General features: G+C 42.9%; 2 protein-coding genes across 6 annotated transcripts in view; one reads left to right on the forward strand and one right to left on the reverse strand.

Moving 5' to 3' along the window:
* ATAD1 (ATPase family AAA domain containing 1) overlaps positions 1 to 13,155 on the reverse strand; it is a 17,515-nt gene extending 4,360 nt beyond the window's left edge. Inside the window, exons 1-8 of one of the 5 annotated variants that reach the window (XM_030453258.1) lie at positions 13,025 to 13,114; positions 12,065 to 12,185; positions 10,780 to 10,955; positions 8,981 to 9,079; positions 8,573 to 8,693; positions 6,881 to 7,081; positions 5,678 to 5,784; positions 2,256 to 2,345 (exon numbers count right to left, since the gene is read on the reverse strand). In XM_030453258.1, the coding sequence (XP_030309118.1) occupies positions 2,256 to 2,345; positions 5,678 to 5,784; positions 6,881 to 7,081; positions 8,573 to 8,693; positions 8,981 to 9,079; positions 10,780 to 10,955; positions 12,065 to 12,086 (816 nt within the window). In that variant the 5' untranslated portion in view covers positions 12,087 to 12,185; positions 13,025 to 13,114. Of the gene's footprint in view, positions 1 to 2,255; positions 2,346 to 5,677; positions 5,785 to 6,880; positions 7,082 to 8,572; positions 8,694 to 8,980; positions 9,080 to 10,779; positions 10,956 to 12,064; positions 12,186 to 12,615; positions 12,855 to 13,024 lie in introns of those variants that run through there. The other 4 variants (XM_030453259.1, XM_030453260.1, XM_030453261.1 and 1 more) reach the window with 4 other exon arrangements.
* An 8,835-nt stretch (positions 13,156 to 21,990) lies between these two features.
* Positions 21,991 to 71,064, forward strand: PTEN (phosphatase and tensin homolog). Its single transcript, XM_030453263.1, has 9 exons — positions 21,991 to 22,480; positions 37,688 to 37,772; positions 41,139 to 41,183; positions 45,621 to 45,664; positions 48,829 to 49,067; positions 54,011 to 54,152; positions 56,395 to 56,561; positions 66,517 to 66,741; positions 67,695 to 71,064. The coding sequence occupies exons 1-9, from the start codon at positions 22,402 to 22,404 to the stop codon at positions 67,878 to 67,880; spliced, it is 1,212 nt and encodes a 403-aa protein (XP_030309123.1). The 5' UTR covers positions 21,991 to 22,401; the 3' UTR covers positions 67,881 to 71,064.
* The last annotated feature ends 50,389 nt before the right edge of the window (positions 71,065 to 121,453 follow it).

The following is a 121,453-nucleotide window of genomic DNA, read 5'->3' on the forward strand; positions in this document are numbered from 1 at the left end:
TTTCAGTCACAGTTCAGTGACACAAGCTGATCCCCTGCACATGGGCTGCAGTACACACTAAGGAAACCTGTCCGATGGAAATCATTCAGCAAAATGAGATCTCAGGTATTCCAGCTCCAGGAGCACATGAAACCAAACATCTGAGCACAAGCATTTTCACTGACTGCAGTGGAAAGTAAAAATACACTGACATTCAGTCTTACTTGGCCCTTGGGAAAGCAGCTGTCTCCAAACATTTTTCATCATCTTTAATGCAAGGCAGATTCTCTAGATCTAGGGGGTGCTTTCAGTACTTTGCAAAACCAGATGAAGAGGATAAACTGTTCTTCTTAAAAAAAAAAAATAATTCTACAGATGACATTTGAAAACTTTTTACCAGTATAAATCACATATGGTGATGAGGACACTGAAAGGAACAGTTAAGCCCTGAGAATATCCTTAATAGTAAGTTAAAATACAGGCAGCAGAAAAAAAAAGGGGAGTTTTATGTCTCCCAAACCCAAACTTGACCTAAATTATCTTTCCCTCTTAAAAAGGGAAAAAATACCCCACACAAATACCCTGGCAGACAAGAGTATCCATTTCCCTCTACCTTTCATGGGTAATTTTGCATACTTTCATCTCAAACTTAGCTATAGAATTTGCAAGGCTTTAGCTACTCTGTAGTGATACTACCTGTGCACACTTCCAACCCCCAGCACATAAGTTATCTTGGCCATCAGTAAGAGCTGTAGCCAATCTTGGTTGTATCACAAATTACAGACAAGAGGCATTCTTGAAATGCCTGTAGTGGGTTAAGGAAAATCCTGTGCCTTAAGTGACTCCTGCTGTAATTCTGATCCTGAGAGAGGGAAGCAACCCTTCTAATATCCTATGGCACTGTTTTTTCTGGATCATTCATCCTTCTAACACAGCTCTTGACAGAAAGACACAATAAAGTACTAAAATACACATCCTTGCCTCTTCATAACTCAAGAACTTAAAGAGGAGGAAGGTCTAGGAAAGCCTCCAAGCAGGCAGCACAGAACAGCAATTACCAGGCTAAAATGTTTTGTTTTGAAAAGCATCTGCTCACAAGGAGTAAAAACCAGTCCAAACAAGATGGGGCTGGGAACGTGACTACTCTGTTGCACAATCTAGAGGAGTTTTACTCCTCCAGTTTTGTCTCAAAGTTTCTGCAAAAAATGAATAATGAAGGATATTTCTGTAGCCAAAAGGGGATATCAACAGCCATGCCTGAACTCTGATATAAAAATTGTCTTGTTAAATCACCAAGTGTTCAAAGGTAACTAAAATATCTTGAGAAAGACAGTAATTTAAAAAATTATAGTAAGGACCACCTTGTGACAGATGTTCTAATTGATAAAGACCTCAATTACTGCCTGTTTGGCATAAATCTTAAGTGGAATAAAAACAGTTTTCCAGTTGCTTTGCTGTGCTTGACTGTGGAAAGGCTACAGTAGAAAGTAAACTTCAATATGCAGCCTTCACATCCTCTTCTATCCCTGAACACTAAATTTTGCATATGGAGAAGGTATAAATAGCAGTCAGTATGCATCTTGATGCTACTTAACCTGGGTGCCACTCTCTGGCAAGGGCCTGCAGTCTCCTTTGTGCTTTGTCAGGTTGTTTTCAAGCCCAGACTAAACCTCCCTGAATGCAGAGTCCAGGCCACTCCATTCTTTTACACGAAGAAACAGAAGGGCAGCTCTAAGAGCACAAGCTCAGAACTGTTGGTTCAGAATTTCTTACTCCCTACAACTCTCACACAACTACAACTGGAAGGAGGTTGGAGCAGGGAGGGGCTGATCTATTCTCAGGGACAGAATGCAAGGAAATAGACTCAAGTCATGCTAGGGGAGGTTTAGATTGGGTATCAGGAACAATTTCTTCCTGAAAAGGGTTGTCAGGCCCTGGAACAGGCTGTTCAGGGCAGTAGTGGAATCATCATCCCTGGAGGGATTTAAAAGCTGTGTAGATGTGGGACACAGTTCTAGTGGTGGCCTTGGCAGCCCTCAGTTATCTGCTGGATTTGATGAGCTAAAAGGTCTTTTGCAACCAAAATGATTCTGTGGTTTCAGATAAAAGACCCAAAGAACAAGACTTCCGTGAGACACTTCACCTTAAAAAGCAAAGTTATATATGAGCTTCAAAACAAAACAAAAAGAAAAAAACCCCAAAATGGTATTTCTTTGAAATAAAACCAGAGGAGTGTGTCTCCTGGCTAAAGCACCAGCAAGCCTGGCATGACTTACAGGTTGGTTGATGTGGAAGCGTGTTGGCATTCTTCTCATGATTGCAGAGTCAAGATCCTGAGGACGGTTGGTGGCTCCCATCACAATGACCTGCACACACCACCAAAAAAACCCTGGTCAGCCTGAAATCAGCTTTTGAAAACACTGCCCTATTGGAGTTTCAAAACCAAAAATGTGACTCTTCATGTGACTTTATCAGAAACATCAACATTTAAAGAAGTTACATAAGGTTTCTTGGTAATGGTTTCAGCAGCTGGATTTAAACAGGCAGCTTAAGAGAGCATTGGTACCACAAACTACCATCTGGGTGGAGATTTTTATACTAGTCTGAGGCCTTCTGAGCCCAATTTGAAAGTTTTAACTCCAAGTCGCTACCCAAAACTTCTGCTTGGAAGTCTTGGCCATGTCTTTTCTGTTCCTGGTGGTCTGGAAGGAACTTAAAAGGAGATATATTGATAAGGGATTAAAAAAAGTGGCATCTTTGTACCGTGTAGAAAAAGAGGCAATCAGTTCACCAAGATGACCAAACTAGCAGTTTTACATGCACTAAAACATGCTTTTCTTCTTTTTAAGCATTAAAAAAGCAGTAAAAGGCAAGAACTTATATGCACTGGTACACTGCAACAGCAGTGCACTAGATCTGTACAAGCCAAGGTCAACAGAAGGAGAGTATTTATGCCATTTAACCACATTCCACTTATTAGTTTAAGAACAAATTTACTTCCCATTCCCATTGTCCTTATTTTCTCATTTGTTATTTTAAGTTATGTACACTGTGAATACCCAGTCACCAAAGTGAAAAATGTCAGGAAAATTAATCTCCAATCAATACAGTCTCCTGACATGTTTCTGGGTCTTTTGTCTGGGCTCACTGTTCCGCAGCCAGCCCTGGCAGCTCCAGCATCCTCCTCCAAGGTTGGCTGCTCCCGTGCAGTCACCCTGCCACCTAGAGGTTTCATTACAGGGTGGCACGTTGCTGCACACAAGAAACCATGCAAAAGGAGCGTTTTTCACCAGGGCTCCACCAGTCTTCACCTTTTAGAAAGCATAATGCACTTTGGGCTTGCCTGCCTGTCTGCCCACTAAGGTGTGTTTGGCTGAGCTGCCTCCTGCAGCAGTGCATGGCTGTGCCCCCTGTGATGCCCCAGGGCCTGGCCCTGAAGAGCTGCTCCCTCTGTGCTGCACCAGCTTCGTCTGCAGGCCCTGCAAAGGTGGGACCCCACCATGCTACAAACATGGCTGTATGAGGCTTCCAGACTTGACCTCTCTCATCCAGGAACACGGGTCTGCTTCCCAGGCATACTGCCCTAAAGTTCCTGCAGGACTCCTTGGCAGGTTTGGCCCAAAGCTGGACATGCTTTTTTTCAGGTGCAATCAACACAAACACAAATAACATTCATCACAACACTTACTTAGCCCTTCCTCCTATAGCACTTGGAATTTCTGTGACCCTAACAAAAGCCAAATTCAATCCTTATTAAAAAAAAAATTATTTTTTTGCAAGAATCAGACAAGCAACTCAAAGCTCCTAAGTAAACTTCTGTAACTAACAAAAGTGCCCAGTAAGCTGGCTGTCAAAAATGGAGACAATGCAAATGTCAAAACCTCTGTGTAGAGAACATTTCCTGAATTGCAGTGACACCTTGGGAAGGAGCCTGAAATACAGTATTGAAAGAAAAACACTCCCCAGAAACCTGAATGAACCCCTGCAGTGTCTCCAGCCATTTGTCTGCAGAGTGTTTGACTTGGGCTGCTCTCTCCAAAGCAGAGGCACATGAGTAAGGCACAGCAGTGACCTGGTCAGGCTCTGCATCTCAGGAGATCAGTAAGACCATGTAAGGTTCCACTGCACAGGATGAGCAGCTTGACTTGCTCCAAGAAACAGTCAGTACATTGGGAAAAAAACATTATACATTCAAACACTGGAAGAAATGTATTAGCTTCCAGCCAAGTGTTCATACCACGGGCCTCTTATCAATAGTAAGCAGACACTCCTCAGTATATGTATTCACCAGGTGCTAATGAGGGTTAACATTTTTTGGAGAGATGGGCCTGTGTGAATTCCATGAGGTTCAACAAGGCCAGGTGCAAGGTCCTGCACATGGGTCAGGGCAATCCCAGAAACAAATCCAGGTTGGGCAAGAACAGATTGAGAGCAGCCCCAAGGAGAAGGACTTGGGGGTGCTGGGGGATGAGAAGCTCAACATGAGCTGGCAGCTGTGCACTGGCAGCCCAGAAAGCCAAACGTGTCCTGGGATGCATCAAAAAATTGTGACAAGGAAGCTGAAGGAGGTGATTCTCCATATCTGGTCCACTCTAGTGAGACCCCCAAGCAGTGCTGGATCCAGTTCTGAGGTCTCCAACACAAGAAGGAAATGTAGCTGTTGAGGAAAGTCCAGAGAAGGCCACAAAGATGATCTGAGGCGTGGATGCCCCATCTCCAGAAGTGTTCAAAGCCAGGTTGGACGGTGTGTGGAGCATCCTGGTCTAGTGGGAGGTGACCCTGCACATGACAGGGGGGCTGGAACTAGATAGGGGGGCCCTTACAATCAAGATCACTCCACGATTCAGTGATAAATCAACTGAAAAATACCTGTAACACAAGCTTAAGATACAAAGAAAAATCTAACGGAAAACAGAGTATCTGAACCCTTTACAGAAAAATACAGATTAAAAAGGCTGAAAGTTTTTAAAGTGGAGAATAAACATCCTTTTTAAAGGCCTTGAAAAGACTGCTCTGGGTGACGGTTCAGAAGCATACCAAGCAGGCTTGGTACATTAAGTCATCTGTTTTATAAATGGGTTTTGTTGTTTTTACAGCACCAGCAGCTTTTCTAAGATTTTTTCTCTCCAAAATACAGTACTTCTGTCGATTTTATGGGAGAGAGATGGAAGCATCTCTTCATTTAACAGGATGTGTGTTTTGGTAACACCAACCTCCTCACTCTTTCAGATTAACTCCAGAGTCTAATGCTGGCCTAATGCCTTCACAGAAGCAAACCAACCAACCTGCAATGGGGATGAACACTCAGGGTTTTTAATATCTTTCCTGAAATCAAAAATTCACTTCACCTAAAGAAAGCATTGTTGTTGATAAAATGTTTTTTGAAATAGTTTAAAAAGTCCTAATTTTGGCAGCTCAAACTATACAGCCATTTTATTGAGATTGAAGACACATCTGAAAATAACACCTCTTAATTAAAACCAAAATACCAAATACAAAACCAGTCTTCTCAAGAAGAAAAATGATCTGTTAATGTGAAACTCATCTCATTCCCGTAACATACTGGCTATTATTAACACTGACAGACAAAGAAACTCTTTTGGCAATTATTACATTCTGCTCCTCTCCCAAATGGCTTGATGCACAAGAACCAAGAGGGAAGGATCACATTACTTTTCTTTTCATGGTTTGTACTTACTTGACAGTTACAATCTGTGTCCAGCCCATCCCAGAGACTCATGAATTGAGCTTTCATCATAGCTGTGGCTTCATGGTCAGAACTGGACCGACTTCGTAAGAAGGAATCTGTATTAAAGGATTCAGTAAAGCAGTTCACTTCAGTCCTGCCACAGAAACTATACTGTTGGACTTCTCATGTGTAGACGTGTGCTACTCTCTACTTTGCAAATACTTTTTAAAATAAAAATTTTCAACAAATGAAAAAAATTTCTTATGATGAGGAACAAGAAAGAGCAATGTCACCATAGTTCTAAGTACATCTTTTAAACCACATTAGATGACTACATATCTATCATATGAGATTGTCCCAAATCTTGTGCTCCAAATTTTCACTTTCCTGAATGGAAAGCACAACTTTCACCTTAATATCTCATGCAGAGGTGGAAGCATTCAGAGTCCGGCAAGAGAGAAGACACCAAAGCACATGCGAGCCATAAGCTGCAAGACTAACAGAAAGTAGGCTATCCACTTTTTTTTAGGTGGAGTTATAACTCTGCTACTGGTTGGCTGAAGAATTTCCAGCAGCTAGAAAACCAGCATGCTTGCCATACCTATGCACAAAAAGATAAAAAAACATCTTAACAACATAGCTCCTTCATAAAGCTTAACTGCTGAAAGGGTAAAAGCTTCATCAGGCTTTGTTCCTGCAAACATCCCAAGATGCTGCCAGGGAGGCAATGAACAATTTTAAGTTTGCAGAGACTTAAAAACTGATGTGACAAGTCTGAATGAGCTGGACAAGTGGCACCTGTGCTACCTTCCTAACTGAACTTCCCCTCCCACTTTTTCAGACTTATTAAAATATTATTTTTAAGCTCTGGCAAACGTATTTTATGTTCCATTATGTGCCTTCATGGCAGAAGCACTGAAGCGTATTTGATGATGAGTTTCCTGAATAAGTAGTTTCCTTCATGGAAAAACAGCTTAGCCCAGCCAAAAATAAGCAGCAACTTGTAATTTTGTCCACTAACACAGGGAAGAAATACACTGTTTTTCCTAACTTGCCACCATTACTTTAAAATACAACTTATATTACTAAACCTCCTTCCATGATCGCTCTTTTTAAGGAACAGGTGACAGCAGATCAATATACCCATCCAAGTGACCCTACAGTTTAACGTCACTCTGCTATAGGTACTCATAAAAAAAGACAGCTCTGTACCTATTTCATCAATAAAAATGATGGATGGTTGGAGCTTGACAGCAAGGGAGAAGACTGCAGCAGCCAGTTTCTGAGACTCTCCATACCACTTGTCGGTCAGTGTCGAAGGCTGGAGGTTGATGAATCGGCACCCGGCCTCTTTAGCTGTGGCTTTGGCAATCAGAGTTTTGCCACAGCCAGGAGGGCCATAGAGAAGAACTCCTGAAAAAGTCACAGTGTTAATGCTCTGACATCATTTTACACAAAACATGCTTTGCTGTGACAGATCTGACAGTGTCCAGGCTTGTATTTTATCCAAGTTTTAGAAGATGACTAACAGAGCTGCACAGTGTTCCACCAAATACAGAGTTAAAGTATTCTTATTATAAAAGTAAATCTAAGAATATCTAAAATCAGGTATGGTGAAATGGGAGACATTTGTCTGAAGCAATACTCTTTTATGACTGTGACTATAAATGTTACATAAAATTAAAACCCTCTTTATTTCCTGTAAGCATTTGACAGGCCTTGCCGACAGCCACTTTCAACATTGTTAATAAAACTCACCATAGAAAGGGGAAAAAAAGAAAAGCACACAAACATTTTTTTTTATTACCCACAATTAAGTAGGAAACCTCGTATTATTTGTAAACTTGTCATGGTGAAAGTAGTGTCTTTCTAACATAGATGAAAAGAAAACAATTTAAAGAAACACAGAGAATGACTGACACCAGAAACATCTCTGTGGCAATGATTTCCCATTAACATAGTACAGACTTCTAATAAAACTGAGGAGCTTTCCCTACATGGACAATCTACTTTAAAAACATAAATACAAGTTTTTTCCTTCAGCTTATTAGATTATGACATTAAAATAATTTTCCTAATAGTTTCAATTTGTGCCTTCCAACAGGAAGCAGCCTGGAAAAACTAAGCCAGTTACAAAAGTGCTTTGTTTTCCACAACTTAGAATATGAAACTGAGGCAGTCACAGATCCAGACAATAATTAATAATTTTCAGTGAATTTTCTGAAGATAACACTCTGAAATGTTACCATCAGGGATCAGAGCAGTAAAGATAAACTTTGGCACTTTGTCCAACATTTTAAGTTTTTTTAGGTGTAAATTTTTGCCCTAACATGAAGTGGATATGGCTGTAACCATCAGAAAATGTTCAACTTCTGTTTTACTGTTGGAAAGTTAATTTGCCACTTGGCTGTTTCCTGTGCAACTCAGCTCCAGGGAAAATCAAGGGATTTGAGTGACTGTGAGTTCTAAGACCATAACAAGGAGACATCTGCAAGATTAGCTTCCATTTAGGTCTCATGTCTATAATGTGTTTCTATGACACTGTAGAAATACTAACGAAGAGAACAAAATGGGTATAAGAAGACAAAATCCAACAATTTAGGCAGCTAAAAATGTGGGCTACATAGATTATTGTATGAAAATGTAACACCAGTAACTGAAAAGCAATTATCACTTCACTACTAAGATGAAATTTATTCACTAGAAGTTTATTTCATGGCAAGGGAAGGGGAAAAACCTGAGGGCTCCCCTGGCAGCAATCCCAATGGTTGAACTCTGGACTGGAGGTTCATTTCCTCTTTCCTTTTTGAGTAACCATAACTTCTTTTCCTCTTTTTCTTTTTTCCTTTTTTTCTTTTTTTTTTTTTAATACTAACATATACATCTGTAACATTTCCTTCCTACCTTTTGGTGGCTGTAGGAGCCTGGAATTCCCAAACAAATATTTCTTCTTGATAGGCAGAATGACAGTGTCTTTCAAATCAGTAATAACATCATCTAAGCCTGCAATATCACTCCAGGTTACCTAATATGAGAAAAAAAAAAAAAAAAAGCATTAAAATTATCATCATAGACCCTGCCAACAAAAAATAGCCACAAGCTTTAAAGCAGTGCAAGGCTTCCAAAATACAACAAGATATTTAAACAATTCTGCTCTCAACAATGGAATTTTAGTTTTAAATTACAGCAATATTTTCTATGCATTTCCATAGATACTGATCTATAAAACAAAATGTCACCCGAAGTCAAAAATCAAGATTCTTCCACATCTGAAGGGCTCTCTTAGGGGTAACGCAGAACACAGCTTCTTACATGCATGCTAAGTGGGTCTACAAGATGTGCAGCAATACTCATTTCATATTCAGTAAGCTTGACATTTTTCACTCCAATTTGCTTCATTAGTTTTTCAGCCTGGGGGAAAACAAAACACCAAGAAAATCAGAGAAAGAAATTAAATACGTAATTAAAAAATTAAAGAACTGCTACTTGGACTCCAAAATTTTTTTCTGTAAGACATCTGGAGAGCGTTTAAATCTTTCTCAAGAAGCAGGTTCTTTTTCCCAATGACTTTGCATTTCCCATGACGTTGCGTTTCCCACCGCAACTGTGGATCAAGGGTTGGACTCGATGATCTCTGAGGTCCCTTCCAACCCAGCCTATTCTATGATTCTATGACTTGTCTCTAGAGTGAGACTAAGTCGTGTGTCTCAGTTCCTACCAAGTGTGACACCAGCCTTTCCACCCCCAAATCTACAAGTCATGCAGTATCACCCAAAAGCAACAGAAATTCATCTGCTGTTCAGAGCAGGTTTGCAGTCACACTGGTAACCCCAATACAAACCCATTTCCATAATCTGGACAAAGCTGACACAGGTATGCTGTACTTTTTAAAAAGTCTAATAATCCTCACAAACTCACACAGAATTTAGATGAAAAGCCTGAAACTTGTTATGAAACAGAACTCTATAGAGTTCTTCCACATGCTTAATTATTTTCATTCACAACCCTGAAAATAATACATGCACACTTCAATGGGATATATAATTCTGTTATTATTATAAAAGGCATTTAAGATAGAGTGGTATAAAAAAAAACTTTTTTTTCTGTGCACACAATGTTTGTTACCTTTTCCCAATCTAAAGGGAAAAATCCTTGTGTCAACATGTCTTCATGATTCAGTTCCTCTTTACGCTCTAACTTGAGGTTAGGTCTGACATATTTTTTTGGATACTACAACCTCTTATCTAATAGCTGGCACTAGGAAGGACTGTGAAAGTAGAGTTTTCAAGCATATTTTTTTAAAACTAAGACTTCATTTAAAAAGGAAAAACACCCAAAAAACAATCGGGTGGCTCAAAAATGCTGCTTGGATCCCTGAAATTTGTGTCAGCCAGAAAACACACACAAAAAAGTTGCAACATTTCCTTTAATACTGTACAGAAGTAACATTTAACTTTTGGTTCTGAAATGCACCTAAATCCTCTACCAGAATGTTAACTCCCATTAATCATTCTAGTTCAACATGAGGAATGAGGCTTTCCACTTTTTTTTTTTTCTCCCACTTTCAGGGCATCTTGAGGGCTCCTGGAGGTGGGAGAAAAGCTGAGGGACAGGGATGAAGTGCCAGCTATTCTTAAAAAGGTATCTGGGCAGCACTGTTACTCTTTGTCATGGATATCTACAGTTCCTGTCTCTGGCATCAAGTTGCCAAAAACCAGCAACAAATTAAATTATTCCTGCTCAAGTTTTTAAAAAGCAGTCAAGAGACTGATGAGAGCTTTAATGTAACTGCTGGTTAGCAAAGGTATCAGAAGCAGGCCACACATTTGCAGATAATTAGAGACAACACTGTGCCAGAGTTCAAAAATCTTTCTACCACTTTGAGATAGATATTTTCACTTGCTATAAAATATAGGTACTGAAAATGCTGACAGACTAGATGCTGGGATTTACTAAACAATAATTCCAGGGTTTTTTATTATTATTCCCCATGTATTTGTCAATCACTTTGCTGGTTATTCCAAGTCCTGTTCTCAGCTAGCGGATTTCTCTGTACAAGTGGTTCTGAACGAGACAGCATTTCACAGAAACATTTATGGATAAAATCCTACCTGTTTCTGAGCTTCTACTTTCTGCTTTCTGGTCGGATCAATGGCATCAACCATCCATTTAATGGTAAAATAAGTCACAGCACCAAATATGGTTAAACGAAAAATTAATCCGACCACTTCATTCCGGCTGAGAGGACGTGAAAATGCTTCAGCATGAACCATTTTGTCTTTTAATGCTAAATGTGGAAAAAAAAGCACAGGGTGGGGCAGAAAAAAATAAATAAATTAAAACTGAGAGAACATCTGCCTTATACTCAAACATCATTTCATAAAAACTCTTTCCCATGCACACAGTGGGCACGAAGCTTACCAGAAAGCAATAATGACTCATCTCAGCACCAGCAGAAACCCAGCACATAAACTGTGTAGGATTAAAATGTGCAGTGCTGACTCTAACAATGGTTTCATTTTTACTTTCTGGAAGCAGAGAGAAAATGGCAACAGCACTTTGAGGCCTTACTTCTTGACTGACTACAGGCAAATTTCGCTCTTCCCTCAAGAAATCTGCATTCCTCTCAGCTGCCTAATACTCCAATACCTCATAAAGATTACTCTGTTTCAGTGCCCAGTTTACATTCTCACTAAGACTGACATTTTGTGGCCATTACTGACCTAGGAATGCCAAGTCATTGAGACAAAGATAGCTACATTATCTGAGCAAGGAGCTCTTTCCCTCAAGAGGAACTTTAAAGGCACCCAATTGTCACATGAAGATCGATGAGTTGTATGTGAATAAAAGGAGACTGAGAGCCTGAACCCAGCAGAATATACTTTGAGTTATTAATATCCCCAGAAAACTGAAAATGCTGGATGTGGCACATGGCTACCAGGGGAGAAAGTTGGCTGCTGTAGGAGCTCTGAAACTACAGCACCTTCAAGTTAAGGGAGGATGCTGCACAGAGGAAAAATTTCTTCCTAAAGCATTGAAAAGTTACTTAGAAATTGGGATCCTCTTTTCCCCAACCTACTTTCTCCTCAGCTGGAGAGGTTTCCACTGAAGAATAATCCCCAGTACTCTGTTTGGCCACTCCAATTGTTTCCCACTGCAAGGGCAAAATCACTGGAAATTCCTTTGGCAGCTTCCAATGGTTTCTGGCTGACCTCCAAGCTGAGTTGCCAGCTGGGGAGTCAGACTACCTACAGCCAAGATATCCTTGAATTCCCCCTCACTTAGCCAGTGGTCACGTTATGGTGACTCTATATTCACCTCACAGCAATGCCATACCATAGATTCTGTTCAGAAGGATTTGGCAGACTGGAATTAGAAGCACCAAGACATGCTTACCAAAAGAGGTCAATGACTCCATATTATATTCCAGTGCAGATCACTAAAACAATTTCGGTTTTTTTTTAATTCTTCGTTCTCTGTTTAGAAATCTAAAAATCAAGGCTGTTGTTGTGCAAATCTGCTTGGAGATAAAATAAAATTTGCCTGCTTAGGCATCTAAGCAAGTAATACAGAGATAGAAGATTCTACATGTTCTCTTAGCCTGATTTATTAAAATAGAAAGGCTATATATTCACTGAACATGGAAAAAAGCTTCTAAAAACACCCCACTCCAAAATGAAAAAGCTCACCTCTTATGCAACTCTTGCCCTGAATACCAAAAGCGAGAAAACGCTTTAGCAAGAAAGGGTTTTACAGCTTCCTAAATAAAGTTCTTCTTAGAATTTTAGCATTTATTTTCTAGGCAGAAAGCCGAGATAAACGCGCGGGACAGCTAACGGAACAGTTCAACCGCGTTGTGTTCCAGTGCCACCGGCCCGTTCGCCCACGCACGCCGGAAAAGAAACCGAAAGGAGAAGCCGGTTCCCGTTCCATCCCCAGCCCCCTACCACGAGCAGCCGCCGCCCTTTCAAGGACTCGCCATTACTCCCGCGCCGGAGCGCTCCGCAGAAGGGGCAGCTTCCCCCTGGACCGACCGCCTCACGCCTCACGGGAGGCCGGGAGCGGGCACGACAAGCGGCAGGGCCGCCGACACCGGCGGGCAGCGGGGGACTACAGCCCCGCTTGGCCTCCCCGGCCGCCCGCTGGGCGGGAGCAGGCCTCGAGAAGCCGCCGAGGGGTCGAGGACGCGACGGCTGCCGCCCGGGGCCCGTCCACGGCGGCGCGGGGAGGACAAGAAGGTACCGGTGAGGGCCGGGCCCGGCCCGCCGCCCGTGACCTTCCCGCCGCCCGGCAGGCGTCGGCGAGGCGCCAGGAAGCGGCGACGCGGGGTGGCTCGGCCTCCCCCGGGTCACTCACCGCTCGGGCCGCTCTCTGAGACGCGCGTGTGGTGGCGGCGAACACACGGACGGAGAACGGAGACCGCGGAACGGCGGCAGCGGCAGCGCGGGCTCTGCCTCCGGGGGATGCGTTACACTAATCCCGTCTCCGGCCGGCTCCCGAGCCCCGTACGAAGGTTCCGCCCGCTACCTCGGCCCGGCCCTTTGTCCGCCCGGAAGGGGAACCCCGCTCCCCGGGATCCCCGGGCCCCTCCCCACCGGTACCGCCTCTGTCCCTGACCCGAAACCCGCCCGCTGACCAGAGCCATCCCACCCGCTGGGAAGCAGAAACTCGTCAGTGATTCGTAGCTCAAGTCCGGGAAAGGCAGCGTTTGGCGGGTCTGGGATCTTAGAGGGATCTGCCAGGCGGAAAACCATGGAAACCTGAGAATTCCTCTGGAGTTTGCTGAGAATACGAAGGTAACGGGGTTCCGCTTTCAACTGGTAATGAGGACAGTAACTTCACACCTTATGCACCAACAGAAAAGCGTCCAGAAAAAGGTTAAAATAAGGGGATTTCCGTAATAAGTGTAATAAATCCAAAGTTCTGGTACCTTGTCCTCAGCCCTGCTGCTCTCCCGTCACGGTCACCGCGGTGCTGGGGCCTCTCGGGCTGCGCTGTGTCCCCGGGGCAGCTCTGACACTCCGGGCTGACACTGCCCAGGGCTCCCTAACCCACACGGGATCCCGTTTTCATTTCATGCACTGGGAAAACGTTATTGTCCTTAAATTACCATTACCACAGGAAAATATTTAGGACCCTTCTGTGTTTTTTTCTCCCACTCTTAAAAAACTGACATCTGTTTTGCTACAGTTACGGAGAAATGCAGATGGTAAAAGCTTGAAACCTACATTATGTCACTGCTGTTTGACAGCTGTGGCAGATACTTTTGAAAGAAATCCCCTGCTGAAAAAAAATGTCTTAAAAAAAATGAGATGGAATTTTTCAGGAACTAGCCAGGGTAATTTTGAAGGTGAGGTTGGTGCAGAATGCATAAATTGGATTGGGTCCTAATTTCTCAAAATACGAAGAGATTATAATTTTTTGCACAAGTATTTTTTTTACAAACGTTGAGAAACACCAAATTAATTCTGCTTTCCTAAATACAGAGTCTCAAAACCTTTACCTTGCTGAAGGCTTGATGTAAGACTTAAATCATTCGAGCAGCTGAGAAGTCTGCATGAAGTCTCCATCCCTCTAGCACTGCTGGAGCCTTCTCCATTTGCAGAGACCTGGCCACAGTGAGGTGTTGCTTCGTCATCACTGTCCCTCCCCCAGGTGATAAGGAGCTGCAAGAGCCAGGAGAGCCAGCCAGCCTATCACCAGTGAACTGGGCCTCCGTTTTCAATTTATATTGTGTAGTAAAAGTGTCTGTCTGAAGGAGAAATATACTGGAACCATGTGTTTGTACTAGGGGAAAAAAAAAAAACAGGGCCCAATCACTTTGGATAATGGAGAATGCTTCCTACTTCAAGAAGGAGCTAGAAATGGTGACATAAGTTGAAAGTCGTTCAGCACACATTTTTTCAGTTTGGGGTTTGCAGCTGTGTAGTTGTGGCTTAGGCCTGGCCTATAACAATGAACCACACGGCCGCTCACTCCCCCTCCCCCATTTCGGCGTGCTAAGGAGGAAATGCACATAAAACCTCATGTGTCAAGACAAGAACTAGGAGGGTTCCACTCACCAATTACAGCCATGGGCAAAACAGACTCAACTTGGCAGAAAAAAAAATTATCATAAATCAAATCAAAAACGGGCAAAGAGAAAACAAAAACCAGACCTTAAATACCTTACCCCACCCCTCCCTTCTTGCTAGGCCCAAATTATTTTGTTCTTGGTATCGCTGCCTCCAACCCCCAAGAACAAGGAGGACAGGGGAATGGGGAGTGGGGTTTGTGGGCCATTCGTTACACATTGTTTTCTGCTGCTCCTTTCTCAGGGAGAGGGGTTCCTCACAGTCTTCCCCTCCTCAAACATGGGGTCCCTTCCACGGGAGAGAGCTCTTCACGAACCTCTCCAACCTGCGAGGTACCAACCCACAAGGTCAGACTGCTCTGGCGTGTCCTGCCCACAGAGTCACAGGGCTGCAGTCTCCTCCCCTGGCACGGGATCCATCGTGGCTGCAGGTCCACATCTGCTCCATCCTCATCCTCCATGGGTTGCAGGGGGACAGCCTGCCATCTCACCTCGGGATGTAGGAGAACCTCTGCTCAGGCACCTTCTCCCCCTGCTTTCCTCACTGACCTTGGTATCTGTTCCGGCACTGCTCTCCTCTCTGATATTGTTCTCACCTCTGGTAGTGCTTTTTTCTCCTTGTCTCCTCTGCCCTGAGGTGTTCCAGTCACTCCTTTCCCTTTCTTGAATGTGTTAATCACAGAGGTGCCTCAATTGTCACTGATGCCTCAGCATCAGCCAGAGGTGGGGACAGACCTATGAGCCGGGGGGGGGGGGGGGGGGGGGGGGGGGGGGAAGCTTCCCTCAGCTCCTTAGAGGAGCCAGGCCTCAAGCCCCTCCCCTGCTACTCAAGGGCACCACATCAACCCAGAACAAGCTGTGGAAAAAGAGGACAATGTTTTTTGTTGGTTGGGTTTTTTTGTTTTGTTTTCCCCTGATTGATACTGAAAAGTTAGATTGTAAAATTCCCCCTAAATGGAAAAATTTCAACTTGAATGTACAGATGCCTTGGTTGAACTCAAGGTGGTAGCTTTTGAATACAGGACTAGAAGGTCACCAAAAGGACCTAATGTAGTGGGAAACTCATTAAAGAAGATGAACGGTGTGGTGTACTGCTGGTGCTTTTCTATGAAACATGTTCTTTTTGGCAAACTTCTCCAGTCAGTGCAAGCTGACCTGAACTTTGCCAGTGCCTGAAATGGGAGCGAGATGGGAAAGGATAGGACATTAGAATCAGAAAGGTCTGTGGTGGCTGGAGGCAGGAAGAGGGTTTGCAAGACACAGGGAACAACAAAAGACAGAGAGGAGAATAAGGATGAAATGAGAGAAACAGAAAGCAAGGCACAGTGTATGGAAAAAACAAAATGAAGGATGGGAAAGTACAGAACAAGCTGAAAGAGAATGCCCAGGAACAGTTTAATAACAGTTTAATTGGGCAACTCAGAGTAACAGTATTTCCTCAGAAGCTTCTTTCAAGCTTCACTAACATGCAGATCAAAGACTTCCTGAGTAAAAGGATGCAGTGTATTTTCTAGCTTTTTTTTTTCATGAATTTGTCGATTCTCACCTCAGAAACTTTGAGCATCTGCAGCATTTTGTAGTGAAGTTCCACAGCTTAACTTCATGCCATGACACTACCTCTCTGTTTTATTATGAACTTGTGACCATCTAGTATCATCAGTAATCCCTACATTTTACATAGAAGAAATGGCAAAGAAGCCCTTTTCCAACTGCTTCAGTAACTTAAGATTTTATAGACCTCTAGTTAACTTTTTAAAACAGGACCTCAACTATATGCAGAGTTGAAGATGATGGTACCTCGTGAATATTTTACGGTGCAGTAATTATATGTTATCTTGCCCTATCTTCTTCTCTTGCCCTATCCTACTAATTACTGGCAGAGGCCTGCAGGTTGGATCATGAGATTTTCAACAGTGGTTGTTGATACAAAGATCATCGCTGCATGGTGTGATGAAAATCTGTCCTAGGCCTTGCTGACACAGTGGTCATGGACAGAGAGCTGTTGCTCAGACTTCTTATTAGCCTTGGTTTGACTTGGAATCAGAGAAGTACAAAGGACTTTCAACTAAGCCGTATCAACTTCCTAGTGACATATGCACTGTTGGATGTTTGAAGGAGATGGGCAGTTTTAGGACATAGAGGATTTTCAGAAATACAGAAATGTATAATAATTTTGATTTGCAAGCCACATCCGTATTTGTCCATGGATAATCCCTGAGCCCAGAACCAAGGAGTAGTTTTCATGGGTTCTTGGGCAGAGAGAAACCTTATGACATTCAAGGGCAAGTGCAGGGCACTGCATGTAGGGAGGAATAACCCTATGCACCACTACAGGTTAGGGGCTGACCTGCTAGCAAGCAGCTTTGTGGGAAAAGACAAAAAGACCTGAGGGCCCTGATGGACTGCAGGATGACCATGGGCAAGCAATGTGCCCTTGTGGCCAAGAAGGCCAATGGCATCCTGGGATTCATCAAGAAGAGTCTGGCAAGCAGGTGGAGAGAGGTTATAAAATTATAAAATCATAGAGTAATTTGGGTTGGAAGAGACCTTGAAAGGTTATCTAGTCCAACCCAACCCCTGCAGTAAGCAGGGACACCCTCACCCAGATCAGGTTGCTCAGAGTCTTGTCAAGCCTCTCCTTGAATATCTCCAGGGATGAGGCCTCAGCTACCTCCCTGGGCAATCTGCTCCATTGAACTTTTTCCTAACATCCAATCTAAATCTACTCTTCTCTAATTAAAAAACATTTCCCATCATCCTATCATTACAGGACCTTCTCCAGACTGAATAACCCCAACTCTCTCAGTCTGTCTTCATAGCAAAGGTGCTCCAGCCTTCTGATCATCCTCATGGCTCTTCTCTGGACACACTCCAACATGTCCATGGCTTTCTTGTAGTAGAGGCTCCAGAACTGGATGCAGTACTCCAGGTGGGGTCTCACAAGAGCAGAGCAGAGGGGCAGAATCACCTCCCTCAGCCTGCTGGCCATGCTGCTCTTGATGCAGCCAAGGATCTGGTTGGCTTTCTGGGCTGTACACTGATGGCTCATGTTGAACTTCTCATCCCCCAGCACTCCCAAGTCCTTTTCCTCAGGGCTGCTCTCAAGCCAGTCACTGCTCAGCCTATATCAGTGCTTGGGATTGCCCTGACCCAGATGGGGACCTTGCACTTGGTCTTGTTGCACTTCATGAGGCTGGCATGGGCCCACCTCTCCGGCCTCTCAAGGTCCCTCTGGATGGCATCCCTTCCCTCCAGTGTGTCAGCCACACCACACAGTTTGGTGTCATCAGCAACTGATGTTGGTTTCTCTTTCCTTGTCTATTGCCTTTTCATAGAAGGCCTCAGGGTTTGTCAGGCATGATTTGCCCTTGGTGAAGCTCTGCTGGTTATTCCCAATCACCTCTTCATTATTCTTCTGCTCCAGCAGTGCCTCCAGAAGGATCTGCTCCATGATCTTTCCAGGCACAGAGGTGAGACTGACCAGCCTATAGTTCCCTGGGTGCTTCCCTGTTGAGTGCTGGTTCATCTCCATGAGACCCTCTTATACTCCCCCCCTTATCGGCCCTGGTGAAGCCACATCTGTAGAACTCTGTCCAGTTCTGGGCTCCCCAGTTCAAGAAGGACAGAGAACTGCTGAAGAGGATATGGCAAAAATGATGAGAAGCCTAGGACAGCTCCTGGTGAAAGGCTGAGGAACCTGGGACTCTTCATTCTGCAGAAGGGAAGACTGAGGGGGATCTTATCAGCACTTATAAATACTTACAGGCTGAGTGGCTGGTCAGGAGGATGCAGCCACTCTTTTTTCAGTGGTGTCCAGTGACAGAACAAGAGGCAACAGCCACAAACTTGAACATAGGAAGTTCCATCTAATCATGAGGAGGGTAGCAGAGCACTGGCACAGGCTGCCCAGTGAGGCAGCGGAGTCTCTGTCTCTGTAGACATTCAAAACCCACCTGGACATCATCCTGTAAAGCCTGCTCTGTGTGAACCTGCTCTGGCAGAAGGGTTTGACTACATGATCTCCAGAGAACCCTTCCAGCCACTATCATTCTGTGATTCTGTGATTTTGTATGTTGGAAGTTTGGGAAAGGAATAGTAGGATCTCACTTCACACACACAATAGTTGATCCCAAAATAACGAGCTGCCAATGTGATCACAAAAACAAGGCCCTGAGAGGTCTTGTGAACAGTGCTCCTAGTAGAGTTTGGAAGAAATTAATAGCATTGTCCTTGGCACTGGCAAGATACCTTCAGGAACACTGCATGCCATGCTGGTCATTGACATCAAAGATATATGAATAATAATGAAACTGGAGCAGAAAGCTGCTGATTAGGGAGAGTTGAAATTTAGGGCAGCTGAGCTGGCTTAGCATAGTCAGAGGGTGGCTAGGAGGGACATTTCTGCCTGCAAGCACCCAAAAGGTAAAAAGGGTAAATGCTACAGAGTAGGAGCTATTCAAGGCCAACACTAGCCAAAGAATAAATGGATACAAACTGGTCACAAACACCTTTTGCATGAAAATCAGAAGAAAGTTCTGGGAACAGCTTGCTGGTGGTAATAACAATGGCAAAAGATCTTAAGATGAAACTTCATGCATATATGAAAGGAATTATACAGTACTCATAAAGACAGCAGGCTGCAGCAGCCCAGGAAATTTCTCCACTTTATGTTTCAGATTATTTTGAGCCCTTTGAGGCAAAGTGTAGCATTTCACCCTCCCATTCCTCTCCCTGCTCTAGCTGGCCTTCAGCACCTGCTTAAAACCTGCTTAAAGACTGAACAAGGCACTTAATTTATCTGGTATTTTTTAATGCCTTTTTGCTGTTCCTCAGGAAAGGAAAGATTCATAAGGTTTTGTCTAAATTACAAATGCAAAAATTGCTATAGAATACATTTTCTCATACAGAGTACTATGTTTTATCCATTTTCTCCTATTTTCCAGGCTTTATTATAAAACAATTTCCAACTAATATACAAGTGCCAGTTTTCTCCAAGCTGCCCTAGTCAAATGTAGTTGATAGCCATTCCCTGGGGAATGCAATTACTAAAGAAACCAGAGATATTTACCAGTTGTGTTCCCGTGAGGGCTGTCTTCACCGTGATCTGATGGGTCTTGTGAGATACAAAGTCTCTCCAACAGGTCTCTTCTGCCAGCCTCAGAAACACTTGAGGGTGGAATTATCAATCAAACCCAAGATTTGTTCTTGTGGACAAACCTGCCTGGTTTACACAATCTGATTTCCATGAAGAGAAGGAAAAAAGGGGTGTATGAGTTCTCTTCCTATTAGACTGACACATTCCATGTTGTCTTTTTTAGTTGTATAGGAAGTAATTTTTCTTTTGTTTCTTTCCCTGTGGAATTTTGGAGATGTGCATTTCCCTTTTATAAAACAAACAAATGCCTTCTCACTCCCTTTAAATAGGCTTCCTTCAAAGGTATCTTTGACTTCTATGAGATATGTTTCCCATTACTTATTGTCCAACAAGAGAATGAAGACAAGATTTTTGAGGAAGGCAAATTCACAAATTTATTTGCTTAATTACCCCATTCCTTCAAATGTATTATCTGGCAAGCTCTCTCCTGTTCCCTCAACAGCTGAGGCAGATGCTGATTTCCAGCAGATTCTATTTCTGACACCACACATTCCAAGCTGTGTTAAAACTTTTGCTTTGTATTACCATATTGGGCTACTATTTCACCTTCACACAAAAGGAAAAAAGCCACACAAAACCCCCAAACATACTGTGCTGAACTACGACGGGACTGGTAATGGAGACCGTGGTGTTCCTGTTCAGCTCAGCCTGCAACAGGCTAACTCACAGCAATTTTTCTGCAAATCATTAACACCCGCGACTCCCAAAGACTTCGTGCAGTTCTCAGCACAAAGTGTGAAGATCCTTGGGCACTGGGATTTATCTGCTGAAATTTTAAAACAATTTAAAGGCTGATTTAGCGATGCAGCGACTTTTGCCCATCAGGATCAGTAGGATCAATGAGGGAAGGAGGGGGCCGGAGAGCTCTATGAGAACACCACGGCCACCACCGCCGAGCCGGACGGAGTGACCCAGGGGGACACTTTCACCTCCCTACCCTCGTGCTCGGATGCCAGCGACCTCGGAGGCGGCATCTGCCCCCGATCACCCTCGCCTCCCCCGGTACCTGGCGGCTGCAGGGGGCACTCGGTGCTCACGTACCAGGGCGGGCGGGCAGAGGGAGGGAGGCCGGGCAGCAGAAGCTCCCGGTCAGCCCGGGTTCCCCGGCCTTGCTCTGAAGTGCACAGCGGCGCCCCGGGGGGCGGGGTGGTGGGGATGCTCGGGATGATGGGGATGCTCGGGGCGCTTGGCCGATCGCCGCCCATGCGGGGCTCGGGGACCGCGCTGTGCCCCTTACCCCATCCCCCCGCACGTAACCGAAGAGCCGGTACCCGCCCGACCCAGCCCGGGCACCTCGCCGGGACAGGGGCCGCCTGAGAGGGAAGGGGAGGGAGCCCCGTCCGCTCGCCCGCCGCGGGCCCCGACTGCCGCCAGGACAGGAGGGCACAGAGAGCAGGACGGGGCACAGAGAGCAGGACGGGGCATAGCTCCCGCTGCCCTCGGGGCTCGGGTGGGCTCCGTCAGGACGAGCCCGTTGGGGAGGGGAGGGGGGGGGGGGTCGGGTCAGGTCTGAGCGCTCCCCGGCCCCGCTCCGCTCTTCACCTCCGGGCCCGGCCCGAGCACTTCCGCCCGCGGGGGGAGGGGCGCCGCGAGAGCTGCGGACCGCCCACGTGACCACAGCGCAGCACCTCCTCTCTGCGCGGCGACAGCGTCGCCTCACCGCCCGTCGTGTATCCCTCCGCCGGCCACCACGTCGCCCCCTCCGGCCGGCGGGAGCGGGGGGAGGCGGCGCGGCGAGAAGCGGGCGGACCGGCGGGAGGGGGCGGGGGGGTTGGGGGAGGTGGCGGGGCCGGGGCGGGGCGGCGGGCTCGGCCGTTCGAGTGGGACTACTTTGTCGTGTCGGCGGAGGTGGCGTAGAGGGCGGGACGGCGCTGTCTGGCCTCTCGGAAGCTGCAGCCATGATGGGAGCCTAGTGCTGGCGCGGCGCTGCTGGGCGCGGAGCAGGCCCGGGGGGATGAGCCAGGCCGCGTCGCCGGTTCGCACGCCCTGAGGAGCCGCCGCCCCGCTGCCGAGCACCCGCCCGGCCCTACCGCGCGGCTCCGCGCCCGCCGCCGCTACCGCCGCCGCCGCCGCCCCGGGCGGGGAGCGGGGCGGAGCGGCGCCGGGCCGGGGGGGCGCCCCGCGTCGCTGTCACCATTGCTGGGGCCTGGAGCGCCGGAGAGCTGCTCTCTCCGCCTCCGCCTCGCTCGCCTCAAAGACGGCGGCGGCGGCGGCACCACCCTCAGGGACTCGGCCCGGCTCCGGACCCTCCCTGCTCGGCCGCCGCCGCCGCTGCTCCCGCCCCACTCGGCGCAGCGGCGGCAGGAGGAGGAGGGGGCAGCCGCCGAGAGCCGCCACCGCTGCGGGGGGGAGGCGTACCCGTCTGGGGCTGAGCCGCCAGTGCAGCAGGCCCCGAGCACGGGGCCTCCCGGCGGCCGCCGGCCCGCCGCCACCTCTCGGCCCTGCGCCCCGCCGCCTCCGCCCAGCCCCTGCGCGCTGTCCCGGAGCGGCCCCCGGCTGCCAGACATGACCGCCATCATCAAAGAGATCGTCAGCAGGAACAAAAGGCGATACCAGGAGGATGGCTTCGACCTGGACCTGACCTGTATCCTCCCGGCGGTGACGGGGCCCGGCACCGGGCGCTGCACGTACAGCTATTGCATCAGACCTGCGCGGCGATTACCTAACGCGCTTCCCGGTGCCGAGCCGCCGGGGCTCGCCCGGGCCGCCGCGCCCTCTCCTGTCGCCGCCGCCTCGGCCTCCTTTTGTCTGGGCGGCCGCCGAGCCGGGGCCCCGCACTCGGGCACTCGGGCGGGTTAACGGGACCTCCGTGATGGCGAGGATTAACGTTAGGGTTCCTTGGCGATTCCGGCCGGTCGGCCTACTACCAGCCCCGTGCTGCCGACGAGCGGCCCTCGCCGGCCTGGGGAGCCTCTGTCTGTTCCGGGGCAACGCGGGTCTGCCCATTACCTCTGCCTGTGTTGGTTTTTTCGGCTCACATAGCAAATCCGCCTGTCCCGCCGTGACTTGCATCCAGACAGCGTTTTAAAATTATAATTATTTAATATTTCGCCTTGAATTGCAAATATAATGGTGGCAGGTATATGGCTTTGCTGGAGTTGCTTCATTCTGTGCTGCAGGAGGGGCAAAGCCTGTGTCCTCTGCCCTGATTTTCATACAGTCAGCAAAGGAAGAGCTTGTGCTCGTGCAGTGCAGCAAGGCTCTTGATGACAAGAGGTGGCAATCTCTTTTTCCAAATTAAGAAATTTGGAATGTCCTGAGGTGGTGTGTGAACAGTGCTTTGGCATAATCTCAGATACAGTAAACACACGGATGTTTTACAAAGGAGAGCATTTTGGTTCTCTAGCAGAGTTGTGAGGAGTGTTAATTTTCGCATGTGTAATTCTTAGGCATTTGCCACTCGTGAGTAGAACTGGAGAGGAGCATTGCTGGTGTATAGTTTTGGTGGCCTTTTGGACAGGTGTGCTGTTGCAGAGACAAGCTGCTGAGTTTAGCTGACTTAATTGTGTGCTGATGGCTGTGCTGTGGACACAGCTGTGGACACCTTATTCTGTGGTGAAGAGAGGTTGTTGCTGTGTGAGAGAGGTTTTGGAGGAAGAACCTTACTTAAGAGCTGGGACTGTCCTAGGAGAAATCAGTATTGACAGTAGTAGTCGGAGCTGGACTTAGCCCTGTAGAGAGAATACTTTCTTTTCTGCAACAAGATCAGGGTGAAATCTGTTGGATTTTGGAGTAATTACACTTGTGTCATTGCAAGTGCTACAAATAAATCAAGTTCTTGGGCAGGATCAGAACCATAAACAGCTGTAACCAGTGTAGGCCTCGTACAGTTGCCTTGAGCCTTGGCCTAAGATTTGTGACTCTAAAACTGGTTGAAGGGTTCTTGATTTTAGCAGGTGGCTGCTGAGCTTTCAATTAAAAGCAGCAACTGTCATAAGTAATTCCTGTATTCTGCTCGTGGCACTGATAAAATTCAGTTTTAGGTTTGCCATTTTAAATGTGGTTGGTCCTTCTGTTGGCCTACAACTAGGGCAGCTGCAGTGCTGACAGGGGCCAGCACAGCACTTTTGGCTGGCTTAACAGCAGAAATCCAAGTTAGATTTTGTGATTCTCAGTGAGGGGTTTTCAAAGCACTTCGGGGCTAGGAAGAAAGTGGTGGCAAAACAATGAGGTGTTGGCTTCACAGTTGAAGAGCTTGGTGTTTCAAATGTCCAGATGTGCCATTAGTAGGGAGAGATTTTTTTTGACTAAAAAAGGAGCTTTTAGCTAGGAATATGGTCCCAGCAAGAAAATTGGTAAGTATTGAACCTTAGTTTTCTTGCTCAGGGTTGCTAGTGATATGCCAAATGGAATTGATTGTTGTTTTTTTTTACTTTATCTTGTTAGCTAGTTTTAGGGTTTTGTATTAGAAGTAGGCCACTGAACACTGGATTTAGGCTAGTCTTTCTTAAAGGAGTAGCTGGCTGCAGTTCTGTAATGACATCTGTAGAGGTGTGTTTTTCATGATTGTAAAAATCTAGAAGAAACTTACATGCAATTTTTTTTTTTTTTTTTTTTTTTTGCTTCTTATTTGAACAGAAGGCTGAGGTGCCTGCAGAAGTGAAAGTTCAGCTTTCTGTCGCTTTGTGCAGACTTCTTGGAGATGTTCTTTCTGCAGGGCTTTGAAGTTGTTGCTTATAAAACTGGGTTGCTTATAAAACTGGAAGCAGGAAAATAACCTGCTTCTCTACATGCATAGACAGAAGACTGAGAGGGGAGTTACTCTCCACCTATGTGATGTTAGGTGAAGAAAGAGAAAAATTGAAACCTTCACATGAGCTGTTTGGGAAGGCACATAGAGTGTGGTAGGAGGACCATGGTTTACGTTTTAAAGGGTACTTCTCACTGTGCTGGAGCTTCAAATTTTGAGACAAAAAAAAGCTTCCATCTGCATTTCTGTTGAAGGTTAGCTTAGGTCCTCTGTGCACCTGTGTGTGGGAATGTTTTCTGTTAAAGATTACTGGCTATTTCAGGGTAGCTGCTTCTGTCAAGCTAAAAGAGACTGATGAGAGTTGGATAGCCAGGTATTTAGCTGGGAAAGAGGTGTGAAATCCTCTTGCATTAAATCATAAAATCATAAAATGGTTTGGGTTGGAAGGAGCCTTAAGGATCATCTAGTTCCAACCCCCTGCCATGGTCAGGGACACCTCCCACTAGACCAGTTGCTCAAAGCCTGATCTAGCCAGGCCTTGAATACTTCCAGGAGAGGGGCCATCCACATCTTCCCTGTGTCTTGCTACCCTCATAGTATAGAATTTCCTCCTAATATCTAATCTGAATCTCCCCTCTTGTTTTAAACCATTGCCCCTTTTCCTCTTGCTACACACTCATGCAAATACTTCTGTATGAGTACTTCATTGATGGTGGCTCCAAAATACAGTAGTTGGTGATTGCTACCTGGGCGTTGGGAGGTGAAGAATGAAATAAACAGTGGAATCCAGGTGGAGTGTCTGATCTCCAGCCTCTATTGCTTGTTCTTTTTTTCTACCCATCTTTTGAGGAAGGGTTTGTATCTCAATGACCCAGGTGAAGAAAGACTTCCAATCTTTGTATTTTGGTCACGGGTGATTCTCTCAGGGAATTGTAAGGGAGCACTTGAGTGGTAAAAGGCAGGCTGGGCTAGGTGCTGAAGTATTAAAGTGCCCTTTAAGGACTTCCTGTTCTCTGTTGGGCCTCGTCAGATACTTTTAAAGTGGCCCTGATACGTGTCTAGTTCCCTGATGTACAGTGCATTGTGCTTGGGAGTCGTGGTTACTGATGAGTTGCTTATGAATTAATCTTGTGTGGATAGTGTAGGATTTTAGGAAAGGGAAATAATGACTTCTTAAAATCAGTAGCTTTATGCACAGAGTATGAGAACAGTCCTGTCTGCTAATTACAAAACAAGCATCTTTAAAAACCATGGACAGTATTTTCATTTAATCAAATTTTAATTTCTGTCTGAACAGTCTTGCTATGCACCTCTTGGAGGGGTGTGAGAAATGTATTTTGAAAGTAGGAAAGAATTTTAAAGATGGAGACCTAAAAACTGGGTTTAAAACTTTATTTCAGATACTGCGTTTATTCCTGATTTATTTGGGTTTCTCTTCACTTTCTCTAATACTGGGTATGTTTTTGTGCAAATGGATGAGAAAGGAAGTTTGGATTAATGGCTTTCTTCTAAGATGGCTGCATTTCTTTGTGATGCAATGACCAGTGTATTTTCTGAGGCACCATAATTTTTGGTATTTCTGAAATTGTGCTGCTTGAGTTTTGACCATTTTCCTGCAGCAAACAGTGAAGTGTGAATGCTTGCATGCAAGTCTTGCACAAAGCATTGCTTGCTTGTGTCTTAAGAGGTGTGTGTGTGTAACTGAGTTCAGCAAGGGGCTTAACTATTTGAGACTAAAGTGGAAAAAAAATCATATAACTGCTTCTCATGCCCATTATAGCTTTGATTAAACTTTGTGTCCTGGTTCCAGGCCTTTTGTTACACACAAAAATGGCCACGTAGCATGAGCACAAGATAGGACATGGCTGCTTGGATGCTTAATTGAAGCATGTGTAGCTCATGACCTACATAGTTGTATGCACTGCAGCAATATTCAGTAAAGATTAGATGTTGGGTGCAGTTTATTTACAATTCTTACATGTATGTAATTTGTGTGATATAATGAAAGGCAGAGAAAGCTAAAATTGTGAGTGGAAGCTTCTTAGCATGTCATACTCCTTTATGCTATTTGCAGTCCTTAAGCTCTTTGCTGTTTGAGTGAAATTTTAATTTATGTGACTTCACTCAAAATGGTTCAGCTTCCAGGAAAAATAAAAAAATGAACTAGTGGCATGAGGTACATACCATGTTTCAAAATAGAGCCTTGGTTTGAAATACCATTCTTTTAAAATACTTGGTTTAATTTTAAAAATGAAATTTGTTAGATGTTTTGTAACAAGTTTTTCTTGCACAAAGCACAGTAAGGGGGCTGGTAGGGGTTTAGAAGAAACTAGAGGAAACCAACTGGCAACAGGTTTTATTGGTGGAAAAGTATTTCTTTGTTCTAGAGTAAACCGTGTTTAGCAGTGTTAAGAGCCCAACAGATTTGTTTTACTTCTGGAACCTGGGAGGATCTTGGGTTTTGGAAAAGAAGATTAGCACCAGTTTTGCTCTGAATTAATCTCCATAGTCTGTTTGAATGGACAGCAGAGAGATGGTACTCCTCAGAGTGTGAACCAGTTACCTACACACTAGATGTGTTTGATGCTGGGAAATCTGGTCTTTTTGTACTTACCAAGGATAACAATTTAAAAATTGTCCCCACAGATAAAGCATGGTGGTGAGAGATGGAAGTATGCTCTTACTTTTCCTCACAACCTGCAAAAACCCCCAGACAATCTGTGACATACTGCCCTAGTGTGTGCATATTTTTGTGGGTTGCATCGTTTGACAGCTGAAGCCTGTGCACAAAGACCCTGCCGTTTGAGCAAGTGCTCCACTGTGCAACCCTCCCTATGACCATTCACAGTAACCCCAGCCTCCTCCTGTCCTGCTTTTTTGACTGCAGTTGCTCAGAAAGGGAGTTAAAAGATGCTTGACAAATTGCAGCGCATCTCTTTGTGCCTGCTTTTCAACTCAGTGAAGACTTCCTAGTGAACCACTTGATCTTGCATCATCTGAAGTTTTTAATCAATTTGCAGCATTGCTGGAGGCTGTTGGTGCAAGCTAAACATGAAGTTAAAAAGCTGCTTGTGTACACTCTTAATTCAACAAAAGTTGCAAACTGACCATTGGTTTCAGTAGCTCCACTGTGGTGATATCTGTATGTTCCTTTCAAGGTAGGGAAAGAAACAGGTACAGCTTTTGTGGATGGACGTCAGGTAAAATTTTCTTGCCTAGTGACCTTTTAGAACAGACACAACTGAAACTAATCTTCATTGAAATGCTGATAAGCTTAGTTCAGTGTGTAATGTACAGAACATCCAAAGCTTTGCTATCAAACATTCGTGAGTAATGCTGAATGAAGTGCAAGGCTTGCTAGGGGTAGTACTGTTTTTTGAACATTTCTTATGGAAAAATGCAGGTTCATCTTCATGGTCTCTCTCATTAAGACTCACGAGGTGTTGGCACTTGAGGCCCTTGAGAAATTATCTTTGTTAAGGCTGGTCCATGACTCTGGGGAGGATGATTAGGCCAGCTTTAAGGACTTCTGAAAATCCCACCCATTAAACCCTTGGTTTGAATCTTCTTATAATGGTCACGCATCAACCTTGGGTCCCACTTGAGTCTTTAAGAAGGTTGATGAATTTTGGAAGTTCATCTTTGTAGTAAACTGTGGTAGTCAAGAAGGCCTTTTTGTCCTCAAGAACACATGTGACTTCCATGGACTTAATGAAATTATTGTGGTGTATTTGGGGAGAAGATACAGTCTGGAGCGTGCAGCTTACCCAACACTTGAGATGGCTGTTATTGCAGCAGTACAGTACATGTGGAAAGAAATTAATTGGCCCTTGATGGCTGCTAGACTGGTGACCAGATTTCTTTGGGACAGAAACATGTGTTCAGTGTGCTATCCAGTGCTATACTTAATGCATCTCATTTAAGAATTTTTTTATTATTACTATTACTAAAAGGTTTTGAAGTACAGTGACTGCTGTAAAGAAAGCTGGTATTTCCTAAAGGATGTCTTAAAGCACTGTGTAGAGAAGAGCAGAATTTTCTAATTTTCTTCCAAAGAAGGTGTCTTCCAAAGGTGTCTATTTTCCATTTTCTTCCTTAGATGACACCTAAAAACTCTTTGTGGAAGCAACTGCATTAATTTGTTTAGTAAAAGTATGTCTGTGTTTTTATTAACACATTATGTTAAACCCCCTGTGCGAAAAACTGTAAAAACATGCCAAAGCTAAACTTCAGAATGTAATAGCTACAAAGCTGAAGTTATATATACTTCAGCCTTCTGACTTTTTATATACTTTCTGACTACTGAGTTGTCTTTGCCAGTTTTGAATCTTTGAATACTTTTAAAAATCAAATTACATTTTTAATGGATTAATGTTGCCACATTAATACTGCATAAAATGACGAATTACACCCCTGGTACCTTAGCCTAAAGACTTCCTTTACATTGTATATAAACAAACACATGGTTCGTGTATAATAATAAGGGGCAATGGTTGTGTTCTGACAAACTGGAAGAAAGGGGAGTGAATAGGCAGTTGAGCTATCAAATCTGTTAATTACATTAGAGACCAAATTTGTTGTAATTAATGATAAGTAACTCCCTTCTAAAGCCCACCTCCTTTCTACTTGGAGTAGCAGTGAGCAGTATGGAACTTGGAGCTGTATGTGATTGATGTTCTTCTGCTGTGCCTAATGTAGGGTGTATATTGAAGGTTAATTATTGCATGGCTTTTTCAGTGGGATAAATGGGGTATAGCCTGGAGTTGTGTGATTGCTGGATATCTCTGATGCCTCATATTACATACTAGGATAGTTGTGGTCTCCTTTGATTTGACACTTCTGTGAAGGCTGTTGAGATACACATTTGTGCATTCATGTGAGTTACTGGGATGGTGATTTCCAGACTCTGAGAAAGGGATTTACTTGAAAATAAGGGAACTGTGTGGTTCTGTGGTCCTGTAGAACAGTCTCTTCTGAAACGCAAATGCTTTGTGGGTAGTAGACTCTCCTTTGGGTCCAGAGATTGCTGTTAGGTTTTTAATGTCTTAGTCCCAGATTGATATTTTAGATATAAGTAAATTCTTGTTCTGATCTCTAATTCAAGCAAGCATCTTTTGTGCTCGTATTGACATCTGCCTGTTTCCTGTCTTGACTATGAGGCCCTGGAAAAAAAAGAAGTTCTGTAGAATGGAAGTAAATAATCATGCAATTTAGCCATGTGTCATGCTGCATAAATGTAGTTTATCCTAATAATCTTTAGGCAGCGTTGCTAAAGTAGTAGGTTCTGTGATTCAAATGGTATCTGACTGTGCAGCTAAAAAATTAAACTCAGTTGCTCTGTGTATGGGATGATGACATTTGCAAAAGCTGGCATTGTCCCCCTTTAAAGATGAAGTCCCAGCTTTACAGCGCCAACATGCAGCAGTGCATGAAAACTGCTTAATATCCATTTCTTTTGTAGTGAAGTGCTTAAGAAATGTATTTATAAACTTAATTTTGTCTTTGTGGAGCTGTAGTGTAATGGATTTTAATTTCATGATTAATTTTCTTAGAATTATTTTTCTTTTCTTTCTTGATTTTATTAATCCATTGTATAGTCTGGGTATATATATTAAGTTAGAATTAAAGTAGTTGTCTATTTTTTGTTCTTTAATTTCTTGTGTGGGTGAGTTAGAGAAGTAAAATGTCCTTTTTTTGTACGAAGATTTAGAGAAGGAAAACTCTAGATCTGTTTAGAATTAATATTATCTACTTGAGGCTTGTTGATTGAGGTGTTTCATTAGGATGGCCTTATGTCTTGTTTTCCTGCTTGCATTGATTTTTTTCTTGAATCCCAATCCCCTCCTACCATCAAACTGAGGTTTGATAAATAAATACAAGTCCTAGTTTTTGTCACTTATGTTTTATAAGGCTTTTTATTGTCATACATTTGTTCTCTAGCCTGATAGCTATTTTAAGTTCCTTTGTCTCTGAAAGTTTTGGGTGTCCTCTCAGACTTGCAAGAAGTTGAGACTGTGCCATTTTTCACTTCCTGTCAGTAAATATCAATGTAGTGACTCTTTTTTCTGAATAAAATCGTGTTTTTCGATCGGTCTCTGAGGTTAGGATATAGTTAAGTACATGTCATAGCATCTCTAAAGGAGATCCTGCAAGATGTGGTAGCGTGCTGGAAACATGTACTAGGGAGGAGGAGTTGTGTTGTATTTTGTTTCATGGGTTAAAATAAGGAAATCTTGTCACCTCGGGAATCTTGAGCTGAGATGATGGTAGGATGAGGGAGAATGATTTGAACTGGAAGATGGGAGGTTTAGGTTAGTAATTAGGAAGTGATTCTTTGTTGTGTTGGTGGTGAGGCACTGGCCCATGTTGCCCAGAGAAGCTGTGGCTGCCCCATCCCTGGAAGCAGGGATCTTTTTATTCCAGGCCAGGTTGGATGGGGCTTGGAGCAACCTGATCTTGTGGGAGGTGTCCCTGCCCATGGCAGGGGGATTGGAACTTGATGATCTTGAATGTCCCTTCCAACCCAGACCATTTGATTTTTCTATGAGATACTCAGGCTCTTCATATACATTGCCTCATGCAGAGAGGATCCACAGACATGTTGACTTGAGGACAGATACTCAGCCTTGCATCTGCAGTTGTCCTTTGCCACTTATGCAGCTCTCAGCCTCAGGCTGCTGTGTTGGGATGCCACAGTCGGTATGATAGATGGGATTGCAGCTTTTTCCGAAGCATGAGCAGGAACAAAAAGCCTTCTTACCTGGACCTTTGCATGTTTTCACCTCTAGAAACTTGTTGGGATTCCAGGGTTTTGTTCAGTGCTGCAGACCAGGACTTGGGGTCGAGTAAGGAGTTCAAGCCCCATCTTTGACTCCTCATCTGAAGAGTTCTTCCTTCCAAATTTTATAAGAGTAATAGAGCAGGGTGTTGCATTGTTTGTTATGGTACTGGTTGCTCTTGGCTTAATGGGAAGAGTAGCTTTCTTGTGTCCCATTAATTGCCAGTTGTTTTAGAGGTATTTGTGTCTCTTTCCAACGAGCCCATGTTTCCTTTACTATCTGAATGCCTTCGTGTCTTTCTTCCATACTATGTTGGAATGGAAGTTGAAAACATCTTTTCTTAGTCTTTTTCAGAAAAAGCTTCTCTAGAGTAGACATTATCTCCTTTTATGCTCTGCTTTTACCGTTTTTTATATTCTGTGATGTTTATGAGGATGATTTTCTTCTCTTTGGAGAAGAAAAAAATCGTGGCTGCTTGTTACGTAGATTATGTGTGGATTTTTCCAATCTTGAATTTATTAGCTACTTACTAGCTATTCAGCAAAGCCTCCATAGGACTCAGAGCTCCAGTGTACATCTCATACACCTCACAGGTGAAGGAAGAGATTCTTGTTCTGGGAATATTTTCCCAATATAATTTAAGAAGGAGGTCCAAATCCCTTTCTATGGGATGGAAGTGAGTTGGGGGTGTAACTAGTTCCCTAGACAGCCTGGCAGTGTCATCTTCAATCATCTTCTGATTTACTTCTTCACCCTAAAGGAATCTTGAGTTCCACTCTAGACCTGTTGTCAGCTCCATGACCTCATCTGGACAGTTTTGCCTTCTGGATACAAAGGAGCTGCAGTTCTGTTGTTCTTTGTCTAGATTGCTGCATTTAAATCACAAAATGAAAGATTTTAAAAATTTAAAAGAAGAAAAAACAAAGGGTTGTAGTTGAATTATTGAGCATTAAGGGATTAAATATATTTCTTCTAAATCATAAAATGTTTCTCAGCCACATCTGAGTTGGTCTCTTTTCTTGTTCTTCAAGGCACAGATGGTAAAGTTGGCAAGTGCAGCTGGCTGGGTACAAGGAATCCTTCTTTGCTGAGGAACTTTCTCCTGTTCATTCCTCTATACTCCCTGATTATCCAGACTCAGAAAAAGAGTAAACTGATTTTGCATTTCATGCTGCCTAGTGGAAATGCTGCCTATTAAAAAATAAAGGTGTGTGTGTTTACAGGCTGAGCTGTATATGCACTAAGAAACTTTTCTAGATTTGGCTGGGTATGTTTACCTATGCCTTTTGTTGTAGGGATGCTGTCATAAAAATTATTGTAATAAGGGCCTAGCTATTTTTCAGGACTTTTAAATCCTGAGGATGGAGTGTGTAGACGTCACATAACACTCTCCTTGTAGCTTCAGGCTGTAAAGCTGTTGAACAGTGAGAACAGGTTAGTATTCTTTTTTCTTGCTGCTGCTATACAGATTTGTTTAGGCTGGAGTTAGGCAGCATGAGGCATGAGGTTGGGACACGAACATTTCATAGCTGGTAGCACCAGATGCGCTGCTAGACCACACTGCATGGTTTCTGAAGTCAGAGTTCCTGAAAATTGCAGGCAAATTGAGACAACAGAGCAGCTTTGGGAGACTTGAGAGTCACGTTGTTCCTTTTCAGTGTCACTATCAAATGGGACTCAGCAATTGGCATCTGGCCCTCCCCGTGCTGGAGATTGGTTTCCTTTGCATCGTGGCCCTGTGCAGCCAGGAGGGTGATGGGTGATGCATGACAGAGGAAAGCTGACAGTAGCTTGTGTGTCAGTGAGGAGTGGGCTGTTCAGAAACGGATTAAAGCAAGTGCATGCCTTGCTTGCCTGAAATGGAAGGGAAAATTTGCATTCCTGGCAGTTGTGAAGCTTTTTTCAGGCCAATTTAAATCTGTTATTTGTTAAATAAGTTTCATATTTGAAAGCTGGGAACTAAGGATAGAGAAAAATGGATTGTTGTCCTTTTATTTGCAGATACCAGTTTCAGGTTTTGCAGTAAGTTTTTACCTCCAAAGCATGACATGGAACAGTGACCATAATTAACAACATCAGGAACACTTTTTTAAAATTTTTGTTTTAAAGAAAGATGAAGCTTAATGGCCTAAGGCCTCCATTTGATTGTAAAGGGCTAATAGTTTCAAAGCTGTTTTTTATTTGCATTTTGATTTAAAAATATGTCATCAGTGTTGGGTATAAAGAGTAAAACTATGTAAATTCTTAAGCACTGCATGCTCTAGCATGCTTAATAAAATAGGAAGATTAACTCATTTGCTTTCTGTTTTTCTATTGTAGCAGCCTTCCTGAGTAAAGCGAGGATAAGGGATTAAATATTTTGAAATAGGACTTTATAAAATTTCTTAAATTCTAATGACTTACATTCTAGATAGTGAGAACGTTGATCATGGCAGGAAAGCCTGTAACTGTCTATTTTTGCAACTCCCTTGTGACTGCTCAAGAACAGATAAATATTTTGTTACATTTTTTTGGCCATATTCCATTATTAGGAAAAAGGCTGAATTTGTGAGCAGAATTAATTGGAGGACCAACATAAGTTGCTTCTAAGTGTGAATGTATGTAAAAGCTAAAGTGTATATTGCATGTTCTTTAATATGATATTGGCATAATGTGAATATATAGACAGCTATTTTTGAAAGTGATTACGACTGCTGATTTACATAATGATACAGGATTTTTCTCATATCAGTTGGGAGGGCTGATCATTAGCATGTAGAAATGATTTCAGGCTTTAAGAATTCTCAAGGTTTTGTTAAACCTGTGAACAGCATCTAAGCAAAAGTGTTTCTGAAGTGGTGTATGGATTATTTGCTTTGGTATGGCTTCAGTATTGAGGAAGCATTGCTCATGTGTTGTGCCATCTGGTAACTTAGCAAAATAATTGGGTGCTTCAATTTCAAGGTTCCTTGGGTGTAGCCCAGTGCTGTCTTGGTTAATTTGCAAGCTTAAGTTTTGTAGTTAGTAAGAAATACAAACTTGAAGATGGCATTTTAATGTTTTGCTGTTGCCTATCATGAGTCTGTCTCACAATTTTTTTTATCATGATCACTAAAATACTGCCTTGATGTTTACAAGACTGAGGAAGGAGTGAGTGCTTTAAAAGCTGGTGAAACCATTTCTGGGAATGGGTTTCTTAGGAAAGAACTACTCGGCAAAATATGGCAGTGTTTAACCATTTTACATTTTCTAGAAAGCCTATTTAAAGTTTTGGTAGTTAGCACAGTTTGATTTAACTGTTTTGATTAACTTTGTAGAACTGTCTCAGTAAATAGCTGACACTTTTCCCATTTGCATTTGCATGTCTTAAAAAAAAAAAAAAGCTTGTAATTTATAATGAACTTGTTGCATGTTTAAAATTGTTTGTTCTTCCAGGTTTCTAAAATTATCAGTATCATTACCAATTTCATGATGACTCAGAATTCTTGCTTTGAATGTAAGCCCAGGTTCCAAGCTCTGTTGTAAGAAATCTCATCTTGGTAGCTAATTTCTTAATTTCAGCTTTGGAAATCAGTGTTAATTAACTGAGGTGTGAAAATGCTGAGCAAAGCTGGTGATAAAAGGACTTGCTGAAGATGATGCTCAGTGGACAGTAGCTTCTGTAACTGGCTTGGTTCCATGCAGTGATCACAGGCTGCCCCTCAGGAGGAATGTTTCTTTCCTCAGCATCAGGGGAAAAAAACCAAGTTAGTGCTGAAGCAGTAACAACATCCCTTTTGCTTGCAATAGATCTTGGAGCAGCTTTTTGCAGTAAAGGCAAGTGTGAGAGAGCTTTTAATGGCAGTTTTTAAACACTGGGATCTAACTAACAGGGATCAGAGACTGGGATCATCTGTGCCAACAGCAGCAGCACTGCATATCCCTTGAGAGGGGTTACATGAGATGCAGGAGCCAAAAGGGGGTCCTGCTTTCCAAAACTTTGAGACTGCCACAGTTCAGGGTTTTTTTAAGTTTTTTTAAAACTTTTTCTCTCTCTCTCCCTGCATGTATTGAGGCTTTGGATAAGTCTGTGAGCCTGTAACTAGAAATGCTGCTGAGATGTTTTGATGATCACAATTTCATAAGTAATTTGAGCAAGTTACGTGGTAGTTTGGTGAAATTGAGACATCTGGTGATAGTAGAAACTATAGTAGAAACTGAGCTTGGTTTTGATGTGGTATAAAAAAATATTTTAGCCCTGTTAGCATCAACATTTTGTCTCCTATGGGAAAGTGCTATGCAAAGCAGGCTAACATACTGGATTATTTTGCTGTGGTAATTTATATATGCCAGCTTGTGATGGCAAAAAAGGAAGATTTTCAAGTCTAAATGCTAGAACTGTTAGTAGGTAGAAATCAGGTTGACAGAGGAGTGGGTGGTAGGTAGAGTGTGCTAGCTGAACATCTGGTAACTTGCTGTAAATAAGCATAGAGAAGGTGCACGGGATGTATTACCAGTTTCTTCTGCTTATGGCAAGTAGTGATCAATAACTTGGTAAATAAATTGCTAATTATATATCACCTTTTGTTATTTTAAAAGAGGTGTGGACTGCATGCAGAATGAAGTACATTTAGAGTGAAGTTTGGAGTTTTAAGATTTATGTGATTTGTTAGTGTCTGAAGTTAACACAAGCTCTAAGTTAAGCAGTATATATATTTTTTAGAGTAAGCTTTTTTTAGGGTTGTAAACCCCTTCCACTGTCTGTATTTGAGGCATCCACATGTTTTCTCAAGCTTTCATATTTTTCTCATTGTCTGCTAAAATCATCTCTTGAATAGTCCAAGAAGACAGACTATTAATACTTGCATTACAACATGGTAAAAACTAATTCCTTTTTTTTTTTTTTTTGAGACTAGGAAATATTATTTCTGCGTATACATTGTTCATGTTTTTCTTAACTATTGTAGTTAGCTGTGTAAATGCAGAATTTGGCCAATGTTGCTTCGCTGTGGGTACTTGGGCTTGTGGGAATTCTGCCAGGATGAAGTGGTTTTTATCTTAGTTCAGGCATCTCTTTGTGTACAAGTAACTGGAATGTTAATATCGTGGAAGCTGCTGCAGTGTCTTCTATTCTGATGATTACTCTTTGGTGCTTTGCTATATTTTAACCATAAAAACTAATATACAATTGTGGAAAAAATCAAGTTGAAGGAGACGTCCAGAAATCACCTCTTTTAGCCCCCTGGTTTAAAACAGGGTCAACTTTACACATATGCTTTGTTCTTACTCCTAAAATAAGTGTAATAATGTGGGGTAGCATATGGTGTGTTTTTGAGCTGTTAGTTTCATTTCTTTCTTGCTTTTCAGTGAAGCTTCTTCGCTGCATTATCACTTCTAACAATGTTAAAACTTGGGAATACTTGAGTTCATTTTAAAAAGTCCATATATCATTGTTGTAAATTCTTTATTGGCTCTAGATATAAACTTCAAATTTGGTCTTTTTCTTTAGTACTAATTTGGTTTTGCTCTTAGGTACTTTTCTGAATTGCTTCATCTCAGATTGTGTTTGCCAGGTTCAGAATAAGAACTCCTGGCATAGGGAATCAGTTTTTTTAATTAGCAATATATATGTGTATCTTTTCAGATGTGTACATTCCCATCCATTGCAATACCTTAAATTAGGCATTCAGAGCTACCTTAGTGGTTCTTCAGTGGTCTCTTACATAGAAATCATGGGAAGTGATAAAAACATTGGCATTTATCTGGCCTTGCCAGAACTAGCATGCTTGAAATGCTCTCTTTGTTTTGCTATTTTGCATGATAAACCTATTTTGTGATTGGTAGGGACTTGAACATGGGTTTTAATTTGGAATGTATTAAAGTTTAGTCGTAGAACAGTATTTTAGTAGTTTCCTATTGGATTTAATATGGCACCCAAAGTGTAGGAAAAGATCATTAGGTGTCATCTGTGTGATCCTAGTGAGTGGATGTAGGAGAGAAATGGATTACTGGTCTCTGCTTTTCTCTGGTGGATTGCTTTCCTCATGGATGGTAATAATCAGCTGCCCAATGGCATTGACTTCTCAGAAGTTATTTGTTTTAGATGAAAAGAGATTTACAGTGCCTCTGGTCAAAGTGCTGTGTTTTCAAAAAATTCCCTCCTGATTATTCCCCCCCTCCAACCATTTTCTCAGCTTTTTTTGGAACAGATCTCTTACTACTGCATATATCAAGCTGAATTATTTGCATGTGTGACTCAGTTGTTGCTCTGACTTTGATAGAGTGGAACATTTGATTAATGTTCATTTAATGCTATTGTTGAAAGTTTCATCCTTTGCAAATGTTTCCATAACTTGATATTTAGATATTTATCCAAATATAATTGCTATGGGTTTTCCTGCGGAGAGGCTTGAAGGAGTGTACCGGAACAACATTGATGATGTAGTAAGGTAAGGCTTTATTTTTATTTTCCTTAACATAATCTTGTTAATCTGAAGTATCCTCTTCTGCACTCATTTGTATTCTGCTGATGAAAGTGTGTGTGTTCTGACTCAGAAATACCAAGATTTTTGTATCTCCTAGATGTTGCCTTACTAGCTTTCCTGAAGAATGTTGGAAACAATGAAAATAATACTGTCAAAAATTTAAGTCAGGCTGCTGTTGTGAGTTGATCTCAAATGCATGGAATCCGCTTTTTAGTGTGAAAAAAATGAATTCAGTAAATTGTGTCGGAGTGAAAGGAGGATTTTGCTTTTAGCAAGGTGTCAGTCCATGCCTCTGTTCATGACTTTGATGGTTTCCTCAGATACCTGATGCATATTTCAGAATATGTCTTCCCAGATTCATTCTTCAGTAGATAAATTAAGTGCTTTATTAGTTAATTTTGATTTCAGGTAATAGATATAGGTGACTTTACATACAGCCTTTTACATCTGACTGAGTAAAATAATTGTGGATGAGGAGAAAAGCAAAAATTAGGTATTGCTTGTGATGCTCTGGCACTTTCTGTACAAAAACTTACAGGCTGTCATTTTTAACATCAAGTAAAGTTATCTGAATTGCTGAATACAACTGGAAGGTGTATTTAATGTTTTAGGAGCATCGTAATTTTTTTAGTCAGTATCCTACCTGGAGAATCTCTTACAAGAGGTTGCATTAGAAACTGCCAAATATTAGTGGCTTTAGGATCTGATCTGATTATTTTTTTAAGTCATGCATGTTAGTGAGAACTCTGGCATTTGAGGTCAGAAGTTCAGTTGCTCTCTAGGAGATCTGATGTTTGTGGCTGGGACAATGGTGCAGCAAGTGGGATGGTTACACAGTGAAGTTACAAGTAGGTGTATCTGGGCAAGAAGTTGCTGCTCCAGGTTTGAGATGCCACAGAAAGTTTCTCATTCCCGTTGGCAGGCAGAATTAGTGCTGCTTGTTTCACTGTTCGCATCCAGGTTTATACAGAAGTCAGTTGAAACAGCTCCTTGGTTCCCCCACAGGAGGAATTACAACTCTCAACTAAAAATTGATCATCTGAAGGCAGTTGCTTCCCTATGCAGCCACAGTTCGTGTCACATGAACTCAAGGCTGTTCTTTTTTGCATATTTAACCATTGTGGTGAAGTTTGCTATCCACAAATAGTAGCAAAAATGTCAGAGAATGGATTTTGCCAGGCTTACAGAGCTGACCTTATTCTGTCACATAGTGGTGAGGAAAAGGTACTTATCCACAGCTGGCCAAATCAGTGATGTTCAGCCTAGCAGTCTGTAAATACTTATGCAGAGTGTGGATGTCTCTGCTAGACTTGTTAGAAGGCATGAATTCATGTTTTCTAATAGTATCATAGCAGACCAGAAAAAGCTTTTGCTGTCCCACAAACTCAGACTCTCTATAGTCATCTTTCTGTACCAGCAGTCAGAGACACCTGACACTAGGATAGTCAGATACCAGTTTTTAAGTTGATACAGGCATTGCATCTGCTGTGTGAAATATGTGGTCCCTGTGGACTCCACCTTTGCAGATTGTTGAATAGGGGCAAAGGTTGGACTTTGAATAAATGACATGGGAATAATATGAATAAAAAATAGGCAATAGTTTTTGAAGGCGCTCTTTCATTTACAGCATCCATTTCAGTTGCTTCTGTATGAATGAAAATGTATTTTGTTGGTTAGATCTGTAGACATGTAAAGGCAATGACTGTAGTTACGAAGTTGTCTATAAACACTCTGATCAAATGGAGCAGTGATCTCCTAAAAGTATAATAAACCAAATCGAGATTCAGAGAGTTGTAAATTAGGTGTCTGTAAGGAACTGGATGCTTAAATACTATTATGTGTGTTGCCCTCTATTTTTAAAAAAGAATAATGCTCAAAATGTGATCATGCAGTATTCTGCATGTTGCAGCCAACAGATCCTCATCTGTTCCTGTCATCTTTTTATTGTAGAATTTTTTTCCAGGAGCTTTTTATCCATAAATTCCATGTGCTTGAGCTTCAGAACAATAGGTGCTGAACCAGGATACTTTAGTGGACTTTTTCTGAATTGCTGGTATCCTGACAAATTTAATATTAATACAATATGAGAAGTATGAGCTGCACTGCTGTCTGTTCCTGTGACTGACATTTTGAGAGGTTTTGAAAGGCATTTTGTCATTAGAAAAATACTTGCATGAAAGCTTGTACTTAGCTTTGTGGCTGGTCCTGGCAGAAGTGGAGTCAGCTCTCCTTACTCTCCAGTGTGTTTTAAACAAGGGGGACATGTCCTTAAGCAAATGGCCATGTCCACCATCTTCCTTAATCTCTTGGAAGTCTGCCAACAGGGACTGCAAAGGGGAATCACAAACTATTTTTGTTGATGAAATCAGAATCTCCTACTCAGTTTTGCAAAAGGAGCATTCACATCTGTTCTTACTTTAACATAGCAGTTTAACCATGGAGTTCTAGGTACTTCTGGAATATGATGACTGATAACCAGAACTTGTTTTTGCCTGAGCTTTCCAGGATTTTAGCAGCTAGTGTTTCTTTTCGATTTGAACAGCGTGTTCTGTCATGGCTAATTAAATTCTTTCTGGCTGATGTGCAGATACACACTGATGATGTTGAGTGTAAATATTTGTATGTTATTTCTTCTTGAACATTGCCAGGTGACACATCATATATATAATCACAGCAATTCTGATGAATCATGTTTGCAGTTTGGCTCTCCCCGGATTGTATGGGAAGCTTTTTTTTACAAAGTGAGCATGAGAATGTTGAATGTGTGGAAAAGTATAGTGGTCTTTCTCTTCCTTTCTGAATCCAGAATATGATCGGACACCATCTTCAGACTTCAGTAGCAAATAATGGTCATTTAAAATCCTGGTGTTAAAATACATTATTCTGGCTGTCCTAACTGGAATATGAAAGTTACTTTAACTGCCTTTTTTTCTTTGGAAATACCACTGTGGCAAAGTATTTTGCACAGCTGATTAAATTGCAAGCATTTTCAGATACCTTGTGTAAGTGATGCTTTCTGCTTTAAAAATTAACAACATTGATATGCACGTATTTTAGAAATCAGTGCAGATCAGTGCATACAATAAACATTTCAGTTGAAGGTTGGATCTTGGTCTCATCAGTTGCACAAGTAGTCTTACTCATACTAGTGGATTATTTATGAGTGAGGTTTGCAACAGGCTGCTGCCTGCACTTGGAGGCACTGCAGGGCCAGCTGGAACTTGCAGTGCAGAATTGCACATCCTAGATAGTGTTTTAATGATGCTGCAAAGTAAGGTCACTGTTACTGCAATATATATTAATACATGCCTTTTTTCTTCTCTACTAAAGGTTTTTGGATTCAAAGCATAAAAACCATTACAAGATATACAATCTGTAAGTATGGCTTTATAGATGTGTTTTTCTAAAAATAATGAGTTCTAAAAATAGTTTATGGGTTAAAGTGGCTTCTTGCTGTACTGAAGCAGAGCTAAAGATATTGCATATTTCTTAAAATAATTAAGCCTGATTGAGAGTGCTGGTACTTCATAGAGTGGAGCTGAGCAAGGTTAAATGAAATGTTAGTGTGTATTCATACTACTTGAACACTTTTAAATTACTTGGCATCTAGTCCATCTGGACCTTGTACCAGGGATTGTATGTGATTAAAAAGTGAAAAGTAATTCACAGCAGGCTTTCTGTTAATGTCTGCACTGAAGAAGTTGCCAAATTAATATTTTCCTGCTTTATTCCTTCTTTTTTTCCCTCTCCTCCTGTTATTATCCAAATTCTGTTTGCTTCCTTGTTATTCTTGACTGTTCTTTATTACTTTAAAAAAGGTATTGCATCAATTGGTAATGTGATAGTTTCTCACTTTTTAAAGTGTAGAGCTGTTCCTTTTACAAAGGGATTTTTTGTTTTGTTTTGTTCCTTGCTTGTCTTTATATGTTTCTTTAGGCTAATTTCATTTGCATGAACTGTAGTGTCAGCTGATGCTGAACCTGGTCCTGGTTTTCCTACCCCTCATTTTCCCCTCTTAAGTTGAAGATCTGTTGATTCTCTGATTTGCTAAGGCTTTTTTTATTATTATTTTTTCTGTTTCATACCTGCAGTTAATAGAAGAATCACTGTGATATAGAAATCCAGGCAGTGTATTGCATTGTAATCTGTGAGTCATTAAAATTAATATTTAAATAAGCCTCTAAATTAGTTAAAGAATTATGCATCAAACAACCATGTTTCTTCATGCTGGAACTAAGTGATACTAGAAGCTGAGAAGTTACTGCATTAAGTTGTTTGTAAAGTCTGTGGTAGGATGGGACAGATAAAGATATGCAAATAAAATGTGCATTAAATTAAAATAACTGAACACTTCTCATACAGTTCAGTAACAAAATTATTTTTTCCAGCTTAGAAGCTCTCCAGAATTTTAGCCTTTTAATAAATGCTGTCTTGGTGGCACCTAGGGGTGGAAAGGACAGTGCTTCCCAGAATAGCTGCTAGCTGCTTCTGTGCCTAAATGCAGCTCTGAAGAGGTAACTGTCTAGCTGGCTGTGAAATATTTTGGAGCTCAACTCTAGAGAGCTCTATTGGGTAAAATCTAACTACCATCGTTTTATTAGCCCCCTGAAACCTCTTGAGAGCTTCTACCCAGTTATAGGAGCAAAGCAGAGCTTAATATCCTCCTACTTCCTAGGGCTTAGCTCAGCTTCTGTGAAGTGTGGCTCTGGTATCACTTGGAGGATCAGGGGTTGCTTAGCTGTCTGATACTGAACTTGTTTGGAATTGGCTCGAGAGGTGACAGATAAAACAATAGGCTGCTGTGTTAATTTCTGGGTTTGGTCAGAAAGTAAGAGTTTAGTAAGACTTTTGTGCATCTTAGCAAGTGGCTTCTCAGGGAGATGGTGCTTGAAAAGTTGCCCCCTTACTGTATGATAGCAACCTTATCATACTTCAGAAAAACTAGTCTCCCAATCCTGTACAGGAAAAACTTTTTAAGTTCTTAAGTGAAAAGAGCTGTCATGAGGCAAATGATTTTGACATCTGTGTTTCTGATACACGTGTTCCCAACTCTGGAAGTAGCTTGTCCTGGTGTGCCAAATATTTTTGTCTTCAAGTTCTTCATATAAAAATTGTAACTGTGGGGTTTGGTGCAAGAACCCACCCATCACTTTTCCTTGTTCCTAACTGCAAAACTATTGTAAGTGAAACTTCCTAAAATTTGCCCTCAGATGAAAACTTTTTTGCTGGATAAAATGTGTTTTTGAAGTGTGTGTGTTTTTCCTCTCCAAAAGATGGGTTAGTTGCAAATTAAGATTCAAGGGATCACTGCACAGCTTGGAAAGCATAGCTTTTAAACTATGTAGCTCTGACTAGAGATGCCAGGTGATCTCTAGCTCTAGGCAAGCAAAATTTGTGTATGAATTACATAACTGCCATCAGGTGAATTATTGGAGTGTTTGGTCATGAGATGGGAAGAAATTGCAGTCATCAGGTATTTCAGAGAGCAGCATCTCTTTAAATTAAGTTGGTCCTTTGCAAATAACCAACATATTGTCTGTGTTTAAAAGAAGGAGGTGGGAGTTCAGAGGAGGTATGTGATTATTTTCAGAATTACTTTGAACACTGTCATGGGGTTTGTGTTCCCTTAAGGTAGCTGTTACAGTAAGCTGATAGAACTGCTCAATACACATCATTATTTAAAAGGATTTAAAGAGATTTTTCTGATCTGATGCTTAAATGATGTCAGTTACACCTTATCCTCCAGATTGGCTTTTAACTCCCAGTCAATGTTTGAACAATTGATTTCATTTTGCTGCTTCTTTGTGTTGTTTATTATGTGTTCCTTTTAACCCTTTGCTGTTTCTTCAGTATTCCCTTTTATTTTAACATGCTCTCCCACTTTCATCCCCTAGCTCTGTATAATGCCAAATTGTTACTTCCCCTATTGTGATAATCTCCACCTTCTCCAGTATATTTCTTTTAACTGTCCTGCAGGCACACAATTAAAGCAAGGAACTGTAACAAACGATGTGAATTTTATGTGTATACTCTGTGTACATGAGTTTAGGCTTTAGCATAGGCTGCCATCTTCTTGGTAGTCTGTAGTCCTTTTGTCAGTGTTGTCATAGTTGGGATGAGAAAGGTACCTGGCTGGCAGCACGTAGGATCTGGGTAGCTTTAAAGTTGCTTTCATCAAAAGGAGGATTACAAGAACCATGCTGGAACACTCTTCACCCCCAAAATAAAAAAAACAACATTCGGGTTTCATCTAGAGATCTGATTGTATTATGGGTCTAATACTGTTTTGTTTTGTTTAAAAAAAAAAAAGTTTAGTTTGTAATGCTAAGCAGTGGCAGCTTCCCCTGGAATCTCTGCTGCAGATAGGAGTTTCATGTAATGGAATGGGAGTATATTTTATACAGCCATGTCTGGAGCTCTGCATTTGTTGTGTACAGCTCCCATAAGAGGGCATAAAGAGTGACATTGCTGTGCTCTATGCTCAGTTTCTGTCCTTGGTATCAAGAAATACCCCGTTGGCATTCTACTTGATACTCTCTCAAACTTGAGAATTTGAATGCATTTTTTTTCCCATATGTGTTTGAGGTGTTTGGTTTTTTTAATGTTCTAAAGACTTCTGTCTCTTACTACCCCTTTGAACTGGATGTTCAATTAAAGGCAAGAAGAAAACTTCCTTGGATAAGATGTGTTAACTGTTTTGCTTCTCAGCAGGCTCATCTTCCCAAGTTCAGATGCTGAGTAGCTTCTAACAAACAGGCTTTGCCCAGCATGGTTGATGGCTGCTTCAGCTGTGGTAACTCCATCTTGGGTCTGCATATTGCATCTGAACTTTCTTCTCAAAGGCTCGAGTGCAGATAATGTTTTTTTCAGTCCCCTCTGCCAGCTTTACCTGTGCATTAGTACTTCTGACCCAGAGAAAGTGTCAGCAATGTGATCAGGGCTGTAAAAGCTGCCAGGCTTTTCCATAGCAGAGGCTAAAGTCGAGAAGGCTCTGGATTCAGAGAAGGGGAAGCACTGAATTCCACCCCAGCAGGAGATAGAGGGGTGAGATGGACACTCATGAAATGCCAGAGTCTATAGAAATGTGGCATTTTAAAGGGTCTATAAGGTGAAAACTGACTGACTGACCTTCTGTTTGGGTGTTTGTGTTTTGTTTTGGTTTTTTTTAGTTTATCTGCTTTTTCAACTTGGCACTTGTTCTTGAAGCACTGTCACAATCTCTGCTTGATACAAGTCACCACCATTATAATGATGGTGCTTTCAGTTGCATGTGGTAGTCTTGGAACTGGAGGAAGAATGCCTGCTTAGGTTGCACTTGCCTTAAAGGGGCTTAAAATGTCCTTGTGACTCCCCATCACAACACCCATGTTGTCATTAAGGCATCTTGTCATGTGTTTTGAGGTCTGAGTCAATTGGATGAAGGTCATAGCTGTCTGCTCTTTGTGTTTCTGTGGGAGCATAAAGCTGCTTGAGCAGCTGAAGCTGTTAATAGTACAGTTTTAAAAAGTAGAAGTGTATTCTATTACTTTTCTGAACATCTCCATTGAGAGTCACACCGACTAAAACATACTCATGGCCTCCCATTACCATAAGGTAAGTAATTGTTTTTCAGTAAAATCTGGTACACGAGTGAGCAACTTCATACATCTGCAATGGAACATTTTTTTCATATGTGGTCTCTAGTTTTAAAACACAAAAATGATGGGTATATGTGATGTTCCCATATGCTGACCTCTTACGTTCCAGGGCGTGATAGATCTTGAGAGTGCCTCAGAGACTTTTCTTGAATTTGTCTCTCTTTTTCATTTTTAGATGTGCTGAAAGACATTATGACACCGCCAAATTTAACTGCAGAGGTACGTTGCTGCTGTCTGGTATCTGGTATTCTCTTTAAACTTCAGAGTTTCTGAGTGAAGGTATAAAGGAGATCTGGGCACAAGGAATGATGTCAGATTGCTTTGAGTCATTGGATAAACCTGATGTATTCTTGATGCTTTCAAAAAAGTAAGTTTGTGACAGTTAACTAGATCAGGATCTAGTAAGGCAATTGGAAGTCTACAGTTGCAAAAATTTTGGCAAAATGAGTTATCTAGAAGTTCAGTTAAGCTCGTACAAATTTATTATAAAATGTAGATGTGAAGCTGCTTGTTTCTACGCAGAAGCATAACAGAATAAATAGGAAGACTTAAGCCTCTGTCACTGTTCTTGGTAAAAAATTTTTTGAAGGCCTGGAAGAAACCTTTGGTTTCTAAAATCCAAAATTCTGTTCACATGTAATGCCACATTAAGATGGGATGTTTTGCTGAGCTGCCAGATCCAGTGGGGAAGCTTTTCCGAGCTCCTCTTGATCAGAGCTAAGGGTCTGATGTACCAGTTTTGTCAATCTGAACTCCCCAGGTAGTAAAGTGGTACAGATGTACCTTCATTATTTTGCAGAGGAAAATCTCTCAGGTAGTAGGGTTTGTAGTTCCTCTACCTGCAATGTTTCAGAATGGCTGGGTAGATGAGGAGTACTTGTGTGTAGGTAATACTAGAAGATTAATAAATTTTGGGCTTACTGGTTAATACTGCTTCACAGCAAAGGCTCAACATATTTTATTATTATTTTAAAGCATCCTTCTAGTTGTAAAAAAGGGTGTTTAGAAGATGACCAAAATGTAATTGGCTGCTTTAATGTCTAAATATAGAAGAACTGAAATTGTCGTATTTGAAGTCATCTGTGCTTCTCATTTGCTCTTAAAATAATGAATTGAGAAAATATTGAGAAAATACAAAATAAAAAGGATGTACTTCTATAATATGTCCAGAACATATATTGGCTTTTAATATATGCTTTTTATTATGGGATGATCAAGTCCCTTCACTTGGAGTCACAGCCAAAAATGTTGCTTGTGGCAGCACTTTCCCAGCTCCTCTGCATAAGGCAATACTTTTTTAGGGAGCTACATGTTGCTTTTTTTTTCTCTTCATCCTCGAGTTAGTTACCTTAGATAACCAAATAGGTGAGTTGGGGCTTCCCTTAACTGAGGAAGTTATTTAATTTCAAAGGAAACTTATTTGTACACTTAGCATGAAACACCGTAATAGTTTTTTCAGCTTGAATGCTCTTGCATAAAATTCAAAACCAAATGTTGAAAGTTGTTCATCTTCTTTGGACACTAGCTTTCTGTCTAGGGTTTTCACAGTTTCTGAAGTAACTTCCATGCTGAAAATTGCCTTCTGCTTCTCTTTTTATTTACTCTTTTATGTGCTGTTGAATTTTTCATGCAATTTGGAGAGAATAGTCAGAACCCTTCCCTACATTGTGTTCTCCAGTGTTAGAAACCAAAATTCATGGAGGACCTGCACCCTTTCAAGGACTTGATCAAGATTGTGCAGATGATTGTTTCCTAAGCTTGTCTTAATCCCTCTGCACCATCACAGGAGACCTATTTAATCTGCTTCTCATTACGTTTTCAAAGAAAATATCACAAGATTTGCCTTTGAACCCAAATCCTTGAGAGTGTCTTCAGTGTACCTTTACTACTTGGGATTTTTCAGGCTCTTCTTTCAGGACTCTTTGTCTCTCCTTTTCACGGGAATCCTGTTGGATGTAGTTAAGATGTAGGTTCAACACTGAGTGAACAAATTCACAGCATCTCCTAATGACTTATTTTCTGAGGTGTTTCTAAATAAATTCCTCCTTTTGTTTACACCTGCTGCAAAAGGTGACATCTCTAAATCCACATAAGCAGGTTATTGGAGAGTCTTGATCTTTTACGTGGAAGAATTTTTTAGTGTATGTTAACATTTGTTAACTGTTGCTGCTTCTTTAGCATAGATCATTCACTTTGCTGGGTTCCCCTATTTGGTCTTCTGGGAGATTAAGTGGGTGTTCTATCCTGCAAGTCAGTAAATTGCCCTTGTCCCTTGGGAAGGCTTCACACTTGTGCTTTGGTAATTTAGCAGTTCCATATCTTCATCTCTCACATCTGCCCTTTAAGTCCTTGGGGATTCATCAAGAGGAGCCTTGTGTGTGTGACAAGAGTAGTATGTAGGAAACAAATGCAGACACTTCTCAAAGAATGAAACATTGATTTTTAAACCAGAAAAAAAAGTGTTTCTACCTGAGAAGGTTTAAGTGAATCTGAGTTGTATTTCTAACATCCCAAATCTGTCCCAGTTGAGAATTGGGGTGTGCTTTATGAAGTGCTGTTCTCCTGACAGAACTAGTGCATCCCACTGTAATTCTGCCAGTCAGCATGCTATTATGTGTCACCTTCTCTAAGGTGGTAGAGGTTTGGGTGCTTGTCTCTGCTTATTGCTTATTTTTTGCTCTCTTGGGTTTTCTTTCATTTCCTGCATGTTTGCTTGAACTTATTTCCATCTCTAGATGGAAAAAAACCTATGTGCATGTGGATATCCATGTAAGAATAAGGATAACTTCATTCAGTGGTTTGATTTTAAAACCTGTAAGTATTGCAAGTGCCTTACATGAAATTTCTTTTTTGATTATGATTTTTAAATATGGAAACTGCAGGGTTTTGTTTCAAAACCCATTTGAGCAAATTCTGAGAGATAGTTCCCAATGTAGCACCAGCTGTACTCAGAATCTTTTAGCAAAATTCCTACTGTCTGATCAGTGGCTGAGGTCTGGACCCATTTTCTCTCAGCAGGGAGTCTAATTATTGATAGAGTGATCAGTTTTTGCAAGGTTATGCTTGGTGCCAATATACTCTCAACGTCTAGAAAATATGTGGTATAAGATACAGTCTGAGCAATTCATTTTGGTGGCAGTGTGAAAAAGTCTGTGTGTGGCAGGATGCTTGCTTATGTATTACTAGAGAAGGGTCTGCACTGCATATAATATGCAGTACATTGCTGAGTGATACTGGAATAAAAAAATACATATCTGTATGTAAGACAGGGGGGTTTATTTAAAAATTTAATTTTTGCATGCTTGTCACAAAGTTGACTTGTCTAGTTGAATTTGCAATAATTTTCTTTTGGGATTTTGATAAATGATTCCTTCTCTTTGCAGTTGCACAGTACCCTTTTGAAGATCATAACCCACCACAGCTAGAGCTTATCAAACCTTTTTGTGAAGATCTTGACCAATGGCTAAGTGAAGATGACAATCATGTTGCAGCAATCCACTGTAAAGCTGGAAAGGGACGAACTGGAGTTATGATATGTGCATATTTGTTGCATCGAGGCAAGTTTTTAAAGGCTCAAGAAGCCCTAGATTTCTATGGGGAAGTAAGGACCAGAGATAAGAAGGTGAGCAGTTTTCAGTTCTTCTGTTCTCCTGTCTGCACACTTTTCCTTCTAAAGGTCTATTTGAATTGGTCAGCCCTTTAAGAGATACTTTCCATCAGTTGTGATAAGTTTTTTGAAGAAGATCTTTACAGTTTCTTTTAAATAAGCTTTTGAATATCATTCTTTTGTACATTGAATCAAATGGGTGGTTAATGAGTGAACTTTCTTGTTCAGCATTTCCAGCCCAAATAAGAGGATTATTCTAGCTTGTTTTGCCTGAATGGATGAGTTGTTCATCTGCTCAGGTTCTCTTCTGTGGTGGTGTGCATGTTAGTTGAATATCCCTACTGGAAGAGTCTGTTGTTGGATGCCTCTTTGCAATAAATGAGTAGTTAAGCCCAGTGTTGGCTGCCTCAGAGTCCAGTTCATGATTCTGCCATTTAATACCTTGTGCTTCTCCTGAGGCTAAATGGGATTATTTCATTCCAGAGAAATTATGTTCATGGTTACAAGAGCTTTCTATTAAGACCTTGTCAGTGGCACAGACAGACTTAGCAGTAACTCTGTGTAGGACCTTTCTGGCATAGTTACACCTCCTTAGTGGGAACTTAACCTTCACATTTGAAATCTCCAAATACAATATAGTGTGCCTGGCAAGGTCATTTCAGCAAGCTTTCTTGCTCATCCTCCAATATTTCCTTGTGTATGTTGGTAGAGCAGGGGGATCATCCTGGCAAGCAAGTTTCAGCCTCCTCAAGTAGAGATCTCTGTTCCTCTTACATTTGCATGAAGTATTAATTTCACAGTGTGTAGACCTTTAATAAGCAGAGCTTCATGTTTGAAGGCTCTTGAGAGCAGAATTACCACATAAGGAATTTCTAGAATTTGGCTGTTAATTTATTGGAAGGAACAAATAACTGTTTGCTGTCTTTACAAGATGGGGCTGTTTATTCCATGTACTGCTGAAAAGATAATTGTGGTGTAATACTTGAGCAAGACAGTGTCAAAGTTTCAGAACTTTGTGACTTTTGGTAAGTGTGTTAGATAGTGAATAGGAATGAACTGTGTGATGAATAAACAGTGTGGATTACTCCTGCCTAAAGAGACAGAAAATATGAAAAGTACACAAATAAACAAATAGGCAGTTAAGCATGTTGTACCTCAGTTTCCCTTTTGTAAAGAGAGGGCAGTATATGTGTGCATTAGTGTGCAGTTAGGTGTTCATCAGTACCCCAGTGGTTCCTCTGGCATGTTTGAGGTAATGGTGTACTTAGTGAACAGCAATAATGAGGGCCCTGCTTAGCTCCCCTATAAATGTTATCTGTAACCAACAACCTTGTTTTGGTATCCCTGCTGGAAGAATTGCTTTTTTTCCCGGCTCTACTTCAGTGTGGTTACCTTTACATGGGTAGTGGGCAGCATGGGATTCATACAGTCCTTATAGTAGTATTTATAAGCTGGTGTTACAGTGCAGGTTCTTGGAGCTTTTTCTTCCCTTGTGGCCCATAAGTCAGTGTTATATGTCAAGTGCTACTTTCTGATTTGACACTTAACCACACCTTTGTGCAATTGGTTTCCTGAACCCACAGTAAATGAGGCATCGAGAGTTGTTTGCATGTAGGGGCAAGAAAATGCTCACATGCCCCTCAGCCCCCCCCCTACAGTGTGTATGATGAAGGAAACTACCTCTGATTAGGCTCCAGATTTTCTTCATTTAAAGCAAGCACAAGCTGTGCACTTTGTATGTAGCTGCATATAGATGAGAACATAAAATCACTGTTGCCAGTAACATGCATGGCAGAGTGATTCTCGAGAGGGTTAGTCCATGCCAACAGGAAGCATGAGGCTAATTGCAGGAGGAAGTATGACTAATTGGGCAAGAGAACTACCTCAGGTACTTCTGTAGCAAGCTCTCTCCATGTGCCTGCTGGGAGCAGAAGCTTCAGAGAGGCCTTTGTAACATCAAGTGAGAGTTGTAAATGAGGCTGACAGTTCCTAGATAGCCTGTTAATGTACTGTCATCCTGGGAAAGGTAGTGCGGAATCAGACATTGCAGAACTGAGTCTGTCTCTGACTAAAAACTGTTGGCTGTGGGCTCTTTTGTTTCTTCTATAAGCTGCCTCTTCTGATTTCTGTACCTCATGATAGTGGGCTGAACTTCTTGTGAAGAAGGGAGTGATGAAGATTGGAAAGTATTAGCTAAGCAGTTGTGTCTCTCATTCACCACCTGTCCGTCATTCACCTGTATCAGAACAGGCCTGATTTCTGTTTTCTCTTTGAAGCAAAGGAGAAGAATTGTCTTCTAAAACTAGATAAAGAACTGTAATTGTCCAGCCTGTTTTCAGAGGTGGAAGAAAAGCAAATCCCCTCATAAAGGCTTTTAAACAGCTGCTGTTTCCACAGTTTGAAATCGTTAGCTTATCACATGTTTTTTCCTTAAGATGGACACTGAAATACTACTGTGATGGTGAAGACTGACCACTTAGCTTCCTACAGCTGAAGAAGGTCTTTATTTATTCCCACTTCTGCCTTGAAGGTTTTCTGGTGAGAATTAGACTCAGCATAAGGAAGGAAGCTTAGTCTGCTCAGATGGGTATCAGCTGGGAACAACTACTCAAGTGTTTGAGCTGGAGATGAGCCATTCAGGAGCATTCTTTGATCATCATACAGTTGTATTTTTAGGAACAGCTCCTAGTAGTGGTGTAACTGAGCAGGAAATGGAAACCAGTTATTTAGTGCAAGGAAGTCTCACAATGACTCTTTGAGCTGGGTAGATACCCAGTGTCTGATGTGTCAGAGCTGATCAGTTCTAACACTGGTTTGTTCCAGGTGCTCAGATGACATCCTCTGCTATACCTAATGCCATCCATAAACTTTGTCTGAGGTTTGGAGCTTTAGGTTTATCCTCAGAGTAGGGCACGTTAATAAACAAAATATGGAAACATATGTTTTGGAAATGTCTGTTCTTCATAATACTGCCTGTTCTACATTTGAGCAGAGAAGCAGGAACAGCACCTGAGAATTCTTGAGGTATGTACAGAGCTCAGCAGGGCCCTGTGAAACTGGCATAGAGACTAGGGAAGCTTATCAGATGTCCATTTAAAAAATGATGCTGCTGATAGATGGGAAAGAAAATACTTAAACTGCTTCCCTTGTCTTTATTCTTCTTGAGTGAAAGAAAGCAGAAGTTGATTGCACCTCTCAGAATATTAGCTTGTTATGAAAGTGCTCTGCTTTGAAATCAGACCTTTGGAAAATGGAGAACTTTCTGCTCCACTTCAGCATGGCTGGAGGGATAAAACTATCTTCTTGGCCGAGATCTGGTTTTGTTTTGAGATCACCTCTCACTTTATATAGCTACAAAAGTGACTGTGATGACATCTGTTCTGGTTCCAGTCCTGGTTGCCCTGATCAGGTGTGTTGGGGTTTCTCTGTTCAGCACATCCTTTGTGTAGCATGGAGAAGGTATGAGCAGAGAAGGAGGTATTTCCCTTACTTGCATGGTTTTCTGCTTGGCAGCATTGGCAAATTATGGAAGGTATGGTCTGAGGCTGGGATCTTCTCAGTCATGAAACTCAGATCTCAGGAAAGCAGACTTCTAAGTTCCCTTCAGAAGTGTTTCTGGTAACTACCGAGATGATACTGGAACTAGAAATGTTGTCAGTGTAGAAGGTTCTTTGAGAAGGTCCTTGTAGAAGTGTTGTAGGAAAAGTCTTCTGTGTAGTCTAGAAACAGCTGAAATGGTAAAGAGCCAGAATTGCCAACAATTTTCAATTCCTGCCATTATTTTAAATAGATGCATACTAATTAAAAGTACTCTAGCTACTCAGCTTATGTCTCTTCTAAGGTGAAACAGATATTAGCAGGTATTGGAGTTAAATGTATTGAAATAGTGTGTTCTATGTTTTGTGACCAAGATGTTCAGACTCATATTTTTACCTTTTGTTATCTCTGGTTTATTAAAATTTCATATTTAGTTTTAATACAAAAGTTTGCCTACTGATGCTGTTGCAAGCATGGCTTGTTATAAACCCTTCAATGTGTTTTCTAGGGAATGAAGTTATTTTTCATTTTTATCACTTTTGCTTGAAACTATTAGCTGTAAGAGCTTTAAAACTTCTCTCTGAAGTTTTTAATACAAAATCAGTAATAAACATTGTTTTTAGTTATATGTTCTCAAAGCAAGCATTTACTTCCATTCTACTTCAGCTGAGAAGTCCTTCATTTAAGACCTTGGGCTGTTGGGCCTACATTAATGACATTTTTCACCTTTGTTTTTTGTGAAAATATTTCAGAAGGGCATTTTTTAATAGAAGGTATTGTTAGTCTGTATCAGAGTACAGTGCTACTACCAAACAAAATTAGAATCTTTCACTTAAACTGCTGTTGAAATGTAATTTTTATGTTGATGCTTAAATATTCATATGCCCAAGATGTATCCCTCTTAATGACTGACACTCCTCATCTGCAAATAAAAAAAGCACCTCATCTTTTACATGACCCATGGGTCTCTGGAAGTGTTTGTATTTAAGATACCAAAAAATCTGCTGTCTTTGCCTTACTGCTTAAAATGTTTGGAAATAGTTACTAAAGTAACTGAAAAACCAGTGTCCTGCTTGTTCTATGCTAAGGATTGGTTGGTAATTAATTGCCTGGTCTTAGAAAATGTGTGCCAACAGCTTCCTCAGAAAAGCTCTGCAGAAGGAGTACAAGAAATGTGGGTGTGTGTCTAAGGCAGAAGGGAATGCATACAGAGTCTCTGTTTGGGAACAGTTTGGGGGTAGGTTATGTCTTTGCTAGTCCTTAAGGTGCCCAGGATAGTTCACAATGAAGAAATGGCTCAGGGTCATCACGAGTTACTGTACTAAAAATCTGCCTGGCTGGGTTCTGTGGCCAGGAGCTCGGTTAGTAGTGCTAATACAAGATCTTGATGTTTTTTGATATTTTCTTTCCCCTCTCTTTAGGGAGTAACAATTCCCAGTCAGAGGCGCTATGTGTACTATTATAGCTACCTGCTAAAGAATCACCTGGATTACAGACCAGTGGCTCTGCTGTTTCACAAGATGATGTTTGAAACAATTCCCATGTTCAGTGGCGGAACTTGCAGTAAGTACCCAGCAACCTGCTGAGCTCCCTTAGCACCAGGAAGTGTGTCAGCCTTTGAACTTGGTTTAGTTACATGAATGTGACATTCTGCTGTGTGACACAAATAGCTGCACATCTCGAGGCTGGTGAAGATCATACTTAAACACTTCATTCCAAAATCTGGTCTAGCCACTAGCATCCTCCCACGTGTAGTAATTTAAGTTCTGTGAAGGACACATATGGTTGTTTCAATTAATCTTTCAAATTAATAATATATGTAATAAAAATATCTTAAAATTTGGAGGTACTTACCAGTTTGACCGTAAGTGATGTCATATATATTTCAATATATTTAGATATTTGCTCCTTAGTTTCATAAAAAGCTTTTATTTTTATATGACAACTCACAGAAAGCATGAATTGCCAGAAAACATTTGCTTAATGTCATGTTGGCTTCCAATGCAGCAACATCATTCTTCTCATTATGACTTTTTTTTTAATGATTAAACTGGGTAAATATCTGATTAACTTTTCTTTATATGGAGGCTTAGGAATTGTTAATACACCTGTAGGAGTGCTGATACACTCTGTTGGTAGGCAGCAGTAGATTCCTTGAATCTTTGAAGTATAAATGTGAATTAACTTCTGTCCTTCTGTGGGCTGATATTACAAGGAGATAACTGCCTTGTGTTGCATGTTATGTTTTTTGGTAGTGGAAAAAGTCTTTCTAATGGCTTTGCTGTGGGGATTATTGCAACATGTAATTAATTCCAGTGCCTCCTGTGGCTTTGATTAAAAATGCACTATTAATATGGTTGTAAAACAGTACCTGAACATGTAACATGAGTAAGAAACAATCACACAACTTGTCAGATTGCCTGTATTTACAGGAGGAGGAGGAAAGGAGGACCCTCTGCCAAACACTTCTTGCCTCTAGGGTAGAGGTGTGGAAGTTACAGATTTCTGTAATTACCACTTATTTAGTGTTTTGGATAGGTGTGCTATACTTGCAAAATCAAGGTAGAAGTATGAATTGCTTGTGTGGGCATTAACTTATTTGTTCTTACCAGGCTCTTAGCATTCAACTTTCACAGTAGAATGTTGGGATAAACAAAAGATTTGCTAAGCACTTGAATGCATAGTAGCCTTCAGCCTTAGTATCTTTATGTATTGCAGTATTTTCCATTTCTGTGATGTTTCCAGTTTTTGGGGTTTTGGGTTTTTTTGAGTGTGAAATGAATGACCCATGCTGTTTCTTTAGTTGTGTTATCTACTGTGATGGTAGTAATTTTACCAGCATGATAACTTTAAATCTGACTTCCTTGTTATCTTCCTCCTGTTGTGCTTCTCCAGCAATAGGAAGGGATGGCAGTGTCTTACAACTCTGAGGAAGGAGATTCATAGCAGCTTTATATATAGCCAGGCTGTTGAGCTAGGTAGTGTGGGTGTGCTTGGTAGGGATAGTGCTCAGGAATTTCCACAGCTCTGAGGGGTGGTTTCCAGGTGGCTAAACACTCTACAGCAGGGTGTGGGTCAATGTATATTGTCTAGAGAGCAGTCTGCATCTGATACTAATAGAGAAGTCAGGAGCAAATGCAGAAAAGCTTTTTCCAGTAAGTTACATGTAATATTTCTGGCTTCTGTGCTGGTGTCTGGGAGTTGCCAAAGAAAATCTGCTTAAGCTGCACGAAAAGTCCCTCATAAATTCAGCCGTTACCCCTGCAGATTAAATGTCAAAAGTTACACCATGGCTGGCACTTTCTTGAAGATGATGTTTTCCAGGGCACACTCACGGTCAGTGTTTGTATAGTTGATTTCTGAATTAATGTTACATTCTCCTTGGTTTTGTTGTATAATGGTTCTGGAAGAGTAGAAATAGGTTTGTGCTGACATGACCCTCCAATCTGCAACTGTGAGGAATAGATGAAGAGTAAAACCTCTCAGTTACTCCCATATGCTACAGAATTTAGAGACTTTATGCAATGAAAAGGCAAGAAGTTGTCACTTCATACAATTATTTCTTATCCTATTAAAAAAGAAACAGCAGCTTTCCTAGGAATCCTGTGGTTGTCTGAGCATATTGCTAGGAAGGACAGAAATTCATTAGTTTGTTTCCAGTAACATCTAGAGAAGTTTGCCCTGCAGTTGTTAACTCTTAATAGGTACTTATGTAACTTTCAAAATATCATAGCTTATGTTTTGATTGTACTTGTTGACACTTCAAGGCATATCTTACAAAGTGACACTCTGTTTTGCCGTGCAGATCCTCAGTTTGTGGTGTACCAGCTAAAGGTAAAGATATTCACCTCCCCTTCAGGACCCTCAAGACGTGAAGACAAATATATGTACTTTGAATTCCCTCAACCTTTGCCAGTATGCGGTGATATCAAAGTGGAATTTTTCCACAAACAGAACAAGATGTTGAAAAAGGTTAGTTTTCTCACATTTCTGGAAAATGTTGTCAAGCCAGTCCTGATGCAGGACTGGGATGCTGGTTATTCTTCAGCTGTGTGTTAATCCCATTATTCCTTGTTGTCCAGTTTTCCCAAAATCAAAGGGAGAGTTGGTAAGAATAAGTACTCAGGTTGGATAAGAATTATACTGGATATTTATTGCAGTCATTTTGTAGTAGTGAGTAATCTAATTGAGGAAGAAGCCTTCTCATTCTAAAAATAGACTCGCATGCTGAGCAAGTTAACTCCAGCTGTTTTCTTTGCTAAATTTTCCTAAGTTTTAAGCAGGCACAGAATATCTTGCCTATGTGCTGTTGGCCAATTTCTATCCATCTGTCAAATTTGATTACATTTCCAGGATAATTGAGTTTCTACGCACTTGGTAAAAGTATCTCTGCAATCTATTCAGCCATCTCTTGGTTCCCAGCTGCAGTGCCTTGGTATTAGAAGTTTAGAGAATTCACTAAGAACTGAGGATGGTATCAGGGTCTCTATTGTGGAAAAAATTAATCTAGAATGTATTTTGACACTAAATTCTGAGTGCTTAAAGATGAATGTCTCATCACTGGATTTAATTGATTTTGTTGCTTGTGGAGCTAGTTTGTATCTACCAAAGTCAGGGTGAGGATGGGAACATGTTGATGAAAAGCTACCTTTATATTGTTCCTTAAAATTCTATATTAATAATTGTTCACAATTGAATGGATGTTACAAAGTTTAAGAGCATTCATTGAGCAAATCCTATGAGAAAATACTAGAGTGGGTTGGGAGGCAAACTTAAGTGATGAGAAAGAAGTCTCATAAAAAGTGTGCATATAGGTTGTACCTACCAGATGCATACATAAACACATATACACAATATTTTGTGGGTTTGTTCAGTTACAAGGTATTGTTAGCTAGTTTTATGGTGAAATTTCACTAGCTTGGAAATGTTGTCTTCTATTGTTTGCTATGGGAACATTTTATTCTGCCTATTTTAATGAGGTGTTTTAGTTGGTCAATACTTACCTAATTTGGAGATGCCACCAAGGCAAAGTCAGACTATGCTTCACATTGAGACAACCTCAGTTAAGAAAAAAAGAAGGGTCCTCCTTATAGGTGACTCCTTTCTAAAGGGAGCAGAGGCCTTATATGCAGACCAGACGCACTTCTTAAGGAAGTCAGCTGCCTCCCTGGGGCCAGGATTAAAGATATACAGAGAAAACATCCTACCCTAGTTCTGCCCTCTGATTGCTTCCTATTGCTGATATTTCAGGTAGGCAGTGATGAGATAGCAACAAGAAGCCTAAGGGCAATAAAGAGAGATTTCAGGACTCTGGGGCAACTGGTTAGGAGATCAGGAGTGCAAGTACTGTTCTCTGTCCCACCAGTTGCAGGGATTGATGGGGGGATAAACAGGAAGAGCCAGGAATTAATCTGAGACTGCTGTCACTGGTAGGACTTTGGTTTCTCTGATAATAGGTTTGATTTACAGGACACGAGGCCTGCTGGCAACAGATGGGGAAAACCTAACTCAAAGGGGAAAAAGGATTCTGAGACAGGAGTTAATAGGACTGATTGAAAGAACTTTAAATGAGATTTGATGGGGACATGGTTGAAACCAGGCTTACTGCAGAGGAGCTTGGGAGCAGCATGCTGGTGTTGCGAGTAAAAGTACTAGAAAGGTCTTAAAGTCTGTTGTCTCCGTGGAGGTAGGGGATAGTGATCTATGTGGCAGCAAAAACAAGAGGGTTAGTGACAGGTTGGTAACAATGGAAGTGTCTGGGTGTGGTCAGGTGGGGATTAGGGCTTCTCCACTCCCAAAAGTGGCCCAGCTGAAGTGTGTCTACAGCAATGCTCATAGCATGGGGAACAGAAAGGCAGAGCTGGGGCCATTGTGCAGCAGGAACACTATGATACAGTTGCCATCACAGAAAGATGGTGGGAAGACTTGCACAGCTGGAGTGCTGCAGGTGATGGCTCCCAGCTTTTCAGAAGGGATAAGCAAGGAAGGAGCAGTGTTGAGGTGGCTCTCTATATTACAGATATATATGAATGTCTAGAACTTAGTAATGGTAGCATTGAGAGTTTATGGGTAAGAATCAAAGGGAAGGCCAGTAAGGCAGGCACTGTTGGAAATTTGTTATGGACCATCCAACCAGGATGTAGAAGCTGATGAAATACTCTATAAGCACCTGGGAGAGGTCTAGCCCTTGTTCTCATGGAGGACTTCAACTTCCCAGATGTCTGCTAGAAATGCAACACAGCAGAGAGGGTGTTCTCAGAGGTTCCTGGAGTGTGTGGAAGGTAACTTCATGACACAGCTGGTGAGGGAGCCAACTAGGTAGGGTACCCTGCTGGACCTACTGCTTGTTAACAAAAAAGGTCTGTGTGGGATGTAAATGTGGAGGCCATCTTGAGCAGAGTGATCATGAAATGATTGAGTTTCCAGTTCTTGGAGAAGCAAGAAGAGAGTTGGGCAGAGAGAAACCTAATGAGGTTCAGTGAGGGCAAGTATAAGGTCCTGCATTTGGGGCAGGAGAGCCCCAGACATCTGTACAGGATAGGGCCTGGCCTGCTAGAAAGCAGCCCTGAGGCAAAGGATCTTGGAGTCCTGGTAGACAATAAGTTAACCATGAGCCAGCACTGTGTCCCTGTGGCCAAGAAGGGCAGTGGTATCCTGGGATGCATTGGGAAGAGTGTGGCCAGTAGGTCAAGGGGGGGGTCCATCCTCTCCCTCTATTCTGTCCTAGTGAGGCCACATCTGGAAAACTGTTTTCATCTCTGGGCTCCCCTGTTAAAGAGAGATGGGGAGCTGCTGGAGAGAGCCCAGTGGAGGGCAAAGAAGATGAGTGAGGGAGCAAAGCATCTCTCTTCCCTCAAGGGAAGGTTGAGAGGGCTGGGACTGTTTCACATGGAGAGGAGAAGACTCAGAGGAGACTTTACCAGTGTCCATAAATACCTGGCAAGTATAAGGAGGGTGGAGCCAGACTCTTCATTAGTGCACAGTAATAGGACAAGGGACACAAACTTGCAACACAGGAAGTTTCATCTGAACATGGGAAAAAATGTCTGTACTGTGAGGGTGACAAAGCACTGGACCAGGCTGCCCAGAGGCTCCTTCTCTTAGGACATTCAAAACCTGCCTGGAGGCAGTCCTGGGTAATGTGTTCTAGGCAGTCCTGCTGTAATGGGGATTGTACCAGGTGATCTCTAGGGATTCCTTTTAACTCCCATGATTTTGTGTGTGTGATATGCAATAGAGATGACTGTAAAACAGAACATTTTAAAAGTGGAAATTCTACTTTTAAGTCAACATTAAAATTACTGACATTTAAAACTGCAATGCATAGGAACTAGTTTTGAAAATGGATTTCTGAAGGAGCATCCCAGTAAGTACTGTGGGCTAGACATGAGGGATTCAAGGAGATGAAACAAAACCCAAACATCTGAGACAAGGTTTTGTTTTTTCATCTCTGTCCTGTCTTAGGTGTGAATTTGTAGTTTCTTTGCCATCTTCAGTAACATGGGTTAAGCAGCATTGTCCTGTACATCCCCTACCTGAGCTCTGATGCTGGGTCTTGGCTTTGTAGCAACAGGAATAAACTCCTGTATTTGATTTACCTCTATAGAGAGCCCTGAGATCCAGTGTCAGCATCAATTCCTTGTTATCACATACAATTTCTGTAGTATAAATTAACTTTTCAGGGATGTACAGCAAGCATGTTACTGTTCTGTAGTTTCATTGCAGAGTGTTAAATCATTCACAGTTTCATTATTATTAAGAATTTCTTTGCAGTTTCTGAGTAGCTAGTTGGGGTTTGGTTTTTTTCTGTCTGTCTGTACCAAGTACACTAACTGTTCAGGTTCTGTGCATTACAGGTAGTGCAGAGGTTCTCCTATTCTCAGTGTTTTGGGGCTGCTGGGTCCAAGAAATGCTGAGGTATGAGAGCTGCTCTTTCTGTATTTGCAAGCTTATCTGTGAGGTAGAAATTGTCCCATCCCTTCACCAGACAGAAATCTTTTGTAAGGAAACCACCCTGATAATCTGCTTCAAAGATCTGTTGAATCTGCTGTCTAATTGCCCTCAACCTTGTATAAGAATAGAGGCCAAAATAAAGTAGGTTTATGGTGTTACACAGTTCTGGTAAGGCCACCTATAAATGCAGACAAATTAAGGACACCTGGGACACAGACTGTGGGTGCTCTCAGATGTAAGCATGTTGTCTATTTTATGAAACCATCACAGAGGTCTTGATACTGAGAATATGTGAAATGTTCCATCTCTGACGTGTGCTTTGGCACCCCAGGAGGTCCTTCCACTTGGTTCTTTTGACAACTTGTTACATGAAGTGACTAAGATGGGAATAGGACAAAGGTAAATGTTTGCCAGAAAATCTACATTGGTACAAAGCTAAACACATTTCTTTGTACAAGTATTTCACATCTGTGGCTGTTCCTTTTTCTTGATAAACTGACTATGCAATTTTTACTAAAAGCCTCAAAAGAGAGGGCCTTCCACTATGGAGATGTGTATTTTGGAGATGATCACCTAATTAATAAGGAACAGCATAATTAGGAGTAACGGTATCTTATCTTTGAGATTCTGCTTTATTCAGGCATGTTTATGATAGTTGGAATTACAGGTCTATTGCTCAGTACTGCTTCTTGCTTTCCCAAGCTTTTGTTTTAGCAGATTTATAGGTAGCTGGTAAACAAGTTGACTTGCATGCACTTAAAGGCATCACATATCTAGCAGTCTGCATTTTAACTTCCCATAAGAAAGCTAATCAGAAAAAACTTATTAATTAAAAGTGTAATTATTGACCTGGTCTGGGCCTCAGACTGGAGAATGAATCTCTGGAGATTAGAAAACTTAGGTGTCCTCCTGCTGAGTCTAGTTTGGGAATTCCACTGCTCTCAGCTGAAACCCCCCAGATTTGCTCACCTGTACTTGCTTTCACATTGCTTGATGCTGCTGTAACTGAGAGGGTTATCTGCAGAGCTCTCAGGTATGGAGGCTCTTCCTCAACTTTGCTCAAGTTCTTCTTGGATAAAATTACTGGGCGTGAAACACAACAGACTTGTATGGCAAAATCACCTTAAGCAGCTACCATTGCATCATCAATGTGAAATATAAAGCAGTGAAGTATCCACTTTTTTAATGACAAAACTTAAATTAAGTAAATTCAGTGGCTGCTGAGAGCTAACCTCAGCCAAATGATTATTGATGTTGGTGAGAAGAAATTGGTACAAAGGTGACTGCTTTGAAAAAGTTACCATATACTCTTCAGCTGTTCCATAAAGTGTGCCACCTGACAGCAGCTAGTCCACAACTTGCGGTGTTTTCTTGTCTAATAAAGTTAACTTCATTCTTGAACCATTTATTTGGTATGATGTGTAGCTCCTTCCTGTCAAGAATGAAACACACATATGCGAACAAAGTGTCTTGAGGCTCAGGTACAGTTATTATGGATTAAATTCTGGTGGATAAAATTTAGCAATATAGAAGGCTTTTTGAGCATATTTTTTTGTTTTTCTGACTTGCAGCTTGTTTATTCTTCTGTTCTAGACAGCTGCTGTAGTCTCTCTAGGTTTACTTCCATGTGTCTTTGTCAAGCCTTTTTCTTCCTATTACTAGTATTGATATGGTAATCTTAAAGTATTTCAGGGTGTCCTTATGTGCCTTTGTTCAACAAGAGCCTGTTTCAAAATAATACAGAAGATCTCATCTTCCTGCCTGTAGAGCCTAAGGGTAACAGAAACCTTTTTCAGGAGTCTTCTGCCAGTATAGATCAGAAGGAAACAGTGGTGTGGGCTGTGTTATTTTTTGGAAGTTTGTTTTTTTGCTTCATACCCAGGCTCTAGCATAGGCAAAGCTGACAGCACTGTACCCTGTTGGGTAGTCTACTTCATACGTTACATCTGTATAAACGGGAAGTTCTGCTACACAGTTCAAGAGGACTCTGGGTGATTATTTAGCAAACACTGAAGAATGAACTTTGAAAATGTCAGGAGACTTTGACTGTTGATCTGAAAATGGTACAAGATGTTCTGCCAGCCACAACTGCAGGAACTCCATGAGGACAGTATGGAACATGTTGAAATATGAGCTCCATCTTCTGATTGCTGGATAGCATCTTCAAAATCCTTATCTGGTCCTGCAAAACAAGTGCCTGTAGTTTTCTCTAAATGTGAACTTTCAGGAGGATACAGGAACTCCTGTCTGATGGCTTAAATATCTTGGATTTGAATCTCAGTCTGCATTTAGAGGCTCTAGAGTAAGGTATATTGTGTCAATCTGAGTATTGAAAAACTGCACAAGGGAGGGATAAGTACTTCATCTCAAAACAGTGTGATTAAATCAGATTCTGTCTCAAGTGCCTGATACTGCACTATAGATTGTTGGTTATGGAAAGAAATACACCTGCTTTTTTTGGTTTTTTTGGTTTTTTGTAAGGTGGATGTTTGTAACTGGAAGTAAAGCAAACCACATTGAAAAAAAGCCTTTAGGTAATACTTGTTTTCAGAAGCCTGTTCATTAAATTGTGTCCCTGTGCGCACTTGATCTGGTATTCTGATTTGCTGAAGCACAAGTTCAGTTCATGCCTTGATTTTTTTAAAAAATTCTTCACCCCATACTGCATCAGCTTTCTTTGTTGTCTCCCGTGAGGTATCTTGGAGCCTGACATATTAGTTGAAGCTGGCTGAATCCTCACTTTGAGTTTTGTTTTTCAGTGAAAGCAATGACACAGTTACAACTTCAAAAACTAATTGCAAAGACATGACTTAAGTCTTCCCTCAATTTGAGTGCATGTGCTATGTTCCAGTACCCACAAACTTAGTTTATTAAGCTAATTAAGTTAGAGTAGTGGGAAAGAAAGGAAAATAACTCGATGCTTTAAAGAGCAGCAGAGAAATAAATTATCAGCTTAGCCAAATTGTATTGTTTAGTTTGAGTCCCTGAAGACCTCTGCAAATTTATCCTAAGGAAAAAAGATTAAAGGATGTCTAGTGAGAAGTTTGTGATCTGTCTTGTCTACCCCAGACTGTCAGTAAAGCTGAGTCCTTGCAGTTGCTTGTTCAGGGAGGCCCTTAAGTGCCAAGTAAATTCTTCCTGGTTCTGCTCCACCTGATGAAGTTTAAGGTGAGGCATTAGAAGCCCATGCCTTCTGCTTCTGCTGGCATTGGTTTACATCCATGACCTCATTTGCTTTGGCACTGCTTTCCTCCAAAGCTGCTTCTGCACTCTTGGTACCCATCTGCTGCAGTGTGTTCATCAGTTTTGTCCTTTCCACTGCTGACCTCTGTGGAAGTGTCGTGGGCAGCACTGAGGACCAGCATAAAAGTGCATTGCTGCTTTTGCATTGTGGTCCTGAGGAAGGATGAACCACAGTAGTACCCTCATCCCAGCTACAAGAGTGTGGATCTCCATTAACTGTGGTCATGGTGTGGAAATGCACTTTCTTCTCTAAATCTCAGTTGGAAGCATGGCCTCTTCACCAGAGGGGAGACTGCAGCTGATATGTCTGCCTGCTTACAGAGCCTTTGAGTGCTGGAAACATTGCCTCAGGCTTGGATTTTCCATCTGTGTACTGCAGACACCACCTGGACTCCAAATCCCTCCTGTTCTATATAGCAGGTTGGTTGGTTTTTGTTCTGACCTGAACCAGTCTTTTGGCTTGAACAGCAGGAGCCATCTCATCTCCTTGGAGGACTACATATCTTTTGAGAAGCTTATCACTGAGTGTAAGAGGAGCCTGGAACAGGTTGTCTTGAAGCTGTCTTTGTGGTCATTTTGCCTACTTCCACTTTCTTCATGACACATCAGCAGGAAGACTGATGAATCCTTGTAGCATTGCAGAAGTATATAGCTCCTTGTTCAGGATGTTCATCCTCTGTTTCCAGATCCTGGGGTTGGGTATTTTAAAGGCTGATTCTGAAGTGGTGTTAGTGAAGAAGAGGATGCTAAGTGTATGAGCAAATTTGGCCTGGCAAGGCCAAGGACCTGGCTGGATGGGTTTCAGCAAGGCTTCTTCATAGATGTGATATGGCTAGAAGGGTCTTGGTGGCAGTGACAAACATCTGTTAGTCTCCCAAGACAACTGTAATTACAGCATGTTAATCAGATGAATTAACATGATTCCCAGAAGTACTGGAGAGGTGTGTATTGAAGTTCTGCATAACTACCAGAAGTGTTTCGGGCTGAATTATTTAACTTTTTTCTTTACCCTTGCACTTCCTTGCAAATTGAGTGTCTTTTAGGTGCGTACAGGAGCACATGTAAGCTGGAAATGTTTAGCTCAGATACTGAAAATGGTTCTACTGAGCTTTGGTAGAGAAGGCAGAAGTTATTTCATAAGACTTTTCTACATTCCCAGTATTTGTATGCTTACCTATTTTTATTAATTTGTGAGGGAGAAGTAGTAGTTCAGCACTTCCCTGCCTCTTTCTCATTGACTGAGGAAGATGTTATATTTTGCTGGTGGCAAATTTCTTTCAGCAAGGAAGTTTGCTCACAGGAGAACACCAGAGCATACTTCTGTTCCACCTGTCATTATCCCTCTGCTTACCCATAGAGGTGTGCAGATTTGAATTAAATCTCTCTGGTAAACCAAAATATGTAAATTATCTCTAAGGAATTATCATTGTGTTCTGGTCCTGTATAATACCAAGGAATTTTAGATTCTGTTATGAGCTAATTTTGTCACTTTTGCAGCTTTAACAGAAATGTAGAAATCCTGACTGTTGTGGGAAGATTTTCCATTTGCATTTTTCACCTTTTGCCTGAAAACTCAGATCAGATTAAAATCAAAGGTTTCATTTATAAAGAAGACATAAATATATCTCAGTTTGATGTGGAAAAGAGCTTCATGTGCTAATCAGAAGCAGCTTGCTAAGGGTAGCTTGTCTTGAAAACATCAACTCCTTACTGACAAAAGCTTGGCAAGTAATGGAAAAGTATAACAAGAGCATCTGCTGCACCCTACAGATCTGTTTATTTATTGAAATCTTAAAGGTGAAGTTCCCGGTCATATCAACCCCAAAGACTGTTGAGCCAAGAGATAAATATTGCTGCTTATAGAGTAGCACATATGGAGACAGATGATCCCAGTGACTCATAGTGAGACACATGTAATATGGCTTATATCAGGTAGCACTTTTTTTTAAAATCACCAATACATTTATGTTTTGCACCTTTGTACAGGGTATACCTGTTGCAGTGTTATAGTGGATAGTTTTAACTTGTACCTTTCCTGCTCTTGTTTACCTGTCAAGTTGTGCTTAAGTTGAATTATGCATAAGCTCTCAGGGCTTTGTTCTCATTAAAAACTTCCCGTCAAGTAGTACAGCAGACACTTTAGAGCCTGATGTTCTCATGGTACTGGGCAGTAAAGATCTGTTAGGAACCATATCCATAAAGCTGTAATGAATCCACTGTGATAGGAGTCCTGTGTTCATAATGTGGGCTTGCTCAGTTACAGCTATTGCTGTGTTCTTTTATGCAGGAAGCTATGGGAGACAATGTTCTCTATTGATAAATAATTACTTAAGCTGGTGTGCACGGATTGTCTGTAGGGTTTGGCTGCTGCTTGGCAAGGTATAAGCAAAAAAATCTCTTCATGCCATGTGTTCATGAGTTATACTTTTTAAATTTAATGTCTTTTTTTGGTTTTTTTTGTAGGAATGGTAGCTTGTTTTAAAACCAGCTTTTGATAAGGAGTGACTTCTGAAAGCTTAACTGGCTAAAATTGAGTTTAATTAATGCAGAGTTATGTGTATTGTCTAGAGAACTGCCAAAAATGTTTTTGCATACAATGTCACCAACTGTTGTCCAAACAAGTTTTGTTTGATATTTATTGATTCGCTTTTGACCAGATGATATTAGTCTAATTAATGTGCCACTAGTGAATACTAAAGCAAGCTTGTTCTTTGTGTTCTTCCTCCCCCAGGACAAAATGTTTCACTTTTGGGTAAATACATTCTTCATAGGACTGGATGAAAATTCAGACAAAGTAGAAAATGGAAGTCTAGTTGCAGATCAGGAACTTGATGGTATTTTCAGTACAGAGCGCTCAGATAATGATAAGGAATATTTAATCCTTACATTAACAAAAAATGATCTAGACAAAGCAAATAAAGACAAAGCCAACAGATATTTCTCTCCAAACTTCAAGGTCAGTATGTATTATGTGTAAACAAAGCTGAAAGGCTGCATGAAGTTCTGTGATTTGTCTGTCTTGCCTTACGGAGGAACCATCTGAAACTGTTGTCTGTGTGGAAATTGAGTTCATATATTAGTATTGCCACCACTTAGTAAAGCTTTTAGCTTTGTAAGTTCATCTGCTTTTGGGGAAGTTGATAGATGTTGAGAGACCTGGAGTAAAGGCTTTGCCTTGTTTCAGGTATTTATCAAAGCTGTTAGATGAGTGGTAGGAAACCCAGAGGCCCAGGGAGCATCTGTCTTGTACCAGCTGCATTGCCTTGCCCTATGAGGTTTTTGCAGTAATTGCTGAATTGATTTGCAGAGGTGCCTGAGTTTAGTTTTGAGGAATATGAGCCACTGCCAGCACTGTTTTTAAAACGAAAAAAGCACTTAAAAAAAAAAAATCAGCATTTTCTAACTTGTTCTTAAAATGCCAGTTAGACCAGTGCTTATTTGAAGGAAATGGTCATAGTTTCTTGTCAGGATGCTGCTTGGATCAGACTTCTAACCCACACAGACAAGTCACTAGTTACAGAGTGGTCTGATCTACCCTGTTACTTATTACTCTGAATAAATTTCTTTGTGCTCACAGAGGTCCAGCAGGTAGGATGGTGGAAAAGCTCAGTGGGGGATATCCTGCTGCTGTAACTTGAGTACCAGTGGCTGGTGCAGATACACAGAACTACAGCTGGGCTTGAAAAATCTGCTGCTTTGCCAGTTCTTCATTTTGCCAGGGGTGGTAGTGAGAGTCTGGCTAGGCTCAGAAAACCTTTTTTTCTTTGTTTTTTTCTTTCCAGAGCAGAGAGAGGACCACTCATGTGATTCAGTGTAGCAAAAGGAGCCATGCTGTTAAAAATTGCATTGTTACCTGTGCTTAGTTAAAATCCAGCCTCCCTTTTTAAATGTTGTTTTTTCCTTTCCCAGGTGAAGCTATTTTTCACAAAAACGGTAGAAGAACCATCAAATCCAGAGGCTAGCAGTTCAACTTCTGTAACACCAGATGTTAGTGACAATGAACCTGATCATTATAGATATTCTGACACCACTGACTCTGATCCAGAGAATGAACCTTTTGATGAAGATCAGCATACACAGATTACAAAAGTCTGAATATTTTTTTTATCAGAGATAAAAAAAAATACACAAAAAAAAAACCAACCACGAAGAGACAAACTTGAACAAACTGAAAAAAAGGACCTTTTTAAATGGCAAAAGGACATAGTGTCAGATTTCCAATTACAGGAACAATTCTTTTCTGACCAATCTTGTTTTGCCCTATAAATCTACAGGGTTTGACACTTGTCCAGTTGAGGAAAAAAAAAGGTTACGTAACTGATATGTATATACCTTTTTGTGTCAAAAGGACATTAAAACTTAAATTAGGAACTATAAACATGGCACTTTCCCATTTTATTCCTGTTTTATAAAAGTGGAGACAGACCTAGTGTGTATACGTAGGAATTTTTCCTTTTGTGTTCTGTCACCAAATGAAGTTTCGAAAATATACAGGTTCACATCCTGCCTCTTTTTTTGCACTTGTGTGGCAACAGAAATGTCTGCAGTTGGCTAAGACATGTTTCTAGAAGGTTTTGCTACATTCTAATGCATGTATTTTGGATGGGAGATGAAAAGTAATGCTCAGAAAGGAATACAGTCTGCTGGAGCTTGGTCTGTGTACCATACCCCAGCTATTTACAGGCACCTTTCTTTAGCATGCTACAGTAATTCATCCTGGACAATTGAAGAGTCGCCGCTGTCACTGCTTGTTGTTTGTGCATTTTAATTTTTTTCAGTGTAATGGTGCTAGAAAAGGCAGCTAGAGGGAGTGATTCTGTATAGGGGTACAGGAATGAACCTTCACACCATCCTAAAGACCCACATTTGTGGGAAGGGAGAAAAATTATTGGAGTTACAGAGAGGAAACACAGCAACAATGACTTAACCATACAAATGTGGAGGCTATCAACTAAAACATGGGCTTGAAACAAATTGTTACAAAAATTTGACAATGATGTATTGTTTTATTTCTGAATTGTAGTGGCTGCTCCATCTCCTGTGTAATCAAGGCCAGTGCTAAAAGTCAGATGCTATTAGTGCATATATCAGTCAACATCTTACATTTATGTTATTAGTTTTACAATCATATTCCTGCTGTGAATACTTCATGTGCTGCCTTGCAAGCTTTTTTCTCATTAATACAAAAATATTTTGTAATGGTGCACAGGAACTTTCAATTGGAGATTTTCCAGGTTAGTGTTTGTTTTGAAGATTTATGATGGATGCATTTATTCAATCAAACCCCTGTCAACCGTTTCACCCCTTTGACCTTACACATTCTACTACAATGAGTTTTGCAGTTTTGCACACTTTTTAAAAAAAAATGTCATTAACTGTTAGGGAATTTTACTTGAATATTCAGTACCTACGGTGTTTTTAAAACAGACATGACACACACAGAGGAAACCAGTGTTGAAGTAAATTCTCTACACTGCCTGTATATGAAGATGTGTACTTTACAAAAAGCAGAGCTTGTCCCAAATACATTGTTTGCTATTAAAAAAGAAAACCAAACCACCCAGCAAATTTGATTTCTAAACTGGCAGTGTGGTATTTGTTTGTAGGTATGTAGCCAGGAATAGAGCTTGAGATTGATTCACTTTTGATACATAATTTTCATGCCCAGACTGCAGATGAGTTAAGAGTACAACTACTGCTGCATACAAATGTGAAGTGGCTGACAAAGTTGTTCTCTCTAAAGTCCCCAAATTGACACTTTTTTTAGCATGTAATACACCCCCCATCCCTCTAATTAACTTATTGGTGCTGACATTGAAGTTCATTAGCTGTGTTCTCACCTAGGTAACAACTGTGTATGGAATCTGTAAGGGCCCTGTACAACAGCATTAATGGGAAGAATTTGAATGAGACAAGGCAGGACTTCAGTAACAACTATTGGTAAACTAAGGTATAAAGTGCATTTCCTGGTATCTCTTGGTCAGTTTTGCTCATCATATTCATGATTCTAACTTCTAATAAAGCTCATAAATGTTTTCTGACTTACAGGTTTAATAAGACTTTAATATCTTAATGGATCATGATTGCTGGTTCCAATGCTCATTATTCCCACTGTTACTGATGAGCGTGGTAGCTTGGGACGTGACGTTTAACTCTTACCCTCTGAACCATGTTTCACCCTGTCTGTTCTTTAACAGTTGAAAGTTGTGCTGGCTAATAAACAAAAATGTTCCTGCTTTAGAAGTACTCAGATATTGACATTGCTGCATGTCCCACTTTGGATAATAAAAATTGGATTGGTGTGGTTCCAGTATGTAACACTGAGGGCCAGATTGGAAATCATGATGTGATGGGCTTTTGCACTGTTATTTTTCCTTTAGAATGTGAAGGTTGGAATGAGGGTTTTGATTTTTTCGAATGTTCAGATGTCTTTGAGAAGCCTTGCTTGCATTTTATGGTGTAGTCATTGGAAATGGAAAAATGGCATTATATATATATTATATATATATAAATATATATTATACATACTCTCCTATACTTTATTTCAGTTACCACCCCCATAGAAGTTGACAAGAATTGCTATGACCGAAATGTTTTTGAGTCCTTATTACAACTTTATTTATGACATAGCTTGAACTGCATTCTGTAGGTAATCTTTGCTTGAGTTTCTGGACTGTATGCTTAAACCTTTTTAGATGTGTGACAGCTTACATGTCTGAAACTGCTTGAAGGAATCACTTTGGTAAGAGCATCCCCATGTCATTGGTAGCCGCACTCAAAATATTTGCCACAGCTGTTAAAGGGCAGTTGTGTAAACAGCATTCAGATTTCATTCCTGTGGCACACAGTGTAAACTAAGTGGAGTTTACATGCAGCATCAAACGTTTCAGCTTTCAAAAAAAAAAAAAACAAAAAAAATAGGATGCTAGTGTGCAAGTTCCATGTTTAGTCCTAGCAAATGTGTGCAATATGTTAACGATGCCTGTGGTTGCCACAAAGTGCCTCGTTTACCTTTTAAATACTGTTAGAAAGTGTCATGCATGCAGATGGATGGCGTGGTACTGTGCACTAAAAGGGGCTCCAACTTCAGTGTTTGGCAGAGCTACCTTTCTCTGCCCATTCAAATTTTCAGTCTGTTTTCATATAGCATATATATGTAGATAGATACTAAAAGAAAAAAAAATCAGTCTGTTAAGCAGCCTTACTCTGATTCAGCCTCTTCAAATACTATTGTGCTGTGCAACAGTGGCTCTGTGTGTAATGCTATGCACTGAGAATACACAAAAACCAAGTAATGACATGTACAGGATAATGCCTCATACAAATCAGATGTCCGTTTGTTATTGTGTTTAACAACCCTTTATCTCTTAGTGTTAAAACTCCACTTAAAACTGATTAAAGTCTCATTCTTGTCACTGTGTGGGTGTTTTATTGAAGTATTTTGAGTATGGAAATGGTCAGCTAAATATTTTGCTTCTTAGCCATGGAATCTGGAGCGTGATCATTAGAGCAAAGGGTGCTTCTTGTGTATCAAGGGATTTTAAGGGAACTACAGCTTAAAACTCTTCAGAAATTTCAAGCAAGTGTAGGCACTTGGAAATGTAGGGTGTGTGCAGGGAGATCCAACCCTTTGCTGTGATGGTGCAGCTGTGATGAGCTGCAGGGCCATTTTCTTGGGGAACTGAGCCCTTCTTAGTCTCCAAGTAAGAAAATGCTCCAAATTGTTTATTACCTTATTTCTAATATTGACCAGTGCATCAACCTGAGAAGTCTTTTCCTAAAGTAGCTTTAAATTGACAATGAAATGCATTCCCCCCCAGTGGAAAAGTCATGCTCAACACATGTATTGACTATGTAGTTTGAGGTTTCTTTTTGTTGCTTATTTATTTTAAAACTTGACTTTAAACCAGTGCTTTACTTTGAACATGTGGTGGTCTCCCTTTATGGCAGGGTTATCCATTGAGTGTCTAGGAAAGAAGCACCAATAGCTTTTGCATTTTAGTGATGCCAAGGAACCAGGGCACAGCTCTCTGCGTGACTCTTTGTGACTTTAGGTAATTCTTGTCATTCTTCCTGCTGGTGTTACCTTCACCCCTGTATCACATTTGGCCAAGCAGCTCCAAAAAAAGTGTGTCAGGGAGAGGTTTGGTGTCGTTGCTTATTCTACTCTTCAGCAGTAAGAGAAGTGAAAAGTTGTTTGTGGCTTTATGGGAGTGGGGTGTTTGGCAGCTGTGTCTGGCCCCTTAAGGTGAATGACACATGTAAGGACTTTACAACATTTTAATAGAACAGTTCAGTTCTACCCAATCTGTTTCTCAGTTAGATTAGATGTTTTTTTTCATCTTGTAAATGGAAGTAGAGTGGAAAGCTTAAAGGGAAGTAGTCTGGACAGGGTTCAAAGTGTTGAGTAGCTTCTGTAAAAAAATTGGATCGTGAATATAAAGGGATTCTAGTCTGAAGACAGGTAAAAAGTGCTGTTCTAATGTCAGTAGTATATCTGATTTACATCATTGCCCTCTGACCTGGAAGTCCTGTGCTCCAGTCTTTGCCAGCTAAAAGCCACTTTTATTAGAAAAAAATGTTAATTTTTTTCCTTTATGGCAGTGCATGCAAGCACTCTGGTGCCTAATGTGATTATTGCACTTCCCAGGATGGTGCTGGGTGCCTGGATGGAGATGCTTTTGTGTGCTCCATCCCATGCCTGTGCTTTCCATGTCCTCTGACCACTTCTGCTGAAAGCTTCAGCGTGGGTGCTCTGTTGAGCTTTTGCCACCTCTGGTGTAAGCAGCAAACAGCAGCTGCATTTATGAGTCTCTTTTTAAAAAGACGGGCATGGAGTGACTGTTAATTATTTGCATCCTTTTTTAAAACTGGAGCTAGAGTTACAAATTAAAGTCTTTTAAGAAGGATTTATGTTGGTACCAGACTCTTGTAAAATTATTTTGGTTTTTTTTTTAATTTTGCAGTTGATTGCTATTTTGGTTGTCAAATGAGTGATGACATCCACTGGTGATGGTGTTTCTGTATTATTCTAACCAGATTTCCTACAGTGTTGTGCTGCTGCAGTCCCACAGAGGAGGTGACAGTGCCTGTGTCAGGGGTGCAGCAGGATCTGGGAGACAAAGCCCAGGTGCAGTTGCATTCCTGAGAGGAGTGGACCAAGAAAAAAGTACAACAAACCACCCCTATGGGCTAAGAATTGATACGAAGGGAGGACAGGTCACAAAATGATCTGGCTCGATTTTTGGAAGGTGTCTCCTCAAAAATGTAACAGGAATGCAATGAGGCTGCTTCAGCTTCATTGGTTTCTTCTCAACCTTACTCTTTGGCATCTTCTCAGCTCCCCCTCTTTTCACTGCTATCCTTCATTCAGGGAAATTCTGGTCCTTTGTCATAGAATTAAGAACATCTTGTGCTAGACAGATGAGAAAAATCCATTTATTTTGAGCTGTTACCTATTAGAATAAAAACTCACACTTATTTTTTTGTCTTTTTGATACCTTGCTCCCTGTTCTTTGAGATATTTCCTGGTTTGGCTTTTCTATGGTGTTTCATTTTTTTCTGTGTTTCTTCTCATTCCCTACTTCTGTGCCTTCAGGTTTCTTAGCCACTGGTATCTTGGTTGCAATATAGGACAGGCAATTCTTTTCTGCCTGCTTCTTATTTCTAAATAAGTCTGTAGAGATAGCAAGGAGAAATGCTTTTATGTTGCCTTTTGTAAAAGGGTACCTCTGAAAAATGTCAGGGTTGTTCAAGTTCAGCAAATGAGTTTGCCTCAGTGAGCTGCTGATGTGCTGTACAAACCCTCAGCATTTATTCATCCTAATGGGAATGATGAGCACATGCACTTTACTTGTGATGAACAACCTGCACAAAAAATCCCTCAACTACTGGACTGTGTTTTCCAGCTGCAAATGCATCTGTGTGGGTTTTACTGACTATGGCAAAGTATAAAAGGGTTTTAGTAAGTTTAATTTTTAATTTTTTGAGGACTGTCATGCTTGCTAACTTAGCTAACTGCAGGTGGTGAAAATAGGTAACTTTTTGCTTTCATGGGGTATCCTTTTCCTGCTTCCTGTCCTGTTCATGTAAAAATGTTAAGTGGAAAAATGGTATTCTAGGGGTTGAACTTGTACTTTAAAATACTCATTGTACAATTCAGGCTAAGTAAGGTTCTGTAAGGGGGTTTTTTGCTTGGTTTTTGGTTTTTTTCCCCACAAGTCTTCACAAATTCCAGATACACATTAAAGCAGGTTTGGTTCATGAGTTTGGCCTTCTGAAGGTACAGTGTTGCTCAGGTTGGACTTACAGATGGGTGACAGGGGCAAACCAACTTGCTGCTGGGACACATTGGAGAGGGCTGGGGGTCTGATGGCATCCTGGATAAACTGCAGAACCACTGAAAGAGGGAAGGGCTGGAAACAGATAGGAGCTACTGAACTGAGAAATACAGTAATAACAAAAAGCAAAAGAGGAAGGACATGTTTCTGACAGGTTGAGATTATAGCCCCAGAGTGTTGTCTGTCTCCTGGCTTTCCATTTAGCTTTTTTGTGTGGAAAGGAAGGAAAAGCTTTGTACAAGAACTGAAGTTCACACCTGGTGTATTTGTGTCTTGCTTTATTAACCTCTGAAAGCTGGTTCTTGGCAAGGGGTCTCCTGGATAATGTCCTCACCTCTTCTTGTTGAGCAGAGGGATGACACTTGGTCCCCTACAGGTTGTTTCCTTGAGGGGGAAGTATTCTGGCACTTGGTTATTTCCTCACATGCTACTATCTTTCTCTCACTGTTTGGCTTCAGATGGCTTCTTCAAAGGCCTCCTTTTGACTCTTCTTGAGTTTCATCCTCTCACCAGTAGCACTCTGACATCTCCTCTTGCCCTGGAGGCTCCTCCACACCCCAGAGCAATGGCCATTTCCTAAGTCTTCAGTGAGAGCTTCAGCTCTAAATTTTGTTGCTTAGGTGCACTGAAAGCTGTGCACCCTGTGCCTGGTGCCATGTCAGTTCTGAATGTGTCTTGTGCTGATTTACAGACGTGTTCCTTGTGAGGTATCTGCAGTTTTTCCTTAGCAGTTGGCACATAACTGAAGTGTTGCGAATCTTGGACCCGAAAGGTGGCTGTGTGGTCCCCTGATGAAGGCATCTGGGTGTGTTACACCCTGTTCTGGTTTTGTCACAGGGATTTTTCCTCCAGTATTGCTACTTCTCCTTCATTTCTGCTGCTTGTGCTTGGAGGCACCAACCTTTGGGACGGGGAGCTCAGGTGCTGTGAAATGTTCCTCTTGACTCCTGTTTCTTCCTGAATTTGGTGAAGAGTCTTAACTAAGGCTTTGAGTCCATACAAGGTCTCTCTGCCCATCAGAGGCCATTTACTGGATGCCAGCTCCTTGACTCATCCTCCCTGGAACAGATGAAGAGATGGGACCCCAGGAGAGAGTTCACATAGCTTTTTCTGGTTGGGTCTCTGCTGCAGCACTCCAGGTGATGCCCTTGTTTCCCCTGAAGCAAAGAATGAAAGAGGCTTCAAGGCTTTGTCATCTTCATCACTACAACTCCATCTGGCAAGTTTACATTCCAGTAGAATAAAATCTGGGGATATAATTGCAGGGGAATCTGAGCTGCCAAATTTTAAGTTCACATAGGATAAAAACCCCACCCATCTGATGAAAACCACAGCTTTGGCAGTGCATCTCTTGAGTGATACTGAAGGTGATTTGATGCCAGTGGTGGAAGTGTGGATTATTTGATGCCAGCTGGTTGTTAACATTGTGCTGTGGTGACCAGTTGGTGACCAGTTGTTGCACCAAGCAAACAGGGAGAAGTGGATCCTTACACCTTTGCTGTGAAGGCCTGAAATTAGGGATGCCATCCACTGTCCTGCAGGTAATTTGCCTGGCTCCTCTGCTTTTCTTGTGGATGGCAGCAAGGTTGCAGCACAGTGAGAAGTCAGGACCTGTGCAGTGATTTGTGTCTCTGGCAGAAGCCCCAATTTGTGACTGGGAGTTTAGCTGGGGCTGCCTGCTCCAGTTGTGTACTTTGGAGGGATTTTACCACCCTGCTTGCCCTGGTCCCTTTTCTTTCCTCACAGAAAAAAATCCACCACATATTGAAGTGGTAAACTTTGATTATTTTGGCTCAGGTCAGAGCAAGAGCATGACTTCAGGCTCCTCTGGGGAGCTAGGAGTCATTTGCTAAGGATTTGACACATTTTGGAGCACCAGGAGGTTGATGGGATGGCTGCAGTTGTGTGTGTGTGTATGTGCTTCCACTGGGAATTACTTTATTCTGTGCTCATAGCTGGGGCTTGCTGAGGAAGTTGGGAAGATGTGATGCAAGGAGGTGGAGAAAGTATTTGTTGGCCAAAGAGGGGCTACAAAAAGCAACATGGCTGGGAAACAAAAGTAGTTTGAGATGTGATAAGCATAAGGCAGTCTTTTGGGAGCATTTTGGGCACCCGTAGTAACTGAATCTTTATCTAGAGGCTGTGGCATGAGCTGTCCATGAAGTATTTTCCAAACCTGAAATTTCCTGTTAGTGTTAAGAGGCTCAAGGTGTGGTTCTGAGGTAAGAACAGCAGCAACAACCAGGATGCTTCAGGGCTTGCTTCAGGGCTGGTCTCCATTTTGAAGAGTGCTATTTTCCTGATGAAGTTCATGAACTTTTTTTTTATTTGGATTATTGCTGTGCCCAGTTTTTCTGGTGCATGTCTGTAGCTGAACATTTTACAAACCAGTCAATTTCCTGCAGTAGTTGTGTAGGAACTGGCTTGGTCCTGCATGGTTTCAGACCCAGAAGTTGGTAATCACCAGGCTGGCTCCTTCTCCAGTGGTTTCATTTTGGTTCTCAACTCACTGGATACCTGCAGCTCTGGGTGATGTCTCTACTGAACACTGCCATGAGATGACACATTGCAGAAATGGGCCCACTGCCATTAGTCACTTTGTTTTGACAAATCTCTTTTTTTCAGGCCAGAGTGATTTAATTCAAATCTTGTATATTCCTGGACAGCAAAGCTTGAAAAGTGCTGTCCAGTTCTTCTCTCACCTCTTTCCACACAGAGTGTTTGCTTAATGATGAACTAAGAGACCTTAGGGGCCAGATACAACTTATGATGGGAGTACTTGTGTAAAAGTGTATTTGATCAATGCCTTCTGGCTTTTCTCTTGGAAAAAGTTGTAGTCCTTCAGACACAACAAATTTGGTTTAACTGCAGGGAGAGTGGGAAGGCAAGAGCAGAGGGAGAAGCATGGTGAGATATCTGGACAAGGAGGTGGGAGATGGTCTTATAGTCAGATGGCTGCTATCTGACTGTAAGAAGGAAAACCTGAAATACTAGAATATTCTATTGCTGACTACTTGCTCTGGATGGCTGGGTTTTGCTTTGTTTTGTTTATTTTTTGGGTTTCTATGTTTTTTTTTTAATCTCACCATCTTGCTGTAAAGAAAATAAGTATGAACATCTGTGTAACCATGCAACCATTAAGGTTTCTGACTTCTTGAAATGGGTGTCCTGTGGCTGGAGGTGACTGTTCAGGGATGAGAGAGAACAGGGTATGCACCTATGAGACTGACCCATAACCAAAACCACTTGGTGGCCAGGGACTTCCTGAGCCTGAAGTGGTTTGTCTGTTTAGCAACCTTCAACACTAATCTTCAAAGCATGGGCCCAGCTTTCCCTCATGTTGATGTTTAAACTCTTCGCATCCACTGGGGATTTCACAGCTCCTACGACCTCTTGGGTGAAGTGAGGAAATGTCCTGAATTTCAGCTGGTCACTCTAGGTCCTTGAGTTGGAAGAGGCAGCAGAAGGCCAGTCCTTCCTCCTCTTTCTGTGCCATTTGCCATGGCAGAGGCATCTCTTCTCTGGAGACTTCTAGTCTGAACTTCACTTGGAAAAACATCACTTCCACACAGACCTCTCCAGAGTTTTATGCCACCGCAAACACTTGACATGACTTTATTTCACCTTGTCTCTTCATGTGCAGCTGTGATTATTGGACCTGTGCTGAGTTTGCGTTTCCCAAGAGATGATGCAGTTTGAGTGACCCTGGGGAGATGCAGTTAGCACTGGAGTAGTGATCATTTGGTGGGGACATGGATGGTTTTCTCAGAAGGGGAGGATGTTAAGTACTGGAAGTCCTCTGTGTGTGGCTGCCAGAGGCCCATGGGCTGTTGAGTGTGGTCTGTCTGTGTATCAGCACCAGTGATGTGGTATTACTGCTACAATAACTTTCTGTCTGGTCTACATGTTGAATTTAAGATCATAAGATCAAACTCAGCAGTTTCTATCTCAAGCCCATGTTTTGTTTTGCTTTTTTCTTTTTAATTGAAGCACATGAAGTAGTTTAACTGGGAGACAGCTGCTCTTGAATAAGTGTTTTGGATTAATGAGCTGGTTTAGCAGGGCTTATACCTAGTAATGCTTTTTTATCTCATAAGAAATCAGTCCTCACCTGTTTCCTCCCTCCTTGCTGTATTTCTGAGGTGACCCAGGCTTTATTTCCTGTAAGACATTGCTTGCCCCAGGTCCATCAGGCACTGCTGCCCTCCTGCCAGTGTGCAACTTTGGCACTGAGCAGGTGGCTGGAAAGAGCTTAATCCCCTGTGTAGGGGTGTCTCTCTGATGTACCCACAAATAAGCGTGGTGGTTGTGCTCTGCTCTCAGCTATCAGGTCTCAGCTGAAACTCCAGCAGGGATTTTACAGCCCCTTGGCTGCTCCATGACTGTACAGGTGCCTGACACTCTTGGTGTGCACAAGCATCACCAGCTACAGCCTCTCAGCACTTTGGTCTCTGCAGCTCAGCTTTTTTTGCTTCATCTTGGTTCCATTTGCTGTCAAGAGCTGGCTGTTGATCTTATCTGTGGTCTTTCACTGCAAGCTGATGTGGTTCCTGCTGATTTCTGCTGTGCAGTGCTGTGGCCCCACCTCGCTGTGTGCAGGTTGCAGGGCTGTCACAGGACAGTGAGTACCTGAAAGTCTGTTTTCCTTCAGCTTTTTTACTCCCTTCACCACATAAATAAAAATAGAGCCACTTCGTGCCATGTATGCATTAGCTGCAGCTTCTGCCTTTCTTACATTGATACTTACCTCTTCAGTATTGGAAAAAATAAGCATCATCCTGGGGTCTTCCCTCCTCAGGCTCTCTATTGAGCCACATCCTCACATTGAGCTATTGCATCTTTTAAAAGCTTATTTTTCCCTGTGCAAAATATCCACTGATATTGGACCATTTCAGCCCGGAGGTGGCAGACTTCTGGCTTCCATTGAGGGGCCCTTATTGTGGGAACATCCACCGAAGCTTGGGATGTATCCAACACCTGTGGACATCAACCAGTGCAAAACACGTGGCAAATCACAAATCTGTAGTAAATTCTAGCTGCCCAGTTCTGACCTTTGTGGCTATGGCTGCTCAGCACAGTGTTTGTCCATCTTGGTGTAGCACCAAAGGCCAAATAACAAAACTGCCTCCAGCTCCTGCTACTGCAAGGTGCTGGCCTTCCATTGCAGGGTGTAGGCTCCCAAGGAGTGGTTTCCTCTCCACTTTATTCTCTTCCTCCTTGCAGCTTTTTTCATGTGCAGGATGTGTTATAAGACATCACCCATGACAGCAACCTCTTGCTCCTATGTGGCATTTTGCAAAGTAGGTTTAAACTCTCTCAGCTGGGACAGCTCTGAAAGTGCTCAATCATTCTGGTTACAGATGCAAGAATTCCCCCATGGTTTGTGCCCCGCTGCCAGTGTCTCCCTCATCCTCAGGAATCCAGAGTATCACTAGTGAGAAATGCAAAAGTTACAAGGACATGTTAGTTCTATATGACCCTATATGTTACGTATGACCATGTGAAAACCTCCTGTGAAAATGCTTTTTGGTCCTAAACCCAACAAACAAACATAAAAAAGAATGGCATCAATAAGGTGCATCAGAAAGCTGGAGATTATATTTTGCAAGCTGTTTGTAAGCTTTTCAGCCACATGGGTTCTGGGTTTCTTGGAGCCAGGTTGCTCAGGAATACACCCCAAAGTGGGTAAACAAAGAAACCCATCTCACTTCATCTAAGGTTAGATACTGGTATGAGATTGATAACCAACAAGTACCCTAAGGGAATGTTGGAAAGAGCTTTGTGAATTGGGCTGTGCTCTCCTGCTAGCTGCAAGATAATTTTTGCTGTGAGATGTTCTTTTCTAACCTCATCAATTTCTGCATAGCTCACTTTTCTGTGACTGGGTTTTATATTTAAGTCCTCTGCCATTTTACTGACATTTGCACCCCTTGCCAATGAGGAAGTTTATATATCCTCTTGGGATGCTGGTGATGGGTTCTTTGCTTCTATCTGTGAGTCACTGTAAAACCAACACTGTCTTGGATGCCTCAGAACACCTGAAATACTTTTCTTGTCATTTTGTCAATTCAATTGCACTGTAACTTTTGTGAGGGATCAGATTTGTTCCTTTCCTCCTCTAGTTTTTTCTTTTTTTACCTCTTCCTACGTGGCTAACACTTCTCTTCCTAAAACTGCAGCCTTACCCCTACCAGGTCTACACTTGGATCATTCTTTCCATAAGGGCAGAAGCTTCTGACCAGTGCTTCTCATCCCCTTGTTTTCCCCAAGGGGAGGGTGTAGCCTTAACCCTCACCAAAAATTCCTCTAGTGTGAGGGGTTATCCATGGTGCCTACTGTCACCTTGGAGGGTTTTACAGCTTGAAAATGAGGCTCCCTCTTTGTCTTGATGTAGCCAAACCCCATGTTGCTAAACAGATTCACTTAAACTGAGAATTCAGATTTTGGTCAAATTAGAATACAATATTTTTGTTTGGAGGGGACCTACAATGACCAAATTAAGTATGAAACTCCCTGAAAATTTCCCTACCTTTCTCCTCTTTAAAAACTTTTCTTCAATTGAACTGGTTTCACAGTTATATATGATTTTATTCACTATTATATATTTAATCACTATTATGTGCAACTTTTATACATACAGTATTGCAAAATTCTGCATATTTGCCAAAAGGAAATAAAAAATTTAGGCTTTGCTAAAAATACCAGTGTTGATTGTTGTGCACAGTGATGGCAGGGTAAGGCTGGTACACTAAAAGGTATCAGATTTTATTCAAGAGACATTTCCTCTTTAATAAAAAAAAATTTAAAAAATAATTAAATGTACCCCTGGAGAGAGCAGCAGCACTTGGAGCAAGATGTGGATGCTTGCTGACTCTGATTTTATTCTGCATAGTGGGTGGAAGAAAGGGCCTCTTCTCTGAAGTAAATAATGACAGGATTAGAGGAAACGGCCTGAGTTTGCAGTAGGGGAGGTTTAGACAAGATATTGGGAGGAATTTCTTTACTGAGAGAGTAGTCAGGCTCTGGAACTGGCTGCCCAGGTGGCAGAGTCACCACCCCTGGAGATCTTATGAAACTGTATAGATGTGGCACTTCAGGACATGCTGCAGTGGGATGGGGATTTTTTGCGGGGTGGGGATTGAAGGTTGGACACAGTGATCTTAGAGGCCTTTTCCAACAGTGACAATTCTGTAATTTTGTGAAGAGGGACCCTAGCCACTTCCTTACATCAGGGGACACTGGAGAATCTTTGGACGTCACAGATTGCTGGTGTTTGTCAGTAGTCTTCTGACCAACACTACTTGTCTGAATCCCCAGGGATGCTGCTTGCTGTTCAGAGGAGAAAATGTTATATTTTTGGCTGTGACAGCTTTTTTTGTTTTCTGGGAAAAAAAGAAAGTTTTAAAGCATGGAATGGGTTTGTGTCTGTGTAAGTGTTAATAGGGTTCAATAGGGATGGAATGAGGCTTCACAAATGAGCTTCAGGCAGATCCATGGGGAAGCTGTTAATGCTTTAGCTACAATTTAAGGCTAAGAAAATGTGTTGCTGAGTGGAGACATACTTGGGGATGTGAGAAATGTTTCTGACCAGAAAAAGATCAAAACAAATGGTCAAATATGTCCAGAAGCATATGTCTCAGGACTGGAAAAAAACCAAGATGCATGGTGGATCAAAACCAGGTGTGATTCAGGCACCTGAAGCCCTGGACAAGCGAAGTATCAGCAATGGAGCTAAATACATATTTTTTTTTAAAAAGCCAATATTGGGGTGGAAACTCAAGTCTGGAGGTGGCTTCAACCATGTCTGCAGTTCCTGGGGGTGGTGTTGGCTGGTGCTGGGTCTCCTTGTACCCTCCCACCCAGCCTGTGGGTTCTCACCACGAGAGGTGTCTCGCTCTGTGGTGTCAGAGGGGTTTCCAGAATGGTCAACACTTGGTTCATGCTGGGAGTTATTGATCAAAAGGTTAGGAGTGTGCAGCTCTGTGTGTCTTTGGGTGAAGAAGTCACTGGGTGAAGAAGTGTTTCCTCATGTCAAACTTCAACCCGTGGCCCCGCAGATCACAGGGAGGGTTTGGCTCTGTCCAGCCTCTTCATCTCTGCCTATGCCACAGGTAGGAGCTGCTCATGGATACCCCAGGGGCCCCATGGCCAGACCCAACAAGCCTGTTTACACTGCAGACCCCATCTTGCATCTGCCCTTATACATGGCTTCCACCTCTGCAGGTGAAATGGAGTTGGACATCAAAGGTAACGATGCTGGGAAGGACCAGACTGATTCTTCTGATTCTCAGTGCTGGCTTGGAGATGGATCTTATCAACCTGAATTTTTGCTGGTTCCTTCACCTGTGATAGGTGATGCAGTGTATTAGAAGTGTTTTATGGCTTTAGCCTTTTTTTTTTAGCTCTTTTTTAGACAAAATACAGGAGAATCTCAAATGGGTTTGGAGTTGATTGAATGAGCCCCAAACTGCTTTCCATTATAAACTGCCCTGCAAAACCTCTGCCTCACGATCTCCCTGAAATACTTTGAAGTTGTGCTAAAGCAGGAAGTTAATTGGTGCTGCTTTGATATCTTCTGGTGTTTTAACAGCTGCTTTGGAGGCAGCTGCAGCAGTCAGAGATACTTTGATTTAGCACATGCTCCTGAGACTCTGTGCTGCTCCTACCCAAATGCCTCTTGCATGCCCACAACCAGTTGTTTTCTTTCCAAAGAGCTTAAATTTTTTTGAAATTTGGGAAAATCAAATGGCCAGACCTCCTTGGACTTTTGCTTTTTTGTGATTTTTTTTTAAAGTAGTACTAATAAGTAAAAAAAATCACAATGTTACAGCCACAGTCTAAAATTTCCCTGTTTCTCACTTCTGTTTTCAGTTGTCTTTCTCCCAAGTTCTCCAGAAGGCTAAAATTCTCTATGGATTGTTTGCATTTAAATGGCTTCCCTGATTATTTTAAAATTAAATCATCACAATTAAGAAGTTTGAGTTGTCTCTTCTTGGTGACAAACCTCTATGCAGCCCAAAAGGACAAGTTTTGACCCTGTTGATCCACCCTCCTGAGGGAAAACCCTTATGTTTGCTGGCAAATATTAATTGAAATAATTTACTAGGCTTATGAACGGTTTGCTTTGAACAATGTCCTTTGTCATGGAAAAAAAATTGATTCTTCTGAATCTTTTCCTTGCTGCAGCTGAGATTTTTATCCTACTTTATTGTCTTTTGACTTGATTTTTGTTACATTTGTTAGAATTTTAATTGACTGAGCGATGCTTTGGGCTTGCCCTCTACACAGCAATTCCTACTCCTATTCCTTGAAGCCCACCCACCTCCATGTCACATGGAAGTGCAGAAACCCTGTGGATTATTCAGCGTGCAAGCACAAATCCTGGTAACACCTCCCCCTTGTGCCTCTTCCCCTCCTGAGTTTTCAGGCAAAACAAGAACACAGAGTTAAAGACTGGAAAAGGAGCCTCAGGTGAGAAGTCCCAAGTCAGCTCTTCTTCCCTTCAAGGCAGCTTCTTGCTGTGACAAATCTTTGCTGAAACCTCATGGAAAGGGCTGCTGCTTTTCCCAGGGCAGGGATTGCTCGGAGGGAACATTTTGCCTTGGTCTTGGGAATTCAGACTTGCAGAGTAGCTGCAGACCCAGTGAAGCTCTGGTGCCCCTTCTGCCCATGGCTCATTGAGCTGACTACTGCCCATGATGGGTTGATCTTAAGCAAGGTACACATCTGGGTATAGAGTTTAAGAGGAATAAATATGATGCTGGTGAATGGGGAGGGTAAAATAAGTAAAACCAAGAAAAAGGAGGGGATTTTCCAGCTTGTGTACCTGCAACCTCCCTCTTTTAGCTTCATGTGTAATGTACCTAAAATGGGGGGAAATGTATATACTGGTTACACAACAGGACTGAAAACAATGACTGGCTTATTCTTGGGGGGGTTGGAGATAGCCTGGCTTTTTCATGGCTTTTTGATCTTCCTTTTTTGGTTTTGTCTGAGCTTTTAGGAGAACAGCCAGCCAGGGCTAAACTGTAAAAATAGGGGCAGCTCAGTGGAAGCTGTGAATCTGAGGGGCTCTGCTGCAGGTATTCCAGCAGTGAGAGGATCTGACCGATTGTGCTCACCTCTGGGCAGAACAAGCAGGCTCAGCATCTTTCTTCTGGAGGTGTGTCCCAAGGCAAAGCTGGAGGACAAGCCTCACCAGTAGCCCCATTAAACCTCCTGAGTGTCTGTGTTTGGATCAGCATTGCTGCTGCTAACCCCTGGCCTGCCTTCTTCAATGGCTCAAGCAACATCTGCTTTGCCCATTAGTGACTCTCCTCTCCTGGCCTCCAGTCTGTGCCTTCACTGCCATTAACATCAATTTCCTTCCCCAGGCCCAAAGAATGCCCTAAATGGGACCATCATCATGGGGTCTATGCACCCATGGGCATGTAAATAGCACCAACAGATTGCCCTGTTCCATCTTGAGGCCTCTTCTGCTCACTCTGAAGTTGGGATTGTCTTTCAGCCACTTCCTCTTTGAATAAAATTATTTAATGCCCCTTCCTCATTATGTCTTAAGCCCAGCTCTTTCCTTCCTTTCCCCCTGTTTTGTTTCATCAACCATTGCACTAAAGTCACTTGGAACTTATCTTCTCTGGATGTTCCTCATTGCTAGGCAAAGCCCCCTGGAAGATCTCCTCATTTTGTTGCTGGATGCAGCAGTTATTCCTAAAACCATTACACCTAATTTAAGGTGTGATGAAGCCAGGGGGTGAGGGTGATGGTAATTATGTTTGGGAGATGTAGTGCTTGTGAGCCATCTAATTAGGTAGGTGCAGTAACCAAGTGGATGGCTAGGCAAGGTTTTGGGGAGGAATGTGATATCTTCCCATGCTCTCTGATAGAGGACTGCTCTTGAAATAGATGCTTGTTTCCGGGGTAAAAATGGGTGCTTTTTTTTTTGCAAGAGCCATTGGAGCCTGCAATGGGTGACTCTGGTTGAGCTCCAGCCAATGTGCTATGGAGTATGGGGAAAAAGAGCAAGATGATGAAACACCTCGTAGCTCATAACCTGGTAAATGTCACCACTGCTTCTTCTGCAATCATCTGATCTTGCTACTATTTGCTATTCCATTTCTTGTGCTATTTGTACTTTGCAGAAATCTTCATTGATTTCTCCTGCCATGGAAAACTCTCTGTTACAGTTCATGAAGCACTTACTTGTCTCTCCAGAAAGACAGGAAAGTTGCTTAAGTGTAACCTTGGGTGCTTCACATAGATGATCTGTTGCACTTTGGAAAAAAAAATTTTAAATATTTAAAAAAAAAAAAAAATTAAAAAATTTTTTTTCCTCATCTCTCATATTTTTGACCTTTTTTTTTGAATTACCAAGAAGGCCTCGTGCACTTCCTATGAGGGCTGGAGGGGTGCAGGTCCATGGATGTTGCTCACAGCCAGACATGGCTGAGCCTTACAAGTAACACCTCAGCTGCTGAAATACACTTCATAAAGCCATGTTGTAATGATCTGGATAGCCCAGAGGAGAGACAGCAGAGATGGAAGATGCTTGTATGACACATTTGAGGCATGGGATCCATATGGAAAGTACTGTATGGGAATAAGGGATGGGAAACTGGAGGAAGGATTGAGAGCTGGGGTCCCAAGGGGCAGGGAGCTGGCCCAGAGGCAGTGGTGAAGGTCATAGGCTGTGCTGGCCAAAGTTCATGCAGCAGCTCCAGGGAAGGCATCATTCTTCCTGCTTTGCACTGGAGATCCATATATGGATACTGGGAACCATTTAGTGCCCCCCAGTACAAGAGGCACCTCCAAACTGGGGCCACTCCAGTGTAGGGCCCCACAGAGACTGGAGTTGGGAAAGTCCTCAGGGCTTTCCTTCAAAGGAGGAATAAATGTTGTCTGGGGTTTTTTTAATATAGCAGGCACACTATTTTGAAATGTGTGTCAGGAAATCCTCCCTGCAATATATATTTCTCTTCCACAAAATCCAGGGAACCTGTATAAGTTTTATTTTGTTTTCTCTGACATCTACCAGAGGTGATCACAAGCACTGATGCCCAGATGTGGTGTGTGGGCTGACTCACAGCACAGAGATTCGAGTGACTGATTTGATGTAGGAGGCTTCCAATCTACTTACTTTCCAACTGTGTTCTCCACCTCATTTACTGTGTGTCAGATGTTCACACCCAGGAAATGAGTTATTGCATAACCAAAGCTTTTGCAGCTTGAATGTTCAGTGCTAACTTCAGCTTCTATTTTTTTGTTGTTTCGTTGGTTTTGGTTTTGATTTTAATTCTGCTTTGCAGCCTCCACTGTTTGTGCAACTCTACAGTAATAGTTCCCAGGCTAAGTAAAACAGACCCACTCTCTTCCTTTAAAAAAAATTAAAAATGAGAGGAAAGCTCTGAAAAATGGCTCTGTATAGCATGGAAACCAGCTGTTTTTTGAGGGAGGTGATGGGCAAACAAAGCAGTTCTAGTAAAAAGCAACAAGAAGCTCAGCTGGCCAGATAAGGGCTAGGTCTGTACTGGTCTTGATTCTTGAATTGACCTGTTTCATTTGGGTGATCAGCACCAACTACCGAGCCGAGTGCTTGTTTCAAGATCACTTATTTTATATCATATTAGAAAAAAAACTTGTTAGCTCTATATTTTTTAATAATACTCAGGGGATAATCTTGCTATGTGCCCATAATTTCAGTCTGAGAGTTTCACTGTTTGGAGGGTGCAAGTAAACAAGGAAAATGCTTGCATCCTGTAAGAGCATTGCTGGTTGTGATTTTTAATTAGTGATTTCCAGGGATACAGGGTCCTGTGTGAAGGAGTAGGGATCTAATTCCCCAGGGATCTACTGCCAGCATTACTACAACTCCTCAGGGAACAAGATCTCAAGCAACAGGGCTGAGTTTGCACAAGGGTTCTCCTCCCCTGTGCAACCAGCCAAGGTGTTTGGTTTCAGGACATGATGACTACACTGATGCTGCTGAACTGTTTAGTTATTGATTTGTTGGAGTATCACATTCTCCAGGACTAGGAGAGAACCCTCAGTGTTGTCTGTGCAGGTATCAGGACATGAAGAGTCTTGTCTTAATATTTTCATTTGAGAAAAACCCTTGAGACAAACCTGTAGTTGCATGTAACTGGGGAGATGCTAATTTTGAGATAATAAATGTGGGGTTGAAGCACAAGCCCCTTTCTCTGGAGGGTAAGTGGCTCTGCTTCCACTTCTTGGTGAAGAAAGAGAACACCCACAGACGCAGCACCCAGTGGAGCAGATGCTCACCTGGATACCTCAAACTGTCCACAGAGAAGGGAAAGAGGTGGGCACAGACCTCAGGGTACTGGCACAGGTGATCCAGAGACCAAAGACCTTTGCTGCACAGCTAGAAAATGCCACAGCTGCCTCTGTCCTTCAACAGGAGCAGGCTCAGGGAGCAGCAGGCTCCTGCTGATGGGGAGGTTGCCCAAGTCCATCTCAGGGCTCCCAGTCTGGGAATTCATTGCTGCCTGTCTGAGAGGGATTAGAAATCTGTAGGGGAAGGCATCATTTGCCTGTGCATTTGGGAAAAAAAGGAATGTCCTGTGGTCTAAGCCAGTGTGAACACACTCAGAACAACAGAGACACCAAACAGGACAACCTTGGCTCCAGAGTTTCAATGGGGAGCATAATTGTTCTTCTTGTGCAGACATTGCCTTGTCTAGGGCAGCATATATAGAGAGCAAGGATGATGCTGTCATCTGCTACAGGGCTGACACTGTGGTTTCCAACCAAATCCTTGCTAATCTATAGAGAAAAGCAGATAATCCAGCGTGGGCCTCACTCATTTTGAGAAAGTTACAGTGCTTGAAAATTTATTTCCAGATTTAACATTCCTGCCTGAGATGTTATTTAGAGCACACAATTCATTGCCTTTGCAGTCAGAAGGGTTCAGATCCCAATCTAGTGAGATGTTGCAATGCGAGCACTGATGACAGAGTTACATAGGCTTTTCATGCTTCTGTATTTGCTACTGTACAGATACAGCTTTCCTTAAAGAGAAGCATTGGCTTACAAGAGTATTTGTGAAAACAAGCAAAGCTGCTACAACAAAACGCTGCATTGCTACAGGCAGGCTTCTGTCTACTATATAGTCACACATGCTGACATTGCCTCATCTTCAGAAAACTGTGTGGTGTTCTGGAATGACCCACTTAGCACTAAGTTGTGATAATTGTAGTCCTAAATTATGCAATAATACATTATAGATGGAAAGAATTTCTTACCCCCTCTTCCAGTTTAAATCCATTGCCCCTTATTCTGTCACTATAAACCCTTGTAAAAAGTTCCTCCCCAGCTTACCTGGAGTCCCTTCAGGTACTGGAAGGCAGCTGTAAGATCTCCCCAGAGCCTCCTCTTCTCCCAGATGAACAGCCCCAGCTGTCTCAGGCTGTCTTCATAGGAGAGGTGCTTCAGCCCTCTGAGCATCTTCATGGCCCTTCTCCAGACTTGCTCCAAGAGCTGTGTGTCCTTCTTGTGTTGGGGCTCCAGAACTGGATACACATGATGCTGCTGTGCCTCAAGCTGTTTGCTTAAAATACAGGAAGGGCTAAAAAGACCAAATAGAAGCCTGTGCAGAAGGAGTGTGGCAGTGAAGCTGGCTTGGAAGAGCATCCTTTTGAACACTGCTCAGTCACTGAGGGCTTTTCACTGTTTGTGTGTTGAGCTGAGTTGAGTTGATGGCAACTTCTCAGAGGCTTTTGCTTCATGTTCTAGTCCTGGTGGCTGTCTTCCTATTTCATTACAGGCTGAAAGGGAATGCCAGGAAACTGTCTTACCTCCTGCTATGACTGACACCAAAGCCATCTCTGCAGAGACCAGGCAGTAAAGAAAATGCATTTTCTCTTGGGTTCAGGGTCTTATTTTGGTGCTGTTTCCCTGGCTGGTTTCCTTTGTCATCGAGACAGCACTTTGCATAGCTGGCTTTGCTGTTGTAATGAGAGTCAGTTGTGCTTCCTCTCCTGTGCAGGGGGTGAGGATGACCCTCATCCCACCTCCCCTTCCCTCAGTTTTGTGGGATGTTTGTGGGCACTGCTGCAGCAGTTGCTGTTCCTCAGCTTTTCAGCTGAAACTGCTACTGGGGGTCGGGATTCCTCTGGGTCAGTGGTGTCCAAACTTTTTTGATCATGAAAAAAATTTTAGAGCAAACACCTCCAATAAATATATATATAGCCTTTTGTAAATAATATATATGTGCTAGCAAAATTATAGTATTTCCTTCTACACCCACTGGATCATCTTGTGCATCCCACTTTGGGGATCACTGCTTGAGAGGATGAAAGCACAGGTGAATCCAGGAGGCTGGTGGAACAACATTGGTCACATCTCTTTACCAGGGCACAGTAATGTCCTCCTCCTCTTCCCAGGTTTTTTTGTTTGTTTGTTTTTGGTTTTTGGTTTGGTTTGGTTTTTTTGAGAGGCCTGGTTTCTGTGACAGCAAAGCATGGAAGTTTTCTATTTTGTTGGATTTTTCAGGACTCCTGCATTACTCAGCAGGCTTTGCTTCAGTGCTGCTTCTGAGATGAGCAGAAATTTGCCCCCATTCTCAGGAGAAGGGATAAATCTCTACTGCATGAAGTGTTCCTCTTAGGTTGTGTACTCAGTGTGTGCGAGTTTCTGCCCTGCACTTGGTGATGCATATTTGACATAACCTCTGTGTTTGACTTAGCCCACACAAAGTGCTCTGTTGCTCATGACTGCTCAGGCATAAAGATTTGGATCCTCACAACTGTCCCTAGGGAAACAGGGGAGCTCTTCTGTTTTAAGAAATATTGGGCAAATCTGATGGGTTTTCATTCTTATTTTGAAGGGAATTCTTGTGACACAAGCAAGGTCAACCCCAACTCTTAAAACTCAGTGCTCCATGTGACCTCCATGAGATGATTCTTGTTTTTTTGGAGGGTGGTGGGGAGGTACATTTGAAATCTGAAGCAGGTTTTCAAAACAGATGAATGTAGGCACTTCTCCTCCTCTCAATGTGGCCCATGTAGCATTGAAGGACTAAAGGAGATCCCAGTTTTGTGGACATTTGTGCCATTAACTGTAGTGGAACAAAGTAATCAGACGCCTCTGATTACCGAGAAGTGGGTGTGAGCCGGTATCAAATCCACCTGTGCCCAATTAGGCGCAGCTGGTTAAGACCCAGTACTGCAATGCCGAAAGCCCCGGGTTTGAGACTCCACAGAGAGCCTCACCTTGGAAGCGATGAGCGCTAGTGGTGCAATAAAGGTAATACAGTGCTCGGGAGTGAGCTAGTCTGTGAAGCCAAAAAAGGCCAAACAAAACTGTTTAGAGACAGAGTTTGAGTCTCTAAACAGCAAAGGTATTTATTTTCGGATCCGGGGAACCCCCAGCTCGTGCTGGACAAAGAGTTCCAAGGGTTAAGGGAAAGGGTTAGGATATTTATACAGTAAAAGGGTAGGTTACATCATCCTTACATACATATTCATAACAGGTGGAGTCTGGGCGGAGTTGTCTTTTTGGGGATGTGTTCGGGGGTCTTTGGGGGTCTTCAGATGAAGTAACGAAGTCTTCCTCAGGGTTGAACTTTTTACCTTTCTTGCTCTTGATGACTTCATCCCCTTGTTATAGAGGATAATTGGACCCTTGCAATAAAACTTCCCCTTATCTGCTAGTTCTGGCAGCCTCATCCTGCCTTTCCTGCCGGTGTTTACACTCCCCCAGTGCCCAGCTGTCTCAGTGGTGCCAGGACTTACACTTCTAATTATCTCCAAGACAGAAGTTAATCCCGTTAGGGTCTTGACATGTCTCATCTGCTTTTGGTCACTTCTTTCTTAGTTTATCCCTGAATTCTACTGGTTATGAACACAAATTCATTAACATATATTACAAGTTCTAATTCTACATAAAGTAAATTCATACAAACAGTTTGGCCTGATCCACTCTCTTCTTCATCTGTGGCTGTGAGTTTCACCTTTTATTGGCCCCCTGGTCTTGCACATGCTCAATAGGGGGCCTGCCCTAACTGGGCACAGGTGGATTTGATACTGGCTCACACCCACTTCTCGGTAATCAGAGGCGTCTGATTGCTTTGTTCCACTACAATTAATTGCTGTTGCTTTTGTCAGCTGCACTCTTTTTATAGTGCCATGTAGAACACATCTAGCATAACTGAATTTTTCATACTAGATTATCTCACCTGTATCGTTCTGCTTGCTTTAGCAGAGCTAATTCAAGTGTATTGAGATTAGGACAAAAAATATGGTCTGGTTAGCAGAGGAACCATAAAGAGACTGACTTGATGGTAATGATAATGCACAATCTGTTTTGCCCAGTCTGTTTTGTACTATTTATATGTAGCATGTGGGCAAGACTGATACCAGTTTAGTTTCCATGTGTGTCTTCCATAAGACATGATCTGGGGAGAGTGGGTAGGTACCTCTGTTTGCTTTGGCACTGGTGTTTCCTCCAGCAAGGCCAGCAGGTCTGCAGCTCTTCCATCCATGTTGTGTGGAGAACATGCTGTGACATCCCATCCCTGGACAGTGGGATGCTAAAGGCTTTTGAATCATCTGCTTGGCTTCGTTCAGAGGACTACAGAAATATCAATGAACTAAAAAGCTGGGATTTGTGAGGTGAGTCTGGCTTTGGATTTAGAGGGGAAAACTCCCACCCTCTGTGCTCTCTGCATCTGCCTTTGCTGAAGCCACAGCTCAGATCTTTGGTTCAGACTCTCCTATGAAGAAGCAGTTGTGGCACACGGTAGAAAGCTGAGAAGATTGGAAACTGCCCTCTAAGATTAGGAAGCAGCAAAAATGAGCTTCAGCTGCTTTCCCTCCCAGTGCTCTCAGCTGCAGCTGAGAATCTAGACCAGACTTTATTTTTGGCAAGTGGGAGAAAATAAATCTCTGTTGATACTGTGCAAAAAATGAAAGTAAATGTTGAGCAAGGATCTCTTCTGCAGTATCCCAACAGTGTTTTAGAGCTGAAATCCACTGGCTTCATTTGCTGACGAGGAAAAAAAAAAAGACATAAAAGGGATTTATTGTGAAAAAATAGATTTGATCCCTAGTAATCCTTCCTTTGGGATTAAACTTGGAATATTATTTTTGTGATCTCTGGGATTAGACCATGCAGGCATAATAAACCAAAGCATGTGAGTTTCACTGCAGGATGGGACTGAGCTGTGAGCAGAGCCAAGTGAATTACTTGCATAGATCAAAGCAGCTGATGAATTTACACTTCTATTTACAGTTGATTTTTGATTGTGTAAGTTCTACAGGGAAGCACAAAGGCAGCAAAAAGTCCCCAAGCCCAACTCAAAGCAGAAAAGACCCCAGACCCTCAATTCTTCATAGCTGAAAACACACCCAAGCTGTTGGGATCTCTAAGGGCTATTGGTTAGAGCTTTTTTTGAGTCCTTTCTGCTCATGGGAATTACAGGTTTTATCTGCTTCTGTTGTTTATCTGCTCCTGTTGGTATGACTGCAGACATGAGAGGTAAAATGTTGGTGCAAGCATGCTTGGTGCAGATACTTGTGTGTGGCCACAATGCTCTCACCATATGGATAATCTGACCCAGTGTGTGCTGAGAAATCCCCTGAGCAGTTTGGGGGCACATTAAAACAAAACAGGTACAAAATGTGCTGTGCAACCTTGTTGTGTAACTTCAAGGTGCCAAATCTTTTCACAGAAAGCTACCCCAAGGAACTTCTCTTGGTTTCCCTGCCAAATTTCAACTCTCTGCACTTGAGATGGACCAGAAGTGGCTTTTAAATGGGGGAAAAGTTCTGTGTTATGCTTTGAAACAGCTGATCATAAAAAAACCCCACACAACAAAAGCAGTGCAACAGAGAGCAAGCTATGGAAAGGGGAAAACATTTATTTCCTGCTCCATTCCTGGTTTTGCTGTTGTACTCACAGCCTGACTTCTGGTTGCAAAGGTTATCTCTGCCATTGAACTGTGGTCAGGCTCACAAGCTGACCTTGGGAGCATCAGGGGCATGGTTTCCTGCAGGGGCATGAAAAGGGTGGGTGGATAAGAGGTGAGGAAATGAGCCCTAGGAAATCCTTTGGGAGCAGGGGCCACATTGGTCTGATACCCTGTGCCAGCTGCATCTCCAGGGTCTTAGAAGTGATCTGTGGCTGTTGCACTGCTGTGTTGTGAGCAGCCCCTATTTTAGCATCTATGTTTGGATGCCCATTAAAGCTTCTGCTGCTAGCATGGGGATCCCTACCTTACCAGTTTAAAAAAACTTGTAAGGACTTCTTGAGACTGGGCAAGGCATGCCATGTAATCCCCTAGGAAGCAGCCAATTTTCCAAAGGCCTCATGTTTCCTTTGAGGGATAAGAAATTTGCTAATCCTTTCTAATTTTTGTTCAGAGAGAGCAAACTACTTTTCCTAGCAGCAATATATATTGAAAGGTTACAAGAGGTGCATGAGAAGCTTGGACTGAATCCTACTTGGCTGACGTTCAGAAGCTTTTCTTGAGTATGCTGTGTCTGATGGTGGCTGCTGAGAGCCTTGTACACAGCATCCAGCAGACACCATTCCCACACTGTCACATGCCACCTGGCAGAGCCATCAGTGTAAACCACCAAGAGTCAAAGGCTGGTGTGAGAGTTTCTACCCTTGAAAACCTTCAGAAGCAGCAGGAGGGACAATTCAGATGCTTAATCTTCTGCTCTGAGCTGTGTGTGTTGATGCATGTGTCTCATCTGATGCCATTTATGCAGAACTGGCAGCTTTGTTTGTATGTACCGGAGATGGGGGGTGGCCAGCTGCAAACCCAACCCTCATCACAATCCTGTGTGGTACTCTGGATCTCTCTGTGCATCACTCTGCTTTCATCCATTCAGTTTGTGATGCCTGATTCTGCTTCCTTCCTTTTCATAGAATCACAGACTGGTTTGGGTTGGAAGAGACCTCAAGTTTCATCTAGTCCCACCCCCCCATCATGGCCAGGGACACCTCCTACTGCCACACACCCTGGCCTGGAACACTTCCAAGCATGAGGCAGCAACAGCTTCCCTGGGACCGTGTCTCACCACCCTCACAGCAAAGAATTTCTTCATTAGATTTCATCTCAATCTCCCCTCTTTCAGTTTGAAACCATTCCCCCCTAGTCCTGTAACTCCACACCGCTCTATATAGTCCCTCCCCAGCTTTCCTGTAGGCCTTTCATGTGCTGGAAGGTGCTCTAAGGTCTCTCTGGAGCCTTCTCTTCTCCAGGCTGAAAAACCCCAACTTTCCCAGCCTGTCTCCATAGCAGTGCTCCAGCCCTTGGATCATCTTCATGACCTGTTCTTTGAGCCACACTGGAAAACTTCACACAGTTTCTCTTTTTCACACACTTCTCCTTTTTCTACCATAAGATTTTGCTGTTGAATATTCCTGGGTCCCTCCTTGTTCCCTGTGCCTTTTTCCTTACATCCCACACATGCCCTTGCACAGAGTGAAGCCTCAGCAGCTCTGCAGACAATGCAGAACTGGGAGATGGTAGTGGCTGACAAGCTGGAGAGAGGAGCCTTGGTCAAGAAGGATCTTGAGAAACTTGGGGATTCAGCCAACAGAAAATTCCTGAAGTTCAATAAGAAGTCCTGCTCTGGGGGTGGGAAAATCCCATTGCTCAGATTCAGGCTGGAAAGCAAGTGGCCAAGCAGATATCCTGCTTGGACACTGGGGGACATGGAGGTTACAGTGGATGCTGCATGGAACATGATCCAAGGTGTCCTCTCACCACAAAGAAGGCAAATCATACCCTGGGCAACCTTGAGGGCAGCAGGGGCAGGAGATCAAAGGATGTTGTCAGGACCTCAGTGCTAGGGAGGTCACTTCTGGATGCTGTGGGCAGTCTTGGCCATCATCCAAGAGGTGGGGGATGGAGTTAAATCTGTGAAGCTCTCTGCAGAAGATGCTGAAGAGGTGCTGACAGTTCCCTTGGGCTCAAAAAAAGAGAGAGGATGCAGCCACAGAAGACAGATCTACTGGGAATACAGTAATGGAAGAAAAGTCTGCATGGAAAACTACTAATTATATTGACACTTCCTCTAACTTGGTGAAGGACCTTATGCACTGTCCAGCTGCTCTTTCGGACAGCTGTGTTGTGGAGAAATACATGATGCTTGACCTGCTTCAGTCTTGCTTATCTTCTAATTCGTGGTTCTCAGAAACCCCTTTTGATCACTTCTGGCACTCTGCCTAGCAGACACATTGGCTGCTGGGTTTCATGAGTTGCAGTTAATGGTTGCTGCTGGACTTTTCTCTCTTTCTGTTTCTGCTTCAAGTGTATCTGCTTAAACATAGCCTTACAGGTGCCTCACTTACCTCTGACCAGTCCCTGGCCTCTCTTCTTTCTGTGGCTCTCCTTGAATGGAGAACTGGAGTTTATCTCTTTTCTTTTTCAAGTTCTAAGTTGGTTTGAAGGAGTCATGTACATGTGCTTGGCTGGACTCCAGATGCTGCCTCTTTCCTGCCCAAGAAAGAGGTGCAAAATAGACCCAAACCACCCCAAATACACAATGAACAGCTGAGTCTGAGCTCTCCTAGGACCTTGTTACACTCAGATGCCACAGCATGAAATCCAAGGATGCAACCAAGGCAGTGAGACTGATAGGACTTTCCATAGTTTTGTCACTGTGCCATGCCCTGTGTGTGGTTTGGAACTTCCACTGAGGTCTCAACAATTTTTTTCTCTTTTGAAAAACAGAGAAGATGCTGAGCTGTGCTTCAGCTGAGTGGTCATTGACTCCTCTTTCTTGGAAAGTGTGGTGTGCTATCAGGTCAAGCAGGCTAGTTCCTTGCATTTGAGTACAGATGTAGTCCTAGGGAGTTCTTTACTCAGTATGTACTCTATGTAAGTAAGCCTGAGATGGCATTAAGGAGAGGAACAGACTGTGGGTTTAAGGCCTGCTGTTATAACTTCCTTTTTCACTTCCCAGCAGATACCTAGGTCACTTGAATGTCTGTTAGATATTTTAATGTGCTCTCAGGTTCCTGGAGTTTTCACACTAATGAGAACATCTCTTTCCCTTCCTCCAACCATCCTTCCCCAGTAAGCAGTTCTCCAACTCCTTCTTTCCTTGTGTTCTTCAGTGTATGAAAATGGATCCTTTCGACCTTCCTAAAGCTTATTCAGAGCATGGCTTTCAGTCTGACTTTGTATCACCATAAACAATTTTCCCTAACCACAGGGGAAGACCAGATAGACTCTCCTGTCCCTCATCCAGTGGGTATTGATCACAGGTGTTGGGTAACCACAATAGATCAGGCAATCCCCTTGAATTCAGCTGCGTGTGCAAACTCAGGGATGAGAGTTTCCATCTGGAGCTCTTCCCCACTGTAGCTCTGACCTCAGTTTTGAAGTTAGCCCCAGCCTGCAGGAGAAAGCTGCGTGGCAAAGTTTTGTCAAGAGAGCAGAAGCTGTCAATTAGGGCTAAACTCTGAGACCCTTTGTTTATACGTAGGGTAATCTCACTTCATTCTGAGAGCACTGGAGTAGTGCCAGTGGGAATATCTGTATTTTCAGAGATAGAATCATGGAATCATTTTGATTAGAAAAGACCTTTAAGATCATCAAGTCAAACTGTTAACCCAGCACTGCCAAGGCCACACTGCCATGTCCCTCAGCATCACATCTACATGGTTTTTACATCCCTCCAAGGATGGTGACTCTACCACTGCCCTGGGCAGCCTGTACCAGGCCCTAAAAGCCCTTTCAGGGAAGAAAATATTCCTAATTCCCAACTTAAACCTCCCCAGCACAATTTGAGGCTTTTTCCTCTTGTTCTATCATTTATTCACTGGGAGAAGAGACTGACCCCACCTCACTCCAGTCCTCTTTCAGGAAGTTGTAGTGAGCAATAAGGTCTCCCCTCAGCTTCCTTTTCTCCAGGCTGAACACCCCCAGCTCCATCAGCCACTCCTTTTAAGACCCTACCTCAGCTCCATGGTCCCTCTCTGGACATGCTCCAGGACCTAAGTATCCATGTAGTGAGGGGTCCAAAACTGATCCCAGGATTTGAGGTGCATCCTCACCAGTGCTGAGTACAAGTGAATGATCCCTGCCTTAGTCTTGCTGGCCACACAATTGCTGATACAAGCCAAGATACCATTGGCCTTCTTGGCCACCTTGACACAACATACGGATCTGGAGTATTTCTGGACATACTCTTGCTGAAACCAAACTTTCTCTTGTGGTTTTAGCTGTTGCAAAATATAAGGAAATAAAATCTAGAGAAAAACTTCTTTGGTTTCCAAAGAGGCCTTTATCTTTGGCCTGTATGTTTCTTTTCACTTGTTTGGCTTTTGGGATTCTTCCCACACAAGTCAAGTGTTGGTTGGACCAAATGCATAGGCTCCTGCTTGCTGAAAGGAGGAGGAGAAGCAGAAAAATCTCAGTGTTGTTCAAGGAAAAATAACACTTCATCATCATTATTAGCCCACTATTGTTTTCAGTTCAAAGCTCTGTTTCCTTTTCACTAGATCCACAGAGTGGAAATGAGAGGCTGGAAAGAAGAGAGTGCTTAATTTCCATGGGCACGCAGAGTACCAGCATCTGGACAGAGTTATAATAAGCAAAAGTTGTACATAATGTTTATGGTTAGGAAGAATCTCAGTTTCTTGACTGTATGAGTCAGTCACAGAGACAGAAAAAAGCTTTTTATTAGAGGAGACTGACTGAAGAATAAAACCAGACTGACAGCTGGAAACGTGTCATCAACATCAGCTCTGCTGGCTGGCATGAAGCTCACTGCACCAGGCATCTGAAGAGGTCCATATACATCATCTCACATTCCACCTGCTTTAGAAATCATAGGAAAACATGTCATTTTGGTGACAGAAGAGAAGAAAAAGCACAGGGGTGAAAGGATAAATCTTGCTGGTGGATCTCTCCCTTCCATCTTATACTGGGAGAAGATCCTGGAGGCCCATGACAAGGCTATTTGTCTTTTTGAGAGCACTGAGACTTTGCCTGCAAAAAGTGGATTTAAGCTACAACTGGAGAAGCCCTTGCCATCAGCTAAAAGGAGGGGAACTTCTGTTTTCCAAAGGCCCAATTGCACCCAGGGTAGGAGATTTATGGCACAAGTTTGTCTGAATCCTGTGACCTGGGGGTTGCCAATCTTCACCATCTTTCAGAAATCTATTTATGGGTCAGGTCCAAGGTATCTGTTTGAGTAGTGTGATCTCTTTGATTACAGATAAATGATGTCATGAGATGACCAACCTTCTTCTTTAACACTTGTCTCTTGTTGCAGAGCATCAGCTCAGCCAGCAAGAGCCACAACCAGTGCCCATCTTCTCTGTCATTTTTGCCCTCTTCTTGCTGCATATACCAACAGTGAGCTGCCACTTCTGTTTTACCCACCCTGTGTTTGTTCTACTGTTTGGTGTAAAGATAGGTGATCTGGTTTGTTTACAGAGACAAGACTACCCTCTTCATTCAGTGCTGGAAGGGGTCCATCTGCCTGTTTCAAAAGTCCATTTCAAAATCACGATTTTTTTCACCCCCATTGGTTTTCCGAGTTGAAGTGTTGAATATTATCCTGTTTTCAGTAGAGACAGGTCTGCTTTATAATCTGGAAACATCCAAAAGGACTTTTTTTCTTTCACTAAAAATGGTTTAATAGAAGCTGTGTGGGGGCATTGTCCCCACCAGTGCCTTTCCTGGTATTTTTCATGTCTCAAAGCACAGGTCCAACATCTAAAAGAAATACAGGGAAGCCAAAAATCTCTGTCAGGCAGAGTACATGGCCACAAGGAAAGGAGCTTTTTGTTTTGATGAGTTAGAGCTCTGTTTAGGATCAGATAAAGAAACCATGGGGGAATAGGAAGGTACTGCCATCAGACTTGGAGTGTGAGGTTCCATCTGTAAGATCCATCTCTAAATTATAAAAAAATCCCCACTGCTGATGGTGTCAGTCTGCAAAATTACATCAGTTTCTGCAGTATCACCCCAGTGGAGACATCTGCAAGTGTTCTGGGGACACTGGGCCTGTGCTGCTGACTTCAAGAGGTGTATTAGTACTTGATAATGAAAACTCTCCATGATAAGTAAAAAGTGATGGGAGGTGTTAGTTCATTCTCACGAACTGGTACTCCTGCTGATGTGGGAATGCAAAAAGCTTAATTTAGTTTCCATTATTCATTGTTTTAGTTCATTACTCATTAGTAATTTTTCTTGCCTAGATGGAACAGTTTTCTGCTAAACTGTGCAATACACATAGTTTCTTTCTGTGGCCTTCTCATCTTGGAGGCAAGGTCACAGTTTGTTGATCTACCAAGCCCTAATATTTCTTTTCCCCCAACCCCCATCACACAAAATAATTTCTCAAACATACTTGAATCACAACCTCAATTTTGATAATCAGTCTGATTAAAGAAATAGTCTTCACAGAGAGAAAGATGGTGCTATGGGGAAGTTCTGCTCTTCTCAGACCCTTTAGGACAGGAACAGAACAAACCACAACTTGCAAAGCACTGTAGGCAACACAAGATGTGATGCTGAGCCCTCAACCAATGATGTGCAAGAACATAATGGTCAGATAATGATACAACAGAAGCAAAACTACTAATTTCTAAATGTGCCTCAGGTGCCTTCCTCTGGCCTGCAATAGAAGGAGCATTTACCTGCAAGGTGTATCTTTGACATTACAACAGGCATTAAGGATGTGTCTTCACATGGAGGTAATGTCTGAATTGCTGTCATCAATATTCAAATGTTTTGGGTCCAATTCTGTTTTCATTTGATGCAAGAAAAAAACCCAAAACTGCTGAAAGAATAAAACCCAAGAGGTTGTGTAGGAGGCTGAAGAGCCATTCCATGGGAACCTGCAGGGCTCAACAGGAATCAACCATTTAATTTCAATGCCTGGCAGCTCAGCACCTGTGCCAGGAACTTTTCTACATTTCCCTCCCTCACTGACATGTGTTGGTCATGCATTAGAGACTCTCGGAATCGTTTTAGTTGCAAAAGACCTTTAAGATCATCAAGTCCAACCATTAACCCAGCAGTGCCAAGTCCATGACTAAACCCTGTCCCTCAGCACCACATCTACACAGCCTTTAAATCCCCCCAGGGACAGTGATCCTACCACTGCCCTGGGCAGCCTGTGCCAGGGCCTGGCAATCCTTTTGGGGAAGAAAATGTTCTAATACCCAACTTAAACTTCCTCTGGCACAACTCGAGGCCACTGCCTCTTGTCCTGTCACTTGTTCCTTGGGAGGGAAGACCAACTCCCTCTTTACTCCAACCCACTTTCAGGAAGTTCATAGAATCATAGAATCATAGAATTGGCTGGGTTGGAAGGGACCTCAGAGATCATCGAGTCCAACCCTTGAACCACCGTTGCGGTTGCTAGACCATGGCACTGAGTGCCACATCCAGTCTCTTTTTAAATATCTCCAGGGATGGAGAATCCACTGCTTCCCTGGGCAGCCCATTCCAATGCCTGATCACTCTCTCCGTAAATAAATTCTTTCTAATATCCAACCTAAACTTCCCCTGGCACACTTAAGACCATGCCCTCTTGTCTTGTTCTGTAAAATCCATCTCTAAATTATAAAAAAATCCCCACTGCTGATGGTGTCAGTCTGCAAAATAACATCAGTTTCTGCAGTATCACCCCAGTGGAGACACCTGCAAGTGTTCAGGGGGTTTTGAGGTTATTTTAGCAAAAAATTTGAACCAGCAGAAGACAAGAGAATCAACAGCTGTTGGGAAATACAGGAACAATAAATTGCCCTTGATCCTTCCCACCTTCACACATCTTGGAAGCATCTTCCTTCTAAATAGCAACTTACAAACCCTTTGTTGTTTGATAAGGTGGCAGAATTATTAAAGGATAAAAGGCTTTTGGATTATGCTTATGGAGTATCTCTTCCTGCTGGCTGCAACAGACTTGGATCAGGTCAAACCATAAAGCCTCGAAAATCCAAAGGCAAAGAAGAAGACAAAGCCCTTTTTCTTTCCTTTTTAAAATGTGAATTCAACTACCTTTTAAAATTAAAAAAACAAAAAAAAAAAAGAAAAAAAGAAATGCACACATGTTCTTGTATGGTTTTGCATTTTCTGAATTTATTTTACTTGGCATTAGTACCTGCATGAAGCTTCTATACCTTTAGGCATGGTTTGATTGTGCTTGAATTGTTCTGATATGAGGTGTAGAAGAAGGAATTACTCTACAGGATGGGCAGGGTATTGTGTATCTTCCAATGCAGACCTGGTAAGGAAGTATATAGTAAATTCTCATCTCAGTCCATATTTGCTTCAAGATCAGAATTTCTGAGTGGATAAAACTGCTTCTGCAACTTAAAAAAATATATGCATCTATATATCTGTGTATCTACCTATATATATATATATATGGGTATATATATATATATGTGTATATATATAACATTGAAGGTTCATTTAGGCTAATGTTACAGAGTATGGTTTCCCCACAATAAGTCATTTCACAGTGTGGTGTCCACTGTAGAAATCTGTGGTTATCATTGAATTAGAGCTCACCTATAGAAAGTATAAGCATCAGGGTAAGTCATGGTATTTGGGAAAGAGTTATGAAATTGTCTTGATGAGTAGGCCCAATCCAGAGGCTAAAGAATGCTGCAACCTTGTGTCCATTCAGATGCATCCCTTCCTTCATCACATCCCCATGGCTGAATTCCCAGGCAAGCCAGTGGTCCCTGGGGCGTGTGCTCCCGTGGCAGTCAGGGAGTGCAAAATTCACATGAATTTCACATGAATTTCACATGAAATGCACTGGTCCAAGATCTCCAGCTTCCCCTCTTAAACCTGTGGCTTATCCACATCCAAGAGAGCAGTCCCATGGAAATGTCTCTCAGTGTTAGCACCTGCAGAAGGAGACAGTAGAAAGGAACTTCAATCCACTTCTTGCCACATGCCAAAACATTTAACACAACCCATATGTCCAGATGTGAAAAAGCAACAATACCTTACACAAACCAGATGTCCCTTGGCATTTTCACATCGTTTTGCATTTTTCAAAACAGAGTGTAAAGTTAATTAGGAAAGCCCTGTAATGGCCCCTTTGAAGTTAGGGCAGTGGGGCTGAACCCTTCCTCTTCCTCCAGCTGTCCAAGCCCCCGAGGCAGGGGCAGGTGGGACTGGAGGCAGAACTTTATGAGTGGGGAAAGAGGATGTTGCAAAATGGATGGAAACAGCAGAAAAGACAAGAGCATTTCCAGGACTGGCACACATGAATGGCAGCCATCCAAAGTTTTGGAGTCCCCAACACAGAAAGGACATAGCTGCTGGAGTCCAGAGGAGGCCACGAAGATGCTCATAGGGCTGGAGCATCTCTGCTATGGCGACAGGCTGGGAAAGTTGTGGTTTTTCAGCCTGGAGAAGACCCCAGGAAGACCTTAGAGCACCTTGCAGTACCTGAAGTTGCTACAGGAAAGTTGGGGAGGGACTATTTACAAGGGCATGGAGTGATGGGATGAGGGGGAACAGTTTCAAACTGAAGGAGAGGAGACTGAGATGAAATGTTAGGAAGAAATTTTCACTGTGAGAGTGGTGAGACACTGTCCTGGGTGTCTGAGGGAAGCTGTGGCTGCCTCATCCCTGGAAGTGTTCAAGGCCAGGCTGAATGGGGCTTTGAGCAACCTGATCTAGAGGGAGGTGTCCCTGCCCATGGGAAGGGCTTGGAACTACATGATCTTTAATGTGCCTTCCAACCCAAACTGGGATCCTGTGAATCCATGACAAAGCTCCTGGAGATGTCAGGACCCAGAGACACTGCTACAAATGTCTCACTGTCCAATATTAGGAATGAGGGTATATCCTCTTCAGCTTGCCAGCTATATAATACTGGATTAACCTCCCCAGATTGATGCTGCCTCAGTTATTTTAGTCTTAACAATTTTCTAAATGTCTGAGGGACAGAGACCAAATGCCCTGATGTAAAATAGAAGGAATGCTACACAAATGAGGGTATTCACCTTATTTGCATTTTAGCACATTAAAGAGGAAAAAAACCCTGGCTTGCTGCCTCTGCAAAAAGGCAAACTAAATTTTTTTCTTGTGACTGCAGATTTTTGGCTCATTCCTCAGGACTTTAGAAATCTTCAAAAGACATCTGGAGTTGTCTCCCACCGCTATTTCCACCCTTTAGGTGTAAAAAGACCATGAAGTGCCTGGGGACACTAGGAGCCCCTGGTGTCTGTGAGGACATAACTCAGTGAGAATGTAGGTATTTCTAGAGAGATTTAGTATGTAAGGCCAGGCTGTGCTTAGATGGGCACATCTGGAACCCCAGAGACATCAGCACAAGCTGCAGCATGGAACTAGATGGTCTTTAAGGTCCCTTCCAACCCAAACCATTCTGTGATTCTGATTCTAACATCACCTGGAGGCAGGCTCAGGTTGGCCAAGAGGAGTGTGTTGCTCTCAGGACAAATGTTTCCCCTCAGGGTACCCTGGTTCATGGTTTAAGGGATATGAGGAGGGGTTTTTTGAGTTTAAAGGAGTGATGCATGAGGAATATTGATAAGATATCGATAGCTTCCAAAATTATTTCTTTCATAAAACCCCTGAGCAGCTACATACCAGAAAATGTGAAAACACCCAAGTGAAATTTTTCTTTTCCATATGCCCTTCCCCAGGCTTTTGGCCAGAGTCCAAGACAGGATCTTGGACTTAGTGGATTTATTCCAGTACAGCCATTTTCATGTTCTTCTGACACAGGAAATCAAAGTGATGTTCCCTTGCAGAGACAGATGTAATGAACAAGGCATTGTGCATGAGTGAGTTTTGATTTACATCCTGATTCAGGCTAAACATTTCATGATGAAGGCCAGAGTCCAGAGATTGAAGGACGGAAAAATTAAAACCTCAAACTCATGTGAAAGTGAAAAAACACATTGTTTCATGTTCTTATGTTTTAAGTAAAAGAACTACAGAGTATCTCACAATTAAATCATTCATTTACTGAACTGGTAAGCAATACTGACAAGATAAAAAAGGCCTGCACAAAAATGTTGAATAAGCAAAGCAAGTTGTGCAATTTGCAAAATGCTCACAGCTTTTTTTGCCAGCAGAAAAGGGTCTCAGTCTCCTGGGTGATTCACTTGCTGCCATTTGGCTCCACCTCAGAAGTGAGGGTTTCAGAACTACTCACAGCCCCATGCTAACAAACTGAAAGTCTGTAATGCTCTTGAAGTATCTTGCAGATTTTCCCCCTTTGAACTCACAAGAGGGCCTGAGCAGGTGACAGAAAACCAAGATTTTGGAGCTCTTTTTCTTTCCCAGCTTGATGCAAGTTTCATTCCAGTTTTGCACAACTCCTTCTTTTAAATATACTGGTGTGCTCATGGCTAATACTAATGAAGGCTCAGCAAAACTGTGTTTAAAAAACATGTTAAAACCCCAAACATGTTAGCTTAACCATTTTCTCTTCATATAATTGTGTAACATGAGATCAGCAACCAAGCAATAAAGCACAGATGAGAAAACACATTGTTACAAAACCCTGAAGCTTAGAATCAAGTTTGATCTGTCCCTGTTCTTTTTTAGAGCAGCTTAAAAGAAAGGAAAGTAAGAATTTCATGATTCATTTGGCTTGAACAGGGAGGTTTGACATACTGATTCTTATAATATTTCCTCTATTTTAACACTCTGTGTTCAAGAACCATGAAGTAGAAAGCATCCAGTAGCTGAAGAAAAGGTATTGGAGAGCTCCTTCACTCTACCTCTTCTCCATCCCCCTATTTTTTACTCTCTTCCCTGCCCACTTTCCTCTTGGCTCTTTCTTGAAATCCCATACTCAGCTAGGGGGCTCCTGACAGCCTTTGGCATGAGAGGTGCTGCTGAGATGCCACTCAACCCCCATAAAGCTGTGGTCATCCTTGGCACACTCTGGAGAAGATTTTAGTGCCTTTGGATGGTTTTTTGTTGTGTATTTTTTGTTTTGTTTTCTGGGTTTTTGGGGTTTTTTTAATGGCAGAAATCTGAATTCCAACAATCTTAAGACACCTGAAAAGTTCTGAAGATTGCACTGCAATGATGTGACTCCCTTTTGCAGGCTGATGCCTTTGATCCAATGATCTTTTGGTCCAGTTTTGTTCATTATCATCATCACCATCCTGGATGAGGGGATGGAGTGTACCATCAGCAGGTTTGTTGATCATATGAGGCTGGGAGGGGTGGCTGATACACCAGAAGGTTGAGCTCGTACCCAACGAGGTCTGGACAGGCTGGAGAGCTGGGCAAGTGTGGCCCTCCTGGAGTTTGTTAGGGACAGGTATAGAGTCCTGGATCTGGGTAGGAATAACACAGACCATCAGTACAGATTGGGGAATGTCCTGCTGGAAGGCAGCTCCATGGGGAGGTGCCTTGAAGTCCTACTGGACAGTAAATTCTCCATGGGTCAGCAGTGTGCCCTGGTGACCTGGGGGGGAAGGGGTAGGGGGATGACAATGATGTCCTGGGGTGCATTGGGAAAAGTGTGTCTGATGGATCTGGGGAGGTTCTCCTCCCCCTCTACACTGCCCTGGTGGGACCACACCTGGAGTGCTGTGTTCTGGTTTGGGCTCCCCAGTTCAAGAGTGATGGGAATCTGCCAGGGAGAATTCATCAGAGATCTGTAAGAATCATAAAAGGAAATTAAGTTTGACAAGCAGGACTTTCCCCTCATGAAGCCATGCTGGCTGTGACCAATGCTTATGTTGTCTCCCAGGTGTTTTCAATACCTCTCAGAATGTTCTTTTCCATAATGTTACCAGGCACTGCAGTTAGACTGACTGGCCTGTAGCTTTCAGGGTCCTCCTTCTTGCCTTTCCTGAATATTGGTACAACAGCAGCCAGTTTCCAGTTGACTGGGATCTCTCCAGATTGCCAGGACCTCACAAAAATAATGGAGAGAGGCCGAGCCATGACACTAGCCAACTCTTTGAGGATTCTTGGATGAAAGCCATCAGGCCCCACGGGCTTGTAGAGAGGTTGTTGAGTCACCTTCCCTGAAGACTTTCAAAACCTGCCTGGATGCATTCCTGTGTGGCCTGCCCTAGGTGATCCTGTTTTGGCAGAGGGGTTGGACTACATGATCTGTAGAGGTCCCTTCCAACCTCCAACATTCTGTGATTCTGTGAAAACAATCTCAGCACTTCACTGTAAAGAGACAAATGGGGCTTAATTATTAATGATACAGTACTCATAATCATTACTTAAGCATCACATGAACTTTTCCAGAGCCTCTCTTTTCTAATCCAACTTATAAAAGGAAGGAAGAGGCTTTAGTGAAGAGTGTTTGGGGCATGGGATGTGGTCTGGCAGAGATGGGATAAGGTAGAGGGCTCCAACCCTCAGCACTGGAGCCATCTCTTGGTAGGTGCTGATGAGGAAGAGTGGATCTTGAAAGGAATCCTGGGTTTCTCCAAGAGCCCTGGCTTTGTCCCATGTAGGACCACTGGTGACAGCTTCCCTAGTCCCTGTTTCCTGCTGGGGGGAGGCTTGGCTTATTTTTCTCCAATTTTCAATTACATGGCTACTTTCATTTGCTCCATGCAGCCTCCTTGGCCAAATAAATATTTTATTAATACTTGTCAGCAAATATATAATCAGATACTGAGGTATATCCACAGGCTCAGTTCTGATTATTTGACCTTTAGTTTCTATTGACAACAACCAAGTAAACAATTTCTGGATCAACTCAAGGCTAATTTCAGCCAGGAATAAAGAAGAAGAGGAGATGCACACAGTAAGCTGTAAGTTATTAAACCAGAGAGCCACAGGCCATCAAAACTGGAAGCTGCACTGCAAGTATAGGTGCCAGTGGAGCAATGACTCTTCCTTGCAAAATGCTGCTCTTTGCTCACCTTGCAGACAGACAAGGGTTTGATTAGAATCATAGAATTGTTTTAGATGGAGAAGACCTTTAAGGTCATCAAGTCCAAGAGTTTACCTCGCACACTTCAAAGCCTACCATTAACATGGATCTACCCAGTGGTGTGGGATAAATTGAGCTAAAGTGAACTTGAGAAGGCATTTTCTCTCTTGACCATTGTTCAGGTCAGGTTCAGTCAGCAGCTCCTTTCAGAATTACAAATGAGCAGTGAAGTTTCTGGGAAGCCTGTGAAGGTATCTTGTTGGTACTCACATAGTGAGATGGATATCTTCATATAAAAATGTGGCCAGTCCACAGCAGCTCTTCATGTTTCCAAGGCTGTCACCTACCAGCTCTTAGGGCAAGGTAATACTGGTAGGGACTGTAGGACACATTCTGCCTAATGATCAGAAGGGCTCTCAGTGCAAAACAGAGGGTGAAAGGAGAACTTTACAAATAGGTTTGTTCCAGAGGATCCCCATTGGGTTTGGGCACCTTTTATGCCATTTCAACTTCATGGAAGGGCTCAGCTGGAATCTAGGAATGGGTCCTTGGCCTCCCACCTGAACTGCCTGTGTTTGTTGGGAATTTCTACAACCCACCTAATCCTTCCACCAAGCCCAGCTCTGAGCTTGGTCGTAGTAGCTGAATGATAATTGTAATGCAGTGCTGAACAACAAGCCACATCTTAGAGAAGGATGCCCTTCATGCCAGATCAAAGTGAACCTGTGAATGGTTTGTTAGGTGGGACAAATCGAAACATGCTCACACCTGTAAAGTGTTCCTCCAAACTAGAGAGCACTTGGCATGACTAAAGTAAATGAACCAATTAAATGTTTTAAATTTGAATCTTAAAAATAAAAGGTCAGGGTTCTTGAGAGCCTCACAGGTCTGCTGTACTTAAAAATGTATTTAAACTGCACATGTACATCAGTCTGCAAGATGCCAGCCCAAATTACTGCTGTCTGTACAAGAGCAGCAACTCCATCTGCAAGACAAAGAAGGTGCCCTCTGCAACCTGAGCTTTCAGCTTGCTTGAGAAATCTTATAGGGAAGAGAGGTGGCTCTGGAGGTCACACTGAAGATAACCTCAGCTCTAATTTCAGATCTTTCAATAAGCAAGTGCAAAGCACTCAGTGTTAAAGCACTGAGCAAGCTTTGTGCTGGCCAGCTGTGGTGGTGGAGTTTTTGATCTCAAGAAGCACTTCCCAGTTTACAGTTTGAGTCAGGGCTGTGGGACTTTTTTAATTTTCAGACATCCCAAGACATCAGTGTTTGCAGTACTTCACAGTTCTCCTACAACAAACAGCGACTTCTAATGCTGGAATGAGAAAAAAGCTTTGCAGGAGGGGAAGTCTGTAAGCTCAGAGCTCATCTGCTGACACTGCCTGAGGAGAGCCCAGTCCCTATGAACCCTCATCCTCTGGATGGTCCTGAAAGGTTGCAAACTGGAGTGAGATGAACAAGAAGTTGAATCCTTGCTTCAGCCTCCGAGTGGCCTCTCCAAAAGCACTTTGTCCCAGTGGATGTTACACAGATCTACTGGTTGGAAGATCTTCAGTGAACAGCAGTGCTAGGTCCTCCTGCTTGTCACCTCCTGTGAGAGCCACCCCTCCCTTGGCTGGAATGAAGGATGCTCCACAGTTTAGTAAACCACCTGCCTGGGTTGTGCTTTTCTAGGGCTGTGCCCCACATATGATCAGAGACACACTGTGGTCTCTGAAGAAAGCCCTCATTTTGGTTGAGTCAAAGCCATTGATTTCCTCTTGTGGCATTGGAAAAGCAAAATGCAAGCCCCCTCTGCTCTTTTCCTACTGACTTTAAAGGGTCACCATCACGGCTAATGTGCTCAGATGCACATGCACCTCTTTCTGTGTTGATGTTCCCTTGAGTTTATTTCATTATCCCATATATTTTTTTTCAGTTGCTTTTTCAGGCTGCAAGAGACTGTTTCTGACAAGCAAAAAAGCATTTTGGTCCAATACAAATCCTGGATAAAGTTGGAAGAATTTGCAGAAGTGTCATGGATGGTGAGAAAGGAGAACCTCAAATAACTCAGTGGATGTAATAGAAATATATACCCCAAAAAATTCTTTCCAGAATCAGTTCACACCAGGAGGTACAATTCAAAGGGCAGGGCTGGATATCCTGGTTGCTTTTCTCCCTTTGGATCAAGCAGATAAGCTGTTACTTCAGTTTGGTTTCAGGTGGTGTTTAGAACAATCAGAAATTTTCCGGTGGAACCTTTTTACATTAAAAAAATTAATTAAAAACTCCAATCTGAGGAACCTGAAACAATTTTCAGAGAGAACATCCCAATGGATCTTACACTGGAGTGACAAGTGGCTTCCCAGACAGCCTTGCATGGGGGTTTCCACCAATTCCCCCTCAAATCCCCTCCACTCTCTGGGATTCCAGTGGGTGAGAGGGATTCTGGTCCCTAGTTTGAGAGCAAAACTGGGGGAATTAGTGATCAGAGGCTGGGGAACAAGCTAGGACCATGGCAGTTCATATTTCTTTGTGCCTCAGGGCTTTAGAGAAGAACTACTACAGGATTTCTACCCAAAACCAAACTAAAGCAAACCAAAAGAGAACAAACAAACAATTCAATAATTTAACCAAGAAAAGAAAATAAGCAGTTTAGTAGTAGTTTTGTCTTTTCTGCCTAATTAGGGTCAAGTGTGTGTTCAGAAAGGAAATTTTATGTAAAAGGAGCCTGGTTCCCTATTTGGCTCTGCTATCAATTTCATCATTTTGCTTATGGGGGAAGACAAATACATTCTTTTTTTTCAAATTGCTTTATTTCAGAGAAAACCCAAACTCAGGGGGATTACCTGACAACCTTCTATTTTTCTCCTGGTGGAGGGATCTGGTTGGTTCTGTAACCCAACTCCAGCACTAGGTCCAGAGGGTGAGAGCATGGCTGCTCTCCCTTGGTGTTTGTTCCTTTTCTCCAGGAGCAGCTCTCAGACCCTCCCCAGCCTCCTGTCCAGACCAAACAAGCCCAGCTGTCTGGTTTGAGGTGCTGTTGGTCAGTATTTAACCATCCTTGAGCTGAGACCGCCCAGAACTCATCTCACCTTGATGGTTTTGTTGGGAATGTGTTTTCTTCTGAATACTGCAATCAAATGCAGTCACACTGGATGCACAGCATTTTGTTTTGCATTTTGGTGCATATGTTTCTTAGGAATAAATCTCAGAAGACCTACTCTTTTTACCATCACACCAGCCTCTCTTGTCAAGCTCCTTATAGTGAGTCCCTTGTGCTGAAGGACTAAATAAAAACTGGTTTTCTTTTCCCACAGTCTACTGTAAAATTGTTGACGAAGTGAAATATCTCTAGACCTGTGAAAAACACTGGTCTTGGGATAGGCTAGGCAGGTTTTCCATGGAAACTTTCCCCTAGCATGTTCACTGACAGGACAGAGATACTAAACTTTTATGGCTTAGATCTCCCCAGGGGCCTCCAATCCTCCTAAGACTATGCAAGGATGCTAGAAATTCAGGAAAGGTGGGTGCTGGCTGTGACATCCCTGATCCAGGCTCTTCTCTCCAAATCAACCTCTAAATATGCACTGAAATCTTTGCTGGCATTTCCCAAAGCCTTAAGCAGGGAGTTGGGTGATCCTCAAGTCTGAGGGCACTGCTAGGCAAAGGAATGACTCTTGACAGCAGTAACCTCCCCCAAGCCCCCCTGCTATCTGCTTTGGGTGAGCCTGGCATGCCCCAGATATTGGGGCCAGACTCATGGAGGGGCATCTGACAGAAAAGGAGGGAAAGAAGGACACTCATGCCCCTGTAGAGGAATAAATAAGGAAAGCTGAGGCTTGGCATGGTGAAAGACCAGGGTTTCTTGTAATTATTAATGTTGTTCATTTTCAACACAGAAAGGGCATAACCTGTAGTACCTCTGCCAGGAGCATCTCAAAGGAGACTCAAAACCAGGAAGAGCAGTGGCAAAACTTTGCTGGCATTGGCTGATGTTTGCCTGGTGCTTTGGGATGGGGTTTAATTGGCTTTTAGCCTGTTTGCACAGTGTTACCACTTCTTTGGGCTTTCTTCCTCTCTGAACTGAGAACCTTTCTGCTCCCACTCACACCCAATCTGTCTTTCCTTAAACCACAGCTCTGTGATTTCGTTCAGATCAGAAAGGGAAAAAAAACCTCAGATGCCATTGCTTCATACCCAGCTCAGATAATGTTAACAGTTCACAACTAGTCCAAAGAAACCTCAGACACCAAAGAACTTGTGAGGAAAGTGAATGCCTTTGAAGATTGTGTGAAAAGCCCTGGTTTTGGTATAATGACTGATATTACCAAATAATAAGTTGCATGTCTCAGTTTAATGTTCTTACATCCAAACTGGGGGTAATTAAGCAAGCAGACATTTCAATGCCTGATATAGTCGAAGGGTTACGGTAGCTGCATATTCTGTGCTGACCTTTTGGTAGCAGTGAACTGGCTGGCTCTCGAATCCCTCCCCCACAGGCTGGAACAGCTGTAAACATCCCCCTAATAATGAGACAATTGTAATATTCTATTTATTTTCCAGTAAGAACCAGCCCAACACAGGCTTAGGTGGCCCAAGGGGCATGGGCAAGCAGAGCCCCTTGATGCCCTCCAGCTGCGATGGGGTCACTGCTCTCCCTTGAGACCATCAGGGACTGCTGCATTTGGAGAAGTGCCTCTGGGGCTCTTGATGTACCCGTCAGGGCAGACCTCAGTCCCAGCATCTCCAGGACACCTTCTGCAAGATGAAAAGAGCAACCCTGTTCTTTCTCTGCCTCTCACCAGCACTTTCCATCCCTGATTTTCCCCTGGGTGCAGGAGCAGAGGGTCAGGAGGAGGTCAGGAAGTTGCTGACGTGTGTAGTTGGATTTCAGTTTGAACTCCATCCAATTAGGAGCACCAAATATTAGTAAACACATCAGTAAACATTTCCGTGTTTGGTGGTAGCTCCACTTTTCATGGCAGCCATCTCCAATGGCTTTTCCACTGGAGAAAAACATCCACACAGTTGCTTTGCATAAACTGGAGCATCTCAGATCCTGGAACCCCCTGCAAATCCTGACCTTCAGACTCAGGTCTCTCCTCAGGGGCATGTGCTTCAGGGGCATGTGCTTCAGCTCCAGACTTTCTGCATGATGCCAAGTCCCCCAGAGCATAGGAAGGAAGCTCTCATGTGCACCCAGGGGATTACAGGACTTGGCTGCCATGCCCAACACCTCTGGAATGATTCAAGCTGCAAAGGAGAGGATCAAGGTGGTTGGCCTGTTCTCAGAAGAAGATCATGGAGTGATTCAAATGCTGCAGACAGAAGGCAAAATTCACATTTAGGTGAACTCTGAGAGCTGGCCCACTCTGGCTGTCCAAGTCACTGTGGTTACATGTCCCCTGCATGCACATCAGCTGGTGGCTTTGAGGTCAGAGAGCAGCAAAGTGACACATTCCATAGGCAGAGCAGTGTTTGGTTATCAGCTCAGAGCATCACATGGGACTGGGAATTGCAAGACAAGAGGGGGAAGATAGCAAATATTGTCTTCCAAGGAATTAGTTTACTGAAATAAGAATGTGACCTTATCTAAAAGCAAAGCAAAGCCATGGATTTTCTAGTGTCTGGAGGATATGGGTGACACTTCTGAGTGCTACTTGGCATTGAAGGAGTAACTGGCTCTTTTTGAAGAACTATCCTCAGACCACTGAGGTTTCTGGAGAACTTTCTAGTACCCCAGCTACTGAAGACATTCCCTTTTTTCTGGTGGCAAAAATTTCACTTGACAGTGCAGATATAGTGGAAAAGCTTTCAGTTAAGACTGCAAACAGATTGATCCCACCCAAGCACAACCATGAGGTTCCAAAGGAGGGACCTCTGCAACACCAGTAACCTGACATGCATATGGGCCAGCAGGAGCCTTGTTCAGCAGGGCATGGACCCATTTCACCCCTTCTGGTTTCTCCATTGTGGAGCCCAGTCACCAGGGAAGGGTTCACCTCATCTCAAGTCCCTCCTGTCTTCTCCTGTACTGGGTGCTGTAGGTAGCTTCTCTGCAGCCTTGGCAAGGTCCCCATCACCTTTTTGCACAGTCCAAGAGGTGGCTCCATCCTCATCCCAGGGTCCTGATCATTTTCCCCAGGGCCACACCAGGCACATCTTCTTGTGAAGCTTCATATTGTAGCAGCCTCCTGATCTATGGGCTGGGCTCCTTCAGGTATGGAACAATCACATCTTCCTGGTGATGCTAAGGGTGTGCACACAAAGTCCCCACTGAAAAGCTATCAGAAAACACAGCAGTGTTGGCTGCTTGTTGGCTGGAGGTCATCTGTCTGTTAAGTCAGCCACAATGGCCACTGGCCATGAAAGCAATTAATAATAATTTTTACTAGTAGTATTAATAATAACAATAATAGCAGTGCCTCCTGACACATGTGCCTCCTGACATCTGGGCTGGAGCAGGGGATTCAGTTTCATCCACTGATGGACAGCATGAACAATATAATCCACTCAGCTTCTAAAAGGAAAGCCTCAGCTCCACCAAGATGTCTGCAAGAAAGATTTTTAAACTGGCACACAGGGTATCACTGTGCTAGAGAATTCCTGCAGTACAGCTTTCTCCCCATCCCTACAGCCACCATCCACACCAATAGCTCTGCAGAAGCACTGGGTGGGATCTACTTGCCTCATGACAATTCTTTTCTGGCTGTTTTCAGGTGGTCCTACCTCAGACTGCCAGGCTGACTGGAATTTTATTTCTCTGGAAGGAGGGAAAGGGAGCTGCTGAATATATGCGCATGCCAAAACATGGTATGAGGACAGTGGCTGTGCCATGTGTACAAAATTGATGGTGGTTTTAAGTGATGCCACCACTCCCTACAATAACTAATAAATAAAATGCCTACTTGGCATCTAGGGCTCCAGTGAGTTGCCACCACACAAATCACTTTCTGCTTTTGCCATTTCAATCTCCTTCCTATACCTTTGTCCTGCCTTGTCTTGTTGATAAAGACAAGACTTTGGGCACAGACAGACTACTGGAAATTAAACCCCCCCCAGCCCCCCAAAACACAGCTCTTCTCTACTGCTTAGGAGACCAGCTCCCATCTCCTAGGATGCCCTTACTGAGCATAGCACTGCCCCTATGTCTGCCCTGCCCACCAAATGTCCTGGCCGATGTGTCCAGATGTGATGTGCTTTTGCTTGGAGTCAATGCCTTCTCCTCTTTTTTTAACCACCCATGAAGGAAAGACATGCAGCATCTGGAGCCTCAGCTGTGCCCAAGAGGTGACACTGTCACAGCTTAGCAGTTTGGGCAGACCACAAACCTAAGGACAGAATTCCTCTCTATTCCCCACCCCACAAAGGGAAGATAAAAGGGGAATAAAGACAGGAGACTTTTAAGTTGGCAACTGAAAACAACTGGATACAGATTTACTAATTACAGGGGAAAGGTATTAACATAAGGGATAAAGTAATAAAGAACACAAATATATACAAAGCTATATATAAAACCCCATAGATAGGGGCTCTGAAGAGCCTGTGGGGAGGTGGTACTGAAGGAGCACAGGGAAACAGCAGCACAGCCAGGAGTGAGCGTAAGGGAGGAGGGGCTGGGGTCTGCCTGGGCTTGAGAGTCTGGGCAGGGAGTGGGAGGGAATTCCCCTCTATGTTCCACCCTTCTCAGAGTCTGGAAGCCCTCCTGCTTCAGTTTCTCATATTCAAACCATGACACGCTGCTCCAAGGTTTTGTTTCAGCAGCCATCTGTCAATGTGACTGCCACCAGGAAGAGATTAAAGGGGAGAGATCCCCCTCCTCCATCTCCTCTGGGTCTGAATGGCCACCCCACCTGTCTTCTGCTCCACTGCCCACCCCACAGCACCCAGTGGGACAGGATGTGTGCTGTGGGTGGGAGGCTCTGAGCAGAACCCAAACCGCAGCCTAAGTTCAGGAGAATGTAAGCTATGGATGCAATTAACAGGCTGGCACCTCGGCATTGTGTAGGGGTGGATTAGTGTTTACAGTAGTCGCATTCTTACAGAGAGAGCTGAGGAATTTCTTTTCATTGCACCCCTTCTGCCAAAGGCTGTGATCCTGGCTCTAGGAGTGACATTAGGAACAATTCACAAGCAGTAGGATTAGATCCCAAATTTCCCTTCTGTGGCTCTTTGCAACACAATGAATAACAGAATCACAGAATTGGTTTGTTTGAAAAAGACCCTTAATGTCATCAAGTCCAACTGTTAACCCAGCACTGCCAAGGTCACCACTAAACCATGTCCCTCAGCACCACATCTACACAGCTTTCAAATCCCTCCAGGAATGCTGACCACCACTGCCCTGGAAAACCTGTTCCAGGACCTGATAACCCTTCTGGGGAAGAAATTGTTCCCAATACCCAAACTAAACCTCCCCTAGCACAATTTAAGGCCATTTCCTCTTGTTCTATCTCTTGTTCCTTGGGAGAAGAGACTGGCACTACCTCCCCCCTGCCCCAACCTCCTTTCAGGTAGAGTAGTAAGGCCTCTCCTCAGCCTCCTTTTCTCCAGGCTAAACCCTCAGCCCCTCCCCAGACTTGTTCTTCAGACCCTTCCCCAGCTCTGTTGCCCTTCACTGAACATGCTCCAGCTCCTCAATGTCTTTCTTGTAGTGAGAAGCCCAGAACTGTAGCCACTGGAATGGCTACAGGCTTTCTAACCCTACATGTGCTCACTTTTCAGTTGGCTTTTGGGAATGTTCCTGTAGGGAGGTGAAAATACTCTCCCCCCACCCCATCCTGGGCATCCTTCATCCCCACCAGCAGGGAGTGTTAAGTCGCATGTCCCAGGGGAAGCCTGCAAGACCAGCTTTGCCATAAATCACCTAAAATCAGCCTAGATTTTGTGCTTCCATTCAAAAACACCAACCAAAAGCATCCTGAGGAAATTCCTCACACAGCTTCCCAACACAGTTGGGCAGTTGATGCACACATTTAAGGGGCTTTGCTGCTAATGGGGTGTAGACCAGTCTGTTGCAAGATGAACCTCTCTCAGGGCATGGCACTCCAAGGTCCAACCAGGTGTTCCAGCAGAAACTCACAAAGAGTGCTCTGAGTCTATAGCCCTCAGGGTTGACCGGCCTGGCTCAGTGCTATTGCTCCAGAATCAGCCAGCCTCTCTGCTGGCTTGCTCAAGAATGAGCTGAGCCTGTGCTTCAAGCCTCACCTTTTATTGGCCCCCTAATCCTGCTCATGCACAGTGGGGGCCCACCCTAATCAGGCACAGGTGGGCTTAACACAAGTTCATGCCCACTACCAATTAGTGGCACCTGGTTGCCTCATTTCACTACACCAGTCCCATGTTCACCTTCTGCAGGGCTTGTCTCCAGTTCTCAGTCACAAAAAGCTCTAAGAGCACCTATGCCTTTAAAGGAGGTCTGTGAATAGTTTCTGCCCATCTGCACTGCATGTCAGGCTCTCATGCAGCAAACAAATCTGTGCCAAGGCATAGATGGAGCCTGAATCTTTTGCTAGCAATGGCCAACTGGGAATAAGAGTTACTTCTTTATAGCAGATGTGTAGCTCAAAGTTCATCATGAGTGCACTCCTATTGAGAGCACAGCATGTATTGTTCCACAAGAAGGCGAAGCTCAACCCTTCAAAGGACTACGGAACAACTAATTTCATTATTCAAAGAATAAAGTAAGCAAATGAGAGCCAAAATTAACCCTCTGGTGGATCCCTGGAAGCAAGGATTTCTTTTACATCCTCTAGTTAAATGTCCATGCTTACACGTGTGCAGAATATCTGCTGTCTCTCTTCTTCTCCCTAGTTTAGAAGTTGAATATCATATTCTTTCAAAAATGACTAGTTGGACCAAGGTCAGGTGGATAACCCTTGCATGAAGTCTGCTGCGTGTACATTGCATCAGTGAATATGGCTCAGGATTTTCATCTGCAGTTATGGCCTCCAGGGAAAACCAAAACCTACACATTGTGAGGGGTTATTTTTTGTTTGTTTGGGGTTTTTTGTTTTTCTGTTTGTTGTTTGTTTGTTAATTATCCATACAGAAATAGATAATTTTATTACTAAACAAATTAAAAAATAATAACACAGAGCTCCTGTGCCCTGCTCAGAAATCATTTTGCAAGAGCCAGGGGACTGGCTTAAATGCTGTACCTCAGTATATTAAGGGTTTTATCTATACTTGCTCTGTCTTTTTATACAACTCTCCCAAACTTCCTTTTAAGTAACAAGGACAGTGGGATTTGCACTGTGCAGGTGTGCTAATGGAGGCAGCAAATCCAAAATGACCAGGTGGTGACAGGTCAAGTTTTGGACCAGAATTCCTGCAGCATCTCTCTATAAAGAGCAGTAGTCATGCATAGCCAGTGGCTATTGCTACAACACATGTGTGGGCAGCTTTGAAGACAAAATTCTCTTCATCCCTGACACTCCATTTTTTCCACAGTGGGGAATGGCCACGTGCGTGCTGAGAGCTCAGCAGCTGCCTAACACCAAGCTTTGAGGTCTTGAGCTGTGATTTTCTGTGCACTGAAAAGGTGGTGAAGGAGAGAGGCTGAGCCCCTCCTCACTCACTAGCTTATTCCCATTCCCTCTGCTCCAGGCAAGGGAAGCAGCTGCTGGGATAAAGCCTGACCTATATTCCAGCACTGAGTCATGTCTTCCTGCCTACCACATGCCACTCCACAACATGGGCTGAAAAAGGCACTGACCAAATCTGTGCATGGTGTGCATCACTTCATCATCACTTCATGCCCTGAAACAAGCCAGGGGACTTGCAGCAGGCCACGCTTCACTTTAAAAATCTTGATGCATGTGATGCATTTTGGAAGAGAGATCTGAGCAGGTCACAGTGCTGAGAAAGGAAGGATGCTTCAGCACCAGCACAGGTAAGGGAGGAGATGCCACCTGGCTCAACAGGAACCCTGTGTCAAAAAGATAATTTCTAAATGAGCTGTGGTTTACTTCAGCATTCCTGTGAGCAGCTGAGCAGTGGGGCAGCAGGGCTGGAGGGAAGTGGCTCCTATACCCACAGCTGGGGCCTGTGCAGGCTTGGCTGCTGCACAGCCCTGGCTTTCTGCTCACCCCTGTAGCCCCAGCTTTCATTAATCGTCTTTGCATTAAACCCCCTTACATTAAAACCCCTTGCATTAAACCTCTCCCCCCCAATTTTTGGAGTGATCAGGGAGGAGGGTGACAGCCATGCACAGGATGTTGCAGAGACCTGGGATTTTTTTCTCCCTGCTGGGATGATGCCCAAAGCACCTGCTTAGAGTGATGCTCAGCTGTTACGGGATGAAAACTGGAGAATGATGAGAATCATGAGGATTTCCAAGGATCTTCATGGGTTCTAGCACCATGGCCACCAAGAAGGAAAGCAAATCTGCCTCTTTATTCAGTGCTGAATCTCTCCACTTGCAATTTTGCAATAGTTCTCCTAGGATTATCTCTCACCTGTTTTCATTCATTTATCTTGAGAGGAGAAAATTTGCTCAGCTCTTCCCCAAAAGAAAGTCAGGCCCTGTCACTCCTCCTCAGCTCTTCTAAAGAAGAACTGCTGTGCTTTGCCATCACAGGCTGATCTTGACAGTGAAAATTAAGCAAAGATCCTAAGGAGGCTAATAGGCAGGCAGTGGGGTGAAACAAGTCGTGTGGCAGCAGACAGCTCTAGGATTTCAGGGCTTCAGTTCTGCTGTGCAAAGCAGCTTACAGATGGCACACTCAAGCCAGAGCCTGGATTAAAGGCAAAACAAATTCTGGCCCCTGGGAAATCCCCATGCAGCAGCTCAAATTGCTCTCTGGGCAACTAAGAGGGTGCCCTCATCCTTCCCTGGGGGTTCTCAAGCTACTGATCTGAGCCTCAGCCCCCCCACAGTACATCACCAGCCATTTGGAGGCTGTTATGTTGGATTTTCCTGCACAGAGCAGCCAAGCACCTGCTTGTGTGCCCAAGCACTCACAAAGCCCTTTGGTGGCAGGGCTCTGCCTGCAGGCAAGGTGGGGAGCAATGACCTGACCCGACTGGCATGACTGAGGCAGCACAGGGTCAAGTTCACAGAAACACAGAATGGCTGGGGTTGGAAGGGACCTTAAAGATCATCCAGTTCCAAGCCCCCTGCATGGGCAGGGACACCTCCCACTAGATCAGGTTGCTCAAAGCCCCATCCAACCTGGCCTGGAACACTTCCAGGGACTGAGTATCCGCAACTTCCCTGCGCATCCTGTTCCAGTGCCTTACCACCCTCATAGCACAGAATTTCCTTCTAATACCTAATCTACATATCCCCTCTTCAAGTGTTAAACCATTGCCCCTTGTCCTCTCACTACATACCCTTGCAAAAAGTCCTACCCCAGCTTTCTCGTAACCCTCCCCTCCCCCTTCAGATATTGGAAAGCAGCTACAAGGTTTCCCTGGACCCTTGCCTTTTCCAGGCTGAACAACCCCGACTTCCTCAGCCTATCTTCACAGGGGAAGTACTCCAGTCTTCTGATTATTTGTGTGGCTCTTTTTGCCACAAAGAATTCAAAGAAGGTTCCACTTCTCTGCATTGTTTTGTAGAGAACCCTATCTGTGAGCACTGCTCATCATGCTGGTGCTGCTGCTCAGCCAGCTCCACTTCCAAGCTGGTGTTGTGCCAGCATGATGCTGTCTTTCCACCAAGGAGCGTGGTCAGAGTGGTGGATGGGGATGCCCCAACTTGCCCAGACATGGCCCTCAGCAACCTGCTGTGGCTGTGTCACTGGTCCTGCTGGGAGCATGGGCAGCCAGAACCCACACGTTCCTCCTCAGTCACACCTTCCCTCTAGAAAAGCCAAATACAATGATGGTGGCACAGCCCAGGGGCAGCAAGATTTCCAGCAAGTGCTGCCCCCCAGGAGATCATGTCTTGCTCCAGTGGCTTGTGCTGCAGCAATATTTCAGAGCTCAGTGCTATGGAAACCCACCACATATTCTCAGCTGGGCAGTACCTCCCATATGCAGCTGTCTTTTAAAAATTCAAAATGGAACAAACAAACAAACAACAACAAAAAATCTCAAACAAAACAAAAAACAAATAAACAAACCCAACCCCAAACTAAAATAACTTCTTAATTGGTTTTCATATGCTTGCACAAAAATACAGCCCAGATCCTTGGAGACGTGCAGAGTGTGAAGCAATGTGAGCCAAGGAGCTGGCTGCCCAGCTCCTCTCCCAGCTCTATTTAGAATTCATAAACTCTAAATTCCTACTAAACAAAGAGGTGTACAAATGATTTTATAGATCTGGGAGAGTTATAATGGCTTCTCTGCAGTCTGGCAGATGCAGCCCTGGTGTGGATGGAGGTGCAGCAAGGATGACCAGAACATGTCCACTGTCCTTCAGCTGGGAAGGGGCATGTGGGCTTAGGCCACAGCTTCTCACCTGGAACTCACCTAGAGATGGTTTCGCCTAGAGATGAATGTTTGTCCCCAGGGCACCACCATGTGATGAGCATCTGCTCCCAGTACCTTCTTGCCTTGGAAAGGGAGTGGATTCTGAAGTCCCTGGGACACAGGACAAGCAGACCTCTCCTTGTTAGGGCTGCAGATGTAGAACTGGGAGTAATGAGAGTTCCACCAGCATCATCATTAATAGCACTATCTGGAGTCGTGCTCTGTGGTTCTGATGGGGTCCCAGCAGTCCTCTGACTTCCTATGACATTTGGTTTCTAGAAGGTTTTTATCCCCTTCACAGAACTTTTACTCTCTCTCAGGTACCTGCAAGCAGGGGTAGAGATCTGGCCTGGTGGGATGCTCACCCACAGGGCCCTAACCAGGGATGCCCCTCAGATGAGAGGCTGTGCCATGACTTCACACCCATCTCTGCCAGGGGCTACTCCAAAATTCATCGTGGCATGGGATACGATGGGTTTGCCTTATTACCTGTGACATGATGGCAATGGCACAGACACTGTGCCCCTCATCTCCCTTCTTGGGCAGAAAAGCAGAAAACCTCTCCTTGACTGACCCAAGATTTCAGTCAGTACTTCCTCAAAAACCACCTCTGCATGAGCAGTGCAAGGATGCATATGGTGCATCTAGGAGGTTCAGGAACTCCTAGAATAAAGAAGAATAAGCTGGGAATACCACCAGGTCAGGGAAAGGGGGGGCCAGAGTACACCAGTGATGGCTCAGTACTGCATGCTTGGCTTTCTCAAAGGCTTTTGATTGAGGGTCATGCAACTGCTGGGATTTGGAAATTCCCTTGCATGGTGCTAATGAGGCACCCTTAGCATGGTGCTAATGAGGCAATTGTTGGGTGGGTCACACCTGGATGAGCCACAGGTCAAACAACCCTTCTGTTAGCACATATCAAGGGGTAGTTGTGTGTATCAAGTCTTCCCGCCAGCACCCAGTCTGCTATTTGGCTGATGCAGTGTGTGGGAAGGCTTGCTGAGAGCATCTGGAATCCTCTACTCCACCAATGTCTTACCTCCTGTGCCATTTTTGTGGAGAGCAGGTTGCAATC

Source organism: Calypte anna, chromosome 6, assembly GCF_003957555.1.
Source record: "Calypte anna isolate BGI_N300 chromosome 6, bCalAnn1_v1.p, whole genome shotgun sequence".
NCBI classification, from domain to species: Eukaryota; Metazoa; Chordata; class Aves; order Apodiformes; family Trochilidae; genus Calypte; species Calypte anna.

Excerpts from the sequence above, each read along its gene's own strand:
- PTEN (XM_030453263.1), top strand. The coding sequence starts at position 22,402 with ATGACCGCCATCATCAAAGAGATCGTCAGCAGGAACAAAAGGCGATAC. Across the intron at positions 54,153-56,394 it reads GTTCAGTGGCGGAACTTGCA|ATCCTCAGTTTGTGGTGTAC; the intron begins GTAAGTACCCAG and ends TTTGCCGTGCAG. Across the intron at positions 66,742-67,694 it reads ATTTCTCTCCAAACTTCAAG|GTGAAGCTATTTTTCACAAA; the intron begins GTCAGTATGTAT and ends TTCCTTTCCCAG.